Source organism: Barbus barbus (genome assembly GCF_936440315.1).
Source record: "Barbus barbus genome assembly, chromosome: 32".
Lineage (NCBI taxonomy): Eukaryota > Metazoa > Chordata > Actinopteri > Cypriniformes > Cyprinidae > Barbus > Barbus barbus.
Genome location: NC_136760.1, coordinates 24,936,710 through 25,080,888, shown reverse-complemented (window position 1 = coordinate 25,080,888; position 144,179 = coordinate 24,936,710). Strand labels below are relative to the sequence as shown.

At 35.0% G+C, this 144,179-nt stretch overlaps 1 protein-coding gene across 1 annotated transcript; it reads right to left on the bottom strand.

Annotated features, from left to right (window-relative positions):
* Window positions 1-32,738: 32,738 nt before the first annotated feature.
* Window positions 32,739-133,862, bottom strand: LOC306852618 (cadherin-18-like). The gene is made up of 12 exons (XM_079389596.1): window positions 133,729-133,862; window positions 111,460-112,135; window positions 95,626-95,920; window positions 86,731-86,850; window positions 68,423-68,590; window positions 66,627-66,814; window positions 63,054-63,307; window positions 57,877-58,013; window positions 53,327-53,448; window positions 51,336-51,453; window positions 38,667-38,918; window positions 32,739-33,614 (listed from the first exon to the last, which is right to left on the bottom strand). The coding sequence occupies exons 2-12, from the start codon at window positions 111,706-111,708 to the stop codon at window positions 33,061-33,063; spliced, it is 2,457 nt and encodes an 818-aa protein (XP_079245722.1). The 5' UTR covers window positions 111,709-112,135; window positions 133,729-133,862; the 3' UTR covers window positions 32,739-33,060.
* Window positions 133,863-144,179: the final 10,317 nt, after the last annotated feature.

The following is a 144,179-nucleotide window of genomic DNA, read 5'->3' as shown; positions in this document are numbered from 1 at the left end:
ATATAAAATATACAAATATTTAAATATGAAACATAAAAATCTGAACGTGTGAACAAAAAAAACATGTTATGTGTGTATCCACTAATTTGAAGTATCTTTATTGCAAACTATTGCAAACATACATTAATATATAAATATATTTCAATGCATATATTTTCCCTGAATATTCCAAACATTCACAATAATAATTACTTTCAGTTTCCACCAAAAGGATCTGTTTTAAATCAGTCAAGCAGTGTGTAATTATTGCTTTGAAGGTTCTAAAGCTGCATGTGCCACGCTAATACGTTACACTTCCCCATTGCCATAAGATACTTATAACAGCAGTCAGCGTAGTGGGAGTTATAAATTACACAGTGATTATGTGGTTTTAGTTTTATTTATTTTATTTGTGAACCACTAACTGGAATAGATCTGAGATTGTGCGTGCAGTGATGCAAATGCAGAAAGCAAAACTCATAAATTGAATTTTTCAGCTGAAAAATAATTTGTTCATGAACTTTAACGGTTGCACTTTATTTTACAGTACGTGTGCACCTGTACTTACAGTGTACCTACATAAGAAAGTACTGGTAATATAAGGTAAATACATGGGTTAGGGTTAGGTTCAGGGTAAGTACCTAGTTTTTACCTAGTTATTGCAATTACTAGAATAAGAATGAGTAACAGGACTGTAAAATAAAGTGCTACCAACTTAACTCTCAGGTCATGCTTTATGTTTCTTAGACATTTGGAGATATATATATATATATATATGTGTGTGTGTGTGTGTGTGTGTGTAATGTGTATGCCATCTCAAATGAAACATCAAATGAAAAATAAAAGACATTGTGTATAGAGAGTCGGACTTGTAACCCGAAGGTCGCAGGTTCGAGTCTCAGGTCTGGCAGGAATTGTAGGTGGGGGGAGTGAATAACCAGCGGTCTCTCCACCTTCAATACCATGAATGAGGTGAGACCCTTGAGCAAGGCACCAAACCCCCAACTGCTCCCCGGGCGCCACAGCATTGGCTGCCTATTGCTCTGGGTGTGTGTTCACGGTGTGTGTGTTCACTACTGAGTGTGTGCACTTGGATGGTTTAAATACAGAGCACATTTTCCGGGTATGGGTCACCATACTTGGCCAGACGTCACTTCACATTAACATAACAATTTTACTAAATATACAGTGTTGTGACATGCATATATGCATCTGTCAGCTATTAATTCACTTATGAGTTTGCCTTATGCCCTCTCCTGACAGCCTAGATAATGAGGGGAGAAAACATGAAATTACTACTTTCAGCATCAAAATCAAATTGCTTATTAGCTGTTGAAATTGAATTTGAAACATGGACCTAGACACACAAGGACTGGGTCTGAACCACAGACAGAGCCATTATTGTTACATTATGAACCTTTGAAATCAAGTCTCAGTTACAGCGCAGCTGAAATTATGTTCCTGCAGGGTAATCCACCTCCGAAAGCTCCATTAAATAGTATGTCAGATCAACTTCCTGAGGGTTAATTTACTTTGCACAACCCAGCAATTACACACCTTAATGCAGATCTCAATTCAGCCTTAACTCACACTACAGCTTTTTAATTCAAAGAGCACACTGAGAAATTATGTTATTTGACTGCCAGGGATCAGAAATTTACCTTTTTTTTATTTTAATTTTTTTTAAAATGTGGAATAATTTAAATGAAGGGGGAATAACACTCTAAATTCTGTCTCTGAATGTTTTTTTTCTGAAGTTTTAGCTACTGACTTTGATCTTTACATGACATCTGCAGTATTAAATTAATGACTTCACTGTCATAGTTAAACAGAAAAAGCCTTCACAGAGGTCAAGGTAAAATACCAAGAAATTCAAGAATTTGTACACCAGTGTACATTATTTGTAATTCAAATTGAAACGCATGGCCTAGTAGCAAGGCTGTTTCATTTACTGTGGAAATACATCATTACAAATATGGTACCATTCATGTTAAACACAGGAAATAAGTGAAATAGAAACGTGTGGAATAAACATTCTTCTTAATACTTCAGTGCAATGAGATGAAATCATTTATGAAACCACCACACTCAAGGTCTCCCGCAGTGGCTTTAGACTGAAGACGTTCAGTATACAAAATACACAGTGACTCATTATATCAGATGTTTCAGTTGAAGACATCAAGTACAAATATGTCAAATGTGATGCATGTTCATGCATATTTTATCATTTGATTATGCATGCATCATAGAAAAGAAGAAATCTGTTTTGTGAATGTAGTCCATACTGTGTGGGGTTCTGCTAAAATGAATAAAAATGTAATGCTAGAAGAATTAGATTGTTCTTTCATTTTCAGGTCTCTTCGGGTTTTATACTACACTTGTGGTGGACCAAAAAAAAATCAATCGATACATTTAGACACTAACACTTTTAACAGTCATTTAAAAAAAATAAATAAATCTAAACTGTGCTTGGTTAAGTGCATTCACTGTTTCTGTATATATACTGTATGGGTGGTGTTTTAACCAGCTGACTCTAAGAAAACACAAACAGCTTATAAAAGAGTCAAAACAGCACTTGGAATTCTTCTGTTGCGCACACAAATGTGCACCAAGGTTTGGATGGCAGCGTTAACGGTTATTCAAATTAATCACATTAACAGAGCAATTGCATCAGAGTTTGTATTAATCGAACCAAACCTGCCAAGTGTAAACACACCCTTAAAGAGCCTGTGAAATTAATTGAAGAGCAATTTTGAGGCACAAAATTATGATTTGGTCTCAGTTATTTTGCACAGTTGAGTTTTTAGATCAGATAAAATTAAAAATATGCACAAAGGAGACAATGTTGACAATGTTTGAGGTCTTATTGAGATAGATCTAAGCACAGTTTGAGACAAATGAGATATCAAATGAGAACGTTTTCAGTGAAAAAAGGAAAAGTCTACATGCAGTGTCACTGCTGATCAGGAAATACAATGAAGACATTAATGATATTTTTCCTTTCCCATAGAATTTTGCTTGAGTGGATGTGGTCGGTATTGATGTATTGAATTTTACAACTTTCTCTAACAGGTTTTTGAAGCGTATGACAAAGATTTTTATTTGTATTTTTCCATAGAAAAAGAAAGTATACAGGCTCAGCATGATATGAGAGTAAGAAAATACCAAATGTGTTCTTTGGGTGAATTATCCCTTTGAGAAATTACATAGGATGTTGATTTTAAAGGGTTAGTTCACATGAAAAATACATTTCTGTCATTATTTACTCACCCTTAAATTGTCCCGAATCTGTGTGAGTTTCTGTATTCTGTTGAACACAAAAGAAGATATTTTGAAGAATGCTGCACCAAACTGGTAGTCATTGCTGGTAGCCATTTACTTCAATAGTATGTATGTATATGTATATATGTGTGTGTGTGTGTGTGTGTATATATATATATCAGTGGTGGTCAGTAACGAAGTAGCTTTACTTTGTTACTGTACTTAAAATGCAGTGGTTACCTTGCCACTAATTTCAAATGGCAATGAAAAATCAAGGTGCAACTCAGAGTGAAAAATATGCAAATGTTATTTTATAAGTAATTATTCCATTTCTGTACCTGAACACCTACAAACATAAAAACTAAAGCAAAATTTCATTTCTATCTTTGTGCTATATATTTAACTTTGCTATTACTTGCAATTTGTCCATTTGTTCTTATTTACTGGCTGTCACTTATCTTTAATAATGTTTGAACTTTATATTAGCTAGGCTAGTGTTTTTTTTTTTTTTTTTTTTTTTTTTTTGCTGTAGTATTAACATTGAAATCGAGAATGGTAAAATTTTATTGGTATCTAAAATATTGGTGTCAAGTTTATTTATTAGAATACACAAATCTAAATTGATAAGTAACTATTTTATTTAAATAATTAATTAAATTTATTTTTAATTTTTTTTGTGGCAAAGCTAGTGAAAATATTAACAGGGCAAGTAATAATTTTAACCACTGAAAAAATCCTTAGCATTGAGCCCACTCGTCAACTGGCAATCACTAAGTCAAATGCAGTCACCAGGCTGTACCAGCTAACTAAGGCAAATATGCCAGAAAATTAACATTTTTAGGAGCTTTGGCTACAAACCGACCTCTTCAAAGACTGAGTTAAAAAATAAAAAGTATAAAAAATATCAAAGAGGATTTAACGGTAAAAAAGAGGAAAAAAAAAGGTCAGGTACATTACAATGTAAGCTTCACATTGAACGTTATACATCACTCTCGTCAACATAGTCCATATCAACAACAAAATATATATCTTGACTCCATATAGTGGTTATTTTGGGAAAATCACAGGTATTTTGAGCAGTAGGATTATAAAACTATGCGCTAATATAAAATTTAACGGAGTGTCTATTTACACTAACCTTGTTTGCCTTGTTGGCAAAGGCTATTTATACTAACTCCGCCCACTAACGTGTGATTGGGTTAGTCAACAGTAAAAAAAGACATTTGTTGAACATCATCAGTTCCAGTGGCATTGATGGTAGAAAGCATGCTTTTTTTGACCCGATCGACCCGAGCTCGAACCCGCCTTTTGCCAAACTTTTTTTTCTCCCTTTTCAAATCTCATATCGCATCAGAAAGGTATTTATTTTCAATAAAAATGAAGGAAATAATTAAAAAGTTAAAAATAAAAGTATCGGGTAGGTTTAGGTAGGTGTAGGGAGGGCTTTATTGTCCCAATAAGGTGGCATCCATTGAATAATTTGAATTAATATATAATTTACTCTCGATACGTTATTATTGTGTACTGGTTTATAATGAACTACAATACTGAGGTACAGATAATTGCCACTATTTGCAATAAGTAATATAAATAGCAGAAAATCTTGCTATTTTAACAGTGTAAATAGAATCTATAGCTATTTGCACTTAGTGCAAATAGCCGCTGCCGAAATTAAATCAAGTAGTCTATATAAAATTGCTAAATAAATCTATCTATCAGTACTTTTTTACTTAAGTACATAAAAAATTGAGTTCTTTTGTACTTTCACTTGAGTAATATTTTATAATACGTATCTGTACTTTTACTCAAGTACTTGATTTGTGTACTTCGTCCACCACTGATATATATATATATATATATATATATATATATATATGTGTGTGTGTGTGTACAAGTCATTGGTGTTTGGTGATGAGTTTTTGGCTCAATGTCTGAATTTAAAGTCACACCAGAGGTGTTCAGCTGGGATCAATCATGTCTTTTTGAACCGTGTCTTATACACAGAGACACTGTCATGTTAGACTAGAAAAGGGTCCTGTCCAAACTGTTGCTATAAAATTAGAAGCACACAATTCCCTAGAATATCATTATATGCTTTAACATTAAGATTTGTACTCATAGAAATGACTAAAATAGTCAAACGTGTTCATTAGAAGGGGGTGACCCAATATATATATATATATATATATATATATATATATATATATATATATATATATATATATATATATATATTTTTTTTTTTTTTTAATTGCTACCGTCAGCTGTTTTTTACATTCTTCAGAATGTCTTCCCTTGTACTGAGTAAATGTAACTAAGTAATGACAGAATTTTAATTTTGGGGTGAACTATCCCTTTAACAACATAATTATTCCCCATCAGATTTAACTTTGAGCTAATATATTCAGTGTCTAAGAGTTGTCATTCCCACACACAAAACAGACTACAGCAGTCACACAAGGAGGAGGATTTAATTAATACAAAAGCACTTCAGATCCACACGCCTCCGGGCTGGGGAAATAAGCACTCTTCAAAACTGGCACAAAAAAATATTTTTCTAAGTGAGCCCTAGGGGAAAGACTTGGCAGGGGGACCATTCATTCTTCTTCGCATGTCCTGGACACAAACAGTAAAGACATTACGTTTTGTTTAGCAAATGAAAGCCAGGATACTCATCTCCGCTCCTCCCTATCCCTGTCTGTCTCTCTCATTCACTCTTGAATAAAAAACATCATGGCACAATCTCATTTTGCAGTGGTTCAGTTGGATGCAGGCTAATTTTGTTTATGGGCATCAGACAATTCAGCGAGTTCATTCACAGGCCCATTGTCTTCCATATTTAGTTTGGTCGCTTTCTGTACTGTTGAGCTTTGTGGGTGAAGCCCAGAGATGGTAAAATGTATTTCAGTACAAATGATCAATAATGAATAGTTAAAATAAGTGCAATGCAGATAATATTATAAAAATAACCTGAACACTTTTAGATATTTTTTGGAGGTGGATATTCTAATTATAGTTTTTTTCTAAAGTTCCAAAATAAGTTTTCATTCTGTCCTTTCTCTTATTCCTAAAGGGATAGTTCACTTCTGTCATCATTTACTCACCCTTCTTTTGTTCATTTTGGGGTGGACAGTTCCTTTAACTTTGTCGAGCCACTCACATCTATCATAGGAGGACAAATCATATTCAGAGATCTGATTTCAATCGTATCATTCAACACATGCACATGCAAAACAATGGTGTGTGGATGCATTGTGCCAGGATGCACATTGATGCCAAACATCACTGGTTGTGTGTCTTGCATATTCAAGCACTAAAAGATGCGATTTTTTGGCCCTTTTCTCTCACAAAAAAAAAAAATCGTATGGCTTTAGACGACTCCGGATATTGCACACACACAAAACGAGCCACATTTTTCTTAAAAATGTCTCAGTGTGACAGAATGACAGAATTTGAATAGATTTAATTTTGAGGTGAGCTACTTCTTTGATTATCCACACATTCTGGCTAGTCAAAAATAGTACTGTATTATTTAATTTTGCCTGGTAAAAATGACATCTTGAGAAAACTAGTGTGAAGTTTTCTTAGATGAATTAATACCAGGATTTAAATGACAGCCTTTCTTTAACGAGCTCAGCGCAAAGCAACATGAAAATTGTGTTTAAAATGTTCCCTCCAGGCTGTCTATTGACTGGATGGTAATATTACATTAATATAAGATTTTATTGAGGGCTCTAAATATCCTCATGAATACTACAGAGTTCTTTGCACTCTCCCTCTGGAGCACAAGGCTTTCAGTAAGGTAATAGTGGAGCATCAAAGAAGTTAGGATGTCATTTCATTCCTGCAAGATTACACCAATTTATCTTTTATTGTAATTAAATTGAGTAAGTGATGTCATGGAAATGACATCACTTACAGAATTACATCAGGTTTACATCATTTCCTTTACTCTTTTGAAGAATGGAGCATTGTAGAGACACATGAAACCAAAGGGATTTTACAGTTATGTAAAAATGAATGAAATTATTCAGTTAAAATAAATTTGTAAATAAATACCATGGTTAATGCATTGGAACTTGAGATTCTTACATTTTTTAATGCTGTTACTGAACTTGACATTATAGTTTGAATTATGTTTTTTTTTTTGTACGTATTTTGTAGAATTGAATCATGCAAGCTTAAAAATGTTACATATTCAACTACAAAGTAGGATTTTTTTTTTACTAATAAAACTACTAAACATACAATTTGTGTACATTAATATACTATAAAATATGAATATACTACTTTAATATATTATATAAATATTATTATTGTATATAACTGTCTGTCTGTATACAAACTACTGTACATATTTAATTAATTTAGGCACATATTTATTTTTATTTTCTTAAAAAGGAACAAAATTCATGATAAAAAAATAAAATAAAAAAATCTGTAACAAATTACAGAATTTATTGACAACCCAAATTTCATTTAATAATTTTATCTGTTCATTTAATTTTATTTATTAAAGCCAAATTTTTGTAATTGATCCAGCCATAACTCTTACAGGCACACTGTACAATTAAATTCACAATTTGAGAACTACAAAACAATTAAATTCAGCCTTTGTTTAAACAAGTGCAAACACTTAATCACACTCTGTCAATGTTTGACACTTACTTTCTTGTTTCTCTAGGTTAAAATAAACAACATTTTACTTCTTAATCGTTACAATAAGCATTAATGATTCTCTGCTCATTCTTGCATACAAGGTTGTTACTCTCAGTCTCGCTGGTCTTCCTACTGCATCGTTTCTGCATGGATGCTGGACCGTGATAACTTTATCCATTAAACTACTGCTCTGCGTCTCACCATGGTCAAGGCCTCATCCACACCAGGCATTAGCAATGCAATTTTTGGAAGGATAATGGCTTATTTACAAAAGCTGCCCACCCGCCGGGGTCACGTTCACTTCAGATAAAGCAATTTGCACCGATGGACCCTTCAAACCTGCCAGTGCATGTAAATGAGAGGATTCATGTATGGCTGCTCTTTCCCATCCAACTAATGTGACGAGGCCTTTCAGAAATGTTGAACATCATTGTAATGCTTAGTGTTACGTTAGCTATTCAAAAAATGACACAAACTACACTACAGAAAAATGAGCAAAGCTAGGCTGAAAGCTTCATCCCAAATAACGCCGTACACATTGTGCATTTACACTATAGAAATTTTAGAAATGCAAGACAGGTGCATAAGAGGTACATAAGAATTGTGCCTGTTGTAGGCTACTATAAGTAAAATATCTGTTGTTACAGTGATGCTGTGAGATACCACGGTAAAGAATGACTATCAAAGCATAATACATTTTAGTACTTTAGGTTTTTTTACCTTCAGTAGAGAGTCGTTCAAACGCTGCCCGCGCAGGTGTTCCACTTCATAAAGGCCTTCTTCATTCCTGGCAAAAGATAGGATGTATTTTAGGGTTTAGTTTCAGTGTTTGTCATAAATAACACTTTATCCAGCACTCAGCATGTTCTCTGTGTTCTACAGTATCCAGTTTTTGAGAAACCGCTCCAAACTTTAGTTCGTGTTTGTGCTGTATGAATGATTCAGACTGAATCGTGAACTAATTCAAAACATTTGACAGATTCTTTGAAAAGAACCGACTCGGAAAAAATAATTAATTCAGCTGACAGAATCTCGCATGCTACGTCTCAATTTGCATACTATGCGTCCTAAATAGTATTCGAAAATAGAATTAGTACGTCCCAAATCATAGTATGTTTAAAAAAGTATGCCAGAGATTCCCGGATGGTCTACTACTTCCGGTTAGAATTCGAAGTGGCACAGATCGATGCACACTCTAATGGCTAATATTGCCCACAACACATTGCGTGGTGGACTATGATTAGATTAGAACTACAAAAAAGTGTTAAAAACTACAAACATGGCGGATATGAATGACCGACGGACAGGTAGATGAAGGCATTTGATTGATAAATAATCAGTGTCTAATCTGATGAAAAAATATTTATTTAATGTTATCCACGTTATAATTCATCTAGAGCAACACTGAACTTTTATAATGATACGTTTGGTCATTATGCAAATACATGAGCAGAGTTCTCGGCATGAAAGACCCGCGATGTGCTTCTTTATTTCTCTCCAATACGCTAATACGGTAGGAAACCAAATTAAACAAAATGTGACTCGTTACAACGGTCATCAGTGTCGTAAATTCTGCATTTTTTATTATTATTAATTTTTTCTTAATTTATGTCCTTTTACAGCGCTACTTTATATCACCTTTGCATCAAATTACAAAAAATTGTGAATGCTGAGGGCGAGGGTGTTTGGGGGGGGGTTACATTTGAAATAGTTCTGACCTCTTGACTGTTCTAACTGCCATGCAGTTTCTCTCTCTGTTTTCTTCCTTTTTTTCGTCCTGGAAACAGTATTGTAAAGTTTTTTCTTTTGCTATTTGAGCAAATGGGAATACAAAAACATTTGATGTACCCTACCATTCACCGCTACAGACGTTTACCCAACTATGACGACTTTTCTGAGAAACCTAGAAATGTGAAAGGGTCCATACATGTCAAAAACGACTTGCTTTCTGAAATATTGTGAGGAAAAACGCTATAGCTGGCAAATTCGTCCATTTGATATTGAAGCAAATCATCGGTAGCAGGTTATATCTGACCACATTGTAAACAAAATGTGTCGCTGCATTTGTAGCTAGTGGCCAGCACTGGTACTGCAGCATTAATTTGAAGAAAGCAGATCAAAAGCACACATTTTCATCCTTAACCATCTCTCTTTCACTCTGTCTGAAGAGAACGAATCGAGCGCAATCATATCAGCTCTTGACAGGTCCAGTGGCACTTGTTTGCTCTACGGGTTGGCAAACTGTCTGCTGTGGGCGTTGTTTTGAGCTTCATTTGGACAGTGTGAAGCTAGAGGCTCAGGTGATAATGAACTGTTGGGCATCTCTCTTATTTGCAACAGATGCCAGGCTGCGCTGTTGTCAATTGCTGTGGAGGGGGACTGCTTTCAATGACACTCTGTGCTGGCTTTTAATCACTCCATATTCACCGGAGAGCAAATAAAATGATGGCTGCATAAACACAGCTGGATTAGCTACATTCATTCTGCTTTGTTTAAGAGTAAACAAACAAACATAACCTAAGCATATGTTTGACTGTCAACATTATAACATGACACACGGCTCGTAATACGCATGTTAACCGCTCAATTACTGCTAATTACATGGATGGTAGAAAATAGAAAGTTTAGATTTTTCAAAGGGATGATGTCTTGCTGTTTGGGTTCCTATTTACTGGTCTCTCTCTCTCTCTCCCTCTCTACACTGAAATAAACACAGGTTCCAAAGCAAACTTTTTACTGCACCTTTCTTTTTTAAGAAAGAAAATCAGCATTATAATGATTTCTGAAGGATCATGTGACACTGAAGACTGGAGTTTTGCAAAAGACTGAAAATTTGCATTACAGGATGTAAAACTTTAAAGACAAATCTGGTTGGACTTTTTTACTACTGAGTTAAATTCTCAGACACATATCTCTCATTTACAAGTAAATAGATTTTTTTTCCTCCAAGAAATGTCTTTGTTTTTAAAATGGCAAATACATTTAGAAAATGAAGCACAGACGGCTGTCATTTACACACTTATGTGAATGAATTTAAATGTCATTAAAGTTTAATGAGAAAAGTAAAGCATTGTTTATTTAAGGAAGCAACAATAATCACTAATTTTCTGATATGAATGTGAGTTTGTGTCTTCAGAAATCACACAGAACAGAATGAAACATAAATTTAATTTTTTTTGACACTGACAGTTCCTTGAAAAAAATGTAATTTCACAATCTGAATCTTCACAGACTGTTTAGTGGAAAAGATTTTTAGTGTTCTTCACACTGTAGAATTATTATTTTTTTAATTGCATCGCTGTATACACCTTTCAGTATCTAACCAAAATTAAAAAATGTATGAAAACCACAATTTACTTGAGTGCTAACAGTAACAGTAACAACAGTTTTGCAAACTTGTCCATTCCGTCTTCCTCGACACTACTGAAAGAATAGTTCATGGAATTGTTAAGGCGCTGGAATCTTGGGATTCCCATCACTGTCTGTGAAGTACACATTCATCCTGAACCGTAATTGGGCTCTCAGTGCAACTAAAATAATCATGTGGATGTGGCACAGTCTGGTGTTTTTGAGGGGTTGCGTCAGTTCAGTGCTTGTCTTTGCGTTGTAGTTGCCTGGCCCAAACCCAGAGGCCTAAACACTCCCTCTCCTGCAAAACAATCCACCCCAGAACACAATACTGCCCTCTCATAGGAAAACACGGGTGGATGAGTGAGCGATAAAGAGAGTTAGGAAAAATTTCAAGTGATGGAGCTGGGTAAAGCAGAGAAATGATGTGCAGGAACATGACGTAACTGCAGGGAAGAGGTGTAGACGTCTGGCAGAGATATAAAGAGAAATGAGAGCAGAGGCACTAAAGATATGAAAGTCGAGATGGAGAGCAGAATTAATAAGGAATGTGAGTCAGATGTAACAATGGAGGAGAGCAATATTTGGGGAAAATTTAGAGCAAGATGTCATGTTGAGGAATTCACAGAGAGAGAAAAATGATTTGTTTTTTAAGATGAGTGTGCGAATGAAAAAAGAATCAGTGGAAGATTTAGAGATAAACAGGCACCCAGAGAAAAGTTATTTATTTATTTTTTGCTCAGAATTGGAATTTCCATGACACCAAATGGAAATACAAAGCATTTAGACTGGCAGCCTAAACACTGCTTCTGTTTGCTTATACTGAGATGACCATAATTTACTGAATCAAGTTAGTCTAGATTTCCAGATTCACTTCTCTACACACATAATGCAATAACTAACACCACTCATATTTTCAAATAATTAATTATTAATGTGAAACTATGTTCATGCCAAGAGTACAGCACAGACAGAAGCAATCAGTATAATACAAACAAACTGGTGAACTTAGCTGGCACCACACTTTTTTAATTATGCATGCAACATTACAGCAAATTTTCAACCAACTCTAAATATGCCTGTAAACCTTTTATATTCAAATTATTAGATCAAACTTGCTCTGATTTGACCCCAGCTTCAAAGCATTCTGGGTAACCAGAATGTAATAGTACATAAAAACTAATGTGACAATAATATACACTGAGAATTTTTATTATTATTATTATTATTTATTTATTTATTTTGCTGGGTATTTTTTGTCTTGTTTCCAGTACAATTATGTAAACATCGTGAAATCAAGATACATTTACTTGAGCGGCAAAATAACTTACGCTATTCAGTCATGTGTTTTCTGAAAACATGTATCAAAATTAAGTGAGTTTATGCCTAAAGCAGGAAAAGAAGAAAATTAAACTTAATTCAAAGGGAAAACTAGATTATTTTTCTTACACCACTGGCAGATATTTTGTCTTGTTTTAAGCAAAAACTTGCTTATTTGGTCTTGGAAGAAATTGATGAGAAATATTTGAGTTCATATTAATGTGTTTTAGCTGCAGATAATGTCTTAAAACTTTGCCAAAATATGACTGTTCTGAAACTACTGTTGAGTTGTGACTCAAATATGGGTTATGTCACAAAATATAGCATACAAATGGATGTTAAATGCAAATAATAAGAGTACCAAAAAATGTAATTAAATAAAATGCAAATAACCAATAAAGCAGTCGCTCATGAGATTGTAGCCAGGATAGCATATCTCACTGTCATGGACACACAATTAAGATTTTTCTTTCCAGTTGGGAAGAAGCAAGGGATTTCAAACAGGACTGCAATGAGCTCTCAGCTGAATTAGTGGCTCATCAGTGAGAACAGATAGTATGGGTCAGCGTGTCCTGGTCTATTGTCCATGACTGACTGTGCATGTGTGTGTGTGTGCTTTATGTCCATGTGCATCTCTAAATGTGTAACAGATATCCACTTCTTCCCCTCTGGCGTTCCATAAATACAGTCGGTGACATCAGCTCAATATTCCACGGTCCGCGCAGGACATCGGTAGCTCACGCCACAGTGTTAATAGCGGGGCTGAACCTTTGTCCTGCCATATAAATAACAGTGGCGTACAGGTGACCCACACTGATGCTGGGACTAGCGGGGTAATGCGAGACACACGCTCGGTTAAACCTCCAGTGTGGCTTGGACAGGCATGCTGCTTGTGAATTCATCTGCTTTTTTCCAGTTATTAGGAGGGGGTTGGTTTATTCATGCATTTATATGCTACTACGCATATGCAGAAGCTGCAAACAAGCATATGCTGAACATGTGGAATACAGAAGGGGTGTAATTCAATCAGACATTAAGCTAGCCATTAAAAAATAAATATTTGGATATGACTTTATGAAAGTTTTCTTAAAGGAATAGTTCACCCAACAAACAAAATTTTTTTTGAATATTTATTTTCCCTCAGGCCATCCAAAATCATGATTTTTATCTGAACAGATTTGGAGAAATTGAGCATCACATTACTTGCTCACCAATGGATCATCTGCAATGAATGGGTGCCGTCAGAATTAGAGTCCAAACAGCTGATAAAAACATCACAGTAATCCACACAACTCCAGTCCATCATTAACAAGACGTTAATGCAAAAAACTACATGTTTGGAAGCAACAAATCCATCCATTTTAACTTTAAACTGTTACTTCTTGCCAAAATATCATTCAGCAATCCATAATGATTTTAATTATAGGCTACTTTTGATTCTGCATCTTGTTTGCCACCTCAATTTAAGTTCAGGAATTGAACTTGAAAAAAAAAAAAAAACTCTCAGACGAGTTCCCAGCCCTGCTGGGTGCACAAACACAACCCAAACCCAAGTTATTATCACTTAACGTTGGTGGACTTTGAGGCAGAAAATAAATTAAAAACTCAGCTGTGACCCAAGTAACACAAGTTTGCATGTAGCATTTGCTTTGATTTGTATGAACTTTGAAGTGCTCACCTGTCGGGTTCATCAGCAGCCACGCTGTGTCAGTCCCTCTAAAAATACATTTAATTACTTTCGCTTTTTTGATAAGACTGTAGAAGAACATTGCAAATGCTGAGCCATTATGTGTTTTGATGTGTGAAAATAGCCTCAGCTATGAGAAATATTAATTATGCTTCTGTGTGATGAACATAAATAGTGGTCCTCAATATCAACTGGTGGGTTGCAACTCAAAAATGTGTTGTAGGTTAGATCTGGTGCAGAAATGCAAATATTAAAAGAATAGTTAACCCATAAATAAGAATTTGCTGAACATTCACTCACTCTCAGGCCATCCAAGATGTAGATGAGTTTGACAGATTTGGAGAAATTTAGCATTACATCACTTGCTCACCAGTGGATGCTTTGCAGTGAATGGGTGCCGTCAGAATGAGAGAAAAAAGATGGATGGATGGATGGATGGATGGATGGATGGATGGATGGATGGATGGATGGATGGATGGATGGATGGATGGATGGATGGATGGATGGATGGATGGATGGATGGATGGATGGATGGATGGATGGATGGGTAAAAAATTATTTAGCAATCAAGGTTTTGTTCAAAAATATTTCTGCGACACTTCAATTTTCACTCTCTCTTTCTTTTTCTCACACACACGTAATTATACAAAAAGCCTGACCAAATGAGTGAGCGCTGAAGGTGGCGACTCATTTGCTCTTTGTCTTATTATGATGGTAATAATGTAATTTTCTTAAATGTGCAGCTGGAGGGACAATCTCAGCTGGACATATCCACTCATCCCAGCGCCATCGGCTACAGCAGAGACCCGTCTAACTCTTCAAAGAATACGTTCCCGGCTTATTAACAACCGCACAAACGTACATCTCCCTCTTTGCTTTTGGCCATAAAATCTATATTCCCTGATATATCAGTAGGTTTGGGATGGTTATGTAGATTTCTAATAACCAGAATTACCAGACATGTATTTGAGGTGGCAGCTCTTGACACATTTATAATTCAAAATATTCACCGTATATAATGCTATAAGCCGTAGGGTTCGGCACTGCGCCACAAATCACTTCAGAAGCTGAAATCTCTTTATGGATGCTGCAGTGTTTCTAGAGCCGTGCAGTATATAACCAAGTGCATACTACAAAAAACTTCTTATGCCATTGATACTATAGATCAGTGGCAGTGTTCGCCTGTTTGAAAGCTCTTCCCTCTAAGCTTAAATGGTCTCAAAAAAGACTTCAAATGGATTAACAATGTCAGAACACTATAAACATTTTTCTGCTTCAGAACATACCTATATTATAGGCTGTGCATTCTCTTAAAGCTGAAATGCGCAATTTAAGTACCACTTAAATTTTGCCAAATGCAACTGAAAAGAAAAAGAATAAGTGCAATTGTGAAAAATAATATTCCCCTGAACGATTTCCCCATATTCCACTGGTCAGAAATCAACACTCATGCCATTAGTTAAGTCAATTTTACCCAGGTAAATGCATATAAATGGCTCCCAAAATTAATGTTTAAGATACTTAATTGATTTAATTAATTAAAAAATGCTCAAATATATACGAGAGGCATATGATAGGCCACTTTGATGATAAAAAATAATATGCCTTCCTACGAGTAACTTTGTATTTAGGTGTTATGAGCGTTTTTACTAATCCAGAGTTTCCTTTTACATTTGCACAATTTACAATAATATGCAAGTCATTGCATTGGTCATGCTCGATTGGTCTAAACAATAATTCTCCTTTTAACTTAATGTCTTTCAGTGCATTTTTTTCCTTGAAAACTCATGAACGACATGTATGACCCACTTTACCTGTTTGTCACGGTCTGTCTGTCAGGTCCGCTAGTTTTCCCAATGTGTCATGCTCTATACTGACAGTGTTGCAGTAGGGGGGGAAAAAAAGAAGAAAAAAAGCCCTCAAACATCATTAATCATTGACGAGTGTCAAAACTTGATAAATGTTGCTTGCTGAGCAATTTATGAGCTGCACCCTGGTGCTGGTTTGTATCCAGATTGGGTCTGAATTACCATCAAAACGCAGAAGACACACAGGCAAATTTGATTGATATATGACGGCTTCAGTGTCTAAATTTCAGCAAAATGAAGAAACAAAAGACAGCGGTGCTAGTTCAAATGGTGGAAATGCTAGCTGAGCACTGTAAAGTGACGAATGTAATATTTACATTATAACACTCAGCAATGAGTGTTGTCCAATAACCTTCCTCTTCCACAGCACTCAGAAAGTTCTCAGGATGGCACTTTGTTTAAAAGCATGGACTGATTTCATTAAAAAGCTACTAAGCGGAATTAAATGTGTAACTGTTCCAACAGAAATGTAGACCTCTAGACCTGTATTCACAAGAGCATTTCTAGCCTTTTATAACTACCTATCATACTGATCATATTGTTAAGGAAATATGGATAGGCTATAATTGTCTTCAGTCGTTCATTAACAAGAGCTTCTTCATCCTTGAAAATGATGGGGGTAGAAGGAATGGTTAGCGGTAGATTATTCCATAGCCGAGGACCGGCAATCGAAAAGGCCCGATAGTCTGGCAGCAGCATTTTGAACAAGCTGTAATCGATTTACCAATGACATACACAACATTACAATAATCCAGTCTACATTATATAAAAGCATGGATGATTGTCTCCAAATTTCTAAATGAGAGCATTGGTTTAATCTTAGCTCTTAACCTTAAGTAGTAGAAACTAGTTTTCACCACAGTATTAACTTGTTTTTACAAAATTCAGCTCTGAATCAAAAAATACACCCAGATCAAGAGAGAGGCCCCAAATAACTAGAAATAAGGGGTGAAGAGCTACGAGGACCAAAAACAACCACATCTATTTTGTTCTCGTTTAAGTGGAGAAAATTCTTATTCATCCTGGATTCATCTGTCTTTTTACATCCTCGAGACACTTGACCATTGTAGCACAGGACTTATCAACTGCGTGTAATGGGATGTTCAATTGAGTATCGTCAGCGTAACAGTGGTATGCAATCTCATGTTTCCTAAAGATACTCCCCAAAGGTAACATATATAGAGAAAACAGAATTGGACTTAATATGGACCCTTGTGGGAGCCCACAAGATAGAGGAACTGAAGGAGAAGAATGATTACCCATTGTAACAGATACAGACCGCTAAGATACAGACAGATAAGAAGAAAACCATCGTAAAACAATGCCACTAATCCCAACCTCCTATTGTAAATGATCTAACACAATTCTATGGTGGATTGTATCGAAGGCGGCAGTTAAGTCAATCAGTATTAGAATAGCAGTTACAAAAATGCAAAGTGAGCAAGAGGTCATTTTACACTTTAAGAAGAGCCGTTTCAGTGCTACGACGAGCCCTAAACCCTGATTGAAAACGGTCATAGATATTATGGTCTGTTAAGAATGCAGACAATTGGACAGAAACAATCTTTTCTGATACTTTTTACAAAAAAGGCAATGAAGAAATAGGTCGAAAATTACTAAAATCACACAGATCAAGATTTGGCTTCTTCAGAAATGGCAGAATGACTGAATGCTTAAGACGAGCTGGGATAACCCCAGAGCTCAGCGAGCTATTGATGATAGTCAAGACAGCTGGACCAATCACACCTAACACCTCTCTAAAGAGACGGGTTGGCATAGAATCCGCTGGAGAGGTAGACAGTTTTAGTTTTAAAATGAACTCTTTCAATTTGTCTAAATCAGTTGGATAAAAATTACTTAGCTGAGCATTGTCAGCCACCAAATCGGAAGATTCTGAGGCATAGTAAGTACTCGGAATAGATGCATATAAAACCTCAATCTTACTTCTAAAAAAAGTCTAAAAACTTTGTGCACAATTCAGGGTTAGCATCAGGAAATTATGATTTCTTGGAATTAACCACTTTATCAAAGGTATTAAACAACACTTTTGGATCTTGTGAGTTTTTAGATATTAAATCTTTCCTCTTTTTCTCAGGTGCTTTTTACGATGAAGACAGCAACCCGTTGATCGACCGGTAACCACAGGAAAGGTAGAAGACGTCCGTGAGCTAAAGAAGTGGTCCTCAATTGGGATACGTTTGCAGCAATCTGAGAAAGAGAGATGTAAATCAAGAAGGGCTTGGCGATCGTAAGTAAGGACATCAGTAGTTTCTATCACGAACAGCCATATTGCCCACAACAATACATATAAAACAATTGACATAGGTGAGAGTCGACGGCACGCCAGCAAACAACCCGGCGCCATCTTGACAGATGAAGCAGCATTTACTACACAGAGCTGTAGTTCACGTAGAATACATTTGCAAGTATTGTTTCCCACCGCACATTGGACTGTAGGATATATAAAACCTCACCCAGCGCTCTTATTATTTTCTGTCTTATGAAGTACCCCATTATGGTTTGAGAAACCACTGCAAATGATTCAGTGAGTGAGTGAACTGTCCAAAACAAAATGAAATTGAATTACACACATTTTAGAAACACATTTGAGTGATTAGTTTGTGAATTTGGCATTGCTTAAGCTGATGACGTGATTAACACATGACGTGATTGCTAAAATACTAATAGAGTAAATTATTTTCAGGTCAGTATACAGTAATTTCTATTGTCAGACAAGAATTTAGCAATAATACTTCAATGGTGCACAGTGGTATTTCACTGCCTTTGGTCACAGCACATGGAAAAACTAATGGTTCACATCCTAAAAATGGTCAAAAAAGTGATAAAAACTTGGACTTGATGTAATATGACTTCTGTTGATATGTTGTCCAAGACACCACAGGTTGTGTTGTGATTTGGCACTCCTTCTGTGGTGATGTTTCACTTCGTAGTAATAGAATACATCAGACTGTAGGTAAATATCCAAGTCATCCAACTCTGTTTTTGTTTTCTGTCTTCTGTATGCCATTATGTGAGAAACCCCCTCAAACGATTCAATCAGTGAGTGAACTGTCCAAATGAACCAAACTGAATCATGAACCTGTTTGATCAAAAGAGTGACATGATAACTGACACATGACATGACAACTCAAATTTTATCAGGGAAAATGACTCTCAGGTCAGTATTCGTAATCTCCGCCATTATATGAGAATTTGTCAATACTGTCAAAGGCGCCGCAGGTTGTATTACATTCGGACCTCCTTCTGTGGTTACGTTTTACTTTGTAGCTGGATTCAAATTCACACGGTCAGACAAGATCTGAAGTTTTTTTGGGGGTTCACTCACAGCACCTGAGTCTGCAATGGGAATATAGCACAAGAGATAATAAAAAGCCTCCCGGCTACATTTTATTTCTTGATTTTGGGGAAGGCTTCATATTAAATAAACCATCCTGTGAGATTTTGCTTCTCGCTCTGTCTGTACTGCACTTTGCAGCTCCTGGTAGGCATCTGTGCAAGTAGGCCAGGATCCGTCGCCGGAATTGAGTTTGAATACTTCCTTCTCAGGAAGTATTTCACTTTCTGAGGAACATGAATTACGTGAGCATGAAAAGGCTGAGTGAATGTCTGGTTAGAGTACACTAATGTAAAAGTAAGGAAGTGTGTATGATTCCTGCCTGCAGGTCTTCCGTCTATCAACCACAGACAGGATTAGCTCGTGGATTTTTGTTCTTCGAAATAAAATGTAGGACAAATCGACTTTCATATCCTTGGCTAAATAATATGTTCCACTCACTTTCCCGCAGGATATGAGACAACAAGGAGAAATTATTTATTTACTGCAGAAATACAGTTTGGAGAGGAATTTTATTTTGATTCCCAACATGCATTTGGGAATTTAACCCATCTAGAAATTCTAGAAATTGGTATTTACTTTGAGGTTATTATAATCTAATAATATGGGGTCTTTTTTTCAGTTCAGTATTGAAATTCATTTAAGAGTTTAGGTAAATATGGAGAAATTCATTTAATCATAACTCAGGTACACTAATTATGTAATCTTACAACAACAATCTTAATCAGTAAAGCATATAATTTGTGTGAATTCATGTTAATCTACTTCACTGCACATGCAGAAAAAAACATTTCAAGTGATTGCATTACTTACAAAGTGCACATATACCATATTTAAGCCTTTGCAGGAAATACAATAACCATTTATCACTATTATGTTGGCATTTGATTTTAAAGCATATTATGAATTTAAAGCCTAAATGCATTATTGTAAAGGAACAAATGAAGTCCTTTTTGGGTCCAACTTGATGGCCAAGTTAAACTGAGGGTCCTGAAGCAAAACTTTATTCACTGTTTTCTTTTTGTGACACCTGTGGGGTGATTTGCTTCGACTGGTGGAGAATCTTACATTTTGGTTGGCACTACAAAGGCAAGAGGAGATATAAAGAATATGGAAACAGAGAAGAGAGAGATAAAACAGCACAGATATCAGTTCACACATGCAGTGGAAAATGAAACGGCATATAAAATTGACTCTATAGTGGGTGGATGGTATACATGCCATATCAGCACTGAATTAAAATTACTACGCTGCAAAGACCTGCTAACTAATATATGAAGAAATATAAATACTGCCATTCACTCTCTATTATGCAGACCAGATTAAAGATATATTGTATCTACAAAATCAGAGGTTTATAAACTTACTTTATATTTTGAAAAAAATGTTTAAGAAATGTCTACTTTGTATTTTCTCATGGCAATTAAATTATATAAATGAAAATTAGCCCATGTTTTACTCACTCTCAAAGCATGACTTTCTTCTTTCAGACAAATTCAATCAGAGTTATATTAAAAATTATTCAGTCTCTACCAAGCGTTAGGATGGGAGTAGGGCGGGTGTTTTTGTTTAACAGTCCAAAAAGTAGTAAAATAAAGCGCACACATCCGACTGCCCAACACATCCGTCAGACTTGTAACCCAAAGGTTGTGGGTTCAAGTCTCAGGTCCGGCAGGGATTGTAGGTGGGGGGAGTGAATGTTTCAGCGCTCTCTCCACCCTCAATACCACGACTGAGGTGAGACCCTTGAGCAAGGCACCGAACCCCTAACTGCTCCCACTGCTCCGGGTGTGTGTTCACGGTGTGTGTGTGTTTGTTCACTACTCACTGCTGTGTGTGTGCACTTGGATGGGTTAAATGCAGAGCACAAATTCCAAGTATGGGTCACCATACTTGGCCACACATCACCTCCTTTCCTTAAAATGTGCCTCACATGGCTCCGGGGGGGGTGCATAAAGGCCTCCTATAGCAAATCTATGTGGTTTTGAAAGAAAAATATCCATATTTAAACACTTATAAACACTTTTTTTCTCACTTCTGCTGACTGTCATGCATGCAGTCCATTAGGATTTGGGTTATCTAACCCTATTATCTATCTATATATATATATATATATATATATATATATATATATATACACACACACACACACTCATGCACGCACGCACGCAACATATTCCAGAATGTGTCTTTTAACATGGTTTGCAGAATCTTGCTTTTGAAAGACTTCAAGCACTCATAAGTGCCCCTAATTGAATAATCACACATTTATTATTTAGCTGTAGGAAAAATGAAAAAATAAAGAAATATAAAACTGGTAAAGTTTTCTTAAGGTCAGAAGAACATAACATCCAACATATTCTCAAATAACTCAGAAGATAAATGACTTTGGATGGTTTTCCCAAAGCTCCTAATGTTTTCCACCTCCGACCATCAAGTGGGGGTAGTTTGATTAAGGAATCCATAATGCAATCTGTGGAATGAACCGGAATCCCGATACCACCCAAACAAGAAGAAAAAAATGTGACGTACCTGCCATCAGCAGAACAAATGCCCCTTTGGGAACTCTGTCGCCAGCCGTTCGATCCGTCTCAGTCTGCCATTTAAAGAAGAAGATGATGAAGGGCCCTGCGAGGGGGGGAAGAAGAAGAGGATGAAGAGAAAATGAGGAAAGTGACATTTTGAAGTGCTTGTGTGTCTTGCTGGATCAGTCTCTAATGATTTGTTTCATGTTGAAAAGTAATTCTACTCAATGTCATACACAAACTCTATACCACAAACTCTTTGGATATCAGAGGCCTCACAGGAAGAGTTTGAGTGTCCGATCAGATACGGAGCAATCCGACACTCCTGATGCGCTCTCATCGTAAGAAAATCCACATCGAACGGCTTATGACATTGTGAAATTTGATTTAAGCGCTTCTGTTCGTCTGGCGGTTCTCAAATCAGATGACATGAAGTCCTTTTCCTCATAAAAGAGTTTATAGTAGCTGTCAAAAGTGCATTGGATTTTACCCGAATGGGTTTTAAAAGGATAGATCATCCAAAAATGAAAATTCTGTCATCATTTACTCACCCTAGTGTCTTTTCTAAACTTGTATGACTTTTCATTTTGTGTTCCACAGAAGAGTGATAGATGTTTTGAAAAATGTTTTACTGCTTTTTTGTCTATACAATAAAAGTCAGTGGGGTTCAGTGTTGTTTGAACCCCTTTGGCTTTTATTGAATGAACAAAAACAGCTTGCTCCGCATGTGTGAAGACAAATTCATACTATGACAGTACATATATTATAGTAAGCATGACAATGCTTTGTCTTATTTCAGTACCTTCCGATTTTTTTATGGTTTTCAAAGTCTTTTTTTCTCACCAAGACTGTATTTATTTGATTAAAAAAAAACTGTAAATATCGGTACAAGTAAATATCGGTACAAGTAAAAAATGTAGATATTGGTACAATTTAAAATAATCGTTTTCTACTTGAATATATTTTAAAATGTGTTTTATTCCAGTCATGCAGAGCTGAATTTTCAGCATCATTACTCCAGTCTTCAGTGTCGCATGATCCTTCAGAAATCATTCTAACAATGGTAAGGAAGTTATGGATCAAATTATTGTACGGTACTGTAAAATCTGTAGTTATTGAAATGCCACCAGATAAGTTGTCATGTGTGCAAAGAGGACAAATGGCAGAAAATGGGAACCCACCCACCGTGTAACACGCCATGCAGTTTGTAGTTTGCAATTCCATTATTAAGCCTTTTGATCAGCCCTTCTATTGGCACTAATGCATCTGACTATTCACAGGCTCCATTAATCAAATATGTCCTTTGCACAGAAATGTCATTGGCTCAGGGCATTCGTTTTGAGATATTTTTCCATGCTGAATTATTCAAATTATAATCCTGGCCCTTTGAACAAATATGCGGAGGGGAATGTACACGGCTCAATAAAATATTCATGGCTGCTGAAGAAACTAGGGACCGCATTCATTCTCAGAGGTTTTAATATGCAAACCACTGGACGGCGTTCAGAAATGTAAGCCATCTGATGCGCTTGTTTATCACGCTGCGTATGAAACAAAATGAGTTTCATTGCTCTCTGGTGATGTGTGACCTCTGGAAGTGTGCGTGCGTCACCGTTTATTGGAGCAGACAGTCTATTGGCATTATGCAAATACTCAGCAAACACAAATACAGACGCAGCGCTTTACTAGGGCATTATCACTTTGTAAATTGCTTCCTTTAAGAAAAGCGTAATTTCTCCCCAACAAATCACTCTGTTAAAAGAAGTACTTCAAACACAATACATTATTTAGCGAGTGTTAAATAATACATCCGTGCCTGCCCACTCTTCAAATATATTTCCTCTTTCGTCTCTACATCCCTGCGGATCTATGCCTTTAATATTCACAAATGTGATAATAAACTGTTAAATCCCTCTGTGCCGCGAGAATTTGGAACAAACTGAGAGTTCTTCAGAGAAAAGTATGGTTATGAAGGAACGGAGGGTTCAAACTGGTTTCCAGATTCTTTGACTTGATTCTTAAGATTGCAGTAAGAGCCTGAGATAATGTCTGTGGTGAAAGAGAAGCAGTAACGTTTGTAAGAAGTTTAACACAGACTGTTAGGAGATCATTAGTGGAGCCTGCTAAAGCAAACATCACTCTTATTATTGCTCATACTTGGAAACCTAGAAATAACCTTAAATATTAAACATCGGCAAGTAGCTAACTTCCCAAACTGATTGTGCTGTTAGCACAATTGCTAGAAATCATGCAGCTTGTGTGGTAGAGAGGTGTGTGCTGGTACTTTCCTAAGCAATCAAATATGGATTATTACTTGGTGGAAGAAAAATAGGAGACTCAAGAGTGGGCTCTTTTTACTTGAGTCAGTAATTATTACCACATATGCCCTAGCAAGAATGCAGAACAATGTAGCATTGTGCTAGCTAGTTTTAAATGGCAAGCACTGCCATATAGCTACACAAGTCTGAAGTCAGTTAGAATTTTCTTTTTTAAATGAATAGTTTTATTCAGCAAGAATTAATTAAATTGATGAAAAGTGACTGTAAAGAAATATAAAATGTTAAGATTTCTACACAAGCTTGCTTCTGCACACAGGATAAAAAATAAAAAAGGTCCCTGTTTACAAGATGTAATATATGTGGCTTAATAGATAGAGAGTTGGACTTGTAACCCGAAGGTCATGGGTTTGAGTCTCAGGTCTGGCAGGGATTGTAGGTGGGGGGAGTGCATAACCAATGACTCTCTCCACCCTCAATACCACGACTGAGGTGAGACCCTTGAGCAAGGCACCGAACCCCCAACTGCTCCCCGGGTGCCGCAGCAATGGCTGCCCACTGCTCCGGGTGTATGTTCACTACTGTATGTACACTTGGATGGGTTAAATGCAGAGCACACATTCCTAGTATGGGTCACCATGCTTGGCCACACACCACTTCCCTTCAATGTGTCTGTGAAGTTTCAGCTCAAAATACCCCACATATCATTTATTATATCATTTTGACAACAGGCTGTTTTCGTGCATATTTCTTTAAACGCAAATGAGTTGCTACTCCCAGCCGCTTTTCCAGAACAAGGCTGTGCCTTTACAGCTTGTACTGCAAAAAAACATCTGTTTGATTTTGATTAGCATGTCTATTGCGCTGAAAGCATGCATTTTAAAGCCAAATCAGTTTAAACTACTGATACACGGTTTTCTGAGCGCACACATCTGAAGCACGATGATAGAAAGTGGCTGTCAAAAGGTATGTGAGTCCAAAACTACATTTTTTTTCATATCTTATTGCACTTAAACGGTCAAATATACACACGTTTATGTAATAAACACACATAGAAACACAATCGGTTATGTCCGTGAAGTTAAACAGCTGGGAAAGAAATTGCATGTTTATATTAGATCTGATTATATTAGATATTTGCTCGAACTTTCGCTATGTCGTTAGAACTGGTACACCATTGTCGCTTCCGAAAAAACAATCGCAGCGCTGTGGGTGGAAACTTGCAGATTAAGGGGCGGTAATATTATGATATAATTATAATAAGATCCCCTTTCTACATCACAGGGGTTGCGAAATCTGAGTGATTAGTTTTTTCACAAACTTGCAGAGAAAGGCTTACCAAAACAAAGTCAACTTCAACACGGAAAAAGTCAAATTTTCATACGTCACCTTTAAGTTTATCTCTCGCAACTCTGCATTTATATCTTGAGAAAAACTCAGAATTGTGGCTTGTAAACACAGAATTGCAAGTTTTAAACTCAGAACTCGCAATTCTCAGAAGGAAATTTCCGAAGTGTGAGATAAAAAGTCACAATTAACTTTTTTTTTTTTTTTTTTTATTCCATGGTGTAAGAAAAAAGTAAACATAATTTTGAGAAAAAAAAAAAAAAAAAACTAAGAATTGTGAAAAATGTATCATTGTCAAATGATTTCATTTCATGACACTGAAGGCTGGAATAATGATACTGAATTTTGGATACAGTCGGCTATAATTAGGCTAATTTGCACTCTGTATGAATCTGCTAAACACTGCTAGTATGACATCTGATGTGCATTATATTCAAATATGAACAACTCCTGGTAAATTAAGTGAAAGAAAAATACCACAGCATTGTTTTACCATGTTTATTCTAGTATTACTCATGTGGTGTCCTTATCTGATTCCCATGAAGGGACATTTTGATCTATACTTCCTCCCTATGCCGGCTGCAGTGCCCTTTGGACTGAGTAGATGCCTTGATGATTTGATATCTCACTCACCATGGCCAACACGTAACATCACCAATCCCTAACCTTTTCTCCCAGTGTACTTGTTTAATGTTTATGTGTGAGTGTTTGTGTGTGAGCTCCTACAAAAATGACTTTAATAACTTCCTCCCTTTTCCCAGTTTGAAACAGAAATAAAACTTAAAAGGTAACATTTCTGTTGAAAGGTACCGGCAATGTGCTTCAGAAAACTCGCCCTTTTAAGGCCAACAGATCTAATCCCAATTTTCACGCCTGCACAGCATGACTCCCGATGTCTTGAATTCAGCGCTGAGGGCAGAGCGCATGCCTGCAGAATACCAAATGCACAAACAACATCTTTCGTGACATTCAATGGAACACTGAAAGACAGAGGTAATAAGGTTAGAAAGTGCTCAAAGGAACAGTTCACTAAAAAAATAAAATAATTGCCATTGTGAAATGAAGAATCTCCATGAAGTAACTTTTCATATAATGAGCTATTAAACTACAAAAAGGACTAAACCAGCATAAAACACCATAAAATAATTAATAAGCGCTGTAAAACCCAAAGTATACTTCGTTCTTTTTTTATATATGGACGCTATGATATGCACACAGTGTGCATGAGGAGAATTTCATCATTAGCACAGAATGCATGCAGCCCAATTTTAAAGGTGCTGTATGTCATTGTTTGACTGTACTAAAGCATAAAAATACCATGTTTGTAGATATTTAGGACACAATCTAAGTTCACATTCTTGTTTCACCAAAAAAAACCAATGCTACAATCAGTTGTTGTACTTTGAAATGTGTGTTCTGTGTCTGAATGTCTGTTTTTGTTTTGATCTGTGTGATTTCGCCTGTTTTTCGACACCCAGGGTTGCCAGTTCAATATTTTTATGTATTTGTTTATTTTAACTGTTCCTTTATCTCGCTAAACTATATATATTTTGTTACTGCTGTAATTATAGTAAACAGCTGCTTTCTCTGTAGAACAAAATAAGCCAGAACTTCATGACAGTTATTTTTTCTTTTGCATTGAAATGCACCTGTGCAAAAATTACACTGGCACACCGACATGAAGTAATCACAGAACACAAATATCAGCTGTACGTAAACTGCTTGTTGGAGGTTATGCTACAGACTAATATCAGCATTTGGATAAAATGGATACAACATTTATAGTAAGCTCTTTTTATTTTTGTTATACACAAATATTTAAATAAACTTTAGACTAACCGTGTTTGAAAAACACACACGCAGCCGAACATACGGGAAGAGGAACAGTCATTAGCTCTGTTGCAAAACTAAGCGAGTTGCCTACGAGAGCAGCATTTAAACACATCATAGGCACAATCCTGACACGAAACAGTCTTAATTATGCAGCCTCCTACCATACCTCGTTTTGGTCAGATTCCAAAGCATCGCAATGCACGTGTCCCTCGTGGTGAATGCAATCTCAGAATGCAAGGCGATGAGTAGGTACAAGATGGTGGAATACTTAAATGTAATTAAAAACAAAAAAAGTATTTTACCTAAAATTTGTGGGTGCTGTGTATATTTAGACAACAGTTTATAAGTTTGGGGTTGGTAAGATTTTTAAATGTTTTGAAAGAAGTCACTTATGCTCACCAAGGCTGTGATTTAATAAACCAAAAACTGTAGCATCGTGAACATCTTTTATTTATATTTATTTTAATATGTAATTTATCCCTGTGATGGCACAGCTGAAATATGAATAGAATGTTTAAGAGAAAATAATTATTTGAAACTTCTGTAACATTATTAATGCCATGTTCTTTCATGAAACTCCAGATGGTGCATGCTGATGGATTCTTAACGTAACTGATGCTATTTAAAATGTTAAACGACATGGCACAAGCTGACTGGTTCATGTTACATACGCAACCAATGAGCTTGCTGCTTTACATTTAAATGGCTGGCTAGCAGCCGCTCGAGCATTTTGCAGCGTTTAGAGTTCCTCTGAAACCTTCCACCTTCCCCAGCTCCACCTGTATAGATCTGCAACGTGATATTTTATATGCTATTTGTGCAGCGGCAATATATCTTAAATACTCACAGCACTGTATCGCCATATGCATTGGCAATAGCAAGCTGCTGTACTTGCTTTCAGCAGCAGCAGCAATAATCTACAACTACAGCAATAACCAACCACAGCAGCAGCAGCGTAGCAGATCTATTCCGCCAAGACCAAAAACATTGTAATATCCATTACCATGCTAAAATCTTCAGAGAGTTGTCATGATAGAAATGTCTTTACAGACACTTTTGATCATTTTAATGCATCCTTGCTGAATAACAGTGATCAGTATTATTGTTTAGATTAGCAGCATCCTACCTTGCAATCAATGGAGAGCCAAGTCTCATGCAGAGCTACTGCCTATATGCAAGTTACATCTCTGTTAGACTTAAAAGGCAGCCGTCTATGTAGGCCAAAAAGCTGCATTAGATTCTGGAATAGATTTATTGCTCAGTTTTCCTGCAGCTTCCAGCAAATTCTAGCATCAGTTTAAGATGTTCTCTCTGATTAAGAGTCATACATGAATATTTTCTCACATACTATAAATACTTTTGCTTAAATCTCTTAACTTCCATAAAACAGCAAAGATATTGTGGGCTTATGGTCTTTGATATTTTTCTTTGAAGACTAAAAATTCAGAATATGCAAAAATGGCTCCACCCTCAATTCCGATTTTTGCTTCATCTGTTGTACTTTTGCTTTAAATTACTTAATAGTGCTTACAAAGACACACATCATTATTTCTCATAGGTACAGGCATATGAACAAACTTTGAACCCCCACATATTACATATAGTGCTAAGGACATGATGCCCCAAATAAAACCCCAAAATAATGGTACCAATAATCATATGTACGATATGCAGAATTATCCATGCCCTGTATGTACAGTATAATTCTTATATTCCCATTATAATATAGAATGTTTAAATAAATGTCCAAAAATGCTGTCTAGGTAGGCAGTTCACTAGCTTTTGGACCCCAGCCACCGTTCAACACAAAATACTATGTTTTCTTGAGAAAATAAAGTGATTGATTTCTGTATTCAGGCTTGCTGGCTAAAACAAGGGCTCATTTTTTATAATTTTTTTTTTAAATTACCATTTTGCTGACTGCAGAAAGTTCCGCTGTTGAGCAGCTTGAATTCACTTGAGTTCTGGCATTCGTTGTACAGTAATAATAGCTGTTGAAGTCAAACCCAAATTCAGCTATACAAACTTTTGTTCGGTCGTGTTAACAAGAAATCTCAGAGGTGATTACCAAAAAAATATGTCTAGGTTTCTTACCGGAAAATAATAAAGAGAACAAACCTGGGTACAGAAAGGGGAACGCTCAGCAGATTTACCCAATCAGAACGTACAGCCTGTCAGGATCACAGAAACAAACACACTGTACACACAGATTTGATTCCTTTTCGCTCACTCAATTCCCATGTAAAGATAAACAACACTGCTTTATACACTTCACCGCCAAAATGTTGTGCAGCAACTATAACGCTTGTATCTGAAGTTGACCTTGTGCACACTTTTATTTGTATTTACTATGACTTAACAGTACACTACCAGTCAAAAACTTGGACACACTTGACTGAATTGGCCACAATTGGACACAATTTTTAATCTAAAGGTCCATGTTTAAATGTTTCAGTACTCAAACTTTTGACTAGTAGTGTACACTACCAGTCAAATATTTTCTGTCATGTTTTTTTAAATAAATTAATACTTTTATTCAGCAAGAATACTATAAATTTAGCAAAGTGACATTAAAGTCATTTATAAAGTTATAAAATATTTATATTTCAAGTAAAACCTTTTTATTGTCTTGTTTAAATTGATCCTATAAAGAATCATGAAAAAACTGTAACGTTTCCGACATTACAATAATAAATGTTTCTTGAGCAACATATCGTATTAAAATGATTTCTGAAGGATCATGTGACACTGAAGACTGGAGTAATGATGCTGAATATTCAGCTTTGCATCACAGGAATAAATTACATTTAAAAACATATTAAAATAGAAAAGAGTGATTTTAAATTGTAATAATATTTCACAATATTTACTCCAAAAATTGCAATATTACTGTTTTTGATGTATTTTTGAACAAATAAATGCATGTGAGTATAAGAGACTTCTTTCAAAAACCAAACCCAAACTTTTGAACACTGTAAGTTATTCAGATACTTATTGGGAAGTTGACATGACTTGTTAAACTCTAAAACAATTTTAAACATCATTTTATCAATTTTGTTTATAATTACTATTCCTTTAGCTTTATGACCTACTCAACAAATTATGATACACTATATTCTGTCATCATTTACTTATCCTCATTACAAACTTCTATGACTTCATATGTTCTGCAGAAAACAAAAGAAGATATTTACAGATTATTGGACCCCTTTTGACATTCACTGAATTCACTGACATTCTTTTGTTTTCTGCAGAAGTAAGTCAATCATACAGGTCCAAAAACCCTGATGGTGATTTTTTTTTAAAAGTAAGTCTTTGGGCATTATGAGTTAACTACCCTAATACAGCACATATTCATGTCAACACAGTCATACACACACTCACAAAGCATGCTGGGAGCAAAAGCAGTTGTCATATTAGCTATGGAATAAATTGACTGGAATCATGAGATATTTGGAGAGGAGAGACGCACACACACACACGCTCAGAATTATACAGTACATGCATATAGCGATGGAGCATTTTAATATTTCATATTCCGAATACTGCTACTGTATTCTTACCATCCTTACAATGGACAACCTTAAAAAAAACCCAGCCCAAAACTAGCCACCGCCATAATTCAAAAGAACAACACACATATACACTCTCTCACACACACACAGAAATGCTGAAATATTCATAACCTTCTCACTTCATTCATATAGGCACTATAAACCAGGAACCTGGGGAATATGGGAAGAGAGAGAAAGAGGGAAAGAGAGTGTGTATCATCTTAAGTGCCCGACGGGAGTCCCAGAGGACGCCTATACAAATAAACAGGGTCCTGTAATCACAGTCAGAAGTACAGACTTTATATAATGAAACCCATTGCTCTGGTCAAAAACCAAGTGAGTTGCCTACCTAGGCAGTATTTTAATGCATTAAAAGACATTCTCATAAAAAAATAAAATAAAAAGAAGACTGTTCTGAAAGGAACGGAGCTTAATTATGCTGTTTCATAAGACACCTTGTTAAACTGCATGTGAAGGAAATCCAAGATGGTGAATGATTATAGATGTGTGGAAATTATTAAAAAATATTATATTATAGCATATCACGGAATACTGAAAACTGTTGTTATAAATGGCTAAATCAAATTTAAAATGGATTTTTAACATGTTCAAAATGTGTTTTTATACATGTCAGTCACTTATGAGATACCTAGGGAAAGCAGCTGTCTGTGTAGGCTGTTGACAGCGAGGGAGAGCTCACTAGATTTTGGAAAAGAGCCCGTACTGTATATGAAGTAAGCAATTATGAAAATGTTTATTCGCAATAATTTAAATGCTTCAAGGCAAATCTGGGCCAACAGGGTTTAGATGATTTTCAGTACGATTTCCACAATAAAATTGAATGATGCGGTGGAGTAGAGAAGCTTGAAGTAACATTCAATACGTCAGTCTACTCTAATATATTCTAGTGGGAAATATAGCGTGTAGGTAATTGACTGAAAGTAACTTATACAAAGAAAATTAGGGAAAATGTCACATGAAACTGCATCGGAAAGTATATATATAAAGAGTATATATATATATAAATATATAATTTATATACATAATATATACATAATTTTACAAAATATATGTGTGTGTACTGTGTATATTTATTATATTTATATAAATACAAACACATGCATATATGTATTTTGAATATATTTACATGTATATACATTTCTATTCTTATATTATATATATTTTGATATCACCTTAATTATATGTTGTCTGCACTATGTTTGTACTTTCTGTACTGGAAGCTCATAACACCAAGACAAATTCCTTGTGTGTGCAAACACACTTGGCAATAAAGCTCTTTCTGATTCTGATTCTGATTCTATATATATTTAATATATAAACAACATATTTTTCTTAAATATATACATGAATGTGTTTATATTTATATATACAAAATTAATATATACAGTACACACATATTATGTAAACAAAAACTTTTATTTCAAATGTGATTAATCGCGATTAATCGTTTGACAGCACTAATATATATATATATTTCTAATTCATTTCTAATTAATTTTAGAATAAAAAAATATTCTGTGTTCATTGGCCCTTAACTACAAAATGAAGCAGCTGATTTGGTGAGAAATGTTCACAATTAGTGCTTTATCTCTAAAATATTAGATTTTTAAAGGCATCAAACAAGAATTAATTATTTTTTGAACAGCCTGAAAATGTTTCCATCAGAAAAATAAATAGATATTTCTTTAAAAAGACAACAGTGAAGGATGTGTCAGGAATTCAGGACTTTATTGAGCAATAAAAAATATACACCAGATAAAATAGCTTCCTTAGTTTTTTTATTCTTTTTTTATTCGATTTTCTTTTCAAAATCATTCTTGTTTTGTTGGGATTTAGCGCTCCGAACATCCAAAAGAAACGAGAGAAAAAAGGCAGTCAGTCTGACTTTACAGCTGTAGAATTACGGCAGCGTAGCAGGCCAGGAGCGTCATATTGTACTGATGAAACCGTGACGGCGGATGTCGAAAAAGAGCAGTGTTTTGTTCGTTTTTTTAGTTATCACAGTTTTCTCTTACGTTGACAAATACTTATGTCTGCTTCTCCGACTCTGCCTTTTCAGTGGATTCGGACGCCGTTTCAACTTCTTCTCCGTAAAGCTCTGCTATTTTCTCAAATTTTGGACCCCAGTTGTCCAGGGAGTTGCAGTCTAGTTCGGAATGCGCTCCAGCCGACCCGAGCGAGCTGATGGAGCCTGCTGGTGACCCTTGACCCTCGTAGGCGTAGGTCTGTAAAGAATCGTAGGGCGGTACGCTAGTATCCTGATCCGTCTCGGCCACCCTCTGTTTGATAAACTCCCCGACGTCCATTTCCTCATCGATGTCCAGGGATGAGGGGCTGAGACGGCTACGGGCCGGTCTCCGTGATGACCACGGGCGGATGCACTCGGGCCGGACGTCCCGACGGAACTTGAGCTCCTCAGCGGCGGCTGGGTTCCGGAGGGCGATGATGTCGAAGGCCTCGGTGTCCTCCTCTCCACCTCCTTCATCGTCATACGTCACCACGTTCTCACGAATGTCCTCCTCCGAGATGATCAACGGCTCCTTTTTGCTTCGTCGCAGTGCAATAAAGAGAATCACGATGGCTGTGAGGAACAAGAGAAATGCTGCTGATTATATAAAATAAAATGGCACAACTGATTAATATTCATAAACATGAATTCTCATTATATATTATATTGTTTCATCATATAAACATACACCGTTGGAAAAAAACCCCCCAAAAAACAGAGCAAACAAATGAACCCTATATTTAATTATTATTTTTTTTTTTTGAGATTAATTTTTTAAGAATGGTATGAAACTTGGTAAATGTTTTGCACTTGCTATGTGAATACACGCACAACCACAGACACACACACAGAAAAAATGTAAAAATAAAAATCATGGACATGATTAGAAAATGTTAAATTATACTGAAAAAAAAGTCACTTTTGAGTACTGTTTATGGTAAAAAATGACAGCATCGGAAATAAATGGGAAGCCAATTTCCTTCAGCTGAAATTCCTTCACTTTGTTTTTAGATTTGTGGATTTGATTTATTATTATTATAATTTTTTTTTTTTTAGAGTAAAATATGCTTTGGGAAGTATGTACTTCATATAAATTTTAAAATAATATTTTTCATAATTGTACACAAACATCTTTAACTTTTTAAAATATTATTTTTACTTAAATTTTTTTGGGTGAAAATTTCAGAAATAATCTGCAAAGTGTCTTCCTATATATATATATATATATATATATATATATATATATATAAACCACTGAACTTAAGTCTGTGATACAAAGAATTCAGAATTTACAACCGTTTAAGATGGAAATTTAATTTTCAGGTGGTTATTTAACTTAATTTCAAAAAGTGGTTAAGGTAATAAATGGATCATAACTATTCCATAAATATAATTTAGTATAACAAAATCCCTTAAAAATACAAAATGCACCAGGGGGTTAAATTGAACGCATTGCCCTCTAAAAAGATGAAAAATTAGTCCTGAATCGTGATATTGTAAAAATCAACAGGAATGGGAGATAATTGCATTGTGCTTATTAAATAACACTGGGAGCTGTGGAAAATTTTGCTAAGAGCTTGAAGGTACATAACATATTCACATCAAGTACTGGAAAACTGAAATAAATAAATAACTAAAAATAATTGATCAATGTTATTAACAGTGAATAATTCCTCCAGGGAACATTACGGCACTACGGTGAATGTGTCACGCAGTAGGAGACGTGCAGAACTTTATCAGGATGAGGGAAAAGCAGGTGTGAAGCATCGTCAATGCATGAACAAGCAAACACATCAGGGGCCAGAGATCAGTGCAAATGAATGATGATTCTTTCATATCCCATTAGAATGGAAAGAGCCACGATACATGAACAGCAAGTCAATATCGCACATTAGTCTAGATGAGCTTTCACTTCACTGATACACTATCAGCTGACACGAAAGCACTTTTACATGACCCCATTTCTAATGTCATATACATGTGAAATATATATGAATAACATTACGTACAAGTTACATACTTGTGTATATTTAATAACATTACATTTTATATGGGGATTGTAAATTAAATTCTCATATTAAAACATCTTAAATCTTAATTTAAATAAATCTTAAAATACCATTAAAATAGTAAATTTACAACATCTTAAATCTTGAAAAGACATATATACAGATACACTCTAAACGAAACAAATCATTAAAAATGATTATTATTTATAAATAAATACTTTCGAAATAAATCGTTTTTATTATATATGGTGTGTGGATTTTCCTAACTAGCGAAATTGCTTGGGTCTTGTAATATGTGATCTTGACTCCAGCTCTGAATGCTGTCCAAATTTGGCAATTTTGGTAGACAGAAAGACAATGAAACATATTGCATTCTGTTGTATGAATATTGCACAGCAACCACACCATTGTGCTGTTACACAAAACGGAAAAAGCAAAACATTCTGTTAAGTGTTTGCTAACAAACAAGTATCTCGATGTAATCAGCTCTGCGAAAGCCAGTAAATCTACCAAGCAGATTTGCGGAGTGGTAGGAGGGAGATTTTATCAACAAGTAGATTTTAGCAGGAGCAAACAGAGGCATGTTTGAGCAGGGATGTGCCGAATGGAGCGAGGTTCAGGACTATATTTAGCCCCAACAGCAGCTTGGGTGAGTGCTGAAAACCTCTCGCTTTTGAACAGGATAGAGCATCACAGCTGCGAGGTGAGACCTAACCCATCCATCCAGGCCCGGAGAGAGGGAGGAAAGGGATGAGAGCAGCCCATGAGAGGAGGAGAGGTACAAACCTGTCAGCGGCTCACTCGGAGTCTCTCACACCTTAGTGTTCGCAAATATCCACACATCTGTTGTTTTATACTGTTTTCTACATTTACCACGACCCTTTCTGTAAAATATACTTTACTTTTGTCACTTTCCTCAATTCTTCTTCCATTTCATTAGTCTTGCTCTATATATTTTGGGTTATAATATTATATAAGTATTTTATTTATATTATGATATAAAATATTATTTACTACTTTTAAATATACCCATATATGTATGTATATCAGGGGTTAAAGCAAAATAATAATACAAAAAAAAAACATAAAAACTGTAAAACTTAAACAGGGTTCGTGCAGATACTGCAAAATGAAATTCCAGGACTTTCAAGGACTTCAAGCACTACTTTTTGGTTTTCAAGGGCTAAAATCAGAGATCGAACTTATCAAACAACATCATTATTATCTTTCAAATTCTAATACATAAACTAATTCAACAAAATGGTACAAATAAAGTGCAGCACATGCAAAAAAATGCAATGACTTATAACATTTGAAAGGATACTAAGTTATCACTTTCCTTATTACTTATGATTGACCTGAAGAATGAAAGCTATATCATACACTTGGAAATGTATGGGCTATATATGGTTCACGATATTTTAATACTATTTTAAAGAAATTTTCAATGACAGAATCACAAAAAGTAAAACAACGCAGTTGTATTTTGACATATTTGAACTAATCTAGAGCTGTAACTTGATTAGGGCTGTAATCAAGTAATCTACTGATTATTTTGACAATTGAGTAATCTGATATTTTTTAGTAGGCTAATACAAATACACCTAAGTAAAAACGAGGCTCTAATATGACTATCATTACATATAAACTGACAAATAGGCAATAATAATTACATGGTTTTATTGAACCACACACATCAATATGCCTATAATATGAACATAACCACAATACATTATGTAGGCCTATTATAACAAATAGCCTACCAGCAGAGGGTGCCAACGGTATGGTGTAGTTTCACTTTACAGCGTGATTCAACGACGTTAAATCATTTCATTTCACATGCAAACTCAGAGCGAGGGTTTACACTTTTATTTCGAAATCGCGATGTACAACAAATCGCATAGAAATATGTTGATGTGTGTTCTGTGTTGGCATAGGTTTATAAATGATTTACGTTACAAATCTAGGGTGCACACTTATATATATATATATATAAACATGTAAATATATCATTTGACAGCACTAATTCTAACATCTACAATGTTTATTCTATATTATGTAATATTTTTATTTTATTTAAATAATTCAAATAATTGTTCATTTACCATATTTATCATTTAATATAACTAAATAATATAAAATTATGTTTAAACGTACGTTAAAAAGTACACAATATTTAATAAAATATATCATACTCTTTTTTTTAGTATAGGCTAATAGAAGTGAAAAATAAAGAAACATTTATTTATAAAATGTGTATGTATTCAACAACAGAAATGTATGACTACTACTGTAGATTGTAGTAGGCTATAACACTTTAATTTACTGGATTATAACTGTATTATCATATTTTCATCACGGTGTTCATTTATTCATGCTGTCCTCCTGCTCAACACTTTCTGCCCTGCTGTGAATACTAAAACATTCTTCAGTGTTCTCTTCATGACATTTTGATGCGGTCATGACCCTTCACCTGCTGTTGTGGGACCCGTGAAATCTTTTAAGTACGCCCCTTGCTTTTGATCCACAGGTTTACAAGGTGAAAGATGAAAAGTCAAGAGTTAAACAGGTCTGGATCAACTGGAATTATGACAATGAATGCCAGAATCCTGCTGTGAATACTAAAACTGGAAAGGTGATAAATGGGCAATAGTTAAAGAAAACCCATCTGATTTACCAAAATATGCATAAAAAAAAAAAAGAAAATTCTTATTTTTTTTATTATTCAGATCCACTAAATTAAAAATATTAGGACATTATATATTTTATTAAACATTATTTACTATTTACTTATTTAGAATTAAATATTGTTTTACATGATTAAATTCTATTAAATGTAAAAAATATAAATATAGTAAATAAACATAAAATTTATTTAAAATAAATATTATATAATGCAGAATAAAGATATATATATATATATATATATAGATATATATATATATATATATATATATATATATATATAATATATATAATTTTTTCAGAAAATATGTTTTTAATTAAATTGATTTTATATTGTATTCCATTTTATTTAAACATTATTTGCTATTTTTAATGTGTAATTATTAAAAAAAATTACAATTATTCACCAGTCATTTTAATAACATTAATATTAACATTTTAATACTAAGCAATAACATTATATTTATGTATATATAGTATCAGTATCATTGCACTAATAATACTACTAATAATGATATTGTTTAATTTACTTGAATTGTATATTATATAATGTTATATATATTATTTTAGTAAACATTATTTACTATTTTTACTTTCTTTATTGTTTACCAATCATTCATTTAAATTAATCAATAATATTATCACCTAACATCCACAACCCTACAAAACCCTGCATTAGATTATTAATTCTTAATATTTGTTTTACTTAAAAATATGTATGTTAAATAAGTTAAAAGCTTTGCACATACCATATTACATTACCTTTAACAACAGCACTTATACTGACTTCCTATACAGTATATTTCTTTTGGCCATGTTCATGTGTTTCTAATTATGTTGTTTTTTAATAATCTGAATGATGTGTTTGAGTATTTATATATCTCACTGACCCTGGCAAACTACTCTGGCATCATTTCCAGGTTTAACTCACCCAGTAAAATTAGCACACAGAGCAGTATGGCTATGAGAGCGCCCATACTGAGCCCTGCGGAGGAGAGGAATGCTTCTTCCTGGCAGACCTTCAGTCTGGTGCCTCTCTGGCAGGAACACACCCTGAGGGTGAGGGTACTGGTGCTGCTCAGGATGGGTTCCCCGTCATCCCACACCACCACCGGGAGCTCATACAGTTCCTGGGTCAGTCTGTGGAACCGCCGCCGTCTGGCGATGATGCTGGCAGTGCTGTCTGCGGACAGACACACAGATAAGGTCACAATTAGTTAGAAAGCACTCGCACAGCTATCAGATGGCTTCAGATGGTAGGATACTTGGGATTGCATTTTCATTGTAAGACCGCGGGATAATTGTAGCAAAATGCAATGTGAGTTTCAAAATGCATTCTGAGCCAAAGGTGCAGCAAAAGTGTAGCAAAATGATGATTTTAACTGTCTTGTATTTTTCTTAAATGCATTGACACTTACATATACAGGTGATCGGCTAGAGACAAAAAAGAAGAAAAATCTGACCACACCCCCGGCACGTATTATCAAAAATATACATTTTAGCACAAAAATATTGATATATCTCATATTGTAATAATACATACTGTTGTCTGGTAAAAATAAAAAGCAGCATTTAATAATCCTAACAATATGATAAATTGTAATAAAGTACTATAATATATTATAGTAAAGTATATAGAATTGTTATTATTGTTAAAGTACCTGCCAAAAGTTTGGAAACATTACAATTATTAATGATTTTGAAATAAATATCTTCTGCTCATCAAGGCTGAATTTATTTGATCAAAATAAAAATATAAAGTATAAAGTTATTCCTGTGATGCAAAGCAGAATTTTCTTCATCATTACTCCAGTTTTCAGTGTCACGTGTCACTTTGTGACATTGTCACTTTTAGAAATCATTACAATTTATTTGACTCTCAAGAAATATTTCTGATTATTATCAATGCTGAAAACTATTTTGCTGCTTTTAGGACAATATTCACCATTAACCAAATGCTTTTCACCTGCCCGAACATCTCTCACCGTTTACACTCGGATTGATGCACATAAGCAAACAGACAGTGCTATTATACACTTATTTACTACCTTACCTTATATTTTATTAGTCTTTTATTTTTAATCCGTAAAAGAGCGTGGGTTCTGTGACACCTGAACAGGGACATGCAGAGAGTCTCTCAGGGGTAGGGACTCAAATGTGAAATTATAGGTAAAAAGTAAGAAAAATAAGAACAGCATTTATTTAAAATATAACTTTTGTAACAATATGCACTACTGTTCAAGCTGGCGGTCAGCTTGCGGACAAAAGAAATAATGGTTGTGGCAAAATGATTTTCTTGTGATGCATACAAACTCTGTTGGACATTGTTAGTTGAAAAAAAAAAAGGATGAAAAGTGTTTCAAAGGAGCTTCTTTTTTTTGTTTTGTACAAGTCCACAGGGCTAAAAGTGCCCAAAGTCAAAGACACACAAAAGGCAAATAAATGGTAACAGAACAATGATTAATTAAATTGAAATGAAAAACTGAAAATGAATAAAAAAGAAGAAAACGAGAGAAATACGAGGGAAGTAACCAGAAGTAATGAGAGCGAGCGATAACAGACGATGATAAAGACAGAGACTAAGAGAGAACGAGAGGACAAACAGAGAGGGAGAAAGAGGGCAGATAAGAGATCATTATATTAAATTAGCCTGGTTTGAGCACAGGCCACTCTCGCTGAAGCTCTCTGCCCGAGTGTGCCGTTTCAGAGCATTTAGGAGCCCCATTCCCACAGATGGGCTTTTAATGGGAGAACTCACATTCTCTGAGACCTGAACAAGCGAGGTCTGTCTAATGCTGGCCGCCTACAGCAAAGCGAGCAAAGCTCTTAACCCGAGAATCAACCTAATGAGCCTCCATCTCACTCTTTCTGAACTTCATCACATCCTCCAGCAATCCCTATGTTTCTAAACATTCAGAGAAAGGGATGCTAGATGGACAAAGATACAGGCAAATCAAATGAAATTGAGCAGTAAATGAGTCAAATAGCAAGAGAGAGGGGCACGGCACCTCTGATCTGAGCAACATTTGAATTCAAGTCCATTAGAGGCCTATGTGGCATATTACAGACTCCTGATAGACAGCTGCTTTTGAGTAAAATCACTTTATATCAACTTTTAACTTCACAAAGAGGTATTATTTCTAAACAAAATCACTCTTAATCAACCTCTGGGTAAAATACTTCTATTACATTAAATCCAGAATCATTTTATACATTTTACCTATAAAATTAAATGCAATATTATGTTTTATGCAATATGTAAATGAGAGAAAAAAAGAATATTACCAACATTTGTCATTGATCACAACATTTGCCGGCACAAAGGTAGGTGGCGATAAGTGGCTTGAGTAAGTCATTGAATCATTCATTCAACCAGTTAGTTTAAAAACACTGATTCATTCATGAATGCAACTGAAAGTCTTTATAAGTGAGTCATTGAATAATTAATACAACCGATTTGATAAATAACATTGATTCTTTAAGGAATTAAACAGTGGCGGTCTTTACGAGTAAGTCATTGAATGAGTCAGTCAACTGATTCAAATTCAAATACACTTATTCATTCAGGAATTAAACAAGTGACTGCCTTTGTGAGCGAGTCATTGAATCATTCATTCAATCAATTTGCTAGAAAACATTGATTCATTAAAGAATGAAACAGTGCAGGTCTTTATGAGTAAGTGACTGAACCACTCATTTGACTGATTCAAATACACTTGCTCATTCAGGACTTAACCAAGTGACCCATGAATCATTGAATCATACACTCAACCAATTTGTTCAAAGACATACTTACATATTAATTCATGAATGAAACAAGTGACTACATTTCTGAGTGAGTCACTGAATCATTCATCCAACCAATTTGCTAAAAAAAACTGATTCATTCAGGAATGAAACAAGTGTTTTTGAGTGAGTCATTGAATCAGTCTTCCAACCGATTTGTTCAAAAACACAGACTCATTTAGGAATGAAACAAGTGACCATCTTTGAGTGAGTCATTGAATCATCCATTCAAACTATTTGTTCAAAAACAGATTCATTCAAGAATGAAACAAGATACTGTCTTTATGTCTAAACCTCTAACCTCTACACTATTTTCGCAACAAAGCAAAACCAAAGTTGAGCAATAGTATCTAAAAAGCAAGTTACTTGATATTAATGTTTCTTAGTTGAACTGTTGTTTGACAGTTCAACTAAGAAAACATATGACATTTACACTATTGATCCTAATAGCTGCTCTTGCTTGTGTGATAATGCTTATATACAGTGATAATATTAATAATAAAAAAATTAATATTAACAATAAAATGTTAGAGTGTTATTGTATTTCTCTTCCCCTCTAAACAACATGCTTAAATATGGTCCATATTACTTGACAGATACTTCTAATGCATTACATGTCATGTGGATGTGCACACACATATGGATTTTAACATGGATAATGCACACATATGGGTATGTCAGAAGCTGCTGCTGTGTCTTGCTGCTACGAAAAGCATTTCCTGCCAGCAGCATTAAACACCTGCACAGACAGAAAAAGCTCTTACTCCTGGCACCCAACTGTGTCCCATAAATAATCACAGAGACACACTACAGAGAATACACATTTCTAAACAATGTACTATAATGCATGATCAAAAAAAAAAAGAGAGACAGAAAGAACAAGAGAGATGCAAAGGCTGAAATCTACTCCCTTATGAATTTGATGTCAAAATCTTGTTCACGGCAGACATTACAAGATACAAGAAATATTGCTTGCAAGGTCAGAAATGTAAGAAAGCCCAAAGAGGCAATGCATTATTTATTTTTGTCAGACTTAACTTAAAACTTAACTCAGACACAACTTAAATTTCTTGACTTAAAAGTTGGTTTCTCTTGGTCTGGAGGTAGCAACAAAAAAAAAAGGGAAGCGAAGTGGTGTGTGGCCAAGTATGGTGACCCATACTCAGAATTTGTGCTCTGCATTTAACCCATCCGAGTGAACATACACCCAGAGCAATGCTGCGGCGCCGGGGAGCAGTTGGAGGTTCGGTGCCTTGCTCAAGGGTCTCACCTCAGTCGTGGTATTGAGGGTGGAGAGAGAGGGTTGGTTATTCATTCCCCCCACCTTACAATCCCTGCCAGACCTGAGACTCGAACCCACAACCTTCGGCTTACAAGTCCAACTCTCTATCCACTAGGCCACGACTGTCCTTTAGAAAAGCATTCTAAGTGTGAAATATAATATAATATGTTATGTATGTAATTTGTGTTGACGTGTCGTCCTCACCTGCTGGTGGCTGACAGCACACTGTCTCTAATTGCACTGCAACACTGCTCAAACTGACATGTGAGAAAATAAGCTGTATGTCCTGGACAAAGCCAGACTGGAACCACCACCTTCACATCTGCCAACATCTCAGTCCGGAAAACATCCAACCTACAATCGATCTGGGGGAAAACAAGGCCTTACTCAACCTTATCACACACAACGCTTCCAAACACCTTCAATGGAATTAATTTCTATTGGTCAAATAATGTGTTTGCTGTTTGATTGGCAGCTAGCACTCCACAGCCAATTAATTCGTTTTCGATTAGCTGCTTCACTCAACTCTGTCAAAAGGCTCATTTGAGGTGTCAAGCGCTTGCGATGTCAATCAGCTCTTCTTTGCAAAGATGAATATACTTCAGTTATTTGTTGCAGATTATAGATGCTTTTGAAATACTTGCATGAAGATGAATACGACACACAAGCCAACGTGTCTAGAATTGAATTCGGTCATTTTGTCTCTAGTATTTCAGCTTCCAGCTCCCAAAACTGGTCTTTTAGTTCATATTTAATCTGAAGCGGGGCAAACAGATGTCCCGTGGTGAGCAGGTCATCACATTTTGCCCACTTCAGCAGGAAAAAGGGCCATTTTGATTGTATTTGATACGAATACTGTCATTTCTACCATTAAACTGGGTTGGTTCTGAACGAGTGAGTTGATGGAAAAAACTGCTTACTACACAAACGTTTGGCAGGCGCTTGGTGCGCATGCTGTTTCTCGGCTCGATATTTACAAGCTTGTTTTAAGTCCATCGTTTTTAATCATTTATCCTTGTCAAAAGCAGCCCCCCAAATGTCTGTTATGCAACACAGTCTGTGCACTTGTAGCAAAGCTTTTATTCATGAGGGTCTATATGGAAAGCAGCACTGTTTCTATGGCTCATACTCAAGGTTAGGGATTTGAACAAAATCCAAGCCTAAAATATTAAACTCCAGCGAATAATTCATCCTTCACCATTTGAATAAAACCTCAAACACCTTGTAGGGGTGTTATTTTTCTAAGCAGACTTTTTTAAGCATTTTCTCTGGCATGCGATGAAACAGATGGAAAAAAAATTCCACCGACTTGCACCATAGGACTAGAATCACCCTAACAACAACACAGAACACCCTAGCAACTGCGTAGAAATGTGCACAGGAGAGCAATAATTTAAAGTCAACATGAAAGGGCATTCGCTATTCAATATCAATAACAACAACAAAAAAGAAGGTGAACTAGAATAAGTTACACTTTTCTTGTGTACTGCATTTCTTGTTTTCTTTTTCATGTGTATTGTTATTTGCTATTTTTGCTGTAAATATATTAATATAAAATATAAATATTTCATAAGCTTAAAAAAATGTGGCAAGTAACTAAAATACCAGTAACACTTTTAAGTAAGGTCTAATTAGTTATTAGTTAATGCATTAACTAAAATTTACTAATACTTTATTTATTACAGTATTTATTCGTCTTTGTTAATATTAGATAATAAAACTACAACTTAATATATTGTTAGTTCATATCAGCTCAGGTCCATTAAATGATGTTAATAGATACAACTTTGATATTAATAATGTATTAGTATATGCTGAAATTAACATTAACTATACTTAATAAATGTTTGAGAATTATTTTCCATTGTTAGTTCATGTTAACTACACAACAAAAACAATGGTGCTACATAGCACGAAAACTGGTTCTTTGGCTCGTAATCGTCGGGGAAGTGGTTACAGTCTGTTTGGTCTCTGATTTCAAAGAACTTAAAGCCTCAGCATAGTGTGGTTAATAAGTTATAAAAGAATTGAAATAAAGTATTTAATGGAATTAGAAAATATCTAAACAATACTGCGGCATTCCCTAACCTCAGCAATAATGTGTGAAAATCCCCTGATTTATCTTCCTCCTTAAACAACTAATGGAAAAAAAAAATCACTGAAAATAAAAATGATCATCGTGAAGCAATAAAAAGCAGCTTTCAGTGGGAAAACAGCCACGTTCTGTCACATAACAACACTTCAACCTTCACTGCAGTGGCAGGATATCTGAGTGACACTCCGACTAATTAAAATTCCCAAATATCATCAGCCTGACAGCAACAGCTTTCAACTCCTCTGATGAGGGGCTGTACTAGAAAGGTCTTTCTGTATGCAAACGTGCAAAAAGATGCCTTCAGCAATCAATTGATCTATTAAAGTAACTGGGTCGTTTAGAGATCTGAGCGCTGGTTTAATTGCCCGTGAAAAAAAAGGGAAAAGAAAATGTCATCGTGATGATTTGGACCCAACACAATGATCAAGGGAAGACTAATTCTGAGTAATTGTGAAGTTAGGTCATGTTTCTCACTCAAATTCAGCGTCTGTTATGAATAAATAAATAAAGTTGACACTTTGAGGTAGCACGTTTGAAGAACAGCCTAAACCAGGTGCCAGCCGGGGAGACCTCATTTATTTTGAACATCTTTGTTTGACTAAAATCTTTTCATTCAGAGCCAGAAAGCCACTCAATCTGAGCAGCATCTTTGTAATCCTAATAATTAGTTTCATATACCCATATCTATAACTAACTAACACTTGTGAGATCCATCCACCCATGCATCCTTTTTTAAGAAAGTCAATTTCATTACAAAAATTACTTTTGTCAAATATGTATGCAGCATTATCTTATTAAATAATAAAATAATTTCAATAAAAAATATTTAAGATCAATATTTAACCAATAAGTAGACATAGTAAAGATAATAGTGACATACTAAATATTTTCCAAACCATCTAAAACAGTGTCTACAGCTGTGGTAAACAAACAAATAGCACAGTAATAAACTGGTGTGGGGAAAAAAATAGTGATCATCTATTCAGAAAACAAGATATTGGCTGAAATATTTACACAACAATGGGTTAATAAATAAATCTCAAGTTCAAGATAACTGAAGTTAACCAGATATCCAACAGATAGTCCACTTTATTGTCTGAGATATTCATTATTTCAGTATAATTTGTGTGTATAATTTTCAGCAAAAATGACTTTAGATAAACTCCTGAATGACCCACAAAAACAAAACAATCTTGCTCTCCATGTCTGTCTATTCCTCTGTAACAGGGCGATTGTTGGTCAGAAGAAGTTGCAATGTGGACTTTCATGAGAGTTGTTCTCTCTCATTAATAAAATTAAATATTCAGTTTAAAAAGGACAATTCAATTTAATATAATTCAATGCTCTCATTAAATGCCTGAGGCATACTGGTGTCTTTGCTTCAAACAAAAATGTAAAAATAAAAATGGCATCATACAGATCATTTTGCAAACAAAGCTGTGACCACAGAGTTGTGATAAAAACCACACCGTGAGAAATAAAAAACACTTATACCCTTGAGTACACAGTATGTAAGCAGAGCTCTTCTCTCCTGAGCACCGGCAGGCTTTAAACTCAATAGGAGGCAGAAGTGTTGAGGGCCGTGGTGTGGGCAGCCTGAAGATCCTGCTGTTTGCCTGAGGGCGATCTAGAGCTAAGGCAAACAATACCATATGTGTGTGAATGAAAGAGAGATGAGACAGAGAAATGCCCAAGATCTTTTCTTCAAGCACCACTCATGATTTAATCCAGACCACCGGCCTTCATTTCCATACTGATAAATATCACAGTCTTTAGATACATTAGATTAAGATACTTTAAAAGTCCAATGAAAGTCAATCTATTCTTCTCACATATTTTGCAAAAAATATCAAGCGAACTAACACAAAGTAATAACAATAAAGCCATTTGTTTTTATTCATAAATAATCTACATGGCTAAACTGAGTCTGAATCATTTTGTGAACTGGATCTACTGATTCACTGCAATGATTCAACTCAAAACAATGATCTATTCATGAATCACACATTGCTACTCTATCAAGCTTTCATGAAAGCACCATCGGCAGCTAGGCCGGATGTTGAGGTTAAAAGAGAAAAACGGCTTCAATTGTTGTCTGTTTCTCACATAAAGCTATCATATGAGTCTTATGAACCACATCTAGACCGTTTTACTTGCATTATATTGAAAAGATATCCTGTCCACATATTTTATCATGGTCATCTGGTCGCTTATTACTCATTATGTTATCTTCAGACAGTATTGCATTACTATCAGCATCCTCCTCTTAGGAAGCGGCCTTATGTTTATCATCATAATAATGATTATAATTACTGAATAATGACTAATTTCTCCAGTTACTTCTTGGTTTACAGTCTATCTGGTTTCCTGTCCAGACGCCCACCAACCGACTGACACCCAATATAAGAAAAGCCTTCTCAGACACTGACTGTATATTAAAACAAGGCTGCGGTAGACGAGAGTCACGTCTCCTTAAAGGCCTAAAGATACCAGCGTAAAAAGCTGATGGAAATAGGATGAGATTCTATCAGAGACAGATGGGAAACAGGAGGGATAGACAGAGAGTGAGAGAAACAGAGACAACTAACAATAGCGGATAGGAGTGAGAAATAATGAGGTGTGGAGAAAAATAAAAAATATATATATCTGGGATTGTTTGGTAGAGATTTCCACTTAAAAGAAAAGTTTATCCAAAAATGATCTGTCTCTTTAATATATTATTTATTCACGTTCATATTGTTCCAAACTCGTTTGCGGACATTCTTCTGGAGCATAAAAAAGAAGGTATATGGAAATATAAATAAATAACTAAATAAATAATGATTTATATATTTAGATGTTTATTAAAAAAGTCTATCTATCTATCTATCTATCTATCTATCTATCTATCTATCTATCTATCTATCTGTCTATCTGTCTATCTGTCTATCTGTCTGTCTGTCTGTCTGTCTGTCTGTCTGTCTATCTATCTATCTATCATAAAACTGTATACATATTAAATAAATAGGATTTTTTAAGCAGCAAGTTATATATTGTTTTTCCAAATAACTGACAAATAAACACATACAATATTTGGGTTTACTGTTCCTTTAAGAGGGTGTGTGTGTGTGTGTGTGTGTGTGCAAAGGTGGCTCTGATTAGCATGCCAATGATTCTGAGATTTCACGTTTGCATGCCTTCAGCATGTTTTTGACCATGCCATTCATAAGCTCGCTCATGAATATTACCTTTCTAATTACCCTCGGCTCCACTACAAAGCGCAATTGACTAGAGAACATAATCAAACTGAATATCCGTGCAAGGGTCCTGCTTTGCGCTCTGGGGCCCTCCATCTTACATTGTTATTCACACAGAGACCTCGTTCATAAAGCAAAACGTGAACAGACAATAATTTAGTCCATTTAGCCTCCTCTTCCCTGCGTACCAAATAAATTTGCACCTATAAATCCAGAAATGAAGATGGAAGGAAATCATATTTATTTTGCAATGCTTGTGTAATTCCATTGAATGCCTTAAAAAGTCAAAGGTGAAAAAAGTAAGGCAGCGTGTTAAAATGTGTTTACTTTTCACCACAAAGCAGCCATTTAGATACAACGAGCTAAAGTACTTCCATAAAGACCATTTGCTCTTTTACAGCACTTGTAAAGATGGGTATTATTACTAAATTTGAAGCACTTTGGGTCTTTGTTGACAAGGGGGCTTCACTTACTTGGAGTCTCTCTACAGACACAATAAGAGCAGCACACGTCGACATCGACCACCCGTGGCAAGAGCTGATAATTCTTAGACCGGTAAAAAGTGGCGTGTCCCAGTGGAGGGAGATTAAAGAGCGAGAGACCGTGTGAGAAGTAGACAGAGAGAAAGAGAGAGAGACTTACACTGAGTACCACTTGGATAAATGAAGTAAACTTCATACTGCAGTCAGCTCGATAGGAAAGGAGTGGAACTCATGACATTCTCAGTCATTCTGTCTACCAATATAACATTGATCCGCTTCACTTCTGCTCTTCCCTACCAGCAATTATTTTTGAAAGTAGCATCATTTGCATGATTTAAGAATTTTCTCATCACAAATGTAACATCATAACTTCTTTATTTCCTAAAATCACATTGCATTATCATTTTCTACCCCTTAAAAGATCCATCTGTTTTTAATAGTTCATCTAGATTAAAATTAAAAAGTGCATCCAATTAATTAATTACACATTATGCTGATTAATGGACAAAAACTGATTTAAATTGGTTTCATTCAAAAAGATTTTAACTTCTTTATTTACTAAAACTACATAACATTATCATTTACTATCCCTAAAGCATTTATGTAAATTAAAATGATTAATTGTTAATCATTAAAAAAAATGTATCCAATTAATTATAAGATCTGCTCATTACATTGCATTGATTGTGTATCAATATTTGCAAGATATTTTTTGATTATAATGATCTGAATGGATAAAACAGCTTTAAAAGTCAAAATATTGTTTGATTTGATATGTTTCATATCAGTCCATTTTGTAATCAGGTAATCTTTCTGCAAAATTTAAATTTGTACAAATGCTTTAAAGATACATCTTTGGCTTCTGCATCAAGTGTCATTGTTTTTTTAGCAGCTTACGCCATGAGCGTCACCTTTTTAAGAAGCTGAGGCAAGTTAAAGGTAGAACAGATTTGAAAAATACATACATTGTGTATGCTTCCTCCAACTGCTCTATGTCTAGCTGATTTTGATTTTGTCTAGCTTGCTCTCATTAATTAAATTGACAACCCTAATTAAAATAAATATGAACTTCAATAAAAACGTAATAAAGTATCCTTCAGAAACTGATTTCTAACCCCCTTTTCCCCATCCTTTCTTCAATCCCATACTGGTTTCAGGGTCCAGATTTGGACCCAGGAGCAGCACACCTCGGATAAGAGTGGTCTCCATGGTAACCTTCAGCCAGAAGCCATCTGTGAGTATTGCATTAAGGCTGTCGCTTCAGGAGTTTAGGGAGCTGGTAATTCATTCGACAGCAACAGGGACTGAACTACTGTGCGAGGTTAGACCCATAATCCCTCAAAAGGAATCACTTCGACAGTGAGGGACAGCGATGAGGGAAATAAACCGTGCCCACCATGCTTGAGCTGCATTTTGGAAATGCAGTGGCTGGAGGAGTACAAAAACTTCACAGTCACTTTAAGTTCACGCAAGGTGCTACAGAGTCACAAGAAGTGATATTGCCACAGGGAAGAATAAAAGTGCCAGTTCGTGGAGGGTCTAAATGAACAACCAATGCTGGAAAACACATTTAAAATGAGTATAAACCAGTTTTCTGGTCTTAGCTGGTCTGTTGGCCAGTTTAGAGGGGTTTTAGGTGTGTTTTTTTTTATTTTTTAGCTTGACCAGACTGGAAGACCAGCTAAAACTGGCAAACCACTGCACATTTGCAGGGTTTAAATAAGGTGAACAATCACCCCAAAAAAACAGTTGGAAAGTGAAAAGATTTATTGCATGTTGACTTAAATCAATGAAAATGAATAAAAACAAAACAACATTCTTCACGTCATATACACTACCAGTCAAACGTTTTTGAAAAGTAAGATTTTTATTGTTTTTTTTAAAGAAGTCTCTTCTGCTCACTAAACCTGTATTTATTTGGTCCAAAGTATAGCTTAAATTAAAAAAAATAAATAATATATATATATATATATATATATATATATATATATATATATATATGACTGGTAGTGTAGATGCCCAAAACAAACACAGAACAAGAAAAAACAGGGAAAGAGCAATAAACAACTCTAATGTTACGGTGACATTGATTATTGGAAGAAATGCCATTACAGCTCATTGATTTAACTTCTCAGCACCCATTAATCATGCATAAGAGATTTTACTTCCGTCTGCATCTAAACGGTCATCAATCATCTTTCTTAAGCTTGCAGTCGACATTTAATTATGACCTAAACGTTGGTCAACATCAATAGGGAAGTTTATTGTTCATATAAGAAGATTCTCCAGTCACCCACAACCTCCCCGCAAAAAAAAAACAAAAACAAATGCATACATATTTAAAGAAACCCTGGAAATGTCAGGATATTCATGGTTTACAGGGCATTTTGAAATATTTGTAGTGAACATACATTTTTCTAGTTATAATAACAAGTCTAAAATATTTCATCAGCTAGTTGCTCTTTGTGAGTGCAGTGTCTATAAAATGATATTTAAAAATCCTTGTCTGATAATCACAAATTGAACTGGAAAAGTCATTGAAATCCATTAGTCAAAATGTGTGGGAATCCTAATGGGCTCCTGTTAATGTGTGCAGTTTAATATTCTCTTCCATTACGACAAAAGGCACAAAGTAGCATTCAGAAGCATTTTCCTTGACTGTAAAACATGCAGATATGTAAATGAAGAAATGAATGTTTTTTGCATCCTCCATCCATACCTTCATTGTCTTTTATTGTAAAGTTAGGGTTGGCAGGAACTCCTCCGGGAAAAGAGAAGGAAAATCCCTTTCCATTGGCGAAGTCATCTTTATCCACAGCCGTGATTGTCTGAATGACCTGCCATCAACAGAACAAAATAAGAAGAGACATGACAAATACTTTCTTTTCACAGTGAACTTTCTTCGATTTGATTTAGCTTTTGGGTCTCTCTGGTGAAGGTTGACTGATAAAGTTTTTCTACTGTGGATTGCACAGTATATATGGTTTCCCATGTGGAAGACCCAATCCTAAATAAATGTCTTATTCAGCAGGGTTCAAAAGCTCAGAACATAGTTTTGCTTGATTCTTTCTGTTCCCCCTCCTCTCCTCCAGAGAAATCTCAGCTGGCATCTCAGCAGCTGCAGAATGTTGTGTGCTTTGTGCGTCAAAACCAGCTGGTTCGTTGGTCTGAGTTGTCTTGGAAACCAGGCAAGCATTTGATTCCTTGAGTGCTATCCATTATGAGTTGCACATCCCTAAGCTCTACTCCCTGCAAAGAGCAATGCCTTCCAACTGAAGAGGTTCAGACTGAGGGAGACTTTAATTGGATTGCCTTTCACTTGTGTGAAACCACAAATGAGAAAAGACTGACAAATTTACAGTGCCATTTGTTAAAATTAATGCTTGTAAATTACTGGAAATGTTTTTTGAATAATGTTGTTGTTATATCAATATCGGTTTCATTTTACAATTTATTTATTTTAAATAGGATAATTTATAGAAAAGCACTCAGTCTGCCATTAGTCTGAAAACTAAAAGATAGTCTTGCACTAAACCTCACACAATTGGTTGAGGATAATAAACTATATACTGTATATACTTCATATATAACTATATATCTTCAGTTTCATCCGCTCTGATAAGTAATAAACAACATGATATACGGCCAGCCAATGTTTGCTATCTATTCAAAACATAAAACATTATTTAATTGATCAAAAGTGACAGTAAAGACATTTTAAAACCATTATTAATTATTGAGCACTAATAATAACTCTACAACAAACCAACATTAAAATGATTTCTGAAGGACCAAGTGAAAACTTAAGATACATATATATACATAAGCACCAGCTGAATCTTCAACCAGTGCACTCAGCAACACCAGATCAACAAATGATGTGACTCTGGGGGCGGGACCATCTGTTTTTCCAACCAATAGCAGGCAGGGGAGGAGTTTGCAACACCTATTTGAAAATGGTCTTTATTTTTTCAGTCAGTTTGATGATTCTAGTGGTGCAGAAGGTACACATTCCACTTAAAACACATGAAAAGTGCACAGAAGCACTTTAATATGCTACTCCCGTAATGTAGTGTGGATAATTTCTGGAATTGGATGTACTGTTTTATGTTGGGAACACAGGGGATATTAAAATAGGCTTGACCTCATCTGTCCTTCATTTTCTCTCGCTCTCATCCCTCTCTTTCTTTGGGCTGATGGTGAAAAACAGCATTTCAAAATTAAATGGAAAAGTGTGGGTAGGAAAATAGGAGCGTGCTTTAGTGAGTCAGAGCTGTCACGCTTTGTTGATCAGATTTTTATTCTCATTGAGAGATGATTAGCATTCATATAACCCCCTTCCATTTTTCTATTTCAGCCCCTCTAAATACTCACACTTTTTTCCCCACACCATTCGTGGCAGGGAACTGTGGAGGTTTGTTAGGGAATTTTCTGTGCAGACTTGTATGTAAATCCATATTGATCAAACCTGTATTATACTCTTTCAGATGACCAACTTAACATTTGTTAATATGCTTGATTTTTTTTTTTTATCAAAAAATACATATTCATGCATTACATGCATATTAATTATGCTTATTACTAAGTAAAAAGCAGTTAGTTTCATTACTTTAGTTGTTAGGTTCATTTTAAGGAGACTCGTCTCCCTCGCCTTCACTGACAGGGAATGAAGACGAGACAGAGAAACAGTTTGACTGTCTTGGGACTTGCCTGTCCTGCTCTGGTGCTTTCACAGATGATGATCTCATCTTCTGTGTTGATCATTGGAGGATTGTCATTCACATCCAGGACCTGCACTGTAACAGGCACGTGACTCTGAAGACTAGGATTGTCTGAAAACAAGAGAAAACATTGAAGCATGTGGAAAAACATCCGATAGTTTATCTGAAAAAAAAAAAAAAAAAAATCTAAGCTACAAGGAAAGTTCTTCAGGAACATCAAACAACTTTTGTGAACAGAAGATAATGGTAATGGAGATTCATCTATCCATTAAAACATTAATAAACCCATAATTTCTTCCATCCATCCCTTTATTCATACATTAAAGCCATCTGTTGTGCATTTACAGTGCTTAAGCAACAAAATATCACGTGAGAAGCATCACTTCTCATAGTTCTTAAGATATTAGATGGTTCAAACTTTTTTCACATCGTTTCATTGATTCTGAATGAAAATCCACAGAAAACTAAATCAAAATAACCATATGGTTCCATTTGGACTGGGACATGATGGAACTGGAATGTAGTTTTGCTGAATATCAAATTACATAAAAAACAGATAAACAAATAACATGGAAATAACCAATTAATTTCTGATTAGCAAACAGAGGTTATGCAAATTTCTATCAAGTCTGTCTCAAAAGAACACACATCTGAACTGTAATTTCTTGGAGAAAAGTAAATTTGCATGCACTCCTTGATCCCTGGGTGGGATCTGGCTAATTTTGTTTACAAATTGGCTAAATCATCTAATAGCAATTCTCAGTGAGTCGCACCTATACTGATTAAATAAATTTGAATCAGAACACTATAAATGCAAAAACGCAGAAATTAAAAAGACATTATAATGCTCATAAATTAAAAAACAGGTTATAAAAATATTCAGTGCAATTACACATTGAGTAATTAACAAGATAAACTACATTCAGTTAGCGGCTTTTGAACTTACTTTGCATCTTTTAGACTCACATATCACAGTACTTTATTAACTATGATATTACAAAAAAAAGACATACAGCCAAACAGACAGACAAACAGAGAGACAGAGAGAGACAGAGAGATAGACAGACTATCTGTCTATCTGTCTATTTGTGGAAAATAAAAAGAAAGAAAGTAAACATGCACATATTTACTTAATTATTTTACAGATCTATTCTTGTTCTATGTATTATATTGTTTTAATTGTTTGTTCCTTATTCATGTAATGGACAATGCTTTGGCAATACTGTACAAGTCATGCCAATAAAGATCATTTGAATTTGAATTTGAGACAGACAGACAGACAGACAGACAGAGAGATAGTCAGACAGACAGACAGACAGACAGACAGACGGACGGACGGACGGACAGACACACACACACATACACACAGACAGAGAGACAGACGAACAGACAGACAGACAGACAGACAGGGGTAGATGGGGATTTTCTACAGATCTTCCATGAGCTCAAATCTTGTTTCTCAAAAGTAGACTATCTGCTTCTGAATAAACCACAACAATGCGCAATTTCAAAAGTGTAATCTCAGGAAAACTTTAAAAAAAAATTTATTTTAAAAGAAAAAAGAAAAGTACTCAGCAGTGACCACCCATTCCTCGATAAAGCACTGTGAACAATGTAATCAAGTCAATTTATTCGCACTGTCAAACTAGGAGTGACAACTGAATTCTACAGCTCATTTGAAAATTCAGGAAGTGACAACTGTGTTTACAAAAATTCTATACAGTGTACACTGAACTGAACAAGTAGCTGTTAATGCATATCATAGTAGTGTCTCTCTTCTGTATGCGCAGTATGCAAGGTATGTCTTCACTCATTAGTGTTGCCAAAAAAAAAAGCAAATAAGAACAACCCAATAAACAACTTCAAAAATGCTTAATCTTGGAAATAAGCCACATACCAAAATATCACAATCTGCCATTGTCTACTTTATTAACTCCATAACTTAATGTTAGCTTTATGTTAACTCCATTATGATAGTTTTAGGAGCTTATAATAAGAGGACATGGCAACACTTCAAGAGTGCACTCAGCGAAGCTGTCTTCAAAGCATAAACAAAACACTGTTGCTCTGTTTATGGTGGTTTAGTTAATTTTTTAACACTTTTCTTTAAGAAATTTTGAACCAAAACAAGTTGTCTCTCACTGTTGTGCTATATTGTGATGTGAGCTGAGCATAGGCTGTAAAAAAGCCAGATCTATCAGTTTTATAATACAGAACTTTCATGCACCACAACTAGACATAGCTAATAAAATAACATGATATATGTCAATGGCAGAGTTACTGTTAAATGCAATAAATGTGTGTATAATTGCTGAGACGCCTTATAGGCATCCAGGCCAAGTGAGTTCCTCTCCCTCGTCATCTTCACTAACGAGCACTCTTAACATGAATTCACACCCACAGTGGGACCGCAAACGAACATTTCTCAGACTGAAGCCTTTAACGGCAAAGCCAACACCATGGCAACACACACACTATTAGCTAAAAAAACAACTACTCCCTTCAATGCATCTTTGATTGCATACAAACATGTTAAACACAAACACATCAAAACAAAATCAGAAATGTGATTTAGCGTTCTGTCATTTTGCTTATTTACCTTTAGGGATGCTTGTTTTGTCTTTACAAAGAGGAATATTGTATTGCATGTCCATAGCTCAGATTTGATTGTGATTCTCAGTGTTCAATATTATATTCAAAAGACAAATGAGACAATTGTTCACAAAACATAAGTGTATAGTATATCTTAGATAATGTGGTTATAAAATATACCTTGAAAGAACAGCAAACCAAAGCATCTGCCGAATGCATGTATGAATTGGATGAGAAATGTCGATGAACACCGATCTGAGCACAGTTTGAGACAGTTAAGATCTCTCTTCTGAGGCTCTCGAGGAGGTTAATGTATATCTCTGAGCAGCAGATTTATGCAAAGTCTCCTTTTGATCTCATTGGTGACTAGGGAAAATAAGTGAGATATTAAAGAGATGTGTGATTTTTCATTCACATGCTGGATAAATGTGGAATATGATTATCATATAGAAGACTGAATGTGTGTCATTGGTGCTGGGTGTAAGGGTAATTACTCTGATAAAATCTGCAGCAGAAGAGTCACATGCCTCCATTTACATTACCGCCTGTGATTTTTATCATCTGGCAGATTATATACTCCCAATCTTTCCCTGTTTTTGTTCTTTTGCATGAGTGGGTTTGTTAAAGGGGTATTTCACTCAAAAATTTCAATTCATTGTCATTTCATCATCCTCATTTTATTCCAAAACTGTATTACCTGCTTCTGCGTTACACAAAAGGTGACTCTGTAGACTGCGCTGATTACTATTTTCCATTCAATTAGAAAGCATCAAAAAAGGCATAACACGTAACAGAATAAAGTTGTGAGCTATATTGCACATCTTCTGAAATCATATGATGAGCTTTGTATGAGGAATACACAGTAAAGTAATAAAATCCTCCACAGTGACCAATTTAACTCCCTAAAAACTCATCTTTCTAGTGATATTTTAATTTTATTTCAGAGGGAAAATACATGCAATGACCAATGCAGTCATATTTATTTTTACAATAAAACAAACAAACAAAAAAGTTAATTATGGATGCAATATTATACCAAGTATATATGCCATCAGTTCTGGAAACATTTCTCTAATTTTAGAGGTTTTGTAAAATGGCTTCAATACAACTCAACACCCTTTCACATTAATATGCAAATTAGTCCCCACCTCCACCCCACTGAAGTGTAATAAAAGCTACACAATGGCAAGTGCTAATATTGGAGTAATTCAGGCAATCATGTTTGAACCAGAAACTGATTGATGATGAAGAAGAGGAAGAGCAAATTCTACAGGGTCGTCTACTAGCCCTCCTATACGAATAGTCATGTATCGCTCTACAATGTCAGACTTTGAAAATTGAAAATTTGAAATCGCATTACATGACCCCTTTAAGTCAAATCTTTCAATGAACCTGGTTCAGAAAACTAGATCTGAAAGATTCGATCATAAATCAGACTGAACTGGTTCAATGATCTGGATACAGCAATTAACAGTTCACTGTAGGGGGAGATTATGAGTGAACAACATCTAAAACTACATTCAGACTATATAGCTGCAAAATGTAGCACACAGGCCATTTAGATGACTTTAATGATATTTTACAGTACTTCAGGACCCGTTTTGAAGCTTGAAACCTTTTGCCCCCCCATCCCCCCAACGACCAGCAGTCTTCATTTTTCTCTTTCCACAGAAGAAAGAAAGTCACATGGGTTTCAAACACCACGAGGGGTGAGTAAATAACCACAATTTTTCTTTCTGAGCAAACTATTCCTTATATGCTTAGAGGTGCTATCTTTGACTATTAACAGGCCTGCAGAGTTGCTTTCACAGCAGAGGGAGGGTGAGCGATTTTCAAAGAGAGAAAGTCCGCTTTTCATGACTGCACGAGGCGTTTATTGCAGAGACTGTCTTGGCAAACTAATTTGCGAGTTATTAAAGCTCAACCAGCATGGTTTCTGGTACCCACCTTCCTCTGTTGCCATGACAGTGATGTTGTGCCAGGGCGTATCCTCACGGTCCAGGAGCTGAGTAGTTCTAATGACTCCGCTGATGGATTCGATATCGAAATACACCTCTTTGTCTTCTCTCCGCTTGATGAAATACCTAAATATAGAAGAGAGAGCATGAATACTGCATGAGCCTTTCCGTCTTGTACCCCTCTACATCATGGCTGTGGCATTAAGAGCAAAGACAGCTGGGATAGGCATGATTATCCAAAAGCTTGTATTGCGATACATGACTGGGTCATGAAACCCAACTTCATGTGTGGCAAGACTTAAAGCAGGACTTTTTTAAATTGTTTAATATTCATGGTACACATTTCTTGTAACTGTGTAGTTAATTCTCATATTATATTTTCAGAAAGTTTTGGAATATTTGTCCTCTCCTCAAATTTATCACATTAAGCTTTTGGCCTGTTGGATATGCGCACTTTGATTGCAATCTTTAAGGGAAAACACTAACAATTTAATTTGTATATTTGTGTATACATTCATCAAGTGTAATTTATGAGGTTTGTTGTATTTTGAATTAATTTTTCTCTTTGAAAAGGCCAAAAAGTTGGTCATACTGATTCCACAGCTAAGGATTCATTAGTTTAAATATACATTGAACCAAAAACTATCATTACATCTTAGTTGATAATTCAGTATACTTTATTTTTGACAAAACATCGCATGTTTCGGTAGTGACAGCACATTTTCGGTAGTGACTGTAATGCTTTGGTAGTGACCACATCATATTACACAATTTTAACTTGCATACTAAACACTACTAAAACATACTAAAATACCAAAAATGTCATAACTGTACTAAAATTTTGCTTATTTCCCCCAAATATGAGAATGATGTGTTTCCTTTTGTCACTACCGAAACAATGATGACATTTTATGGGATAACACCCCCCCCCCCAAGAAACAACAACAAAAGACAAACAAACAACCCCCCCCCCAAAAAAAACAAAAACAAAAAAAACAAACAAACAAAGATGTCACTACCGAAACACCCCCAAATGTTTCAGTAGTGACAATTTTAGATATTTTTTAACCTTAGCTAGCCCAGCTGTGAACAGTGGTACACATAAAACTAAATGTTATGGAATAACTCCCAATAGTTTTACTTAATTACAGAAAAAAGCTGTTCGGTAGTGACGTTCTTTAAAGTTACACACATATTTTTCAGACTTTTGAACACATTTACCTCAAAATAATGAGACCTATCTACTCACACCTTGTAGCTATGAGGGGACACAGGAATGTTTCCTGATTATAAATTTAGGGGTGTAGATAAAATCAGTTTCAGCCAATGGACTAAAACATACACGGTTTCTTTTTTTTCCCATAAAGTTTTATAATTTACTAAGAAAATTCATTTTTTACAAAGATGTTCAATTTTTTTAAATAATCAAAAAGATACTTTTAAAAACAATGAGAAAAAACTAAAAAAATAAATAAAATAATTTCAATATCATTTTCATAAGTTGAAATTTAGGGGTTTGGGACAGCCACCTCCCAATTGAAAGTACCCCATAAATGCTGATTTTATATATATTAAGCTTACTAATATTTCATATATTATTGTGGCTTTCAGTAGAAAATAGAAGGATTTTAGTAAACACCTAAGATTCAAATACTTTTTAAATGTGTTTTTTGGTTATAATGTATATATATGTATATACATATATATACATATATATATATATATGTGTATATATATATGTAAATTATGTAATGTATATAAATTATATATATTACATTAGAAAATGTATTTAATAAAGATGAAAAGAAAAAATTATTTAATAATTTTTCTCTAATCAAATTTTTCTCAAATTAATCAAGATTAATCATACCTAACATTTAAGTTAGTAATCTCTTTTTTTTTATCATAAAAGTTTTCAGGAGTTATCAAATATTTTCACAACGAATCTCCAAAATTAACATAAAATAAAGATTATATATTTTAAACATGATTAAATTACATCTTTACACTAGTAAAAAGACAAATAGACAAACAAATAATAATAATAATTAACAAATAAAAATAAAAATTAAACCTAATTTGACAGAAAAAACTGCTTCGAATTGTATAACACTCAATAAATCTATGCACCATTTCCAACGTCACATGGTATAACATCATGCCGCAAAGCTTGATGACAGATCACAGTAGAAATACAGAAAAACACAGTGACCTCATGGAAACCTGGAAAGTAAAGATGGAACGTAGCAAGATGTTCATTAATACTAAAGAAAACGTTTTTAAGCTTACATTATGTTACAAAATGTGTACTGCATTGAGCATTAATATTACCTTGAAACTATTAAAGTTCATGACGTTCATATGATTTCCCTAAATGATCAATCACACTGCAGACAGCAAACAGGTCATTTTCAGTGAGATTTATGAGTGCTTTTGGGTATATGCACAGATTTATAATAATATTCCAGGTGAAATGACAGTGAATCACAGCTTTAGATAACAAAGAGAGAAAGAAAGAAAAAGAAAGAAAGAAAGAAAAACACTACAGGAGAAAAGTGCAAGGAGGAAAACTGCAGCAGAGAAGCATTAGTTGGACATAATTAACAAATCCTCAAGTGACACTGAGAAGAAGGACTGTCAGATTCTCTTTCCAAGTATGAATGTGAAATTAAACCACATTTGCATTTCCTAAAAGAAATACTAGAGTGTGCAAGGCAGCCAATATTAGTGTTAACATTTTATAACCATAAGACTTGAGTTTTGGTTCTGGATAGTTAGTTGAGGTTCTGTTGTTTTTTTTTTTTTTTTATGGCACAGGGGTCAAGGTTTACTGGTTAGCATGGTTGGGTTAGCTAGTAGATGTCAATAATAATAATAATAATAGATTAACAATATTTCAATATGCCATGCATCTACTTGCTGAAAATGGCATATGTACGCAAGTACTCTACAAATGATTTCTGTTTTCAAAAATCTTCTCAGCAAAACACAAAAGCTCATCCTGAAATCCTGTTAATGCAACAACAGCGTGTCTATTTTTGAAGAATATGCCTTTAAAAACCATTTTCCCTGCAACGTCTCATGAGACATATGCTTTACATGAAATATGATAATGATCAGATGCATCATTACAACAGTTAGGAACGAAACTAAGGATATAACAGTGACCTTGCTTATTTTTTCATAACGCTAATGCTGATTCTCAAACTTCTATGCCATTTTATTTTTATGCTAATGGAGATGCTGCAGTATAAATTCTTCCATGGAAATGAAATGCTGTTTTTTTTTTTTTTTTATGGGAAGTGCATATTAAAATCGGGGGAACAGAAATGCAATAAATGGACTGAAGTAAAAAAAAAAAGTTTAAATGTGTTATCCTTCAAATCCTTAAAAAAGAGGCCAGGGATTATTTATGAGACTTTTCACTTGTTTTCTCTTATGTATTTGATTTATTTATTTATAGCAGTGATAAATGCTGATGTAAAAAACATTTGTGTGAAACTGAGGATCTCACTCACTCACTCACATCAACCAATGAGATTTGCAGCATTTGCACGACGGCGAGACCTCTCCGTCACGCACGGACTGTGAAGGTTCATTCAAAGATAGCTTGAAAACACACGTCCTCAAACCACCAGTACAGAGAGATGCTAATAAACCATACAGGTCATATCTCATTACCACAAGAAAATGTGCACTGTCCTTGACTGCATAAGACATGAGAGAGAAATAACAATGAGGATTTTACACTTTATGCTTTTTACTGCCAAAGAAAGGAACATTCTGACATTTTATTTTTCATTCCTTTTCTTTGCTTGCATGTCATCCAAATGTTATTTTCTCCATGTTCTGCAGACTACGATGTGCACAACATTGCCTTTCATAGTAAGAATCCTCATTTTTTTGAGTTTACTAAAGTTTCATTTATATATAATGTGATTCTTATGGACTTTTCACACTTAGCATACATTAATACGTTATATTTCACACTTCATATATTATTTCCAGTTAGTATCGTAATTAATTCTAGGCAGTTAGATTTACATATTTCTCAGTGCGTTTCTAAACCCAGGGTTCATGCATATTTGCATAATTCTTCCATCTATCTTCTTGATTATATATATATATATATATATATATATATGTGTAAAAATTAATATTATGAATACAGTAATATAAATAAAATAAAATATAAAAAAATATCAAATATGTATAAATAGAAAAAGGTTTTTTTTTTACATATAGGCCTAAATAAATAAATACATAATTAAATAACACCAGTTATGCTGTGTTTTCCAGGTGTGATGAAACAGGAATTGTAGTTATTCTGAATCCATCTTTGGCAGGCAGCATGGTATCAGCACTAAAGCAATGATGTTTTTATGAGCTGGCCTGCTCACACCTCTCTTTCATTAGAGTGTGTGGAGGTAATTGAGCCTTTGGCAGCAGTGTTTCACTACCATGCTAACATGGGGTGCCTTAACTACTCTAATTAACAATAGAGAGAGAGAGAGAGAGAGAGAGAGAGAGAGAGAGCAAGACAGAGAGTCAAAGCAGTAAAAGATCCTTGTATGTCATATCAACTCAATGTCATCTTATTAAATTCGACCTTTACAGAGAGATGTGAGAAATGGGAGGGCACGGGGGAGAGGGAGACAAATAATGTCAGATTATTTTGCTATAGCATTGCATTTGCGCGCACACACAACGATTTAATAAAATCCTATACAAACAGTAGTGATTTGCTAGTGCAAATTCAAGCAAATTGTGTTTTGCAGGTGACTTATGAATTGCACAAGTAGCCACACATGCTAACAGGTTAGACATACTTGTTTTTGTAATATTAAAATTAGTAAGAATATTCACCTTGATAATAATATTAATAATAATATATCATCATATATGTATATAATAATTGCAAAACGTTATTTAACATTAGCATTTGGCTTAAAATAAAACATTTTACAAAATAGTATGCATAGAAATTTCAATAATTAAAGCTAAATATGCAGATAAGTAGAGAGTTAATAAAACAAAAAAATTTAAATCAACTTATAAGCTCAGTCATATGTATCTAGCAATGGGTCACAACAATGGGTCTAAAATGAGTAAATAATAATAATAATTATTGAAGTGTTATTTTAACCATTCATCATGTCTTCTCACCTTACAGGACTGTTTTTGCTGTCTGGGTCTCTCGCTGTGACGGCTCCTACTTCAGTTCCAACCTTGGCATTCTCGTACACCTCCATAATGTAATAATCCATTGAGAAAACGGGCGGCTCATCCACGTCTCCGACTGTGATCTTGAGCGTGGCGTCGTCTTTGAATGAGCCCAGATACGAGAAGCGTGGATCCAGGTGTGTGTTCTCTGCAGAGATGTGAAGACTGTACTGCTTCTTCTTCTCATAGTTCAGTGGCTAAAAAGAGAAAACAGGAAAATTAACTACATTACAAATCAGGGTTATTATCTTTAACAAAAACTTAAACAATAGAAAAATAAAATTAAATAAAACAAAACATTAATTGAAATACAATAAAAAAAATTAATAAAAATAAATAAATTCTGGAACATTTCTCATTTACATTTAGTTTAAATGGTAGCAAAATAAACTAAAATTAATAAAAACAATATAGAAATTTTTAAATACTAACGATTTAACTACAATTGAAATAAAAAGAGCAAATCTAATAATAAAATCTAATTCAAAATATAAAAAAACTATGCATAACACTGCAACAAATATACATAATTTGATCACAAATCATGGTTATCACTGTTATTACTACTAAAACCATTAAAAACTGTTAAAAAACATGAAACTATTAAAAAATAAACAATAAATGTATAACTTTAAAATAAATACAAAATTGATTGAAATAAAATAAAACAAAGTGTTTATTTCAGCTAGTTGCCAAGGCAACATTTCTCATTTTCATTTATTTTATATTGTATTACTAAATTAACTACAACTAAATTTACTAAACGTAAAACTATATAGACATTAAAAAACAAAACACAAAAAAAACATTTTAAATAAGCATTAACATGAAATGAAACTATGAACTACTAACTATGAAATTCAGTTTAGCAAAGCAAAGGAGTAGGCCATTTTATATAAAAATATTATTAATCATATATTATTATTATTATTTTATATTAAAATAAAATAATAAAATAAAACACATTTGTATTTAAGCTAACTGACAGGGCAACATTTCTCATTTTTATTTAATAATTAATTTTTTTAGAAAATCTAAGAGTAAAAAAAAATATATATATATTTTAATAAAATTAAAAAATAAATAAATAATCCCATCAATGATACTAAAATAACATTGTTACAAAAATACATACGTACTACATATACTTTGCTTTCAGTCAGTCAGTTTTAGCCACTTTGTTGGTGGCTTCTAGTGGTTTCAAGCATACTTCAAAAAGTTACGAGCTGAGATTATATTGAGGTCAGTCTTTTTTGCTTCCGGAGCACAGAAGTTAAATCGCTCTCTAGATGGGGTCACGTCTGTAAACACCATAAAACCTGCCCGACCTTCACCGCCGTCTCGCCGGACAGATCTGGCAGGCATCTATTTACAAGATTGGCTTTTGGAAAACTCAGTATTCACTGAATTCACAGCTTTCCTGACCCCCGGTACTGAGTGGGGAATTGAAGAAGCTCAGAATACAGAAAAGAGACCAGTAATGAGCATCTGAGCCCCGAAGAGCACCAGACGCCTACTTGACCCAGTCTGCCTGGACAGATTATATATATCTGTCAGTGATATCGGTGTGAGCAGCATTTTGACAACATCTTTACTTGGATAATTATGCCATCCTATGGTTTGTTTGTCAACTCCAGAGGATAAATCAACTGTTAAAGAACGCTTATTTCCCAGGGGACAGATTTTAGATTCATTAACAGATAAAACTTTTTTTCCATGAAGATCACAAAAATGGACTTGAAAACTTTCTATTTTATATCTCTCTCTCTATCTCTCTATATATACTGTATGTAGATTTAGTAAACTTTAAATATGTATGTAAATGCTGACTATGAAATTCAATTTAGCAAAAGAAAGGAGTAGGCCATTTTATATAAAATAAAATAAAATAAAATAAAAACATGACAAGAAGCATCACAACTATTTTCAACATTGATAATTAGGGATGCACAATATTATCGGACTGATATCAGAATTGGCCGATAATGGCTTTAAATGTACATATCGGCATCGGCCTTACATGAAAAATTATGCCGATGTCTAGCCGATAAGAATAATGGGTTAACTCTCAGTGTGCTCAGTGTGAGCTAGCGAATAGATCATGTCAGCAGTGTGACTCATTCTTGAAGCAAAGTTTTGCCTGAATGGTGATTAGATTCACTGCTTTGGATCGCTGCATTTAAACTGAGAATGCACGTACAGAATGACGTGTTCGTGTATGAAAGAGTAAACAGTAATAGCATGTACAGCAGCATCCTCCCCCGGGGCCTAATGCCCGTTCGGTGAGAAAAAAAAAAAAAAGGCAGCGATCGATATACAATTCATTTACAGTTATTTTCAAAGCTTGACATTATAAAATAACGTCATTATTGTTTATTTAATTCTAACAAATAAGTTCTTCTTAAAAACTAACCAAAATTTAAAAAAATAATTTGCTTATAATGTCCACACAGGAGAGACTTAGTGTTGTTTCCAAACAAACGGAAATATATTGGTATCGGTATCGGCAATCGGCCAAAAAGAGTTGAAAAATATCTGCAAAAATCCATGCATCCCTATTCATAGCTTTCAGTCACGTGACCGGCTCGAAGACCTGGAGGGCAAAACATCCATAGAACTGCAGCACAAGCCTGTTAATTTTCCATCTGTTTCACAGCCACAAATATTTAGATCACCTTTCAAAAGAATAAACAAAGGTCCGTGAACAAAATTCAAGTTTTGGCCATTTGCAATCCATATTATGCACCCGTGGCAATATTTAAATCATTAAACAGTGCGACAAAATGTTATAAAAACACTTAAAGCACCTTAATATACTTAAAATGGTAATATTAAAATATCAAATTCAGTAATCTCTATATTAATGATGCATAGTTTACATAGGAAAGCAGATGAGGCCAGAATATATGAACGCAGTCCGCTTAATGGTTCAGTGTTTTACTTCTAATAGTTTTCTTTGGGAAAACATTTAACGTGAAACTTTGCTCATTGCGTTTATATTCTGGCTTCATCTGCTTGCCTGTTCAAAATATACATCATCAAAAAGGTGTTTACTGAAATTCGCCTTTTAATATCTCTGTTTTACTACATTACTACTTAATGCAAACCGCGTAAAAATAACTGGTGGTCAGTGGAGCAAAGCTTCGTTTGCCCTTCAGGTGGACGTTCCTATAAGGGTGTGACGTCACGTGAAAACTATCAATTGATGGTAATCATAAATGTTTCTTGAGCAGCAAATCAGCATGATGCTGAAAATTCAGCTTTGCATCACAGGAATAAATTACATTTTAAAATATATTTTAAATATAGCTCCTGTGATGCATGTATATTCACTGTTGAACCCTGTTAAGTGATCTTAAGTGTTGACAGAATTGATTTTCCACAAGACCAAAAGTACCCATAGTTTAAGAACCAGGCGCTTATTATTAAGGGTTCAGGAAAGCCTCTATCCCTAGAACGAGTAATAATAGTAGTGATGCTTGCCTTGGCAAACACCAATAGAAATGACAGCGATACCTTTCTCAGCGTGATCACACCCTCTCTAGTGTCTTTGTCTGTGGAGATGGAGAACATTCCGGCCCCCTCGGGGTTCAGGATGCTGTATTTGATCTCTGCATTGATTCCGATGTCCTCATCGTTGGCTTTGATCTTCCCCACTGGTTTCCCCACCTGTGCCGACTCTGGGACAAACACCTGGTAATTCTCTGCAGACACACACAAAAGCCCGCATGGTGGTTTGTTCGATTGGCTGGATGGTATTTTTGAAGCACAGCTATCATGATGCCTCTATCCGGCTGTGTCTCCGAACAAGCCACATTGAGCTACTCTAGGAGGATTTCAATACGGCTGATGTGTGTATATGTTACATGTTATATATATATATATATATATATAACAGGAGTATCTTGTCAATGATCTCAAGGCAGCTGGGACCATAGTCACCAAGAAAACAAATAGTAACACACTACGCCGTGAAGGATTGAAATCCTGCAGCACCCGCAGGGTCCCCATGCTCAAGAAAGCTCATGTACAGGCCTGTCTGAAGTTTGCCAATGAACATCTGAATGATTCAGATGAGAACTGGGTGAAAGTGTTGTGCTCTTTGGCTTCAACTCAGCTCGTCATGTTTGGAGCAAGAACTCCATCCCCACGTCAAACACGGAGGTGGAAACATTATGCTTTGGGGGTGTTTTTCTGCTAAGGGGACAGGACAAGTGAGTCAAAGGGACGATGTACCATCAGGGCCAGGGCATTTAAAATGGGTTGTGGATGAGTATTCCAGCATGACAATGACCCAAAACACATGGCAAAGGAGTGGCTCAAGATACTCAAGAACTCTTAATAAAAAATAATATATTTAAAAAATATTGCAGAATTAATGGGGACTGCATTTCTCTTTTCAAGTAACAGCAACTTCTGCGATTGGTGAATCTTCAGGATTATGGGTAGTGGAGCTATTCACAAAGAATTTGGTAAATAAACTTTTAATGATAAAGATTTAATGACGTGGCCATCGCTTAATCTTAGAGCTCTGTCTTAAGGTTTCTACATTATTCTTAAAAATACATTTTTCTTGGGAGGAAATTACTGTGATTTTACTTCCAGAACCCTGCTGTGGTGCTCCGTTTTCTGTGGACAAAAAAAGACCACAAAAACTCAAGACACAAGTCTCATAATTGGATGCTTACACAATATAACATGCTGGTTCTGCCTCTACTCTCTTCATGTTAATTAATGGTAAAAAAAAAAAATACACTGCAATGCACAATTTATATGATGAGTCATCTGATAGCGAGACTGCATCTAAAGTATGTAAGGTATATTATGTAGTATCCATAAGAAGCCCTTGAGAAAATGAACAGCTTTCTAATGAATGTTTGGAAAACACATGAAAACCTACTTTGAGAGAAAAAAAAAGTGCATTACAACAGCATACTGTATGCTTCAAACAGTAATGAAGGTTTTTGCAGTAGATGAAGTATTGAAGAAAAGCAAGGTCAAGCTGTTTCGGTTCTTTTTGACAAGATCTAACTCAAGAAGTCCTTCAATCTCTCACAGATTCGCTTAATATACACTTCAGGATGGAGTGTTCAGGAGCGAATATAATGCTGTATCTTAAAAAAAACAAAAAAAAACACAGACATTCAGTAAAAGACCAGCATACAACATATGCTGTACATAGGTAGCAATACAAATGCTGCCTCACTATGTTGTTCACCAGGTCTTGGAGCAGAACCAACATCTGCTGATGTCCATTCACAGCAATATGTTGCCACTCAGTTTTGTTTTCACACTGGTTTCACATCACTCACTCTGAGAGAACTTGGGTGGGTTGTCGTTGACGTCAGTTAGTGTGATGTTGACAGTGGTGGAGCCCGACAGCCCTCCCACCTGCCCCGCCATGTCTTTGGCTTGAATCACCACTGAGTAGTGTTCTCTCCCCTCTCTATCCATGTCTGCCAGCGCTGTTCTGATGATTCCTGCAAAACATACACATACAAACATACGGCACACATTATGTACATCATTTTCACTATAAAAGCAATAAGCCACAAGCAACCGCATTACAGTGCTTTGCCAATATAATGAAAGAAACCAGTGTTTTAAACCAGTGGTAACATTTCTTCTTCTTCTTCTGTATATAATAATAATAGTAATAATAATAATAATAATAATAGTTATTATTATTAAACATTCTTTTTTGCATCATGTTGTTATAAGAACAGCAATGATGCATAGTTGTTGTTATTAATATTCCTTAACAAGAACAACAATAACAATTACTATCATTAAATTGTTGTTGTTATTAATATTATTTATTAATAATAATAATAATAATAATACATAATAATAATAGTTACTATTATTAAACAGTTTCTTGCATCATGCTAAGAACAGCAATATGATGATATATGATAATATAATAATAATCAATCATAATCATAATCATAATAACTGTTATGATTATTATCAATAATTAATATTAGACAAATTCCTTGCATTGTGTTGTTATAAGAACAGGAATAAGATGCAGTAATATTGTTATTAATAGTAATAATAATTACTATTAATAAGGATTAATTTATTGCATCGTGGTGTTATAAGAACAGCAATATGATGCATTATTGTTGTTGTTGTTAATAATAATACATTTGTTTATACACACACACACACACACACACACATATATACACACAGTCCCCTCCAAAAGTATTGGAACAGTAAAGACAAAATTGTTCTGTTGCCTGTCGAGTAAAGACATTTACAAATATGATTAAACGATGAATATGTGACAAAACTACAGAACGTCACATTTTATTATTGGGTGATTCAACACACAGATGTTTTACCAGCTAAGAAGTGCAGCACTTTTAGAGTTCATCCCTCTATCTGGTGTGAGCATAAGTATTAGAACAGTTGCCTCACAGGTCTTTCTAAGTGATCAGCTGTGTCCTGTTGCATTAATACTTCAGATATTAAAAGCAGGGGATGTGTCGTATCAGTTATATCCATTACTTCTGTATTCTGAATCCTGCAATCGATGATGGCACGCACAAACCAGGATGAAGATGAGGGAGCTGACTTTGAGAGAAAAGCAAGCGATTTGGATGCTAGAGAAGAAAAAGAGGAAGTTAATTAGAGCTATAGCAAAAACAAAGAGCATGGAGAAATCAAGAGTTTGGAAACCATCAGTGACACCAGCAACCAACAACGACCTGATCTGCTGAGAAAACAGACAGATCAGAACAAATGACAGACAAATCATAAAAGCTGTGAAAACGAATCCTAAAAGACGTGTCTGTAAAATCACCAACAACTTCCAGAAAGCTGGGGTGATGCTCTGACAATCTACTGTCCTCAGGAGACTTTGACACAGAATTACAGATGCTACACAGCAAGATGCCAACCTCTGACCAGCACCAAAAATAGAAAGACAAGATTAGAGTTTGCAAAAAAGCACAAAGGTGAGCCAGAAGAGTTTTGGAACTGTATTTATGGACCGATGAGACAAAGATGAACCTTTATCTAAGTGATGGGAAAGCAAAAATGTGAAGAAAAAAAGGGAACTGCAATGTTCCCAAGCATACAGTCTCATCTGTAAAGCATGGTGGAGGTGGTGTCATGGCATGGGCATGCATGGCTGCCTCTGGAACAGGCCCTCTCAACTTTACTGATGACTTAATGTATGATGACAGTAGCAGAATGAATTTGGAAGGGTACAAAACCATCTTGCCTACCAATATTCAAGAAAATGCCACCAGATTAATTGGGAAGTGCTCCATATCGTATCAGGACAATGACCCAAAACACCCTGCCAGTTCAGTCAAGGAATTTATAAGGGCAAATAAATGGAAAGTCTTAGATTGCCCAAGTCAATCTCCAGATTTAAATCTGATTGAACATGAATTTCACCAGCTGAAGAGGAGAGTAAAGGCAGAAACTCCCCAAAACAATCAACAATTGGAATTAGCTGCATTAAAGCCTGGCAAAAGTATTTCAAAGGATGAGACCAAGAGTCTGGTGATGTCTATGGGTCACAGAGTGGGATGAATTCTAAAAGTGCTGTTCTTTTTATTTGGTAAAACATCTATGTGTTGAATCACCCAATAATAAAATGTGACATTCTGTAGTTTTGTCTCGTATTCACCTTTTAATCATATTTGCAAATGTCTTGACTCCACAGCCAACAGAGCAATTTTGTCTTTACTGTTCCAATACTTTTGGAGGGCACTGTGTGTATATACATATATATATATATATATATACACATATACATATATATATATATACACACACACACATACACATACAGTAAATATATATGTGTGAATAAATATCACATTGACACACCGAAGGCACATATCTACGCTTCGTTCTTGGCTTTGTCTATATTTCAAAACAATCGTATGCAGCAGTGACTGATGGTATAGCTTGTTAAAATAAAACAGGTAAGTGCCCTTGTGTCTGTAGCCAAGGTCAGTTTCTGTAAGTCTTACACTAGCATTTAAATGAGAACAAACATTGAAGTACTGGTGAACTGAACCGTCATCTGCAGCCATTCAATCACACACACCTCAACAATGACACACACATGCAGTTACATGCAGTCATCAAATGATAGTTCTGCACAATCCTGTCTCCTGACAGTTAAAATTGCAGTAAAGTCGTATGCTTGTTTACAAATAATGTTACCTCTGCATAAACTCTTTTTTCACTTTTGTACATGAATCACATTGGCAAAAAAATATTCATAATAAAATAAATGACTTCCGATAAAGCAATAAAAAGCACTGCTTTCTGGCAAACATTTTAAAATGCTTTTCTGGCATTTTGGTGCAGAATGCGGAGGTCACACATATTGCTCTAGAGAACTGTGCTCACAAAAACATTTTTAGCAATTTTTCACCCATCAGAAAATATGATTCACATTTGTTTTTACATTTAGAGTCAAATGAATTATTTGTATGTTTTGAGGAATTGATTAAATGTGTTGTTGCTGCCCAGAAGCAACATTGTGCCACAGTGTAACAGATATGATGCTGCCATTACAGAGAATATTTCTATTGCTTTTAGTTAGAATTTGTATGCATTATCCATTATTTAGTTACACATCTTTTAAATATTGACATAATATTAGGTACATTTAAGTCCAAAGTAAATCCAGGAACCAATTCAGTGGCAATCCACTCTGAGACTAACCAGTCCAAACACGTCTCAGGGTCTGAATCACACAATGTCTGTCAGTTCCTTTCTTCCATCTCACTGTCACACCGTTTCTTTCTTTTTCTTTCTTGCTTTCTTTCTTTTTCTCTTTCACTCAAATCTTCTTTCTCTTTCACTCAAATCTGCTTCCCTCTCCTTCTCTCCTTTGTTCAGATGGAAATCAAAGATCACATCTTTGCCACTGCTTAAAAATCCACGATTATATTTAAGTAATAAGGTATGACAGGTAACTTTTAAGAATATTATTTTAGTTGATAATCTATGTATAGTTGTTAAAAACAAACAAACAACCAACAACAAAAAAAAATACTTAACCATCAAAAGCCAGTTCCTAAAGACATAATCCTCCAGGAAGTGATATAAAACAACAAAAACAACAAATTCAAATCAAATCAAATTCAACAACAGCACCAAAATCAATGGATTTTTATGGATTCTGTGGTGTTTTGTGGTTTAGTTGCTTATTTGAAATCTAAAGTAGTCCAACCTGTTTGATAAATAAATATTAAATATTTTAAAAGCTTAAATGAATGAAAATAAGATAAAATAAAAATAAATAAAATAAAAACAAAATGTATTTTATGGATTCTGTAGTGCTCTGTGGTTTAGTTGCTTCTTTTCAATCTGGAAAATTTCAACCTGTTTGATAAAATCAAGAAACATTGCGCATAATATAAACATTTCAAAAGTTTAAATAAATTGCTAAATAAATAAATCAATTAAAAAGTAAAAAATAAAATAAAATAAAATAAATACGGGCCATTGCTCAGTAAGGCAATGACAGTCAGCTTATACAGTATATACATAATGAATACTGTTCAAAAATTTGGGGATGGAAAAATGTATTAATATTTTTGAAAGAAGTCTAATGCTCTGTAAGGATTTATCTGATCAAAAATGCAGTAAAATAACAGAAATATTTTATAATATTATTGGAATTTAAAATATGGTTTCTATTTTAATATTATTTAAAATCTAATTTGTGTGATGGCAAAGCTGAATTTTCAGCAGCCATTCCTCCAGTCTTCAGTGTCACAACCATTTCAATATGCTAAATTTGGTGCTCAAGAAACAATTCTTATTATTATCAACTCTGAAAGCTTTTCTTCCTCTGTGATTACATCCTGACAGCCACAGAAACTCATCCAGATGGGCCAAATATGTTGAGAATGTTAGATTTTATTTGTGTCAGATTTGAGGGATGTTCAGTCAAGGAGGAACGGCAGGAACGATCGTTCTTTACAAAATGGAAGTGTTATCAGACAGTCCAATCCTGCTTTATATTTGCTTGAAAACAATAGCATCGGTAGCCCACAGCTCCCTCTGATAGAGGGCTTCGACTGTGACATGCAGTCAATACACACACGCCATTAAAGAACAGATTACAGACTCATGAATAAACAGGCTGGGCGTTTGAGTTAGCCTCTAAACAGGAATTCAGTGTACCGCTTGCATCCCTATAACTGACTGATTCATTTTTCACTTTAATTTATGAAGTGCAAACAGAGAGAAAATATTGATTTGTCATTATTACAGTGAAAAGTGGTTTTGCGTAGACCATAAATAACCGTCGGTTTTCTCGGTTGTTGACTAAAATATTTTTTAAAGGCTTGTTTTGTTTCATTTCCCTCATGATAATGATAAACCAAAATAAACACGCAAAGAAATGAAGACGACGGCATGTGAAGAGTGTCGGGTTGACAGGCTCAGGATTAGCTGTGCGTGGGCAGGTTAGAACATTAGATGCGGGTCGAGGCACGAGTGACGGCAGGCGACAATATTAACATGCAGGGCAAGTGAGGTTGACCATTGTCACCTGTCACAGCCAGAGCAGGGCAAAGGCTGCTGAAAGCCTTAGGGACAGACCTGAATATCTTGTACTGTTCCAAAAATACCCAACTGAACCGACATACAATTTAACTTTCTTACTGGGTTTGTACAGATGGTGTCAGCCCGTGCAAAACTGACCACCACGATGTAAGGGCATTGTTGTGTGTTGCTAGGGTGTTTTAGTGGTTGTTAGGGTGGCCTAAGTCAAAAGACATGACAGGAAATCAGGCCCATATTTAAGGCTAAAATAACATAACATAACATAACATATAACATAACACAACTTTCCAAATCAATATAAACAATTAAAAATAAACATGAATATAAAAAAAGAACAAAAGTGCAAAAGACAGACCATCAGACAGACAGCAAACAAACAAATAAATGAATAAATGAATATTATATATGCATATATATATATATAATATTATTTTATTAATTTATTTGTTTGCTGTCTGTCTGACTGTACACACACACACACACACACACACATACATACATATATATATATATATATATACATATATATACACATACATATATATATATATATATATATATACACACACATATATATATATATATATATATATATATATATATATATATATATATACACACATATATATATATATATATATATATATATATGTGTGTGTGTGTGTGTGTAGAATAATAAAAGAACACACAGATAGATAAATGAAAAGCATTATCCCCATGAAGTCAAACTTTACAAAAACATGTTTTTGTAATCAAATGCATGTAGTCTAATAGTCTTTAGTTGATCATATCAAATACAAATTGCATTAATACAAGTGCATTGTACCAGCATTGAACAAACTCTTCTTTGCTTGCAAAATAGCTTAGAGCAGCGTGAAAGCTAGTTTATGCTAGTTAATGCAGGTCAAAGCTGGTTTCTTTCTGATTGTCAACCATAATTTTTTTTTCTTCCTTTTGTCTTTCTAGTGAAGCCGTAGTCGGTCAAGCTACTGTAGCTCTGATGCCTGATGGGTACACAAGCATCCCATGCCAAGGATCAGCATCCAAAACAACATATGCTGATCTTTTCCTCAGGGTTGCACATAAATTTACAATATTTATTAGGAAACTCATTAGCACTTTATTCAAGAGGGTTTGGTGACATCAAAAGGTCGAGAAGGAAAGTCATTATACTCAATCTGCACTACAAGTGAGTGCAGTGATGCAAGAAAACCAGATCACACCACAGTTATTTCACTCTCAGACAGAAATAAAATAAAATAAACAAACTGTCACTGCAACGGTATCCTTAGAAACCTAATTTAACCCTTAAGGGTGCATATTAGTACCCAAAATATACATATAGCAACTAAATGGTACATATTAGTACCTTTTAAAAGGTTCCAATAAGAATTAATATTTTTGCCATTTTTTTCTGAGAATGTACTGAATCATTGCTTCAGTTTTTAAATAAAATTAAACCCATCTGAACTTTTAAGGTCAAAATAATAAAAGTACAACCAAACTAATAAATAAATGACAAAGATTACAATTATGAATAAATATAAAAAACATTTGACGATTTAACAAACCAAAATAAATAAATAATTGTATTTTCTTAATATTTTAAAGCAGATTTAATTTTAGTCTTTTCTGCTCTTGTTTAATGTCATTTAATTTCAGTTAAAGTTTTAGAAATGCTGTTCGTTTCTGTCCTGTTTATTTTTTAAATATATGTTTATATTTTTTATTTAATTGCAGTTATTATAGTACTCCAACTTAAACAAACAAACAAAAAAATTATTTTTAATAAATATTTTATTTTAAAGTTATAAGAAATGGTTTTAATTGTGGTTAACAATAATAACCCTGGATTGCACCCATCACAACCGAGAAAACCCAAAATGTCTTGAGTGATTCAGCTCAGCTTCATTTGTTGTTTAATGCACTCTTTCATTTATGCGTCATCTTCTGTGAATGCCAACATCCCAACCCAAGCGGTCCATCCCCGTCCCACCCATCAAACCTGTTGGATCTGTCACCAGCCCTTGTTCTGGGAGCTGATAATTTGCAGATGAGAAGAGGCATGAAATAAACAATGTCATAAACGCATCCAAGTTGTCTTCTAATACGTAAGCGTACGCTGGAAGATTTCCCAGAATGCATCTCAGTGAACAAAAGCACAGCACATGGGTACAAAAAGAGATTTGTAAACTTTCCGAAATGAATCTACCATCCATTTCTCTTGTTTTAATGCCATAACTCCATTTATAGCCTGCCACGCTTGAGCCCCGGTGGCGTAGCAGAGATATTACCCAAGCTGCAGCAGTACTTAACCTAGGCTCCTAAGGCAACACAAGTCTCTGGCACACAGCCATTCACTCCATTAAAACAACACAAAGATTAATGTTGTGACCTTTTCTTCATCTGTCAGGGGTGAGGGAGTGTCTCTCCGCAGCTATCACTCAAGTTTATTGTGTGGGATTGGTAAGAAATCTTGAGGAAATATGAAACAGGCTTGCTGTAAATGAGGGAGAGTGTATTTGTTATTAGGATGTACAAGAAGGCTTCCAGGAAGCCCCCAAATAACGAAAACCCCCATGAATCCCCATCCATCCTTCCATCAGAGGGCACTTTAGACCAGAACCATTAAGAATCCCATAATATTCTCCCTTAACTTGGAGGAGATCTCTATGGAAACCAGTGAGGAACAAGAAACAAGTGGCAAGTCTGACCCAAGGTTAGCTGAGTGAGCAAAACTGGGTTAAGCCTTTTAGACGTCTCTTCCTCATACCGCCTGAAATCTCCTATCGTTCCATATTATTTCCTCTCGCTTCCTCGCTTTTCACAGCCAGTGCTTTTATAGAGAAGGTCAGTCTAGGTGAGCGAAGGGGATCGTGGGAAATTACCTTTGGCCTGGTCTAGCGCTAAGAGCGGTTCAAACAGGATATTGCCCAGTTTACTTCTCTAATCTGGTGGTTTTTAACATTTGGGATTAGATTGCACCCAAACTTTCACTCAAAAATGATAGCTCTGTCATCATTTATTCATGCTTGTGTCATTTCTAACCTGTATGACTTTCATGTGTGGAGAAAAAAAATTATACATATATATATTTATATTTATGTATGTACAGTATGTATGCATGTACGAATGTATTCATGTATGTATATATGTATGTATGCAAATTTAAATTTATATTTAATTTAATTTTGTCCATACAATGAAAGTCGACTGTGGTCCAATGTTTTGAACAATACTGACAAAAATAATTCTGATAAAAAAAACAAAAAAAAAAAACAACAACCTTACAGCAGTGTTATTGTTAAATAAAATAAAATAAAAATAACTAAAATAAATTCCAATGAAAAACCTGAACTTAGTTCCTTAGCAACTAACTGAAATAAGTTGAAGTACTAAAGTCACAAAAACAAATTCTAGAATCATTCTTATATTTTTAGGTTTCATGCATGTATATATCTATGCGTGTGTGTGTCTATATATATATATATATATATATATATATATATATATATATATATATATACACACACATATACACATACACACACATATACATACAGTATATACATAATGTGCACACTATCCATCCTAAATTATATGTGATATTAGTAGTTTTCACTACTATTTAGGACAGATAGGGTGGATATATGCACATTGGGACGCAGAGATTGTGTGATTGTGAGGCGCCAGGCTTGACAAAAGTGAAGCAAACGCGGAGAAAGAGAGCGAGTGTGTCTGAGAGAGAGAGAGAGAGAGAGAGAGATATGTTTACTCATATTTGATAAGAGTACAGTGAACCAGTGTTGCCAGGGTCGCGGTTTTCCTGCACAATTGGGCTATTTTGAAAATACAGTCGTGGGAAAAATGACAGAGCCGTCTGTTGCGGTTTTTTGGGCTACTTTTATAATGTACCGCGGCTGCCCAAAGTGAATACACGTGATCGCAAAAGTAAGTTATTATAAACACTCGATGGTGGTTTAAAGTGATTTCTGAGTAAAAGTGTACTATTAATCTCATAAATTGTCTTATGTAGCTTGATGCTAATGTTAGCTCTAATGCACCTGCAGAACAGGGCCCATATTCCTAAAGATTCTAAGAATGCTTTTAGAGAGCTCCTAATTTAGCTTAAAAATTAATAACAAGGAGTCTTAGCTTAAAAGTGATTCAGGACCAATCTGAAAGCAACTCTGAGCGAGGAAAAGACAAAAAACTTTAATCTTAGTGAGGAGGCGGGGCCGACCCCGTTGCTAGCATTCTTTTGAAGGCTGTGATTGGTTAGTTGTCAAGAAGGAAATAAAAGAGCGCTTTTAAGAGTAGGGTATATTATAAGCCTTCACTTTGAAATTACAGGCGTCATTTTTCCTGTTTTACTGTACTCTCTCTCGCTCTCTCTCTCTCACACACACACACACACATTATATATGTATATATATATATATATTCTTTATTTTTTATTTACCATGCTGTCATACTTACCGTATTTTATAGGAAATGAACAGAGACGTAGCCTAATAAGTGCTGTAACAGACCCAAATCATCACTGCTGCATAGTTGTATTTTTCCAGTTGCCAAATATGTTAATGTAGTGATTACGTCCATTTCTGGTGATATTGCATTTCAGCGCGGTGTCAGTGTCGTTAGCGTGTCTCTAATAAGATCGTTCACAAACATGATTATTAACTCATTATTACCTCTTATTAACTCACTGTCATGCATTGTGTGCAACACATTTCTTCTCCCTCTTCATGTTTTGTCCATTTTCTCCACTGCTAAAGAAACTCTTAAGCCCCTTAAAAGTCCTCATCCGTACTCCTAACAATTTTGGACCTTAAGACCTCTTTTAAGGGTTAAGATGCTTTCTGAATTACTTTTTTCTTTACTAGGATCTTTTCTTTAATTTGAAGAGGAAATGCCCACATTTCTAAGAATTTTGTTACTAGGAGCAACTCTTAGCACTAAGATTTTTCATGAATACGGGCCCAGGTCCAATTCTTCTTCATAATGCATTGTGTCATAATGCTTCGTGTAATGTATATAATAAAATGTTTTGTTGAATTTATTTATAAATACTTTTGATAATAGTTGGGAAAATGTGTACTGGGATTGAAGCGATGTGGCTTGGTAAACGTTTTATTGCCAGTGTTAAGGTTGATAATGGCTGAATTAAAACAAAAGAATAATAAGGATTATGTCTCATTCCTGGCAGAGGTGTAAAAGGTTCTGTTTCCTTAAACTAGTTTGTCATGCATTCCTTTATTTCAACACATTTACAGGTAAATCCTAGTATATTAAATCTGCGATTAATCCTGATTAATCACAGTCCAGGACTGTGGTTAACACGATAATTTTTTTTATCAATTGACAGCACTAATATATATATATATATATATATATATATATATATATATATATATATATATATATATATATATATATATATATATATATATATATATATATATATATATATATATATATATATATATATATAAAAAATATGAAGAGTTCATTGGCAAAAACGGATAACTCCGCTTTTAAAAATTCTCAAAAATCATGTTTTTTTTTTTGTGCATTCCAATTAATCTCAATCAAACTGCAGTTGGCTTATTTGAATTAGGTTAAAAAGAATAACTAAAAAATACAGCTAACTAAAACAATAAAACACAATAACAGCATGATGACATAATAAAAACATGATTTTTGAAAGTAAAAAAAAAAAACAGTTATCTATTTTTGCAAATAAACTATAAAAATATATAAAAGAATGATTCTACATACTAATAAATCCTATAATAGAAAAATAAATAATATTAAAATAACATTGGACATGGATGAGTGATGTAAGAATATTTTCAATTTTGGGTGAACTATCCCTTTATTTTTGTTAATCAGGATCTGATTAGATGAAAAGTGTTATTGTGTATTAAAAATATGTAAAAAAGTTTTATAAAAAAATATTTGTAAAAGTTTGAGGCATTTTGAAAAAAAAATGTATATACAAATGTTATAATACTTATAGTATAGAATAACATGCATCCATGAATGGTGCACAATAGGAGCAATTTTGATTTCAAGCTGACTTCTTGTGCGAATAGAAGACAGCAAACTGCTGAACTTTTACATTCTAGATGAAAAACGTAGATTCAAAAAAAACAACTGCACCCAATTCAAAGAGTTTAAATGAAAACTTACTGCATAGAACATACTGAGCAAAACCTGTCGGTGATAAATATGTGCTCTTTTGTCTCTGGAGGTAAAAATAGCACAGCAGGACTTGGTAATGTGTTGGAAAGCATTAGCGGCTGGGGAAGGCCTTGACAAACTGGCATGCTTTTCTAATTTGATCAGAACAGGAAGTTGCACTAATCCTTCCTTTTAGAGAGTCCCTGATCTGTGTCAGAGAAGCTCGAAGCTCACACGCTCAAACCCTCCAGACTCCCTGATCAGCAGAGAAATTAGCCTACTTAACTGAGAGTATGTATGTGTGTGTGTGTGTGTGTGTGTGTGTGTGTGTGTGTGTGTGTGTGTGTGTGTGTATGCGTGCGTACCAGAAAGAGAGATTGCTACGCTTTACCCATCATCGAGGACTTTGAAATCGGCAATCCTGATTACTCCCTGGAACCTCTTACAAGAAAAGGGGAAGACGAAGATCCGACCTCACAAGCTTAGCGTCTGGCTTTGTGTGCCAGCAAATGGGACGTGTTGGGCCTCTGCATTTCCACTAGCTGATAATGAGCTGTCTTCACAGAACAATGCTGGCTGTATTTCTAAAGAATATGTTCCGTTTCAAATCATAGATCAACAGGAGGATGCAAACTTGCTAAGCCTGTGACAATTGTTTACAATGCTTGACAATAGCAATAAATTGACAGTAGCATTGTTTACTATGAAAAAACAAGAACATCACTATTACTGTTGCTCATAGATTAGGTTATTGATTGAAACAAACTGTTTGTGCTACAGACATTAATAATACCTCAAATTGCACAGCTTGTTAGGAAAGGTACACTATACTGTTCAAAGCTTGTTGTGTTTTTAAATGTTTTTGAAAGAAATCTAGTATGCTCACTGAGGCTCAATCTATTTGTTAAAAAATACAATAAAAACAGCAATATTGTGAAAAGTTATTATCATTGAATATATTTTCAAATGTAATTTATTTCTGTGATGCAAAGCTGATTTTTTTCAGCATCATCACTGCAGTCTTCAGTCACAAGATCTATTAGAAATCATGAAAAATATGATAAATTTGTTGTTTAACAAACATTTCTTATGCTCAATGTTGTAAACAGTTCTGCTGCTTAATATTTTTTTTTGTGGAAACTGTGATACATTTTGTTTTTTTCAGAAAGTTTAAACGTGTCACTTATTATAACTTTAATGCATACGTGCTGAATAAATGATTAGATTTATAAAAAAAAGAACAAAAAAAAGAACAAAAAAAAAGAACTCAATAAATATCTAGAAAGCTTCTATCCACTGGAACACCATTTATTGTTATCAATGTTGAAAACAGTTGTTCTGCTTAATTTATTATTTATTGTATCGAAAGTTTAAAAATGTTAATTCTGTTTACTTTAATACTTGCTAAATAAATGAATTGTTTTCCTCCAATAAATCAATAAATACTGTACATAAATAAAACTGAATAAAACTAATGAATGAACGAATACGTATAATTGGACAAATAAATGGACAGATGATTAAAAAAAATGATAAAAAAAAAAAAAAACATTGGAACACCAAAAATTCATAAGGAATCATCCAGAACATCTTATGAACAGCATTACAATGCCGGAAACATCATGTTAAATTTTGCTCCAGCAAACACCACTAACTTTAGCCTTTCATCTAATTAATTATTCAAATTATTCATTAGAATGCATCACAATGCTTGTTAACTGTTAGTTTATATGAGCAGAATAAATCCCAGCACCTGACACTAATATCTTCGAGTGGAAATGAACTAATCAAATAAAGAAATAAAGCCATTGCTTTTTAGTTAACTGCTATTTATTGCATTGCAGAGGAATGTTGAGCACAAAGCCATAACCATGGCATTAAACTTGTTTACGGTGCCTCTGTAACTGCCACCAGTTAGAGCTGAACTAAATTAAACCGTATATTACTAGTAACGCACTCTCCTCCTAAATGACACGTCCTTTTCTGGCCATGACTTTGTTATTCTTTCTGGGTGCATCTGCTGACCTAATGACCACAATCATCTCATCCACCTCAAAACAATGCGGCTGTGCTTACCATATAATCAAAGCAAGATTGACTATTGACTAGCACTCTTTGGGTTGAATTGATTCATGTGGGCTTCTCTTCAATCTCCTATGGTGCTTTATCTAAAATTTTTAATCCCACTCATCGTCTATATTTGTGTTCTCTGACATCCTGAGAGAAAGCATTTAACTGCCAATTACCAGGGAAGCAATTCAATAGTGCATTAAAGGGCGGAAGGTGATAGCATCTCATTTCCAGTAGATGATTTGAGTTCGCCTGCAGCTCTGAGTTCACATTAAATGTGTTGGAAATGAGCAGTGTTTGACTTCCTAATTGTGAGTTTTCTTATTGGACGTCAAAAATCTTGTAAACTGCACACGGAAACCAATAATCAGGTCTCTTAACCTGTGAATCTTTCCACAATTGTTTTGCTAAAATTTTCTATATAACTGTGCATTTATATTTAGGATAAAATAGACAACCAAAAAAAAAAAAAAGTAATACAATATTTATTAAAGATTATATTTACAAAATAAGTAAATAACATATATTATATGATATATAATGTATTTTCAAGAAATTAATGCTTTTATCCAGCAATAATGAATTAAATTGATCAAAAGTGACAGTAAAGAAATTTGTTACAAAAGATTTCTATTTTAAATAAATGCTTTCTTTTGAACTTCCTAAATATCAAAGACTCCTGAAAAAAAAAAATCTACTTTTCCATTAAAATATTAAGCAGTATAACAGTTTTCATCATTGACCATAATGAGAAATGCTTCTTGAGCAGCAAATTATCATATTATCATGATTTCTGAAGGATCGTGTGACACTGAAGACTGGAGTAATGATGCTAAAAATCAGCTTTGCATCACATGAAAAATTACATTTTAAAATATATTCAAATAGAAACAAGTATTTTAAATTGTACGAATATTTCACAATATTGCAGGTTTTCTGTATTTTTGATCAAATAAATGCAATCCTGTTGAGCAAATGCTGAAAATGCAAAACTGACAATTAATATAAATATATATATATATATATATATATAGTGTGTGTGTGTGTGTATATATATATTAAATAATGTATTATAAATGTTATTTTTTTATTTAACCAAATTAAAAATAGTTTTAAAAAAATAGTTTTAAATTGTAATCAGTTCAGTCTCCTCTGCATCCTTTTTCTATATATATATATATATATATATATATATATATATATATATATATATACTCTCTCTCCCTCATTATATTTAAGTTTCAGCTTTCAAAGTGTACTCAGAATTGACCCATATTTCAAATAGTCTGTGGGGTCATATGACAAAAATTTCATTCAAACATTCATCATGCCATCTGTCGAACTCAATCATGTCAATCACGAAATGAAAGCTAAAATTCATTCATTTGCCTTGTGAGGTTCTGTGTGTGAAAAGACAGAATTCACAGAGATCGTACAGCTAAGTAGAGGTCAACATTGGGAATCACATTTTAAAAATAAATATAACACGAAGGTTGGGTTTTACTAAAAGCATAAAAGCTTTTCATCACTGTGCCTGTGATATGATTACAGAGAAATCTGAAAATAAAAAGAGATCCACAAACACACCTGATACAGCTGTTCACAACAGAAAACATACATTAAACATATACACATTAAAAGCAATGCTACTCCACTGGCTTTCAGAATATATTAACAAGATGCAGATTGGGGAGAGATATACAAAAGAAACATCTCTAGAAAGTCTTGTGAACATGACCTCAGGCATCATGCATAAAACTGTTCATTACCTTCTTTAAATACATGTTAGAATTTGCATATACACCCACATCACTGGGTCATGACTTCAGAAGAACAGCACCAGAACAAACTCTTGACATGCACGTCAGAAGCAAAATGCTTTCTCAATCTAATACTCTACATCTACTCTCTCATCTATGCGCCTCGCACACTTTGAATTTTTACAGTTGTCAGAGACTGTAAATTATGTCAGTGACAGGCATCAGTTCCTACAGAGAGAGAGACAATGCAACAATAACTCTTCCAATAATGATAAAAAGTGTGACGTTGAGAACTATTACAGTTGTCATTAGCAAATGCTTCTCTGGTTTGAAATACTTTAAGTTCACTGAGATTTTGCCTACGCTGAGAGCAAAGTGCCATAAAAAATAGAGTTCCTAGACTTGGAATACAAAATCTAAATGATAATGCTTTTATACACTGTAAAAAAAAAAATCTAAATAATAAGTATACAAATATGTATAAGTAAACACACACATACTGTATATTACATCTATTATTATTATTATTATTATTATTTTAGTCTCTTCCCTTTTGTAATGTTTGTATTTTGAATATATGGTATATACTGAATGTATAAAAATAAATGTAATGCATATTGGATTAAAACGTGTATGTGTGTGTACATGTATATACATACATATATTTTTTTCCCAGTCTTTCTTTTTTCTTCCCTATTACTTTCCAACTATATTTCTTTCTTCTTCTCTCTCTCTCTCTCTCTCTATATATATATATATATATATATATATATATATATATATATATATATATATATATATAGTTTATTTGCAATAACAGATAACTCAAAAATGTCAAAAATCATGTTTTTTATTATCTTATCATGCTGTCATTGTGTTTTATTGTGCTTGTTGGCTAGTATTTATTAGTTATCTTTTACCTAATCAAAATAACCCGGCTGCAGTTTTACTGAGATTAATTGGAATGCACAATGAAAAAACATGATTTTTCAAAATTGTTACAAACGGAGTTTGCCGTTTGTAACGGCAAAACTGATACTGTCTCTCGCCACAATTCCATTAAGCTTTTCATCTCTAAAAACTCTCATCAAAGTCATCGATATGCCTGCATGCGCTTGACAACTGTGCAAAACAAAAGTTCCCCTGGAAAATGCTCCATTAGTGTTTATTAAAGGCTAAACGTTTACAAATCTGGATGGACTGCATTATCAAAGCACTAATCTGCCAGTACTGATTGATGGGCTTTGCGAGAGTTTATGTGAAGGCTGTTAGGTGTCTAGCGATTATCATAAACTACTTCTTTTATGCTTTTCTAGCATTATTTCTCAAAATAATCATTCTATTGTGGTCATGACTATGCATTCTAGGTGTTTGTGTGTGTGTGTGTGTGAGAGAGAGGTAAAGCAGTGAAGTGTGGGGTGTTTCAGCACCATGGACAGCGCCAGAAATTATGATAAAGGAATAAAGGTGCATTTCAGCACCATGGACAGTGGCAGATACTACCTCTATGACAAATGAAGGAAAATCAACAGTTTGTTAGCTGAAACTACTTGAAGATTTTACATCCATAATGTCAGCGGTTGTGTGTAAATGTTTCTTGCTTTAAGGTCAATGTGTTTGCAAACAATTTTACCTCCTTAAGCTGACATATCAAAGTGAGAGACTATTCCTTGCACACACAAAGTAAGATGGAATTTTATCTTTTGGGAATTGGTTGTTTACAATCCCTCTACCTACCTTTCTTTATTTTTCTTTCTTTCCTTCTCCCTTCCCTTTTTATCTTTCCTTTCATCGTTTTTTCTTTCTTTCGTTTTTCTAATCCTTCTTATTCAGACACTTCCTTCTTATCGTTCTCCTTTCTTCATTCATTTGTCTGTTCCTTCCTTCCTTCTTTCTTACCTTTCATCGCTTTTCTTTCTTTCCTTCCTTTTCCCTTTCTTTTTTAATCCTTCTATTTGTTCATTTTTTTCCTTCGCTTCTTGCTTTCCTTTTCTTCCTTTCACTTCACTTTCTTCATTCCCAATCCTTTTTTTCTTTTACCAGTCTTTCTTTTTTCTTCCCTATTCTATTTATTTCCTTCCTCCCTTCTTTCCTTCCTTCCTGTCTTTCCATTTTCTTTTTCTTTTTCATTCCTTCTTATTTTCCCCTTATTTTTCTCTTTTCTCTTTTATTCCTTATTGTCTGTCTTTCTCATTCCTTCTTTATTCTATTTCTGTCTTTCATCCTTCTTTTCTTCCTTGCTTTTTTCTGTCCTTACTTATCTGTCCTTCCTTCTTTCTTTTCCTCCTTCCTACTTCCATTTTTCCTTTGTCTTTTTTCCTTCTCCTTTTTTCTCCTTCTTTCTATCTTGCTTTTTGTCCTTTTTCTTTGCCTTTCCTAATTTCTTTTAACTCCAGACACAATTCCTTATTTGTCTTTCCTTTTTTATTTTCCTTTCTTTCTTTCTTTCCTCTTTCTTTCTTTCTTTCCTCTTTCTTTCTTTCTTTCTTTCCTCTTTCTTTCTTTCTTTCTTTCTTTCTTTCTTTCTTTCTTTCTTTATGACTCCTTCATCCATCTTTCCTTCTCGCTATCGCTTTCGCTTCTAGACCCAAAACAAACTGTCTCTCCATTAACATTTATTGGTTCCTTGTAAAAACCCTCAAACAATGTCCACCTCTAATGAACACCAAATCCATCTCAAAGCACTCTGAATCTCGTTCTCTCTCCAACCGTCTGTCTTTCTCCCTGAAAGCCTTTACACAATGTTCTCTCCACCTCATTCTCCAGGGATGCTCTCCATTATAGAGCCGAGATCTAAACAATACAGCAAGCATGCAGCTCTATTTCTGAACAGTGAAGGGTGCCGGTGGTGTATTGTATTGCTCACAGCTGTTTTCTGATAAACAAACTTCACAGTCTAATATGAACAACTCATATGAAAAGCTATAGAGTGTAGTTTTTAATTGTACACTTACTTGAAGAAATGCGGCAGCAGTTTTAAACCTGCACACAATAAAAGCACTATCGATTCGCCTTCATAGACACATGTTGAAAAGAAGTCATGAATTTACCACTTTTGGGGTCGACGGAGAAGTATGGCTGTCCTTGCAGAACGCTGTACACCACCCGTGCACTGTTTCCATATGTAGGGTCGTCTGCGTCTGTCGCTGTGACTTGAAAAACTGATGTACCTGCAGAAAGAGAGAGAATAAAGCATTGGTACTTTGTATTTACAGAGTGGTACGAATGCAGCTAAAGGAATAGCGTGCCCAAAATTTTAAATCTGATGAAAGATTTTGATAAGTTTGTTTCTTCATCAAAACAATCGCATTCATAATCGCTGATAAATCGCATTCGATTATGAACGCGATTTTGCGTGGCTTGTCAGCGAACTATGGCTCCGTGTATTAAATGCCGCTCCATGTGAAAGCAGGTGATGGAGATTTACCGCTAATCAAAGAACGGCTTTACTGACGAGATGTGCATGACAATCGCATGCGATTAATCGTGCAGCCCTATTCAGATGGTAACAACTTTTCCACTGGAGAAAACCATATTATGGGTAGAAGACTTGATGGATTTGTTTATTATAAACACAAGACAATTAATTGTCTGAAGTCATGTGGATCACTGTGATGTTTTTATCAGCTGTTTGGACTCTCATACAGATGGCACCCATTCACTGCAGATGATCCACTGGTGAGCTGAACTTCTTCAGTTTAATTTTCAGCAAATATTTTTACATGAACTATGCCTTTTGTGTGTGTAGGGAAAAATGTTAAATTAAACACAACACAAGTGGACTTCCAGAACGATTCATCAAACACCATCACTTTGTCTTCATGGAGACCTAAAACAAGTCCCTAAACAAACCAGGAGAGTTTCTCCACTGTTTCTGCCCAGACTAAATTAACAATGATTAAAGGCAGGCTGGAAATGCAGTTGTGTGCTTTTTAATTTCTCTCGGTGTCTTTTAAGCCCTCTCATTCCCTGCTCTGTCTTTGTTCATTTCAGCCATCCGCTTACAGTCTGTCTTTCTTGCATTCATTTTTTTTTTCTTTCCAGATGACAGTAGATCTCTCATTTCTCACACTGGCTCGGGTTGCATTTCTCATCTGCACTTGTTCTTGCTCACTTTCATCACAGCTCACCGGGTTCAATCCATCCATCTGCACTGTCTGATGCAGACTTACTGCAGACAACACAAAACATTTCATGCAGTTTTGAGGGCTGAGCCGTAAAATAGGATTATGGAGGCAACATCTTAAATGTCCTTCTTTATCTTTCTCAGTCTGCTTGCAGTGGTAAATTGTCTCTCTTTACCAAAGAAGAGAGAATGAAACTCATTATTCTTGCCTTTTCAAGTATTTTGTTTTCTAGTACAGAAGTTTTCTGTTCTGTATTTACAGTATGTATCTTACTGAAACAGTCGGGAAGGACATTAAAAATAAAACAAAATAAAAAAATAAAATAAAATATTTAGTGTTTATATAGTTAATGCATTGTTAATTTTTCTTACCCTATTGACAATTTTGTTTATTATATTACACATAAATCTAACAATTTAGTGAAGTTTATGATAAAAAAAAAAACAACAAGGGGAAAAAAACAAACAAAGAAACAATATTATTACAGTATACACTGTCTAACCAAAAGTATTTCTACTGGAAAATAAGACAAAAACTGATTATTAAAATTATTTTCTGCAGTGTTCTCTTGTGGTGAGACCCAGCCAGAGTAAAGTCGAAAAGCCGTGTTCTCCCACAAAGACTTTCAAAAGCTTTTCAATTACGGTCATCACTCAGCGTAATACACACGAGAGAGACAACGTTCACTGCTGTCTGCATAGTTCAACAGCATAAAGACCTGATAGCCGCAATTACTGTTACAACTTCAGATAAGTGTAATTTTGGTTCTAATCCTGAGACTTCAGTGGGTTAAAATGAGTTATCTCACCCCTCTCTGTACCCTATACAGCTCTCAGCTCTTCAGTGAAAACATTTCTATCAGACTCTAGCAGCAGCTGGAAAGTTGCTGAAACAGCTTGTCTAGAATTTTCTGACGAGTGTCTCTCAGGACCAGCAGATGAAGCGTGTGTGTGTGTGTGTTGAGGGAGTAATGTTTCTGCACCACTAATAAAGATATTGAGTTTTACAAACTCCTAATCAAAATCGTACCCATAATAAATAAATAAATAAAATTGCAATGCAAGCAGTGGCTGCTAAGTGGGAACCTGGGTAATATTTAGAAGTCAATACTGATCTTCTGCTGTTTAACATGGCTGTACACACTCAGCAGCCACTTTATTAGGTATCCCTGCTGAAAAAGTCCAGCTGACACCAGCATGAATTTCCAGGCTGGCTTATGCTGGCTTTGCTGCAAATCTTTGAATTGTTTTCCAGTTAAAGTCTCAAAATACACATTTACAAATCCTAAGATAATAAGACTTACTTTCATAGATCTCTTACTGTTTATATTTATCATCAATGTAAGTGTATTTTGCCTTACTGCATTTGTGAAATTATTCACTAGGTTATATTTAAAATGTAAAAAAATATAAAAAATACACTGATATTCAATATATAATTTCTGAATACAAGTATTAACATCTCATGCAGTTAAGTTATTTTTAAATATTTGACCTGGACCTTTTTTAACCTTTAACATTTGCCTACACACCACAAAAATAAAATAAAATAAATATAAAAGATAAGGAATTAGTTGATATAAATACTAGATGGATGGATGAATGGATGGAACAATAGAGCGACCGACAGGCAGATAGACAGACAGACAGACAGACCGACAGACCGACAGGCAGACAGACAGACAGACAGACAGACAGACAGGCAAGCAGGCAGACAGATAGACAGACAGGCAGGCACAGGCAGACAGGCAGACAGACAGACAGGCAGACAGGCAAACAGACAGACAGACCGACAGACCGACAGGCAGACAGACAGACAGACAGACAGACAGACAGGCAAGCAGGCAGACAGATAGACAGACAGACAGGCAGGCACAGGCAGACAGGCAGACAGGCAAACAGACAGACAGACCGACAGACCGACAGGCAGACAGACAGACAGACAGACAGACAGGCAAGCAGGCAGACAGATAGACAGACAGGCAGGCACAGGCAGACAGGCAGACAGGCAAACAGACAGACAGACCGACAGACCGACAGGCAGACAGACAGACAGACAGACAGACAGGCAAGCAGGCAGACAGATAGACAGACAGGCAGGCACAGGCAGACAGGCAGACAGGCAAACAGACAGACAGACAGACCGACAGGCAGACAGACAGACAGACAGACAGACAGGCAAGCAGGCAGACAGATAGACAGACAGGCAGGCACAGACAGACAGGCAGACAGGCAAACAGACAGACAGACCGACAGACCGACAGGCAGACAGACAGACAGACAGACAGACAGGCAAGCAGGCAGACAGATAGACAGACAGGCAGGCACAGGCAGACAGACAGACAGGCAGACAGGCAAACAGACAGACCGACAGACAGGAAAACAGACAGATAGATAGGCAGACAGGCAGACAGACAGACAGACAGACAGACAGACAGACAGACAGACAGACAGACAGACAGATAGATAGATAGATAGATAGATAGATAGATAGATAGATAGATAGATAGATAGATAGATAGATAGATAGATAGATAGATAGATAGATATTTGGTTCTTTTACAGCTCTTGTTATCAGTCTCTCAGAGCTGAAGGTCTGGCTCAAATCCAGTCAATCAATGCAGACTGGCTGAGACAAACCTTCAACACACAATTAGATCCAGAGCACTCGAACACACAGGGAATATTGACAGAGCTGGACCAGTGCTGCGTGGGGGCAGAAGTATGAGCATCCAGACAGACTCAGTCTACTCACAGATGCTTACAGACAAATGCCTCCAAACACTCAACCTCAGAATAAGAGGAAACAAGACTAATTATTCATTTCCCTCTTTTTCTGTCGATCCTTGTTACCACAGCATCTCTTCTTCATGTATCCCATCAATACTAATCGACTGAGCATGTGTTCCTCCAGCTCAAACTGCCAGCTGAGGTGATGCTGTGTTGCTGGACCAACTCTGGCTTATCTGGTTACTAGTCTTACATTTCCAAATGGAATGATTGTGAAACTGGTTGCACTGATAGTTTATATCCCTGTGGAAACATATTGAGTGCTAATCCCAGTGTGAATGTTTTGTTTACGTAGATACATTCGAAATAAACATGTTTACCAAAACAAAAATACTGAAATAAAACCCCATAGTGGATATCTGGAGATGAGTTAATTAACGGTGAACAGTGCACCTTATGTGGTGTATGTTCCCTTGAATCTGTGTGCACTGCAAAACAAAAATCATTTTCTTAATGAGCATTTTTATCTAGTTTTCCAGTTAAAATATCTAAATATACCTACACTAATATATGATAATGTTTATATTAAATTTGATTAAAAATACTGTAAAAAACACAGTATCATTGTAAAATATTACAACCGAAAATTGTATGTACTGCAATACAAGTAATAATAGGATTACGATTAATTGTTAAATATTTTGATATTTTAAATAGTTATTTTCTATTGAAATAATGATTTACATTATTACTGTTTCTGATGGTATGTAATGTAAAATAATTTTAAAAGTGGTATTGGTTTTGAAATTATTAAAATAAAAATAGGTAACATTTTACAATAAGGTTCATTAGTTAACATTAGTTAACTACATTAGTTAACATGAACTAAGATTGAACAATACTTATACAGCATTTATTAATCTTAGTTAATGTTAATTTCAGCATTATTAAAATCACAAGTTGTGCTTGTTAACATTAGTTAATGCACTGTGAATTAACATGAACTAACATTTTTATTACCTAATATTAGCAAAGATTAATACATACTGTAATAAATGTGTTGATCATTGTTCCTTCATGTTAGTTAATACATTAACTTTTGTTAAAAATAACAAAATCTTCCAGATCCCAAACTAAATGTGTATAGATGCATACAATTTAAAATGTAAAATACTTTTATAAGTAGTTATAATTTTAAAAGTGGTTTTGGAATATTATGATTTTAAACATATTTTTAAACTGTAATAAAATTTGTATTATTACGGTTTTTGATAGTATTTTTGATCATATACATATGCGTATGTAATATCTTAAAATACAAATTATAACTAAAAATAAAAATTACTTTAAAAGTTTGGCATCATAATATTTTCAATTTTCAATAATACAGTTGAGACAAATAATACAACATTTTCAATTGCAACAATATTTTACAATGTTGCTGTGCTTTTGACATTATTCAAATGATTACAATTTATGCAATTACTAATAACTTTTACACAAAATCATAACGGTCCAAAACTTTATTACTATATGGATGTGAATGGATATGGATGCCCACTGCTCCGGGTGTGTGTTCACGGTGTGTGTGTGTTCACTGCTGTGTGTGTGCACGTTGGATGGGTTAAATGCAGAGCACGAATTCCGAGTATGGGTCACCATACTTGGCTGAATGTCACTTCACTTCACTTTAAAATATATATTCCATTTATTTTGTTACATTTCTGCTTACAAAAAGAAAAATTACACACACACACACACACACACACACACACACACACACACACACACACACAGTAATTTGTATCAAAATTCTAAATAATGAGACAAATTCAGCCTGGCTAATGCGGATTATAATATGGAGCCATACTTTGAATTTACAGTCACCGTCTCAACTCAAAACAAAGCCAAAAGCCAAAAGCCAGTAGACCGGATTCATCTGGTTTTCAAATGTTGTATTTACAAGATGAACAAATCTATCAGATGCCACTGACATCCTATAAAGGCAGAGCATCACCTCGAGAGAAAACTCATCTGTGATGGCGAAGTGGACAGTCCAGCGGCATCTTCTCCAAGACATCTGTAATTGGGATTTTGAACCCACTCTGCACATGAATCGCCAACAGTAATGGACAACAGCCAGGCGATAATAGACTCCTTCAACACTGATTGCAGCTGGTACTCAAATCTTACGATATCACAGATCATTGTATGGGCTTCAGTTGCTACGGCAACAGCCAATTGGAACCTAAATAAACAATAAACAAAGCTTTCTAAACCCACAAGCCATAATCTCCACCAACAAGTGTTTCATGCTGCCAAAATAAAGAGAAATATTTCATTTGTACATGCGAGCCAGGATTATAGCTTTCAAGACTCCCAGAGAGATCAAACAATGTGTCTGGCACGGCTGAGAGTGAGAACGTGTGCTGCAGCGACATGCTGTACATACAGTATGACACCAAATCTTTCGCTTCTGATTTATCAATAATATAATCGGCATTTTCTCGAAATCAAAAGTGGCATAATGTGTGTGGGCTGGAAGTGAGTTTACAGGAGAAACGTTTCTCTAAAGTAGTGGTTTCATAACCTCTTTTGATCTGAATACAAGATGCCTTGTGCCATAAAATTACTCTTCTAGGTGGATAAAATACATAGATAAACACATTTATAAAAGTAGTGTTTTTACTTTTAGAAAGCAAGAAATATAAAGTTACTCAATGCATCCATTTACAAAATCACTTGAATACACAGCATTTCATGATTTCAACTTTGGAATTCGCAAGTATGTTGCATTATAATTCATCAAACTAAACTGATGGGGAAGATGCATAAACTAAACTCCAGACTTAATGCATTCACTACACTAACCTTGACAAATCAGAAAAAATTAAATATGAAATAATAATAAAAAAAATAATACGTACGTAATAGCTTAAATAAAAATATGCACTTAAAAATAACATTCCCACATTTGCTTGCACTAATTGGTGACAACACATACAGTATATATATATATTTTTTTGCATATATTTTTTTACCAGCAAAATACCTTATGTATATATAGGTTAATACAACTTGAAGAAAACTGGATTTTTACACAGAAGCAACACAATGCAAGCAAGGGTTAAATGCAAAATTAAGTTAAAAGTTAAATGTGTAAAATTTAACAGCGTTCAACATTTAATTGAGCTCATAAGTTACTGTATTAACTTATTTCACATTAGTATTAGTATAGTACACATTAGACGTGGGAAGTCGTGGCCTAATGGTTAGAGAGTCGGACTCGTAATCTAAAGGTTGCGGGTTCGAGTCTCGGGCCGGCAGGGATTGTAGGTGGGGGGAGGGAATGTCCAGCGCTCTCTCCACCCTCAATACCACGACTGAGGTGCCCTTGAGCAAGGCACCGAACCCCCAACTGCTCCCCGGGCGCCGCAGCATAAATGGCTGCCCACTGCTCCGGGTGTGTGTTCACGGTTCACTGCTGTGTGTGTGCACTTTGGATGGGTTAAATGCAGAGCACGAATTCCGAGTATGGGTCACCATACTTGGCAGTATGTCACTTCACTATTTCTCATAAATCTCATAAACCCCCTGCAGTTCCATCACAAACCCCTAGGGGTTTACAAACCCTGGGGAAACCCTGCTGTAAGGGAATCTCTCTCTCTCTCTCTCTCTGTACATATTTTCCCTGTTTCCCCAAGTGGAAGTGTGGAAGTGGAGCGTTCTGGAGAAAGCATGAGCACATAGTGCTCTCTAAGAGCTGTCGGGCTCAAAACACAAAACAGCAGCATAAAAGCCATGGGCTGGACAGAAAAAAGCCTGTTGGAGTGAATTTGGGAGATCTGAATTAGAAGTGATGGATCTTAGAGAGTGACAGCTTATGAGTTTGCACCAGCACATGCCTCTGGTCAGAATAGTTTGTTGACAGCTACATTTTTAAAAGCCATTTCTATTTTCACCTTTGCACACAGACGGGAATGGACCAAATCACCCGAACCTGAGATAAACACTGAAGACAAGTCGAGCAGTAAACTATTCACTTCTGCTCAGAGAAAAGAAAGAAACAAATTCATGGGTTTGGACACGCAGAGCAACATTTGATCAGAGCTACACGGTCGCTATGCGGTTGCTAAGGTGTTCTGAGGGGGAGACCTTGTGATTTGCGGCAGCTTTCGTTTAGATCTGCAGTAGAAATGGTGCTGGTCGAGTTACATGCGAAAGTCAAAAATGAAATGATTCTCACAAATAATTTTACTTCCATAATTTGGCTTAATGCAACATTTTTTAGTCCCTTAACATCAGTCATTTTAGTCCATGAACATGCGATATTAAAGTAAATAGGGTCAGTTTTGTTTTCATGCTGACATACATAACATATAGTTAAAGAGTTCGAATCACTAACTCTACATTAGAGCAACTTTGCAAATTTTTGACTTCCAGTAAAAATTTCTAAACATCCTTTAATAAACAAGATGAACTGAAATACTAAGATACCTTGACTTGTTTTCATTGAGAGTTTCTTGAATATTTTGTCTTACTGCACTGGTGGATTTACTTAAAATAGATTGGGAAAAAATGCAGTAATGAGTTTTTAACTACATTTTTTTCCAAGTAAAATCCAGTAAGATTTTCTAGTAAAAATATCTAGAAATGGATTGACTTTATAAGGAACACTAAGATACTCCGCCTTGTTCTCATGGATTATATCTTGAATATAACTATATTTTGTCTTACTGAACAGGTGAAGTTTTTCAACTTGACTTTAACATGTTTATACTTAAGAAAAAGTCAAATAAATCTGCCAGAGCAAAAAATGCATTAAATATACTCTGTATTAATAGACGTCCTATACAGTAGGACTTTTATCCTGTATTAAATAAGTTTTAACATTTTAACTTTAAATATTATAATACGTGTTAAAAGTAATATATTATAAATTTAATCAAAAGATGATAAAGCATGTTTATAAAAAAAAAGACAACATACATAATACACTTGAAAGAAAATAGCATTTTACAATAAAAAAAGCTAAATTTGTGTTCTGGACAAAAAAAAAAAAGATAATAAGAAAACAAGGAAATCTCACCAACTTCCGACATCTCAGGCACAGTTGTGACGAAGGGTCCGTCGGGGAATTTGGGGGCGTTGTCGTTAATATCCTGAACTTTTATAATGAACTCTGACTCTGGCTCCAGGGGTTTGTTGGTGTTGAGGTCGATGGCCTGCGCGTGAAGAACATAATGTGATTTCTTTTCCCGGTCCAGACTTTTGGTGGCGTGGATGTCTCCCGTTACCTCGTTGATGATGAAGATACTCCCTGCTCCTTCACCACTAAGGATGTACCTGACCGAACCATCGCCTTTGTCTGAATTAGAATGTAGCTGAAATGAGAGACAAAGAAACATTGGTGTGTGACTGCTGATATGAATCAATATATTACAATATATTCAATAACCAGGGCTCATTAAGCACGTAATCTTCCAACAAACCCTAAAGCTAGAAACCTTTTATGCACCTGATATGCCAAAATTAGTACATCTATTACATTTAAAATGTGAGTGGTATTTGCCTATGCAGTGATGCTAGGGTGGTTGCTAGGGTGCTTTCTGTGGTTGCTAGGTAAATACTTTTCAGGAAGTCAACCTATAAATTTCATTCAACTGTTTCTGCACATTAAAATGGTACAGGAGAAGGAATTTATCCTATACACATCACCGTTAAAGTGATTTTATATAGAAAAGGAGGATGCAAGTGCTATATGGTGAATTATGTATTTGCATTTTGACTGGAGGTTCATCCTCTGAGATGTGAAATCTCAGATCATTCAGTGTTGACTTGAGATCTTACCCTACTGCAATGTCGACAGAAAGAGAGAGAGAGGGGATGCAAGCCAAAAAAACCTGCTTAATTGATAGAAAGAGGATTACCCACGGCTCTCTTGCCTATGGCTACCATCTCAAACATCTTAAAGCTTATGACAAATACAAGACATTTGCAAGATAAATAACCCAACATAATGATTCCTGAACCTTAGCGAATTTAACAAACTTTTTGTACGCACATTTATACATGAAATTTCATTACCCATATCCACGTTCCCTACACGCGTAAATGGTTGCGCACACGCAAATATCCCTGCTGCAATGCTCTATTCTATGTTTTCTCAGGTAGCCTAAAACATGCATTATTTAGTTAAATCAAGGGTATAAATAGCACAATCAAGTTTTTGTGTGTCGCTCTACAGGTCTGGTATAACAAAATGTTTTTGCTCAGGTGACCGAAATGTCCATCCAATAGAGAAAAGTTTTGCTCAGCAAAAAAATAAATAAATAAAACAATTAGACGGAACATTGACCATAATGTATCTGAACGTTATTTATTTTCTCATTTCATCTCATTTCTACATATTTTATCATTATTGTCAGTGATTTACTCATTATTATAATGTAATAACATACACGTAAAAATGTTTTAAGATGATGATGATTATTATTATTGGTAGTAGTTTATTTATTAATAATAATAATAATAATAATAATAATACTAACAACAATAACAATAATAATTATTATTAAATAATAATAATAATAATAATAATAACAGTTGTTGTTGTTGGTGTTTAATGGTTGTATAATGTGTTTTAGCTGGGGTTAAACTGGCCCTTTCCCCTGGATAATGATCACATACCTGAAATTTGCATTGACTACATCAAAGGCACTTGACAAGTATTGTTGCTGTTACTCCAAACAAAGACAATAAAGGCAAACGCAACAAAACAGGGGGGTTAAATGAGCATAAATGTTAGGTCAAATATTACCCAGATATATGAATATAATCATAAAAAAAATATATTATTGTATTTTTTCTCATTACAATGAATGGATTAATATTTTCTATTAAAATTTATTTATTTAATTTATTTGATTGTTTGTTTCTTTGCAGTACAGTGACGATACAGAAATGTGCTTAATTGTCATTAAAACAAAGTCTCGATTCATTAGCTCTTAATGATCCTACACAATATGCTTAATTTTCTTCATACACAAATAAAATGTCTTATTCTTCTGCTGATTTGGGAGTGAAGTGTGATACATTGCTTAAAGCTTTCATAAGATTCACACACCTAAATACCATCTGCACTTTCAAGACTTCTTTGCTCTTACAGTTACCTCTCTTTGGGAACAGAATGATCAGATGTGAAATCGAACTGGCACATGTTGTGGAGGATGTCTGACTGCACTGCACACCCTCTAGATGCATGAGATGATAATAATAAAATAGCCCTAAATAACAATACCGTCATTCCCAAAGCATGGCAAGAAATGACAAGAGCGGTTAACGTTTCAGGAAGGCGTAATGTGAACCCATGGGATACCTGCTGTCTGAGCTCTGCTCACAACAAGTAGTCTGCTCAATGCATGGTGTCTCAAGGCTCATTGGTTTTGTGATAAGGCAAAACATCGACAGAACACTCAAAGCGCTGAAAGCTCTGGTTCTCCTGAGTGTTTTATTGTCACTATCCAATAAGTGTCAGATTGTGATCCACTCAAACTCAGTTTAATGACTCGAGCACAGACTAAAGCAAACAAAAGCTTATACCTTAAGCCATGCAAGCACAGGGATTCAACTCCGAACCAATTTACTTGCTTTATAAACATTACTGTGCATGAATTACCAGTGCAGAAATGATTATGTTAACTGGTAGCCGAATGGGTTTTTGGACACTGTTATAGCCAACATGCATTCTGGATTCACTTAGGTATGAAACTTTCCAATGATCCAATAATTCCAATTCAATTCCACTGAATGATGCTCAAGAAACAGATTATCAATATTGAAAATCGTTGTGCTGCTTAAGATGCAAAATGCAAGCGGAAAACTATATATCACAGGTTCCACAAAAATATTAACAATACAAAAGTCTTCACTGTCACTTTTGATCAATTTAATTCATCCTAGTAGTATAAAGAATAATTTCAATAATATTGCTGTAAACATCACTAACATTTATGAATAACTAATAATTTAATAAATAATAAATCCTTTTTTTTTTTTACTGACCCCAAAGTTTTGAATGGTAGTTTGCATGTAAAAAAATTGTGCATCCCTTAAACAAACAAACAAACAAACAAATAAATAAATACTAATATCAAAAATATCACTAATATTCATGGATTACTACCAAATATAAATACATAAATACAATTTCTTAATGTTTACAACAGTAGCAATATTGTAAACATTTAGGAGATAAATCTAAGATAAAATTACTTTAATGTGAATTCAATTTATATCTTTGAGGTAGCACATTTTCCTCTGGGCTCAGATTTGTGAGGAGAAGTGCAGTTTGAATGAAATAAACATTCCCTTCATTTAATCTTAATATTGTATGTGGCATTTTTTTTTTTTTTGAGTCAAATCTGAGCTAGCCTAATGATCATGCAAGGCATTTTCTAAAACTACAAGTAGCTAACACAACACAAATTAAACACTTTAAATACATTAGAGAGCACAAATAAGATTCCAGTCATCGTTTTTGAAGTTATAATCTGATAAAAATGTATTTGTCTTATTGTCTTGGCAGCCCAGTCAGTGGAAATTACCACAGAAGAATGGCACAAAAGACATTAGACTCTTCAATCACACCATCACACGAAGGGGTGAAAATCATTCCCCGGGTTATTTGACTGTTTGAGGCCAAGAATTGTGCAAACCGTGGCTGGTGATACAAACAGCGATGCTGAAATTAATTCGTAATTAAAGGAGAGCGTGGGCTGATTGCACAGCCGGGTCGTCGGCGGGAGTGAACTGTCCGTTTCTGTCAGTAAACAGAGCACTCAGGCGAGCAGTCAGTAATTAGCTGAACGGTCAGAGCTCACACTCGGTCTAGAACCTCTCCAATCAGAAGACAAGTTAATGAGACTTTAAGGTAGAAGCCTGTAAACAAAATCAGTTGCAGCCATTTCAGACCAAAATTGAACTAAAAATGGCTCATTTATTTCATACATATAATTTTGTAAAACTAAATATTAGCTAAAGATCTGAGAAGCTTCTATTAAAAACAATATTGAAACATTTCGCAATGTGTATATATACATGCATTTTTATTCAGTTATAACCTTAGCTTTTAAACATTTTTAAAAAAGTAATCTATTCCTTTAAAGGAAAAACTACATTTTCAGCATCACTACTTAAATCTTCAGTGTCACATGAGCCTTCAGAAATAATTTAATATGCAGATGTAATGCTCAAGAAACTATCATCATCATCATCATCATCAATATTATTATTATATTTAAAATGTTGTGCAGCTTAATATTTTTGTGGAGATTGACCTCCCATTAAATAAATACATAAATAAAATAAATTAAAATACTTTACTGACCACAAATGTTTTGAAATAGTATATATATGTAAAATAAATCCCATATTGTGCATCTTAAAATTAATTGAATGAACGAACGAACGAACATAAGCAACCAAACAATCAATCAATCAATCGATCGGTCAATCAGTCAATCAATCAAATCAAATCAATCAATCAAACAAACTAGCACATCATCAAGACATCTTAAAATACACACTTCAAGTGAAAATATCTCCTATTTTGTGTATTTTTAGTGTGGTGCAATCTGCTTTCTGCTGCTGTTGCAATAATGGCATTGTGATAATGGGTGCTGTTGGGACACACACACACACACACACACCCATGACAAATTAAACAGGATTCACTGTGAAATCCCAAATGCTACACCATCAGGACTGCTGAACCCAACCCCATTCTTTTTACACTCCGGCTCTGCTGCTTCCAAATTTGGTCTCAGCTACCAAGGGAACATAAATTTCACTTAACCTGCAGTCGGGCTTCTAATTTGGCCACTGACTTAGCTGGGCACAGGCTAATATATCACACTCTGTCTCTGCTGTGGCTCCATTGACGCTCAGTCAAGCCCTCAGTAATGGCAGGAAATAAAAGTGGCAATGGGTCAATAGAGCCAAGACCAGCCAGCTAAAACACAGGGTGAGCCATCATTCCTGGAGTGATAACAGAGTGCAGTGTATTAGCTTTATCAAATAAATTTAAGTGCCACATATAAAACTGAATCCCATCTGTATATCAAATATTTCAAGCCCTCCAAACAAATGAAGCTAAAATATTAAAAGGCAAAGCAGGTGTGATACTAAGAACATTGTGAGAAGAAACATCTCCTCCACTTTAACAAGCTCTTTATGAAGAGAGAGAGAGTCTCATGCATAGTGCGAGTTCAATTTTGTTCAATTTTCCTATAAAGAATACGGTATTGTATTTGATTCACACATTTCTAAGCAATTGCTAAGCCTAAATTATCATTGCACTGCCTTCAATTTTTAACTTGAATTAAACAGGCTGTACAAATTATTTCAACTAATATTACACTGACTTAAAATTGGAGTTGAATCTTGTATAACTAAAAAATATAGTTGAAATTTGTTACATTTTGAAAAAAAAAAATAGTTTTCATGACTTATATCATTATTTAAGTGACTGAGGTTTTAATAATAATAATAATAATAATAATAACAATAATAATAAATACAATTTTAGATATTACATTACAAACTATTACATTTATTTAGATTTTGTCTAAAGGTTCAATAAATAAAATTAAATAATATAAAATAAAATAAAATAAATAAACACTATTATTTCGTATATCAGGCTTAAAATACTTTTTTTTGTCATCTGTTCCTTGAAAACAAATGTGTGGAAAAAAAATCTGATTTCAAGACTATGTCTTTTCTTAGTCCACCAGCAAACAATTTTCCTTGTTTTAAACATAAACCTCATTAAACTGTGCTAGCCTGTTGCTTAAAACAAGAAATTATATAAGTAATATAACATCTTGAAATTAAACTGATCTTTTTAAAGGACGCGCAGAAAATAATTTCATGTAAATCCTAAAACACGAAAACAGCTTTTCCACTAATTATTTTATTTCCATTCACTTTTTAAGGCCTTTTCAGTCATTCGTTTATCAAAAACCTCATTATTTCTGGATATTTCTGGAATATCCACCAAAAATGACACCTCGAATAAAAAGTCTCACCCTGGTACAGCAGCATCCATTAACAGGAGTGAGTGTTACCTCCGAGTAATGCTTACTGTAACCCTGTAACCTTGGAAACTTCTTCACTTCTTTTCTTTTGACAGAAGAGAGCAACTGATCTTTCCAACAACTGAGTAGTTTTTTTGTCCAAGTTTGAGAGATTTTTCCAGAACTTTTATGAAAAAAGTCTATTTTTGACAAGACTCTTAAGACTAGATTTAAATATAAGTAATTAAAAGTATATTTTTTTGAAAAGTTATTACCATCTCTCTCCATTTAATTATGATTCATTGAATCAGATTCACTTAATGTGTCTATTACTCATAAGATGTTTGCAATCATATTACCTGGAGTAAAATCACTCCAAATTGCTGTAAAATTTAGTCTAGACAAGTCTCATTAAGCGTGAGTCAGGATGGATGGAGTGTGGGATAGAAAAAAAAGCCTCAATGACAGGACAGAATGTCTTTGAGATGCAGGAGGGAGACAGAATGAAGGAGAGGGAGATGGAGGGAGTATGAGGAGGAGCGAAGGAGAATGAGGTCAAAGAGTAAAATAAACTCATCAATCGCCGCCGAGCTTTCACAATTAGTAAGGTGGACTTGTCTCTGATTAAACTTATCCTTTTTTCCTCTGAAGAGCTTTAATCAGCGTGTGTGTGTGTGTGTGTCAGTGCCTTTGTTAGTGGTTCAATAATCGCTTAATTTTCTCCAGCCTTCACTTTTCTAATCAGGTACATTTGGCCAAAACTGCACCCCAAAAAAAACCAAAAAGCCTATCGTGCAGCCACTGCCTGGATGAAAATTAAGTTGCTCTTTTATATATAATGCAGGATACTGTTTTCATATTTCATTTGGTTAAGTCCACAATTGGTCTCAGATGTTCTCTTAGTATAAAATTAGACAAATGAGATGATTGTTGAGTGTAGAATCATCAAATTTAAGTCAACATTTAACTTCCTATTGTGCTGGGGTCATTTTCCCGGTGTTTGATTTTCAAACTCGAAAAACTGATTTTGTAATAAGATTTTGTAATATCTCAACTGTTTCTCAAATACAGCAATCACATTAAATTGGAGGGAAAATTTAGTTCAAGTCAAGTAATTTTTACACGTCTCTAGTTTCTAAAATCTGCTTAAATATTGATAATCCCAATATCATTGGAGGTTACAAATACAGAGAGCGTGTATTAAAAAAGATAAATACATTACATTTTAATTTCATGTTGACTCTATAGATTGCGTAACTCTAAGGTCTAGCAAGACCTTTTGAGAGTTTAGTGTCTTTGCAAATCTAAGCACAATTGAAAACACTTGTTTTTTTCATTTGGCCTTCATTTAATGCCATTTTTCTGAGTTATTAACAGCTTATCCTGTGTGAATATTCATTCCTGAGGGAGAAATTGACCCATAATGATAGGAACACCAGATCATTTATGCTTTCCAGACGAATGACTTTCTCCAGCACAATTTTAAAGAGAACAGGCTTATGAAATGGGACTTACTCTCTCAATCTGTATTGAAAAAAAAAGCCTACGTGGGGCAAGTATTAGCATTTTAGCTCAAACTGCAAGAAGGAAGACTGAAGTTTAGCCTTGAACACTTTCGCTTCCCCATCCTGTGCTACTCAAAGTGGAAACGGTTCCTTGATTCTGCCAGGGGACCATCCATATATAACCATATGAATAAAACATCCAAACACCTTTTGTATCAGAGGATGTCAAGACCTGTATCGCTGACAGAGCAGAACAGACACATTGGAGGCTAGAGGGTTGGACACATTATGTTGAAATATGCTCAAACCATTTTTGTAAATGTAGTATAAAAAAACTTCAGAGGCAAAAAACTCAACAAAACTGATAGCCAGTTACCAATACAAAATACAAATTTGCCACCCTTCTTCAGCTATCTGCTTGTGTTTTCTTAAGCCAATTTTGGATCTTAATAGCTAATTATTAAGGAGTAAGTGTATTATTATGCACATGTCATGTATACACAACTATACATATAGGCAAATATATCTATATGCAAATTCACATACAGCTATATCTACATACATACAGACATATGCATGTATGCTCACAAGTATACAGAGCTTTAGCTACATTAATATGCATGCATCTACACGCATATACATTATGTCTATATGCATGAGTTGAGTTTCTGCATGACTGGCTTACTCCATGACAACACTCTAGACACTCCAAAATTAGATGATCTCTCAAGACACTAATCCAGTCTAACTTTTTGGTTCCTACCGAAGAATCACAAGATTAAAAATGCAAGATTATGGAATCTGAGAAGGATTTTTGCTTGTATGGCTAAAGAGAGGATCACAGGACTCTTAGAGTATCTGTCTCTTCTTCCTCTTGGGTAATGTATGAGTGTCACACAGACCAAGCCTGAAGTTTTTCAAGGACCCTTCTGCAAAAAGAGACGCTGCATGACAGGAGCCAGAACTGCACTGTTTCCCTTTCAAGGTCTGACGATATGTAAAGCTGCACTGCCTTGAATATTCCGTCACCTGCACAAACATTATATATCATACATGTTATATATGTGTCATTATGCGGAGCATGATGAGTTACTACCGCAGTCAAGGACCTTGTAGGAAAGTGTTTGTGTAAATTTCTATTCATGCTTGGTTAAGTTAAAGAAGTAAAAAATACTGGTACTTTAATACGAGGAAAAAAATAAAATAAATAAATAAAAGCATAAAAAAGTCTTTCCAAAGTATACAGTTTGGAATTTGGAACCTGGATGCTGTTAATTAACTGAGAAATAAGTGCAAAATTGTATTAGTATTATTTAAATTATTGTACATGTATTTAATATTTATATGCATTATTTACATAATAATACTAATATACTAATTTAAATTTGTATTACTGTTCATGCATAGTAAAATTCATATTAGTACACAAATTAATGTATACATTGATATATATTTTCAAATAAATTTTAATTTGAATAGATTATACCCCCACATACGGATATACATATATGAATGTGTATATGACACATTCATATATGGATGTGTCATATACACATCTTCTGCCACTAGGAATTACAGAAGCTTCAGTCTGGATCCAGCCCTTACAAATACCTGAGATGACAGAACACCTGAGAAGAGATTATGCTAACCCAGGGGTCCTCGAATCTGGACCATTCCTGTAGAGTTTAGCTCTAACCCTAATCAAAAACACCTGAGCATGCTAATCAGAGTCTTCAAGATCATTAGAAAATCACAGGTAGGTGAGTTTGATCAGGGTTGGAGCTGAACTCTACAGCAGATTGGACCTCCAGGGTAAGATTTGAGGAACCCTGTGCTAACCCCTCAGAAGACCTCAGATGATGCCAACCCTCAGACAATATACAAATCTACCAAAGTTTGATCGCAACATATAATCATTGCTGTTAATAGTGTTCACCGTCTGTTTGGTAACGACATTAACTAACTGCTTGATTTTTTACGTAAATTTCTGCCATATGGACATCAACACATCACCACTGATAAGCTATTAAATATAATGTAGAAACTTTAATTTTCTGTAAAGCTGCTTTGCGACGATTTGTATTGTGAAAAGCGCTATACAAATAAACTTATATATATTATATATATAAACTTATTCAATAATTGAATTATTGAATATACACATATATATATATATATATATATGTGTATGTGTATATTATATATGTATGTGTGTGTGTGTGTGTGTGTGTGTGTGTGTGAACACACACACATATACATACATACATACAGAGCTGGGTAGATTACTTAGAAATTTCAGTCTGTTACTGATTCCAAATTACGTGACAAAAATTGCATTACACTTTTGGTAATGAAATAACTTTTAGATTACTTGTGCTAAGTCATTTATAACATTGATTTAAATGGGATAATCGTGTACCATATTGATATAAATACAAAGACTAAGAAAATATATATTCCGTTCATTGTTATTAACAACATGAAGTGAATTATGCATAATTGATTGCTATAGTGTGAATATGTAATCAATCTGAAAGTAACTGTAGTCTGATTACAAGTATTTTAAAATGTAATTTATTCTAATTACAGAAACTAATTACGTAATCCAGACTACATGTGATCAGTCCCTACCCAGCTCTGTTTATGAAAGCCTGTTTCTGCCTCAGATGAATGAGAAATAGTCACGATTGTGAGATATGAAATAAGATATGGACTTCAATACATATTTGATTTTCCTGTTCAATCAAAATTGCTGTTGAAAATGGTAAAATTGCACTTCTGGTACTGCAAAACTCTAATGAGTTGTTTACTCATAACACGTTCTGAGACCGCTGATGAGGTGATTACTCTAATCACATAGCACTTTGACCCCTAAAGACAGCGTGAGTCTCTTGACGAAACTGCTTTTCCGGTTGCTTTCATTTGTCTTTGAGGATAAGGCTGCCACCACTAAGGCACTCAACCACATGAATGCCAGAAAATAAAGAGCAGTAGGAAGGGAGGGTCTATCATCTCAGTTTGTCCCTCACGGGAAACTTTCCTGTGCTACTGCAAGCGTCTGCAATTTTTAATTAAGCAAAGCCTCAGAATAAACACATCCACTCACACATACACACAAACGAAGGGGCTGAAGGATTAATTGTCTAGAGTCTTTGCCGATCTAATTAAGGGTCATTTCGCATCACGGCCATATTTTACCAGCCCCTGTGATAGAGGCGGTAATTAAATATGAGGGAGTTAGCCGTACTAACGATCTTGGGACCTTGCCTTTTGCATGCGCATGTCAAATTAAATCCCTCATAACAGCATGCTCTTAATGGCATTTTATCGCTGAGGATTAGCATATTCTGTCGGCGCTGTAAACTCTGTTCAATTTTTGTAAACTGTTTGAGTACAGAGCACAGCGGTGGCCAGAGGGCTTCAAGGCTTCTTAATCCAACCTGCCAGAGCCAGCCGACCAATCAGAGCTCTTCTGAAGCTGTCGTGCGGATATGCTAATAAAGGAAGACAAAAAGTAATTATTATTGCATGCAATTAGCAACCTGATAAGGCTCAGTTTTGAAGTAATGCAATTCTAAATCACTGCCATCTGTTTAATACCCATGTTGCACTCCAGTTACAATGTCAGGCCACATGAAAAGAAACCCTCTAGTTCTGTCTGTCTTGCTAATATCGCCATTTTATCAGTCTGAACACACAAAATATTTTTTTATTAAATACAAAAAAAAAATAATTTTAAAAAAGCTCAGGATGTCAGTCCTCTGTCGTGTGTGTCATGTGTTCCAGCCTCTTGTGTCCATATGTGGTTTGTTTCCGGTCCTTATTTAATGTGATCATTAGTTAATTCTTGTCCAGCCGTGTTTGCCTCATTATCTATGATTATCCTGTGTATTTATAGTCCTGTCCATTCAGTTTGATTTCGGCTGGTCTACTCGTTACCCCCCGGTGTTCCTGTCTGTGTCAGCCTTGCCTTGTCTTGCCCTGCTGTGATGTCTTCATTAAAGACTGTTATTTTGTGTTACATCCTCGTCTGCGTGTTCCTTGTTCCTCCCTGCTGTGTGCACCGTGACACAGGAAGGCTTTTGAATTCATTTTGCCTGGCATGATTACAGCTAAAACATGCAAATATAAACCTCATCTCCTTGTCACACAGATGCGTTTTTGTACTCGATTTTCTCTCACAGAGGCAATTTTCCATTGTTGCCTTCAAGTCCTCTTGGGAAGTTTGTACTTAGGAGCTCAGAAATTAGAATTATGCTGAGATGTGTATTCTAATTTAGGTGGGGAAAAAGGGATGTTTGGGGACTAATTCATACTTGATTTGTCATTCATTATAGTTATCTGAACTAAACCAAAATTGAAAATAAAAGAACCCCCCCCCCCCAAAAAAAAACCTAAAAATTGAACTTAAAACTTGTTACGTAGAGGAAAAAACAGCTAGTTGTCAATTTCTCATATTTAGTTTAATTTAGCAATGTTTCTCATCATTATTTAGTTGATACTTTTTATGTATTAACACTATACTAAAATAAAAGTAAAATTAAAATAAAAAATTATAAAAACTATATGGAAGCAAAAACTGCTTAAAATGACAGACAAAACGCACTCACTAAAATTAAAATGGAAAAAAAAAAGATAAAAAATTTATATAAAATCTTGTTTTGTTAAAATCTTGTTAAATATCTGACATTTTTTAATGTACTGATTTTAATACACTTAACATACTTAAATAGAACTTATGATTAAAAACAACTTGCTTCCTCTATGATTTCGTAATTCCATTGAAATTCTACTGATCAAGTAGCTGTATATTTAGATAAAACTAAATATACAGCTTTATTTTTGCAAGCAACAATTTAATTGCAAATATTTCATTATAATATACTAGATATTTCTGCAGCTATGATCATATAAAGTATTGGTCAGACTAGACTTTGAGTGTGCAAAAAAAAAAAAAAAAAACATTGCAATGGTTGTCATATGATGTCATGCACTGCAGCATCTTTAAAAAAATAAATAAATAAATAAATTCAACACAACAAATAATACATCCAAAATGTAAAAACAAGACATTTCAAATTGCATACTTCCTGCAAAAGCTAAGCAGCTGCCATAAAGATGCATGGGAATGCTAACGGATATCTTTCTCCAGGTCTATCTATCATAAACCTGCTCATTTTCCAACATATAATGCCCTTCCTGACCGCTCACCTCATAATCATTCCAACATGATTTGAAGCAGCAAGTGAGAAATAGTGTCTGTCTCTATTCTCTCTTTCTCTGTCTGCACGTCTGTCGCTTTTTCCCTGCATTACCTTATGCTTGAGTACCCTGAGTAATGATCAACCGCCATACATTTCCATATTTCTGAAGATAAGAGAAGTCAATCTGCACACAGACAACTTAACCAGCTTCCTGCGCCCTCATTGTGTGATGCTTCAGTAAAGAGACGTAAAACACACGGACATGACCTGCTGAATCAATCTCCGCCTCAGAAAGAGAGAGAGAATATACACAAAGAGAATAAAAGGAGGACACTGGGATGGAGCAGCGCCCCCCGCTAACAGTCTCACAGTACCCATTAAACAACGCTTATTGAATCAATTTACAATGCCTAATGCAGTTTTTGAGTACTGGGGAGTTCAAGGACAGGGACGTTCACTGAACTGCTACTGTTACGTGAAAAGGTACGGGTGATGATGAATATATGTTTATATATTACAAATGGATTTTTAAATGAAATGCATATTAAATGTATACGCTTGTTTATGTATTTATTTTTCACTAGTAAATTTCAATGGTCCAACAGTGTGAATTTTTATTTATTTATTTTAAAACATTAATACAATGCAAATGTACAGTGTATCACAGAAATGTAAATTTATTTACTTCATTATTATTATTAATTCATGAGCACAATGAAAATAGACCCCAATTAGATAACCAAAAATTTTTAGTAGATATTTATTTGTTCAACAATAGATTTATTTGACTGATTTATAAATAAATAAATAAACATAAATAAATAAATCTAATATTGTGAACTGTAATTATAATTTGAAAATTATGAAAACTATTTGAAAATCTGGAATCTGAGGGTGCAAACAAAGGGAGAAAATCACCTTTAAAGTTGTCCAAATTAAGTCCTTAGCAATGCAAAATACTACTCAAAAGTTTAAGTTTTGATATATTTACTGTAGGAAATTTACAAAATATATTCATGAAACATTGTCTTTACTTAATATCCTAATGATTTTTGGCATAAAAGAAAAACCAATGATTTTGAGCCATACAATGTCTTATTAGCTATTACTACAAATATGCCTGTGCGATGACTTATATTAAATACATAAAATTACATAAAATAATGTTTATTTATGGCCAGATTATGAAAATATAAGACAAACTAATTACTGGCATTAGTCTGTATTAGCTATTAGATTTGCATTAACTATAGAAGTAAAGAAGTTATTTGAAAATGAAATGTTGCCATCCTAAAAGTAATACTTCTTTTTTCCACATAAAGCTCTCCATGTATGAACATGACATATCCAAAGTAGCCTATAGTATTTATTTAGTAAAACACCCAAATCTGGTCAGTGCAAAAGTTTCCACATTGACTCCAGACTGACTTGCTAATACTAATGGATCCATGGCCCTATCTGCGACTTGGCATGGACACAAAATTCATGTTTCATAAGATCGACAAGCCCGTGAGGCAAACACAGGAGAACCGGCATGACTCCAGCCAAAATGATGAAGGCTGTCAAATCTCAAACACGAACCAATAAGTCAAGCTGCAGTCCTGAGCTGCTGTTTTGCTGTGCTAAGCTAACTGCATGCAAAGACGTTATCGATCAAGGCCTGCGGGTATAGACAAGTGATGGAATAAGGTCAGAGAAAGAGCAAAAGGTCACTTGCTTGATGTACACATTTATGTTGTTCATGAGGGTCTAACAAGTTTCAACATTAGACTGCTGTTATATCCATGTTAAAAATATCAACAAGCCCAATGTATGTGCTGGTCTTAAAGGCAGCCAACATAGAGAGTCTGGTCTATTTGATGGTTCTAAAGGTGTTTTGGCCACTTATCAGTTGGTGAGGCTGGGAAACCAAAACCAATTTAATTCAGCTAAGACTACCAAGCTAGGGTGACCATATGTCCTCTTTTCCCCGGACCTGTCCTTTTTAGACATAAAAAAAAGGTATCCGGACTGGATTTCTAAATTGCCCAATATATGCGTGATTCAGATTCTACAGTTGCCATTCATTGTTTGGGTTTTTGTACTAAAGCCCTGTACGGGACTGTTTTCTTAATCCTGCTCCCACTGAATTTCTGGCCTTTACCGTCTGCTCCCGCAAACATTCTAATGTTGAATATAATTGTCGCGCATCAGGGAGCTGCTATCAATTTGCAGAGTATTTAAATCACTTTGGATGAAGCTTGTGTTGGATGCAGGGTTGCCAAATCCGCATTTTGTTGCACGGAATTGGGCTGATTTTAAACTGTTGCGGTAATAAATGCATTGTAAGTGCATTACCGCCAACTATCTCTCAAATGAACCATTGACACTATCTACAATCGCAATTAGGAGTGCCAATGGTCCATTTGAGAGATAGGTGGCGGTAATGCATTTATAAGTCTACGATCCGCTGTAAAGCAAGAATAAGACGACACGTCACGCACCGGCTTTTGTGTGAACGCGCTCAGGACAGTTTAGTTTTGCGGAGGAAGACCACTGATAGGAAGCTTTTAGCAGTGTTTAAGATCAATCTGCATAACTGTGACTGTAAAATATGTATTTTAGGAATGGAAATTACTTATTTTGAGTTTTGATATTTGGGATATGGTCATTGCGCTACTTTGGGGACTTCTTTAACCCCCCTCCAACCTCACAACACCACTCCACCCGTCTGCATCCTGCCCTCATTGTACTATTTTTTTTTTTATAAACTAAAATATGGTCACCTTACCTTAGGCTGGTTTAAATTCAAAATTTGGATACATCCATTTAAAGTCCTTCCCTTCAAGGAAAACAAACCAAAGACTTGTGCATTCCAATGTTTTGTCTAATAGCAGGCAGTAAATCATTATCCATTGCCATAAAATAACCTAAAGGTTATAAAATATAAAATAATTTATCTGTTTTTTATTTTTTGCATGAACCAGGTAGACCAATTTATTAGTTGGTAAGTTGGCTAATTAGTTGGTAAGTTTGGTCTGCCAGCATTGACACGCTGGTTTAGCTGGTCGGTCAAGCTGACAAATGGCCAAAAACCTGCAAACTAGACCAGGCAAACCAGATTATCAAACCACAATTATGAAAATGTCATGCTTACCTTTCCTACATATTGTGCATCTGTACCAATGTGTTCCTCTAAGACAAAGAACTGGTTCCATATCCATCCACGTTTGGGCCGATGGTGGACCTCTGTTTCCCCGTCCTTAGTCTGGTTGTGGTTGTGAGTTGCATTGTGGCTCCTGGAAATGATTTTGGCTTGGCCATGATGGCTCGCCTCATAACCCCTCTCCAGAAAACACAGGCACAAAAGTACAGGACACAAACAAGAGCTTGGGTTCACCTTCATGACTGCGAACAGGAGCCAAATTCCCACTATTCCGAAAGGATTCCAAAAACTACAGCGAAACTCCCAAAGTTCTGCAATATTCCAAACACACAGTGGTATTCCACAAATGGTATATTCCCAAGGACAAAGATGGCTTCCAAACCCTCCTCCTCCGCCACCTCCTCGTCCTCCACCGCCACCAACCAGCAGCCACGTCTACTCCTTATTCCCCCCTTTGATGGTCGTTTGAGGGGCTTGATTTAATCAGACGCCGGACCGGAGGTCCAGAAAGCTTGAATGAGGTTCATATTTCAGTCGTTCATCTTGGAAAGGCAGCAGAAACGCACTGACATCATATACTCTTTGAGCACTCGAGAAAGAACTTAGGTGCGTTCAAGCCCGGATCCAACAAACACGTAAGATGACAGCAGCGGCCATGTTGAATCTCCTGTGAAAAGATGAGATGTACAAACAATTTCAATTTTTCATATGATTGCAAATTCTCAAAAGACATTAAATTACCAGTATGGCATCATTGCTTAATGTGCCTTAATGTGAAGTTCAAACCAACATGGGATAAAAATTGACCCTGTTTATTTTACTAATGCATGCAGCTGGTCTAACTGTAAAATATTCATCAGTGTTATTCCACCAGAAATGGTTTGTTCCGAAATGAAATTCCCTTGATAATGTTTAACAAATACCCAATTAGCTTTTAGTCAGTTTCTATGTGCAATCACTGTGGCTTCACTGCGATGTCAGACAACCACTTTTTACCTTTTTTTCATTTAATATTTCCTTTCACTCTAAAATATGTTATATTATGCAAGAAAAAAATGGCAATTTACATGGAAATTCAACCAAAATGAACATTTTCGTCATCATTTACTCTCAGCATCCACCATCGTTGAATGGAAAAGAGAAGATCGGACATTCCTTCATGCCATTTCATCTTTTATCAGTCGACCAACGTGAGGATGGGTAAATGAAGACAGATTTTTCATTTTTGCGTGAACTATTCCATTAAAAATAGTAATTTATGAAATTTCCTCACAGAAACCCAAAACAACAGATGCTTGGCACAGTAAGTCCGTAACTAATTAGCTCCTAGTTATAATCAATATTTCGCTGTTTAACAAGGCTTGCCATAATGCAGTAACTTTGGATTCAGTCATTTACAGCGACTGTGGTGGAGACAGAACACGTTCACAATTCAATCAAATATAGTTCCTCATCCTTATTAATATGAAGATGTAAAAGCATATCTAATGCAATTATTATCTCTCAGAAGGATGAGTTGCGCTGGAGCAGTGTTAATTTCGTTGACTAAGACGACGACGAAAAATATTCGTCAATGAACCTTTTTTCTGTGACTAAGACGAGACGTTGACGAGCTAAAACTAATATCTGATGATAAAAACTATGACGAAATTTATGCGCGTCTTCGTTAACAAGACGAGACGGGACTAAAATGTTATTTGAGGACTACCGGACATTCAAAATACATCCTATAGGCTAAGTTATTAACTGACTTGTCTTTCAAAATGTGCGTCTCTGTCATTGGATAAGGTGCGTTTGCATATCTAGTCTCAGTATGGCAGCCGCGGTGGACAGATAGGCTACCAAAACGCGAACTATAGCGATCTGAAACAATGGCCTCAGCACCCGAAGGGTTAGGGAGTGGGTGACCAGACGTCCCGTTTTTCCCGGGAGTCACAATTCATTGTCGATTAACTTAAAGTCAGTGAAGGTGAGATAGGCGGAAACGCGCTGATAGAAGTGCTCTCTCTCGCGCGCGCTCCACTTCTTCAGTTCTCATACAGCGCGTGATCAGTTCTCAGCGCTCAAATACACACACAGCAGTCCACATGTCTCTCATGTAGAGTATCTCACGGAAATACAGTCCGTTATGGTTTAAGTGAGTTTAAACAGGTGGGTGAAAACAATGTATGTCAGTAGGCTATTACATGCATACCTTCCGTCTTAAATGGACAGCATTCCTAATTATTAGAGATGGGGAGTCGACTCCAAAAGAGTCGATTCCTCGACTCTCACTAGCCCTAGTGTCGGAATCGACTCCAGGTCAGGAATCGACTCCCAATGTCGAGTGTTTTTTTCAAGTTCAACACCGCAACAGTTCATTATAACGAAAAGACAACAGTTATTATTGGTAATAATATAACTAATATTTTTCAATGTTAAACAAAAAAAGTTAAACATGCTTAAGTTAAAGTTCATAGCTTCACTACATTAAAAGTAGGCTATATAAAATAATATACAAAATAAATAGATAAATACACTATCTAAAACAAGTCTGCTTTTACAAGTTTAATGATTAATACTAACATATTGTAAATGGAGTCGAGGAGTCGATTCCACCGACTCCAAAATTAGGAGTTGGGAGTCGGAGTCGACTCCAAAAAAACCGGAACCGAACACCCCTACTAATTATCTGTCATAAATGTTAACCACCAAAAATGTTAAATAAATGTATACTTGTTAAGTAAACCTACTGTATCTGAAAAATTAGTTAATTTATATCTCTACCAAAAAATGAAAATTTATTCCAGTTTTTCCAAATTCAATCCTTGATTCAAATTTCTCATAACTAAGCTTAATTGATTTGATCTAAAGAGAGAAGAATTGATGACTGTTTTTGTTTAAATACTACATATAAAATAGCTACCAAAATAAATGTTGGTAACTGCAGTTTGACTAAAAGTTGACAAAAATGCAATGACTTTTCGTCGACTAAAACTAGACTAAAACTATGAAAGACTCAAATGACTAAAACTAGACTAAAACTATGATAGACTCAAATGACTAAAATGTGACTAAGACTATTAAGCATTTTCGTCTCAAGATAAAGACTAAGACTAAATCAAAAATGCCTGCCAAAATTAACACTGCGCTGGAGTAACCTGAAATACAAATTTTAAAGTGTTCTTGGTGATATAGAAGGTTGCTAAACCAGGCAAGCATAAGACACTCATGCTTTGGTAATAAATAGAACACAAACATTTAATCATGAAATAGTGTGGAGTTGCGAGTGGCATATTTAGTTTAATGAATGCAGAAAAGCTAATCCCTTTTCTATGCACCAACAGCACTCTCATCAAGGTTTAAAAAGGTCAGAAATGTTATAAAATGTTGATGCAGTCATGTCAGGGAGACGCTATGTATTTCTATGCAAAAGCAAAAGAACTTTATTTGGCCTTCCGAAAGTAGATGCAATTAGGAATCTTTGGTTAAGATTTGTTTACAACACAACAGCCCAACTTTTTTATGGACAAACAAATTTTATGGATGACAGTTTTGTGAACCTAGTAGAGTACAAGGCTGGCTGTGCACGAAGGCTATTTCTAAAAATAAAAAGGGTAAATTCCGACTTTGCTATGACAAACTGGCGCTTCTGAATCAGCGACTGTAAGTATGTTTTGTTATTAGTTCAAGTATTTGCTATTGACTGTTCAAATGCGGAGTTTTGTGTGTAACGCATTGTGTGTATGTGTGTGTGAGGGGAACAGGGTCACATCACAGCGGAGTGTACAGCCCATCCGAAATAGTCTTAACCGTGGCTTGTGTACTGCAAATACATACACATAAATCTCCATCACATGTTTTCAAATGGAGCGGCAGTTAATACACAGAGCCGTAGTTCACTGACAAGCTAGGCAATATCGCGTTCAATATCGCAGATGAATCGCATTCGATTATGAGCGCGGTAGCTTGTCAGTGAACTACGACTACGGTGATGGAGATTTAGCGCCAATCATGGAACTGGCTTTACTGACAAGATGCGCATGAGAATCGCATGCGATTAATTGCACAGCCCTAATATGAGCATCATCACGGTGTCTGTCACACGACTCTGTTCCCCTTTCAGGCTTGAATTGATGGTAAAACTAACTTGAAAGCTGAAGCTTGTGATTATGGTAAGGGCCGTTACATTTCCGACGCCTGCTTGTGATGTTCGGCCAATCACAATGCACAGGATCAATTGGCCAATCAGAGCAGACTGTGCTTGTCGGAAGGAGGGGCTTTGTAGAAAATGACGCGTTTGAGAGAGGCGGGTCATAGAGGAACTACAATAATGTACAGTATTTGAAAAAATAATGTGTTTTTTGAACATTAAAGCATGTCAACATTAAACCAAATACACAAAATAATGATCTTTAAAATAACATCATATTACCCCTTTAAGTGCCTTAACTAATATAAAGGACACATTGTAAAAATAAATGTACATTGTACAACATGTACACTGTAAAAAAAAAAAAAAAAAAAAAAAAAAAAAAAAAAATCACTATTTCTCTGTAATTAAATGAAATTTACAAGCTAATACTGAGAGAGAGAGAAAAAAAATTGCTACACAATATTTTTCATTGTACATGCATTAATTGATATTCTCAATGAATATATCTACAGCAAATATATTTTATATAGCTATCCAATGTGTATGTATCCAAAAGTTTGCAGAGGTTTCTTTAAAGCCAACGGATTTCAGGACGACAGAAACATCCAACAACTAACTAACCACCACCGGAGACATGCAAGCTTCTGATTGTAATGCTGTCATTGGCGTCAAATCCTTTAAAGTGTAAACAGTTGAAATCCCCTTAAAAATGTACATGGATTAAAAATATGTTCTGGATTCCTGGATAATCCTCATGTTTGAGCTAGCTCTTCACTCAGGAAATAATGCAGCTTGCATTTAGTCACCAGTGACGCCTAGAAAAAGAGTTGCTTGTTATACCAAGACTTCCATCAGAGAGGGAACCTAAACATGCTCGCGTCTTTCAGTCAGAATTGTTAAACTTAATCAACCAGCTGCTCACAACACTTCAACAAAAGTCCGCAAACATGCACTGCATGCATGTTTAAACAGACAATGCAGTGGTTCTCAAACTGTGGGGTTATTCAGGAGACTTATAAATATATATAAATCTCATAAAACCATAATATAATGTTTGGTGAATGATGACTCAAATTTGATTTGGCCTTACACAAAGCTATCGCATGGCTTTAGAAGATTGCATGGCTTTCACAAGTTGCATTGGATTGTTTTTATAGCACTTTTATGTCCTTTTTGGACAATTGTCTCAGCGGTCAATAGCTATCTATCTCCTTTTGTGCTCCATGGACTATTTGTTCAATGTAGCTCCAGCAAAGTAGTATTTAAAACAGGGGGTTTAAAAAAAAGCAATACTCGGTGAGTACAAAATGCAAATATACATAGATCGATAGAAAGCTAGAAGAAATTATTATTTAGGCTTTATTATTTATATTAAAGCTATATATTTATGCTTATTATTATTATTATTATTACGTTTATATATATATATATATATATATATATATATATATATATATATATATATATATATATATATATATATATATAAACTAATATTATTATTAATAATATTATTATTATTGTTTATATATATATATATATATATATATATATATATATATATATATATATATATATATATATATATATATATATATATACACACGTAATAATAATAATATTATATATATATTTTTTTTTGTTATTATCATTATTAGAAATTATGATGATCAATAAGGTGACTGAAGTGCAGCCTATCACATACAATTTGTATTATAAAATGAATAAATAAATAGTTTATAAAATGATACCACTGCTCACTGTTTATTTGACAGGCTACTGAAGTAGAACTTTGACAAATAGTTTTGGAGATTTCCATCTCTTCCCATTGAAATAGAGGCTGTACTCTATGGTTATTACCTACATAAAAAGCATTCCAGAGACATTGCCAAGATGGCCCTGGGTGAACCTACGGGCTTTACCCACGGCGCTGCTGTTCTCTGAGGTGAAGCGATGGGGTATTAGCCTCTGGACTGGATTTGACAGGGTATGTTCCGGATTTAAACCGCTCCGGTGTGTGTTTGTGTGTGTGTAGGCACCTCCTGAGTTGCTCTTCAATCAGAGTACTGATGTAATGATTGTATTGCTGATTATAATTAAAACACCCTTTCAATCCATCCTCCTCCACCCTCTTTTCTTTTCTCTCAGTCCATTGGTTACGGCTCACAGCTGTGTTCAATCAATGGCAGCTGGTCTCCAGTAGAGAGGCATTCATACAGCGGTGGAGACTTTCTCTACTCTCTGATCAGAGAACAGCAGGCCACGCATTTCATGGCATAATGGTTTAGATTACAATATCAGCATTGGGTTCTGCTCCCAAATCTGTATCATTTATAGGAGCACAATGGAATATCACCAGTGGAACATGATTTTTGGAACAGTTTATCAAAAGAACAATTGAAAAACTTGGTTATTCATAGTCAAATGGAATTTTAAATGAACACTTTTCTTTTGAACCTTTTATTTATTAAATAATCATGGGGAAAATGTATCACAGCTTCCACAAAGATATTAAGCAGCACAACTGTTTTAAACATTAATAATAATAATAATAATAATAATTGTTTCTTGAGTGACAAATCAGCATATTAGAATGATTTCTGAAGAATCATGTGACACTGAAGACTGGAGTAATGATACTGAAAATTCAGCTTTTTAAAATATATTCAAATAAAATACATAAATATTTAGTTGGATATTTAGCAAACCTGTCTTATTTGTGCTTAAGACAATAAAATATACGTTTGAACATTTAAAAAAAGGAGGAAGAGCGATAAGAACAAGTAAGACCAAAAAGTAGAGAGAGTGGATAAAATCAGAGCAGAAAAATGAGACGGCGAGGAAGAGAATGAGGCCTTGTGTTGCCTGGAGCGAGTATTTTCATGACCTGCTGTAATTTCTCAGTCTGGACCCTCTGCTGATATCAAACTACAGAAGGAGAGAGGAGGGTACGGAGGGTCAAACTCCCCACAGCAGAAGAGAGAAAGACTAATGATAACTGCTGTTAGAACACATTGTCAGGCAGATGGAGAAGTAATCGCTCTAACAGTGAAGTAGACCAATTACTATGGCATAGACTGGACATTACTTCTAAAGAAATGCATGCTACTTATTTGAATAATGGTTTTTAATATTGGATTAACCTATAAATGGCACCATTTGTTGGGTCTCTAAAGAATATCGCCCGACTACACAACTAAACTCTTTTCTATCAGTAGGATTACTAAGAAGTGGAGTATAGAGACATAAAGCTACAAGAAATGGCAAAAAAATAAAATAAAATTATATATATATATATATATATATATATATATATATATATATATATATATATATATATATATATAATATTTAGATATAATATTTAAATAAAATATTACTTGTATATAAAAAATATATATGGTAAATATAATATATAAAGATAATCAAATAATGGCAATTGTGCTTTTTACAAGAAACAAGAAACATTTTTCTGTGAAAATGTACAGCATTAAAGGTTAATATTTAACCCAAAACTATGGTCCAAAAATATAAATAAATAAATAAACAAACAAACATGAAAAAAATGGTATATTATTTTTGTAGTCTAATTATTTTTATTATTGATTATTTACTATCAATAATAATAATAATTATTATTGTAATTATTACTAATTATTAACAATTTGTTGTTATTATTATTATTGTTAAGTATATGATTAATATTATATAACAATAATTGTATAAATAATATTTAATGATTTTGTTATAATATAAAATGAATAATTTTTTTCTCGCTAAAGAACAATTAAAAACGTTCAACATCAAGTCCAGCTATGAGTTTACATTTTTTATGCCGTTCATATTCTGATATTGTAAAAATGATCTTTAAAAGTAAAAATGATGATGTCTATCTATCCAAACATACACCAATGCGTTTCCTGTAAATGTTAATGAGATCGCAGAGCCAAAAACAGTGTGAAGTACCAGATGTCTGTACACACATAATCTTAGAAAATACATATTTTATGGTACACAAGCAGTTTTAAAGCAACAGGACTGGAAGAAGCTTTTGGGGAGGTGAGAAATATTAACAGGTTTACGTTCTGTGCTGCTCTGTATGTTTTCGTGAACGCTCAAATGATGTATGTACACTGACTGCCAAACGCTCCGAGCCTACATCATGAAATATACATAAAAGTTCAGAAAGATCAGACGCTCATCAATGAAAGCACTTACACACACACACACACACACACACACAAACAGGCTCAGAGACAGGCTGGAATGATACTCATACAACCGGAATTACATTGTGAACAAATCTCTCCAACAGCTCCTGAATATTCATTCGGTGGTGCGAGCCAATTTCCACTATCGTTTGGCAGCTGAAGGTGAGAAGGCCACTCAGACGTGTTTTTTGGTTGCCTGCGTTGAAATGTCAGAAATAAATCGCACAGCACCTGCAGGAAATGGCCGTTTTGATTTCAAAAGTCGGTTAAAAGTGAGAAGAGATCTTGCTTCTGATTATTCATGATGCCATGCAGCAGCGGGCAGCTTGCTTTCTTTCTTGTGGATTTGAGCGGTGCAGCGTCACACAGAGATGCCGGGCAGATGATCAGTCAAGTTTCAGGCAAACTTTCAGACTTCTTACAATCAGAAAACGAGATCTTTAGTGTACATCAGTTTTTTTTTTTTGTTCTTATTTTTTCTTCCCTTGTTGGCAATGAGACTACACAGAGAGCAAATGGAGACATGCGCTTCAGGCAACTGTTTCTCTTTTTTTTCTCCTGAGAAACAGACCAAGTAATAAAAAGTAAAACAAACACAAGAAAATAGATACCAGAGAGAGTAGAGTAAAATAAAATAAAGGCAACTGTAGTGAGTGGGGTGGGGCCGAGGCCGGTGGAGTTAATAATAATGACCACCTGCACCACTCACCGGTCTCGAGTCCCACGGAAGAGCTCCGGAAGGATAAAAGGAGGAGTGACGACAGTGGAAGACGAGAGAGGACCAGGCCTGGACTTTGTTTTGTGTTTTGTGTGCGGCAGTCGTCCGTGAGGGGCTGCCGCTGTACTTTTGTGTTTATTTATTTTGGTTATTAAACTCTTAAATGTTTGCTGGTTCTTCCCGTTGCCTCGAACGGTGTCACAGCAACTTATAAAATAAATAAACCAGACCAGAGTGACCAAATAAAATAATAATAATAATAATAATACTAATACTAATAATAAGAGAGTAATTTTACATAAAATAAAATAATGAAATTAATTAATAAATAGGCAGCTTCAAAGCAATCAAACAAAACAAAGAAAATAGACCACACTAGAGTAATTGCACATAAAAAAATAAATTAAAAAAATAAAATAAAGGCAACTTATAAGATAGTAAACCAAACTAGAGTAATCAAATACATAAAAAAATAAAGAAAATAGAGAAATCTCACATAAAAATAAATAAATATATAATTAATTAAATTAAATAGGCAGCTACAAATCAAACAAATAAAACAATAAAGAAAACAGACCAGAGTAGATTAATTGCTCGTAAAATTTAAATAAATGAATAAATAAATAAATAAATAAAGACAACTTATAAAATAAATAAACCAGACCAGAATAAACAAATAATAAAATAAAATAAAATTAAGCAAAATAGCAGACCATAGTAATATCACATAGACAAATAAAATAAACTGAAATAAAATTGAAAGTATATATAAAAAAATATATATTAAAAACTAATGATGCAAATCAATTATAATAATGTACTGTAAAAAATAAAAATTAAAATAAACAGTTTTACCATGATGCCAAACAACTTTCGTAAATATTATGAAAAACATGGTAGTACTAAAGTAAAGTAAAGTCGTGACGTATTGTCAAGTATGGTGACCCATACTCGAAATTGGTGCTCTACGTTTAACCCATCCAAGTGCACACACACAGCAGTGAGTAGTGAACAAATGCGCACACACACACACACACACACCCGGAGCAGTGGGCAGCCATGCTGCGGCGCCCGGGGAGCAATTGGGGGTTCGGTGCCTTGCTCAAGGGCACCTCAGTCGTGGTATTGAGGGTGGAGAGAGCGCTGTACATTCACTCCCCCCACCTACAATCCCTGCCGGCCGGGGACTCGAACCCACAACCTTTGGATTACGAGTCCGACTCTCTAACCATTAGGCCACGACTTCGACCTACATTACTACAGTACTAAAGTGACATATCAAACTTTGCATTAGCTCGTTCTTAAAGACCATATGATCTGAGCTATATTACCCAATTAACTTATATGTAATAGGGGTAATATAGCTCTATACTCTTATTGTATGCCAACATTTGCATCTATTTTGATTTCTCCACAAAAATGACATCAGCTGAGAGCTAAACTGAAGTTTCTGTATTCACCCAGTGGTCTTTCTTCTGAGCACACTTCTTGTCCCTATTTCACTCACTGTTTGTCACTTCTCAATGTTGGATCATTGATCCAGAGCAAAGTGACAGATTTCTCTGCTCTCTGTTCTTCTGACGCGTCTGCAGCCATTTTAGAGGACAACCCGAAGCCATGAAAGCCAGCGTAAGCGACAATCTCTGCACGGCTTTAGTGGCCTAAATCACTCCTCCATCCCATCTGCCACGCATTTAAAGAAGAGATGGAGAGGGAGGGGAAGGAGAGAGAGGAAAGGAAGGAAGGAGGGAGGGAAAGAGAGAAGGGATTCTCCAGTCTTTCTCATCACAGAAGGAGGACACTGCCTCTGAGACAGTATCCATCTGCTACACTCTGCAGAGAGCCATTTTCACTCTGACAGTCTATTTACCTTTAAAACTCTCTTCATCTCTCTCTCTGTTTCTCTCTCTCCTCGTCTTATTCCCTTGCTGCATTGCAGCACACGTTGAGTTATGGTTTCACTGATATCATGTAGCAACAAAAAGCTCTTTACTGTGCAGTGCTGCCCAGCACAATTCCTATGGTATGTGAGGAAAGGCTGCACCTCTGCCGGTTACAGTTCTACTGAACAGAATAAGCTTTCTGAGGACAGATTTATCTAGAAGCTCTCAGCGTGCAGGACTGTTTTTCATCATTTATATACGAGAGCCATCAAGAAACAATAAGAAAATGCAGAGTGAGGGATGTGACCCAAACAAGTCAAGACGAGGAAGAACTTAGCATACTATTAAAGTGTAGTATGCAGTATATAACTTATAGGTGTGCAATTACAGGCTTGACTATGGATTAAACTGTTTACAACCAACATTTCAGTGGCAATGCTTTTAGATTCTTCAAATTAGTGTGCTGTGTAAATTGATTGATAAATAAATAAATAAATAAATAAATAAATAAATAAAAATAATAATAAAATAAATAAATTTAAATAAAAGACCAGACCACAGTAGTTTCACATAAACTGTGAAAAAAAATAACAATTAGAGACCAAAGTAATCTCATTATAAAAAATAAAGCTTAAAATTAAATTAAATTAAATCTAATATAAATGTTAAAATAATATTAATAAATAATAAATCAAATATATTATAAAACATCCAAAACATAAAAAATAACGAAAAACAGTACTATGCTGCTTTTTTGTACCAACTTAAATTATCCAAAATGTAATAATAATAATAATAATAATAATAATGAAAATATATACTTAATTTATATGATTAAAAATAGATTTTAATTAAATTAAATTATTTAAACTATTTACGCCCGGTTTCACAGACAGAGCTTAGACTAAACTAGGATTAGGCCATAATTCAATTAGGACATTTAAGTATTTTTTATTAACATGCCTTAGAAAAAACATTACTGGTGTGCATCTTGAGACAAAACAAAGGCACTGATATGTTTTAAGATCTTTCAGTGCAAGTTTATTTCAGTTGAAACAGCTCAGATTTACATTTTAGTCTGGGACTAGTCTTAAGCCTTGTCTGTGAAACCGGGGGTTAAAGTTTTATCCTAGTCATTTTGTCCTATAATCCTATGTAGATTTACTATTACTTTTCTAATATCATGTGGATGCCAAATGCACACAGAGAAGCAAAACTGAAAATAAATAAATACATAAATATTCACTGGATACAAATAGTAATTAATATAACTTATAAGCATAACTTAATTTAATTAGTACTTTAATTAGTACTTGGTAATTAAATAGATTTTTACTACACATTTCAAATTATATACTATATTTTGACAGTACTTGCAAAATGATAATGCATGACCATGCCACATTCCAAAGTGTTTGTGATAACATTATTATCATCAAATTTTGATTGGCTAATGCTACCATTTCACATAAGGAACTACTGCTTCAGTACACGGTGCAATGGTTCATGAATATATTAATGGTCGTTTCAGTACCACTTGAAACCTGTAATGCATTATAAAAGTACTCATAGGCCCGGTCTCATAGAGAGGGTTTACCATAAACTAGGATTAGGCCATAGTTCAATTAGGACATTTAAGTCATTTTTATAAACATGCTTTAGATAAAAGCATTACTTGTGTGCATCTTAAGATAAAACAAAGGCACTGATATATTTTAAGATCAGTTAGTGCAAGTTTATTTCAGTTGAAACAGCTCAGATTTACATTTTAGTCTAGGACTAGGCTTAAGCCTGGTCTGTGAAACCGGGGGATAATGTCTTTTTTATAGGGCTACTGTGTGCAGTCACAGGTGTGCATTTATTAGCATTTTAAGACTGCTTTAAACATGCCTCATCCAGTCATTTCAGACATAATAAACACACGGCAATGAATTAAGAAAACCTGTATGCAGCATTAGATATACAGGCTTCAGGTAAAGCTGACACTGCGGGATCTAATGTGCATTCAGCAGGGACAAACTCCACCATCTGACTGCTACAAAATGATGCTTCATCTTTAAAAATTGCAGAGTGTACTCTGCCCAAAAATGCCCAAAAGCCCAGAGAGAGACACACACACACACACACACACACACACACAGTGAATAAAAGTCTTCAGTCAAAGAACAAACTAGTAAAAGCATCTGAGTGAGCCATACAACAGTAACACTGAAACTTTCACAATGGCACCTGTTTTAACTTCTTACACTTTTAATGAAATCTCTTTTCTCCCTCACATAACATCTGTCATATTTCTCCTGATGTGTGCTTCTTCTAACGCCTTGTTCTCAGATCTGTGAGACTGAATTAGCACCTGTCTCTCTCTCATATCTGTGTTTTAATGCAGGTGGTGAGCGCCCTGCTGGCTTCTGAGGTCTTTAGCTGCATTTTGGTTTCTAGGAAACAGAACAGAGTGGTCCCTCTATATGCACGTATTCACAAAAAATTCAAGATGAGATACAGTGCATTAGTATATACAGGGGTGTTACGAATAATTATAATAATAATAAATTATAATTTATTTTTCAATAATGACCAAATAACTACACATTATTCCATTATTTTCTAGGGCTACCTAGAAAATAAATACATTCAAAGGCATTAAATATTGATTTAAATTCAATTTATTGTATATGTGAAAAAAGAGCACCGAAAATGTAGAAAATGAGTTCCTACACTTTAGCAGCCATTATATAAATTAAAGATGTAGCTATATTCATATTTTATGGAAAAATATATTAAGAAACCACGGAAAAAATTAAGTGACCACTTGAGTACAATTTGGAAGAAATGTTATCAGACCTTTATAGAATAAATCAAATATTCATATTTTACTCAAACCCATACCTACCAAGTAAATCCAGAGAAACTGAGAAGGGGGGTCTTTCAAGGGGTCTCTTTCATTTTTAGCTGTTTATAATTTAATAATAATAATAAAAATTCATAAATGCATTTTAAATATGTATTATTATTAGTTTATTTACACCAACAAAATATACCATTGCAGTATACCATGGTATTCTTTGTGTTTAAGTTAGTTATTATTATTATTATTATTATTATTATTATTATTATATATTTATTTACATTGTTAATATGTTTTCTATATAATAATAATAATAATTATTATTATTATTATTATTATTATACATGTTGTATTTATTTATTATATACATTATATATTGTAATTATTGTCTTAATTTTTTCCATAGCGTGCACTCTATATATGATATTTTATATATGCTATATATAAGTATATTATATATGCTTACATTGATTATATGAATAAATAAGCTTTTTGTATGTTTTGAATCCTTTACTTATGTAAATAATATATAATTGGAGTATTATTTAGAAATCAAATTATTATTTTATAATCAGTCTTCTTAATTTTTCAGAACCTATAGCAATCATCTTATTTGTAGGTCAGCTTTTCAAGAACAACATGAACATACCTCTGGGCTAGTTGGCAAACAATTTAACACATCTCCATCAGCATGGTACAAACGCTCGTGCATCAGGACTTGTTGGCTGAGCCTATAGTCTTATGGTCACCACTTATCATCAGCATGCAAAATAAATAAATGATACATAAATGGAAAGACAGAGAAAGAGCGAACATAACAGCAGAAGCTGAAAGGAAGCCCTGGGGGTGCATGCAGAAGTATAAAAATATGATTAAATCATGATGTCTCTTAACCACTGTTTAAAATACAGCCTATGCAAATTAAGAACAAACAGACACAAACATACAGTCAAGCAAGCACTTAAGCTCCTGATTTATCTCTATGAAATAAACATTATAGTATTTCTCATTTTAAATAAACCTGCCGTGTCTTTTTATAGCCCTCAGATCTTTCCAACTGCAAGTCGCATCGTTCTCTCTATAAGCGAGGAAAATTAATTATTAATGCACACAAAAATGTTTCCCTGGGTGACCCATGAGTGCCTGTTTTGTCTCTGGAGAGCCTCGGTGGGGCACCGGTGCTACTGGAAATGGAAACGCTCTCTCGTTTTTCAGCACAAAGAGCTCCCAGGTGCCTGTAGGTGATGACTTTCTGTGAAAACTGTCCCTGATTTTCTGCTACATGTCAGGCGTAATGTATAAATAGCCAGTGAGCTGTCTGATTCGTCATGCTTCTGCCCTTTATGATCGTAATGATTCGCGCAGTTTTAGATGGACACTGCGAGGTCGGACAGAAAAGTCAAATGGCCATAACAGGAACAATACAATTGATTATGACAACCGTTCGAGAACCCCTAATGTTACATCCTGACAGGCGATAATGTGTGATCAATGGCTCTCAACGCCGCTCCGGGTTATGAAACTGAGCTGATGATCTTCATGATCTTCACACACAGCTGCTGTCTACGGAGTCGGAGGATTCTCAAAAATAATGCTTTCGAAAAGGGTTTTACAGCCATTTGTGGTCAGAGGAGAAGTTTTAGACACAGATCTACATTCAAAATTAGAATTTTTTTTATTTTGATGTGCTTGTTGTTTCTTCATAATCGTAATTGTACCATTTCTTTAAAATTTAGTAGCAATTTCTGAGTGAAAATTGTTGCTATGCCATTTTATTTTTTCATAAATGGTAAAACACTGTAAAACCAGCTTGAATGACACAGTTAAAAGTAATCTGAAATTTATTTTCAGTAGCCCTTGTACTTTTACAGTAATCTTTCCTCAGTCACATATATATATATATATATATATATATATATATATATATATATATATATATATATATATATATATATATATATATATATATATATATATATATATATATATATATATACACGTATATATAACCCAATTAAACCACACTATTGAACAGCCACTAAGTGGATACTTTTACATGACCAAACCACAACGATTGCTGCACGAAACAGCCAGACTTGCAAAAACAGATCGATTTGGACACAGACGGATCAGTGAAACAAGCATTGTTAATGGATCATGCTTCTCTCTAATCCAGTCCACCCTACCTAGGGGTCACTAGGTCTGGTTTAAGCTGGATAGCACAGTCTCAACTTAATTAGTGGGAAGTTACTTTAAAACTACCCTGTAGCTTTCCAAACAAGTTAATCTAAAACTACTCATTTGAAACCAATTTTAACCAAATTGGCTTTCTTAAATCAAATAATTTAAATTTAACGATTAAAATAAAATATAAATACATTTAAAAAGTGCATTATGGTTTCCACCAAAATACTAAGCAGTTTCACCTGTTTTCAACATTGATAATTATACATTTTCTGAGCAGCAAATCAGCATATTAGAATGATTTTTGAAGGATCATGTGACACTGAAGACTGAAGTAATGATGCTGAGAATTCAGCTTTGCATCACAGGAATAAATTAGATTTTAAAACATAAAACAAACAAAAAAAACTTTTATTTTTAGTGCTGTCAAACGATTAATCGTGATTAATCGCATCCAAAATAAAAGTTTTTGTTTCCCTAATGTGCACTGTGCACTGTTTATTTATTACGTATATACAAATACACACACAATCAGTATATATTTTGAAAATATATATATATATAATATAAATACATATAATATAAATACACACATATACATATATATATATATATATATATAATATATATATATAAATATATTTAATATATAAACATAACATATATTACAATATATACAATATATACAATAATATTATTTCACTATATTATTGTTTTTCTTGTATTTTGATTGAAACAAATGCAGCCTGGTTGAGCATAAGAGACACATTTTAAAAACATTCAAATCTTACAAAATCCAAACTTCACAATAAAAATTAAATATTTGTTAATTTATTTAGATGACAAACACGGCTCTTTAACAAAATGGCCAAGCTGTCAAAGGTTGTGTTTTGAGTCTTAGGTTCATGGTAATCGAAAGAGATGACTGTGGTCTTCAAAACAATCAACATCGCTGCAGTGTAACAGGCTCTGTAATCTATGCTACCCTCCATATCGCTCCTTTACACTGTGATGCTCACAGAACTGCTTTTTTCAACTACTGCATCTCCCAGAACAACTCATTCACATTTCCGCTGCTTCTCTGCGTGCTTCCTCTGCCTCTCACCTTAGCATGAAACCTTCCCCCAGGTATGATTTGGGGAACATTCCCCGTATGCATCTCTGTCGCTCTTTCTTTGCTTTGTCATCCTCCGCAGCCTGTTCTCATCTAGTCACAGGTGGCTGTACGTGTTTGGATGAGAGTGGTATTTCAAAGCAATTAGCATGAATGCACGTTTCCCCTGCAGTCTAATTTACTGCGTGATGTGTGAAGTGGCTTTTGTATCCCGTGAGTGTATGGGATGAGTGTAAGTGTGTGAAAGGATGATCTTACTGAGCATTAGTAATGAAATGTTTATCATGGCTGCTTTTTTTCCTCTGCACAGTCAATCAAGAGGTCATTCCACTCTGACAAGACTCTGCAATAAGAAACTGCATGACAACAACAAAACGATACTGGGGCAAAAGCGCTAAACAGTATTTTAGCATGGAACAAATTCATTAACCACTCACAACAGGTTAGCAGGATCTAAATGCACTGAAAACGCCTTCACTGCATTTGCATCAAGTCGTTATTGTCCTTTTCTGAGCAAACATAGCCTTTTTCTAAGTAAATTTGGTCTATTATATATTATATTTGTATGCCGCAAGTTACATTATTACCACGCATTATGTAATAAGGTATTTAAACATGTAAGTGTACATTTCTATTAATCCTGGAACGAGTTATTCATCAAATGTTGAAAAAGAGCATTACAACCTAGAATGCATTCACTCTTTCTGCATCTTAAAGAGTTCCTGGATCACTGGTGAAGCAGTGCTGTACAGCAGATTACAGTAGTGTGCTGCATCCAATGCATTTCATCATTATGTATCATTTCTTTAGTCAACTGGGCACTAAAATAAGACATTGCAAGCAAATAAACAGTGCTATCATTGTGTGCAATTCATTCTTGTTGAATCGTCCCTCTCTGTATTTGAGAGAGAAAGGGTTATTGACTTGCAGGAGTCTATGAGTATGTGTTTTAAAGTGAGCCATATTCTGTTTTACTGAATTCTGTCTCTCTCATAAGTTAGCTACTGAGGAGTGAAGCTCATGGGAAATCCTGAGGTGTGAGACCAGATAAAGATGAACGGATGCTAGGTGATTTCAGAAATGACAAAGCGATAGATATAAAGTGATAGAGAGATAAATGAGGTGATATAACCTTTGGTGCGGTAAACAAATCAGCTTCATGAATATAGTACTTCCATAAAATACCAATGGTGTCATCAAATGCCTTAAAGCCCTTAAATGTGCCACAAGAAATGAGAAATTGACGATGGTTTGAGAAATTAAAGGGATGGGAAAGGGGGAGGAAAGCGCAAAGGAGAGGGGAAGGAAAAGGAAGGAAAGGGGAAAGGGAAATATGGTAGGAAGTATGAGAATGGAAAAGGAAGAGGAACAAGAAAGGAAATAAAAGGAGAAGAATCAGAAGGTATATAAGAAAGCAAAAAGAGAAGTAACAAGAAGGAAAAATGTAAAGAAAGGAAAGGGAAAAGGAAAAATGAAAAGGTAAGGAAAATGTGAACGAAAAAGGGAAAGAGAGAGGAATGGACATGAAAGGGGAAAGGAAAAATAAAACTGAAGGAGAAAAGGACAATAAAAACAAGAAAGGGAAATGGAAAAGAGAAAGCCAGGATATGAAAGAGAAATGTAAATGCAAGTAGAAGAGTGATAAATGAGCAAAAGGACAAGGGAAAAGGGGAAAGGAAACGGGCAAAATCAGGAAAGGGAAGAGGAAAGGAAATAAAAGTGGAAGATAAAACCAAAGGGGAAAGTGAAAAGAGAAACAAGGAAAAGGGAAATTGAAAGGGAATGAATGAGGAATAGGAGAGAAAGGGAAGAGGAAAAGAAATGAAAGGGGAAGGAGAAGGTAAAAGAAAGGCAAATAACAAGAAGGGGAAAATGGAAAGGATCAGAAAAGAAAAGGGAAAGGAAAAAAATAAAGATAGAAAAGGGGTAATGGTTGAGAAGGGCAATTCAAGTGGAATGGAAATGAAAGAGGAAGGGGGAAATAAAGGTGACAGAAAGAAGAGGAAGAGGAAAAGAGAAGGTACAAGAAGGGAAAATGGAACAGGAAAGGGAACAGATAAAAAAGGAAGGGGACAGCGAAAGAAAAAGGGAAAAGGAATATGAATGGAAATAAAGGAGGAAGGGGACATGAAAAGAGAAAAGAGAAGGGACATGAAACGAAACAGGAAAAGGGACGGAATACGAAGATAAAATTGAAAGGAAAAGGAAAGGGATGAGATGGGAAAGGAAAGAGGAAAAGAATAAGAAATGAAATTGGAAGGAGACAACAACAAAATAAAGAGAAAGGGAAAAGGAAGTAGAATTTAAATGAAAGAGGAAGGGGAAAAGAAGTGAAGAAAAAGAAAGAAGGGGAACAGGAAAAGGGAAGATACAAGAAAAGAACATGGAAAGGGAAATTGGAAGGAATGAGATGGGACAGTGAAGAATGAAAGAGGAATGAGACAGCAACATTAAAAAAGAGAAAGAGAAAGGGAAAGGGAAAAGGAAGTAGAATGAAAATGAAAGAGGAAGAGGAAGGAGAAAAGAAAAGTGAAGCGACAAAAAACAAGAGGGAAGGAGATGATTCAGGGTGGGAAAGAAAGTAAGGTACAATGATATTCAAGATAGAGAAGACAGGAAAAGAGAGAAGAAAGAAGACAAACCAAAGGAACAGTAGACAAGTAAACAATGCAAGGATGAAGAGTGCATATGCCATCACAGCCTGTCTGTGATCCACGCTCATGTTTCATCACACATTCTTCTCTCTTACCGAGACAAATCGCTACTTTCATGACAACTATAAGCATCCTTAACAATCTCACACAGCAGGATAATCACTTCATTGCAGGCTTTTTTGTCTCCCTAACGATGTTTCTCTCCTCGAAGTGCTGTTTGAAATCACTGCCTCAACACTTAGCAATAAGCCACACGGTATTAGTCTTGCGCAGGCATGCTAACACAACAAACAGAGAAGTATAGACATTAGCCTCCTGCAGGCAAAGCCAAATCAGCCTCCAGTGCTAGTTTATTTCGTGGTATTAATGACTTTCTGTGAACTGTGACACAGGCAGCTTTTAGCATCAAGAATATTTGCTTAATTAAAGGGCTACAGGAAGTAATGAGCTGTCTGGACTAGATAGCCGTGTATTCCTGCTCTATTAGAACGAGTCAGTTGTGCAGAGGATGAATTAGAGGAGCAGTTTCACAGGTCTGAAGGTTATGATGCCTCAAGGGTTTCATTCACTTATTGACACTTTGGTTTTCTCCTATGTTCGGTGTGAACCACCTTTCAGAGGTTAAACGGGTGATGGTTCAAAGATTGATTTATTATGTGGACTTCATTTAACACAGCGTGTTCTCATCAGAAGACCCTTCAAAGATGGACCCTTCTCTCAATGAAGGATTTAAAAGGCTATTGATATCAGTAGTATGAAGTCATGGATTCCTGGATTAAATCTCTGAACCTTCACCCAGTTTGTAACAAACAAGTGTACATTATTATTATTATTATTATTATTATTGTTGTTGTTGTTGTCATGGTTATATATATTTTTTGTATATATTTTTTTATATTATTTAAATATTTTATTGGCATAGTAAACTGAATTCATGACATTACACAGATTTTTAACTCCGCTAAAGATTGCTCAAAATAAAATAAAAATAATATTGTCATTATATAATATAATAATAAAAAAAGCAAATATAGTAATATATATATATATATATATATATATATATATATATATATATATATATATATATATATATATATATATATATATATATATATATAAAATAGTATTATATATTTTATTTAATTTTTTAAATATTTTATGTTAATAATGAATATTTAAATATTTTATTTACATAAGAATTCATGACATTATACCAATTTTAACTTGGCTAAGACTGCTCAAAACAAACAAATCTATTATTATTGTCATTATATAATGTAATAATAATAATAATAATAAGTTTATTTTTTTTTTTTTTTAAAGAAGAATATGTTGGTGCCATAATTTAGCAATTAGCCCATATAGTCCAGAAATGTTGAGCTGTGATGCTCATACTGAACATGCAGGTTTGAATCCGCCCTTTCATTGGTTTTTGACAAAAACAAGTGGCCCTAAATAAACCTCAAATAGCAAAGGCACTCAACTTCATGCAAGGCTTATGAATCAGAATGAATCGCAACAAAATCTCCAACCAAATGATTCACGAGGAAGAGCTCTGTCATGCAGTGTCAACGATATTTAAAGAATCACTAGATTTTCCAGTTGGAAACATCCACATCACTGCCATACATTATAGGCCTGTATGTCAATGGTGTGAGGGTGATTTATACAGCCAAATGCTGCTGCTTTCTGGAGAGAATCAAATCCCTCTCAAATGCTACAACCAACTCCTCTTTAAAGTGGCCCAAATTGAATCATTTCAGAAGAAGGAGCCGAGAAAAGAACGCTCTCAACACAGACGACAGACTCAGAAAGCTGGCTTTATCTCTATCCCCATCGTTCTCTTTCAATCTTATGAAATCTTCCATTTAACCCTCTGACAGCACAACAGCACAAGCTCTGTATCGAGGCACAACCGTCCTTTCAGGGGCTGTAATAGAGCAACACTGTGTCTCAAACAGCAAACAGCTTTGTGTGCAAGGAAAATGTCAATATAAGAAAACAAGCTGCCTCTGGAAAAAAACAAAAAAAACAAAAAGTGACATTAAGCACCACACCACACCACACGCAGACGTGCTTCAACAACTTCTTCACCGGCAGTGGAATCTACCCAAACATTATTAGCATTCATCTGCTGCCCCTGATCTCCTCCTCTCCTTTTTAAGTATGGCTGTAAGAAGATAAGCCTTATAAGCCGCAGACATGCACCTCTCAGCAGCGTCTGGCAATCTGATGAAGTGCACATCATCGCATACACGGCTGAACAGCGTCAGTTTACTTCGCGCAGCGCAGCAGGAGATACTCAACAGATACTGCACACTGAATACAGATCCCTTTTATCCTGATGTTGACTTCTTGTCTCATGCATGCTGGAAAATAAAGTGGCATTACTCACTTTCTATAGTCGGTCGATGCACAGCAACTTCCTTCAGATAACTCACTCACTCACTGCCTACATACCATATAAAACACATTCGGTATGACGCATGAAAATAGAAAATATTCCACATTACCTAATGATATAAGTCCACAAATGTGCATCGGGTGCGTGTGGTAAAGTTTCCAAACAGACTTTCTGTCCCATGTGTACCATTGTCGCTGCGTGCCTGCGCTCACTTGCGGAGCGTGTGCTGCTCTGGATGTATGTGTGGGAGAATCCTCTCTCACTCCTCCGCTGCAGCAGCTCGAGCGAGCTGAGTGCTCTGATTGGCCGTCTCAGAGCTCATGGAGCATCCGTCATGCATGCGCCAGCCCTCGTTGCTTCCCCCTCTCTCTCTCTCTTTGACTCGATTTCTCACAGGCTGCACACAATGCATGACTACTATTATTTTTATTACGTCTGATATGGAGTTAATTTCATTTTCTTTCTTTGATCATATTCATATCATCACCACTAGCATTTCATTTTCTGCTGGTTGTTCTCTGTGTTGTTTTGTTTCCCTGTCTTTCTGGAAACATTTTTTATTGCTTTCTACTCCAGGCTGCATTGACATTGTCAAACTATCTTTTTCATGGGTATTTTTGACACACTAAATCGATTATGAATCAAATGCGTTTCATAATTGATGAGCTCTGCAGCATTGAAAGTGTTATTGAACTGAATTGAATCAACACTGAACTGAGACACAATTGCCTTCTGTGGAGATGCTTATAGTTAGATTAAAGGAATAGTTCACGTAAAAATGAAAATGTGCTGAAAATCTACCCACACTGGCCATCTAAGAACAGATTTAAAGAAATTTAGCATTACATCACTAGCTCACCAATGGATCCTCTGCAGTGAATGGGTGCCGTCAGAATGAGAGTTCAAACTGCTGATAAAAACATCAAATAAGTCCATCAGTTAACATCTTGAAAGATTTGTGTTTAAAAGAAACAAATCCATCATACAACTCTATCCATAATTTGCTTTCTCAAGGGAAAAGTTGTTTTGTGTGAATCAGGAGAGAAATATGCACAGATCAAGCACTGTTTTCAACAGAAAAATAAAAATTTCAATTTGGGCAGAAAACACAGGACATACTTTATCACCGGAGTAAGCATTATTATGGATTATGCACTGGTATTTTGGCCAGAAGCAATGTTTAAAGGTAAAATGCCTTGGTGAATTTGTTTATTACAAACATTCAGCTTTTACTCAAACTTGCAATATTGATTGCACTGCATGCATCAATATTGATGCAAACCAACCAAGCAAACAAAACCATTTACTCATCCACATCCTTCACAAGATATTAATTGATGAACTGGAGTGGTGTGGATCACTTTTGGATTATTGTGATGTTTTTATCAGCTGTTTGGACTCTCATTCTGACGGCACCCATTCACTGCAGAGGATCTATTGTGAGAAAGTAATGCAATGATAAATTCCTCTAAATCTTTTCTGAAACAAACTCATCTACATCTTTGATGCCCTGAGGATGGGTAAATTTCATGTTTGGGTGAACTACTCCTTTAAGATTATTTTATATTATACGTTTTGTTTGCGAGTAGCAGTCAGTTTAGTCACTTATAATAATATTCAAGAGCCATAATGTTATATAATTTAATGGTTACAATTTTCTATTCTTACTATACCCCTGTATATGTATTTATTTGGTCATTGGTAAGTTGTTTTGTTTAGAATTACTTGAAACATCAAATTATTTTATTCAGCAAGGATGCAACGTTAAAGACATTTATGACATGACAAAATATTTCAAATAAATTTATGAAAGAATCCTGAAATAAATGCAGCAAAACAAGCAACACACTTGCTTTCAACCGTTATAACCAAATCAGCATATTAGAATGATTTCTGAAGGATCATGTGACACTGAAATCTGGAGTAATGATGCTGGAAATTCAGCTTTGCATCACAGGAATAAATTACATTTGAAAGTATAGTAAACTGAAAAAAAGTTTTTTTAAATTAAAATATTTCACAATGTTTTTACTGTATTTTTGATCAAATAAATGCAACCTTGGTGACCATATAAGAGACTTGTTTCAAAAAACATGATACAATCTTACAAGCACAACAGAAGTCATGTGATCCACGAGGCGACACGGGCTTAAGAACTAAACAAAACTAAACCCATGACAGTCACACAACCCATATATTTCAACAATGAGCTTTATGAGGCCAATCAGCCCAAACAATGCACTAAACTACTCAACCGACATGCACAGCATGCATCAATATTGACACAAACCAACTAGACGGAAGCAAACACAACCATTTACTCATCCATATCCACTGATAACATAGCGCGGAACAGTTTGCAATGCATTGCAGAAATATTAAAGTAAACAGTCAGTTGTGTCTAAAAAGTAAACAGAATATAAACAGAAAATAAATTGGATGCACCATATGTCAAACTATCAGATGTGCAGGGTAAATGCAGCCAAACATCTCACAGCTTACACCCTTCATTTTATTATATCGGTTTGTCATCCCTCGCTCATTTTCTCCTCTCGCTCCTGCAGGTAGATTGAAGTTCAGCGGCGTATCTTTTCTCTCTGCCTTCTCTCTGGGGCTTTGAAGGGAAACTTAATGAATAATGAAGAAAAGAAGAGACGTAGCGAAGGGGGGAGAGAAAAAAATGAGCTGAGGAGTTGGGGAGTGGGAATGAGAGGCCCTTCACGAGCCTCCACCGCCTTTGAACGGATAGATATAAAAAAAAAAAAAAAAAAAAAAAAGATAGAAAAGCAGTGAAGGCCTCTCCAGCGTGTTCAGCCATCAATTAGGCGGACAGCAGGAGGAGATGTGGAAGAGAGGGGAGCGAGAGGTGGAGCGTGTGAAGTGTCGGACGATTAAACCGGTGAGAAGGAGAGGTGAAGGCTGAGGAAAAGAGGACTGCTGAAAGACAGCGGGGACACCAGGCAGTCACTGATTTCTCAACTTCACTCATTCCAGCCATTTATCATTCGCACACACTCCATGCCCTGTCCCCGGAGAGCAAGCGCTAACGTTTGCCACAAACACAGGGCCGGACTGTCGAAGAGTTTCGACTCCAATGTGTTTGTGGTAAAATCAATGATGATCTTTCAACCATGACTGTTCAGTGTTACGCTGCTGAAACTTCAGAACCTTCCAATCTAAAGCAAACTACTACTGTCAGGCTTTCTTGAATTTAACAGAACCAAAAAAAAACAGACCAATGATTTTTGATAAATTTTCCCAGAACAGAAACACTTAGGCCCCATCCACATGGAGACGCGTTTAACTGTATACGTAAAGATTGTGTATCGTATCCGGCATTTTGGGAGCGTGAAACCACTTTTTTTTTAAACAGGTCCCAGAGTGGATAAATCTGAAAACGACACCCTTGTGAAACAATGTTGTCATCAGCCCACGTCTCGCCTCTAGTCAGACGTAACACCTCTATGTCACGTAACAGCAACAACAACAACAACAACAACAACAACATGAACAAACACTGAACGATTGTCTTATTAACTAACATTAACACAGATTAATAAATGTATTGTTCCAGGTTAGTTTTCTTGTTGTTGTGTTTATACAGCGCAATGTTTATGTGTATGCTCCAAGTTGTTGTTGGATGTTGTTGGATGTAATAATGAATAAAGCAGTCATCATTTACTCCCGACAACTAAGCCGCTGAAGACTCAGAGGATTAACGTTACTTTCATTTTAAAGTGAATGCGCCGATCCCCGATCTGCCTATATGTCTATGTTTGCCCGAATCATTAGTGATCCAGCTTCATCTACAGAAGTATAACTTTTTTTATGAATCTTTGCAAATCGCCTTTCCTAATAATGTGCTAGTTAGCCAGTTTTGCGGCTAAAGTAAACAGCACTGCTCGTCACCCCATGGAAGAGAGGGACGGAGCGAGTAGAGCTCATTAGCATTTAAAGCAACATGGACTAAAAACGGCTTGATTTTGACATGGTAAAAAAGGAGTTTTTTATACTACCATTGAGAAATTTTGGTTACACTTTACTTGAAGAGGTGTGCATACGACTGACATGACACCTTCATAATCATGACATAACACATAAGTAAGTAAAGTGTCACCAAAATTTTAAACAAAGTATGTTATAGACTTTTCATTAAGACCCTAAAGAATCATATCAACTTGTGGAAAATGGGCATCCGATGACCCCTTTAAGTAAAAAAGTTAAATCGATTAAAATAACAACAAACAAAAAAAAAAAAAAGGAAAAAAAGAAAAATTAAAGAAACACTTCAAAACAAATAAAATAAATAATTATCTGTGTATAATATCTAATATTTCATATGAAAATACTTGAAAAGGAACACAACAAATTAGAAGAAGGTCTGTGTCCAAAACATGATGCCTTATATTTCGTAGTGAAGCAGTCAAGTAAACAAGTGTGGTGGCAGCTTTAAAATAAAAATATCCCCTAAAGAGAGTGCATGAGTTCTCTTTCCATTTTGTTGATACAATCTGCAGTGCTACAGTATATCTCAGTCCAGAGCTGTTTGTAGGTTATGATCACCCGCCGCAGAGCATGCATCGTGTATGTTGGCCTTCACTTGAAGCTAAAATTGGAAACAATGTTTTTACCAGTAGGATTTACAATCAATCTATTAAAAATTTATATTAATAGCACATCTGAGCATGTTTACCTGGGGCAATGTGTGTGTACAACATGTTGATGGGAAATCAACAACAGACTTGAATTATGTTAGTGGTATATAGGACTGACTGCTTGGGACATTGATGAGGTCGGTCTTTGGCCATATGGTTTTTATTATGTGTTAAGTAAAAAACAGGTCTTCAACACTGACATACGGTTTTATAGTGGCTGTGACTGACAATGATCTGGAAAAAAGCCTCTTTTCCCCTTGGTGTCTTCAAATAACCAAGCTTAAGACATGATTTACCAGCAGCCAATCAACCTGCAAGAAAACAAAAAGATTCCTAATAATATTTTATAAAATACTAATTTTTGGTTGTTTCAACCAGACAACGATGAGAGAGCAAATTCTGCTTTCAGTTCTTTGATTTTTCTTTTAAGAAAAACACCACCATAATCTCACATATATGGTGTTTCAAACTGTACTCAGACTTGTCAACATACCAAAGTCTGCAACTAATAACTCAAGAATCAATACAAGCAAATGTTTAAACAGCATAATTTATGCAATATTTGCAACATTTCTCATCACTCTTTAAACACCAACTGATCTGAACTACTGAATACATTAACTGTATATTATGTGATCTGTATATCAGCAATCTTATTTGTCTATTTATAGTTTTCATAAATGTAAAATAACTAAAAAAAATTATAATAATTAGCCAGCTTAATTTAGCCAGAAATAAGGACATTGTTTTTAATTTAATCTAATTATTTTTTTGTAATTTCCATAAATAAGTACCATGACAACAGACTTGAATTTAGACTCCATTTAATTAATGTATAAAACGTATCACTATATGAAATGATATGAAAGAAAGAAAGAAAGAAAGAAAGAAAGAAAGAAAGAAAGAAAGAAAGAAAGAAAGAAAGAAAGAAAGAAAGAAAGAAAGAAAGAAAAAGACTTTTATGGAACATAATTATCTGTAAATCAAAGCCAGCTTGTGAGAGTTAAAAGGGTCCTATTATGCTCTTTTACAAAGTCCTGATTTTGTTTTGGGGGTGTACTAGAACATGCTCTCATGCATGGTGGTTCGAAAATATAATTTTTTTTTCACATAATTTACATTACAATACCTTTCTCCCCACCCTAGCACAAATGCCTCGATTAGTTCCGGGTTTGATGAAGGCCCGCCTTCCGAAAAATGAAATGTGTTGTGATTGGTTAGCTGTCCCAGTGCGTTGTGATTGGCTAACAGCTTAGACAGCGTTTCCGTACTGCCCCACCCCTTTCCAAAACAGCAAGTTTGTCAATATTGCCATATCAATTTGAGCCCGATTCAGACCCCGAGAATATTGAACAAGAGGATCGCACAGAACCTTTGCATGCACGAATATTAAAGTGGTAACGTTGTCAACAACAGATAAAAAATAACTGCATTTAATATGTACAGATAAGTGCAACGGTAAAATGTATTATGTTTATTGTTCTTTAATTCTAACATTGTAACATGAATTGCAGTGAAACTGTTATACAGTTGAATTTACTTATACCATAGTCCCACAGGGTTACACTATTTGTGGCGGCATATATCTGAAAATTCATTTTCTTCCAGCAGGAGGCGCTGTTGGAGTGGTAGAGATCGAGGTTTCCTCCGATAATACTGTACACAAAGCAGAGCTCTGCTCACAAATGCTGCTTTATCAGACATTACATGCAAGATGAAATTAAAATGACATCCAAAATTTTCTGAAGACAGTTGGTTTCCTTCAGAAATACAGTGATATAAAAACACCCACACCGGGTTTTGATTTTGAAGCGTGCAGTGCTCAACCATGCGTTCTCCCCACCCGCCAACCATTTGAATTTCCAGAGGTGGGATTTATTTTAATTATATTCTAATGGACTGCTTTGTGATATCACAAATACAGGAAAACAACTTTGTAGTCCAAACGAGCCGGTCGTTGTATTTCTATTTTAAAAAACAAAATATCTCCCTTTGGAGTGGACTTTGAGATTTGTAACTTTGTAGATCTTTTTATGCCAAAACATACACACTGACTATTATTCAAAAAGTGAAAAAGCATAAGGATCCCTTTAAACACTGAATCAAATTAATAGTTGTGTCTTTGTTCGCCTCTCAAATGAATGTGAACGCCAGTTGGTTCTTAGAAGGCAACCGATGTACTGGCCAAGCAGCACCTCCAGCACCAACACTAGCACCATATCTGTGGAAAAGGGGAATGCGATTAACCGTGTGATCGGGGACTGGTCGAGGTGGCAGAGAGTCGCCCGTTTGGGCAATTAATCTGCGTCGAGCTCAACGGAGAGAGATTATGCAGTCAAGTGAATCTCATTTCAAGCTGCTGCTCTGGTGGGAGAGTATGCGTGGGCTATTCTCTGACAAAAAGACAAATGACCAGCGAGCGGTCGAGTGTGAGCGGAAGATTGGAGAACCAAAGGGGGAAGCCGTATGGATTCTGTCGAAGTCCATAATCCACTGCCGCTCTTGACTTCAAACGAGAAGGAAAAGATTATGAGTTTCCACACCGATTAAATAACCACGGACACTAGCAACGCCAAGGTTATGGGTTCGATTCCCAAAGTAAACGGCAAGATGTATAAATGCTAATCATCAGGGCCCTATGACTTGTTTTGAATATGCTCTGTGTCTCCGTATGAATGAGCAGCCAGTTTTGTCTGCTACAGAAACTAGAACAACTGCCGTCTCACTATATGAGGGCTAGAACACAAACTTCATTTATTAAATCATAAAACACAGAATCCATAAAAATGAATACAGACAAATTAGAAATTCAACTAAACACACAAACAAACTAAGAAACAATTTCAATTGGGCACTATTGTTTTTAATTTAAAATTAATTATTAAATTGTTAAAAGTTTTATGAATTCAGTAGATCAAACATCCATTTTGAGTATTAAAATAACTTATTAATATGGTATTGTAAATTAGAAATGGAATGCAGACAAATTAAAATGAAAAACAGAATTTGGGACAAAATAAAATGTGTGTGGGGGGGGATTTAATAGGCCCATAAATCATATAGTCATAACCTTCTCACAATCTCACTCTTAAAACAGAAGAGACAGAGGAGTTCAGGGTTTCTCGAACCATCATGTGGTGCATTTCAAGGTGCTGTAATGTCTAAATGGAATGGCACTCAGAAAATATCCCCAGACAGATATATCACTGAATTATGAGTCTAGAAATGCCTCACCTGACTCTGTGATGGCGTTAGACTCTGTAATCTGTAGAAAAATAATGTCACCAGATGCCATCAGATTGTTCATGTAGCCAATCACAATAATTTGAGGCACTGTCAATCACTCCGCATAGCCACATGCCGGCCCATATATAGCTAAGAGTGTGTTTAATTACATATTCAGCTTCATAAGCAATTGTTAGCTTCTCAAATAACTTTCTCCTATAACACAACAGAACAAAGCAAAACAACAAAACACAGGATAGATACAAAAAACATTGTCAATTCTGGTTGAATCTATTCTCAGAATGCCATTGTTGTCTTGTCCCAGAATATGACAGGAGTGAACAGAGCCCAAAGCTGAATATTCTTATGACATTACAACAGAAGCAACATCTCCGTGATTCCCCTCATGCATATTCACAGAAGCTGCCGAACATGTGACAAACGTCTCCCAGCAGGAAGGATGGTCTCCCCGGACAGCCTTGGAAGACACTCAGGCAATTAAACCAGTCGCAGGATCCATACAAACCATGGCTCTCGCCGCCAGAGGCGGAAACTCGACACTAAAACTCTGAAACAGGTGCGGTTCCTGACAGCTGAATAGAGCAATAGCTTTTACTTCCACCATATTTTTATACGAGTACGAATCACAGTGGCACTTGTGCTGAAAATTACCGCTAACATCCAATTTTTCGACCATCATTCCCTGAGACGAAGTACAGATGAGGACTTGGCTGGCAGTAAATCCATTTATATGTAGAACTTGTTTGGCAGACAAAGTCATGCACTGCCATTTATAAAGGAGAAAATGTTAAATTTATTTGATACCAGTTGAAAGTAAGATCCAAATGATGAGGGAAATGCATTGTGGGTTTGTTAAATAGAGATGGCAAATGTATACAGAAATCACTACAGATGTCACTCCCTCAGATCAGGTCTGTCCTCACGCATGCTGATGATAAACCTGGATGATGGATGGATGAATGGAGATATATGTATACTGAGAGAGAGAGACAAAATAAATAAATAGCAAATATGATGGGAAAAGAACCAGATTTTCAGTGAATAATTAAAGAAAACAGCAACAACAACAAACAATGAAATACGTAGTGTGTGTGTGTGTGTATATAGAAAACAGATAAAACTGTGTAGAAAAAACACATTCTAAGTTAACTAAATATCAATAAAACAATTAGTAGGCCTATATATTAGTATATAAGCAACCTCATTTCTAATAAATAATGAAATATGAAATATATTTTTTTTTTTCTTTTTTGGCAACAATCAAAGAAAATGTAAATAAATAATTAAAAAAATGCATAGTATGGTGGTTAAACAACCACATTTTTAATGAATACTCAAAAGAACAAAAACATTTTTTTCAATAGTTTTACATTTTTCAATAGACTCCAGATTGCAATTTTCAGTCACATTTACATGCTTATGCTAATTGCAAATACTGTATTTCCTAAAAATGTGTTTTGTCACTATTCAAATATTTCACAACACAAAATGTTCAAATAAAACTCAGCAGATCTAATTATGGCATTTGCATAACATGGACTCCACCATATGTATAATCACATCATACATGTAAACGCAACCACTGATGCCATTCATTTTCACGTCCAAACAACAGACTGCAAGTTCCACAAATCCATAACAAAGCACCCCCCTGCATTCATAATTGGAATACAACTATAAAAAGCACTGAAATAATTACAGGCATCTAAATTGCCTGAGCAAACAACAGCCTAAATCTAGATACAATAAGCACAGTACAATAACTCACTGCAAGGTCAGGCTCATTCAGAGATAAATATGGAACATCCATCACTGATAATTAGAGGTAACATTATAAAAGTAGGCCAAAGCGTTCACGTCTGCTCGTCTTAAAAGCAACTGAAATATGGTTACATTCACGCTTTATTTAATAGGGAAGAACGAAATGTAGGCCATCAGCTCAACTATGATAATAAGATAAAATCGACAACAACAACATAATCATATCCGCCAATTATAAATTATTTTAGATTAGGATACCCAGAACAGATATCGGAATTACTTCAACATTAAGTATAGTAACAAAGTAAAATAAAAAGGGAAATTCAAAGAAGTTAATTACCATATGGGAATTATTTTGCTTTTACAGTCTGCTGTTCACAAGAACTAGCTCCGGAGGCCGTATTAGAGGCTTCCTACTTTCATTTAAGAGGTTTCGGTTTCCTAGAACAAAGTGCAGTGATATCACTCCAGAGGTGCCTCATCAAACGACCTTGAAATTTTCCTCAGTAGACTCCAAAATCTAAGCTCTAATGCTCACATTTCTATTGTAGCTTAAGGCTGTGGGTCAAAGGTCCCCCAGTGGGAGCCCATTACGTTCTTTCCGAGACGTTTCAGTGACCTTCATCATCGTCTCCCCGAGCAACAGAGGAATAACAATTATAACTGCAGGAAAGGGTCCTTCGGTTATTATGTGATTCTAATCAAACCAGCCCCCTTTACATAATCAATGCTACTTGAGCAGGACATGTTGTCTTTTTAATTCTTTACTATTTAAACCCACACCGATTCATGTGCACTTGATTTGGACGTTTCGGGGACAGCTTTTTCTTTTTCAATAATTGCTGCTAATATTTTGAGATATTTTCAGTCTTTCTATACGTGAAAACTACAGTATGTA

Bases quoted from the DNA above. Each gene is read 5' to 3' on its own strand.
- LOC306852618 (XM_079389596.1), bottom strand. From the start codon at position 111,708: ATGAAGGTGAACCCAAGCTCTTGTTTGTGTCCTGTACTTTTGTGCCTG. The intron at 63,308-66,626 runs GTATCGCTGTCA...TTCTCTTTTTAG, and splicing joins GTGTGATCACGCTGAGAAAG to CCACTGAACTATGAGAAGAA. The intron at 58,014-63,053 runs GTGAGAAGACAT...TTCTATATTTAG, and splicing joins AGCAAAAACAGTCCTGTAAG to GTATTTCATCAAGCGGAGAG.